This window comes from Chanos chanos, chromosome 1 (assembly GCF_902362185.1).
Source record: "Chanos chanos chromosome 1, fChaCha1.1, whole genome shotgun sequence".
NCBI classification, from domain to species: domain Eukaryota; kingdom Metazoa; phylum Chordata; class Actinopteri; order Gonorynchiformes; family Chanidae; genus Chanos; species Chanos chanos.
This window is the reverse complement of record NC_044495.1, coordinates 8455195-8597709: the sequence shown is the minus strand read 5'-3', so window position 1 is coordinate 8597709 and position 142515 is coordinate 8455195. Positions and strand designations below refer to the sequence as shown.

At 42.0% G+C, this 142515-nt stretch overlaps 9 protein-coding genes and 1 long non-coding RNA gene across 13 annotated transcripts in view; 4 read left to right on the top strand and 6 right to left on the bottom strand.

The window, feature by feature from the left end:
* The window catches only part of ppp1r13ba (protein phosphatase 1, regulatory subunit 13Ba), a 22743-nt gene extending 3491 nt beyond the window's left edge, over positions 1-19252 (bottom strand). Inside the window, exons 1-11 of the mRNA XM_030769797.1 lie at positions 19121-19252; positions 17129-17276; positions 15940-16059; positions 14142-14209; positions 7511-7612; positions 4699-4873; positions 3733-3929; positions 2889-3029; positions 2303-2495; positions 1497-1628; positions 93-211 (exon numbers count right to left, since the gene is read on the bottom strand). Of these exons, the coding sequence (XP_030625657.1) occupies positions 93-211; positions 1497-1628; positions 2303-2495; positions 2889-3029; positions 3733-3929; positions 4699-4873; positions 7511-7612; positions 14142-14209; positions 15940-16059; positions 17129-17276; positions 19121-19252 (1527 nt within the window). The remainder of the gene's footprint in view (positions 1-92; positions 212-1496; positions 1629-2302; positions 2496-2888; positions 3030-3732; positions 3930-4698; positions 4874-7510; positions 7613-14141; positions 14210-15939; positions 16060-17128; positions 17277-19120) is intronic.
* A 7733-nt stretch (positions 19253-26985) lies between these two features.
* Positions 26986-31606, bottom strand: ptp4a2a (protein tyrosine phosphatase 4A2a). 3 transcript variants are annotated; one of them, XM_030771744.1, is made up of 8 exons: positions 31531-31606; positions 30231-30307; positions 29641-29907; positions 29306-29429; positions 29098-29190; positions 28832-28962; positions 27538-27612; positions 26986-27432 (listed from the first exon to the last, which is right to left on the bottom strand). In XM_030771744.1, the coding sequence occupies exons 3-8, from the start codon at positions 29643-29645 to the stop codon at positions 27321-27323; spliced, it is 540 nt and encodes a 179-aa protein (XP_030627604.1). In that variant the 5' UTR covers positions 29646-29907; positions 30231-30307; positions 31531-31606; the 3' UTR covers positions 26986-27320. The 3 variants fall into 3 exon arrangements, with proteins under 3 accessions (XP_030627604.1, XP_030627596.1, XP_030627613.1); XM_030771736.1 differs by having other exon boundaries at positions 31450-31566; XM_030771753.1 differs by lacking the exon at positions 31531-31606 and adding an exon at positions 30410-30502.
* Positions 31607-36847: 5241 nt separating this feature from the next.
* gjb9a (gap junction protein beta 9a) lies at positions 36848-37651 on the top strand. The gene has a single exon (XM_030778850.1). It carries the CDS (start codon positions 36848-36850, stop codon positions 37649-37651), a length of 804 nt encoding a protein of 267 aa, XP_030634710.1.
* An 8743-nt stretch (positions 37652-46394) lies between these two features.
* Positions 46395-56061, bottom strand: LOC115824135 (zinc finger MYM-type protein 4; the record flags this gene model as incomplete). Its single annotated transcript, XM_030788244.1, is given in 23 exon segments — positions 46395-46637; positions 46926-47052; positions 47316-47564; positions 47891-48005; positions 48220-48368; positions 48704-48854; positions 49036-49109; positions 49996-50169; positions 50414-50540; positions 50702-50832; positions 51184-51355; positions 51654-51714; positions 51999-52086; positions 52225-52390; positions 52525-52697; positions 52924-53074; positions 53240-53617; positions 53774-53889; positions 54082-54229; positions 54398-54604; positions 55025-55193; positions 55337-55679; positions 55887-56061. Coding segments are annotated over 23 exon segments (3855 nt in total), but the record flags the coding sequence as incomplete, so codon positions are not given.
* Positions 56062-56063: 2 nt separating this feature from the next.
* LOC115813346 (uncharacterized) lies at positions 56064-58550 on the bottom strand. Its single transcript, XR_004025292.1, has 4 exons — positions 58464-58550; positions 57980-58072; positions 56452-56504; positions 56064-56094 (listed from the first exon to the last, which is right to left on the bottom strand). It is a non-coding gene; the product is annotated as an uncharacterized LOC115813346 (long non-coding RNA).
* Positions 58551-61931: 3381 nt separating this feature from the next.
* Positions 61932-66986, top strand: rtraf (RNA transcription, translation and transport factor). Its single transcript, XM_030782044.1, has 8 exons — positions 61932-62054; positions 62572-62696; positions 64355-64454; positions 64921-65001; positions 65614-65702; positions 65814-65882; positions 66106-66154; positions 66350-66986. The coding sequence occupies exons 1-8, from the start codon at positions 61994-61996 to the stop codon at positions 66502-66504; spliced, it is 729 nt and encodes a 242-aa protein (XP_030637904.1). The 5' UTR covers positions 61932-61993; the 3' UTR covers positions 66505-66986.
* A 669-nt stretch (positions 66987-67655) lies between these two features.
* Positions 67656-92244, bottom strand: nid2a (nidogen 2a (osteonidogen)). Its single transcript, XM_030788220.1, has 21 exons — positions 92053-92244; positions 90882-91184; positions 87627-87868; positions 86828-87381; positions 85650-85799; positions 84024-84269; positions 83334-83534; positions 82475-82702; positions 78699-78845; positions 77047-77175; positions 75797-75919; positions 75233-75472; positions 74032-74322; positions 72336-72560; positions 71781-71950; positions 71503-71632; positions 70922-71093; positions 69041-69198; positions 68791-68914; positions 68337-68449; positions 67656-67704 (listed from the first exon to the last, which is right to left on the bottom strand). The coding sequence occupies exons 1-20, from the start codon at positions 92242-92244 to the stop codon at positions 68338-68340; spliced, it is 4137 nt and encodes a 1378-aa protein (XP_030644080.1). The 3' UTR covers positions 67656-67704; position 68337.
* Positions 92245-96563: 4319 nt separating this feature from the next.
* On the top strand, positions 96564-100349 carry ptger2a (prostaglandin E receptor 2a (subtype EP2)). Its single transcript, XM_030788198.1, has 2 exons — positions 96564-97376; positions 100056-100349. The coding sequence occupies exons 1-2, from the start codon at positions 96567-96569 to the stop codon at positions 100347-100349; spliced, it is 1104 nt and encodes a 367-aa protein (XP_030644058.1). The 5' UTR covers positions 96564-96566.
* A 12856-nt stretch (positions 100350-113205) lies between these two features.
* Positions 113206-125272, bottom strand: txndc16 (thioredoxin domain containing 16). The gene is made up of 19 exons (XM_030780964.1): positions 125119-125272; positions 124697-124779; positions 124439-124512; positions 124265-124339; positions 123925-124046; positions 123650-123740; positions 123064-123220; positions 122771-122937; positions 122423-122487; positions 122194-122319; positions 121922-122068; positions 121273-121332; positions 120595-120763; positions 119674-119810; positions 119220-119304; positions 117537-117675; positions 116976-117145; positions 116679-116869; positions 113206-113622 (listed from the first exon to the last, which is right to left on the bottom strand). Exons 1-19 carry the CDS (start codon positions 125270-125272, stop codon positions 113390-113392), a joined length of 2445 nt encoding a protein of 814 aa, XP_030636824.1. The 3' UTR covers positions 113206-113389.
* A 798-nt stretch (positions 125273-126070) lies between these two features.
* gpr137c (G protein-coupled receptor 137c) lies at positions 126071-141570 on the top strand. 2 transcript variants are annotated; one of them, XM_030780257.1, is made up of 7 exons: positions 126071-126745; positions 136059-136108; positions 136907-137135; positions 137467-137616; positions 139291-139416; positions 139717-139841; positions 140949-141570. In XM_030780257.1, the coding sequence occupies exons 1-7, from the start codon at positions 126359-126361 to the stop codon at positions 141172-141174; spliced, it is 1293 nt and encodes a 430-aa protein (XP_030636117.1). In that variant the 5' UTR covers positions 126071-126358; the 3' UTR covers positions 141175-141570. The 2 variants fall into 2 exon arrangements, with proteins under 2 accessions (XP_030636117.1, XP_030636108.1); XM_030780248.1 differs by having other exon boundaries at positions 140946-141570.
* Positions 141571-142515: the final 945 nt, after the last annotated feature.

Below are 142515 nucleotides of genomic sequence, written 5' to 3'. Positions count from 1 at the left end.
AAGAAAAAAAAAAGAGAGAGAGAGAATTAGCCATTTTCACATGGTCTCAAACGACAGCAGAGCAATTTAGATTGATTAGCACATTATCTCACCTTGTCAGTGGGCACTCCAGGAGCTATCTTGCCTGCTGGGTCTTGGTTGGCGTCCTTCCAATCTGGAGGTTTGAGCGAGGCCATATTTTTACTGAGACAGGACCAGTTTGCATCATTGGCTGTGGGGAGGTAAGAGGAAGAGAGAAGAAGTCAGAGAGATACAAGCAAGCGCTGCTTTCTCTAAGGACTAATCATAGCACAGACTGTCCTGTGTTTCAAGTCTTCTTGGAGGAGGATAAGAGACAAACTGTACTACACACACACTCACACACACACCCACACACACACCCACACACACACACACACACACACACACACACACAGACAGACACACACAGACGCACACACACCTGTGACCTCTCTGCCATCAGGACTGTTCTAATCAGTGGTTTGTGCCGAGTGTATTTCTGTCCTGTCCTCTACGTAGATCTGGTTCACTCGGGTTAAACAGGATTACCGAGCCTCTCTCTCTCTCCCCTCTTACTGCAGCCGCACTGTGTCATCTGACAGAAGCTTCAGACGCTCGAGGAGAGACAATCTGTGCCCTGCATATCTGCCTGGCTTTCTCTCAGACCTCACTATAGCGCCTTTGTCCAATCCCACCACCCCCCGCCCCCCCCCCAACCACCACCACCACCACCTCTGTTTGCTATCCCATCATGCTCTTTGTTATCAACCCAAAGTGAGATGAGGCATGGGACCATAATAGCTGTGGATGCGTAGCATGTTATGTTGAATGGTAGGATGATTTTAAATTCTTTTGTTCTGACTTTAAGCATATTAGACTTCAAACAATGGAGTTTTATGCGTTGCCCGCGTGTAACCACCTTTCTGGTAGCACACTTTTCCACATCTGTAAACACTGTTACGCAACAAAGGAAGCTGTTTCCTTCTTTTCAGTTTGGCGGCCTTTTGAACCGCTCTGAAATGGTGCTGTTTTTGGTTTGGCACAATGACTCCTCAACCTCGGTACCATGCTAAATAATAAATGGGATTTTAAGTGCAGATTTATGCGCTATGAGGTAATCCAAACTTGGCAGGAGCTTGGGGATTGAGATAGAAGCAAGGTCCTATTGGTCGCAAATTTGTTGCAGCTTTAAGATGTTTTTAAATCTGTATTTTATGTGTGTGTGTGCATGTGTGCATGTGTGCGTGTGAGAGAGAGAGAGAGAGAGAGAGAGAGAATACTATCCTTGTTTAAAGATCGATAAAGTCCAATCTCATCTGTGTGTTTATGTGTTTAATTTATGAACATTGTGAAGTATATCAATATTGTGTATAGGAGTACACTGGCTTTTGTTTATTCGGTGCCCTTGTTTGTATGTGTGTGTGTGTGTGTGTGTGTGTATGTTTTATGCTATGTTCTCAAGGCTCCTGCTGCTTCTGCCAGCTTTGCACACTCACTGGACGGACAGTTGGAGCCTGAGGGGGACCCGGGCCCCTCTCTCAGCTCAGCAGATGGCACCATAGGGTCCACTATGATGTCTAAATCTGAGACCTTCCATGGGCCTTCAGGCTTCCTGACCCCATCCTCCTCTGCTGCCCCCCAGAGGCACCCAATGAAACAGCAACAACAAGCATGACAGACGGTAACAAGGGAAGGAAAACGGGAGTTGACAGACACGACAGAATATAAAAGAAAGCCGGTTAAAGACAAACCGAACAAGACAGGCTGAAAAAAAGGAGATGAGATAAAGCATGAAATCTGAAGAGATGTACGTGAGCTGATTGATGCCTGACATTGATGTGCCCTTTTCTGGAGAGGAAGGACCACTATGCTCTTTTCCGTTCTGTCCACAACAGCGTCATAAGTGATAGAAAGTAACCTAAGACTCATTTTAATAATACATAGAAAACAGGAAAGAGCTTAAACTGAGTGAAAAGACGTACTTTCAGAGTTAGAACAGTAAGTGTAAAAGAGGGGCATGCACTTGACGTTGAGTCAGATGGATGAGTACGTGACCTTTGATAACCTTGAGACTAAAACATATGCTAACTGAAATTCCCTTCATTACTGCCTCCCCTACAGAATCATTTCACCACTGTTTTGTGGGCTAATGTGTCCTGACAGGAGACTGCTATAGCGCAGACTGTAACTATAAGCAGGCTCTGGCGTGAACAGGTGCGGTAAGACAAAGATCTGAAATCCGTCGCCAGGGGAAGGAAAAACGGCAGCCAGGAGAGAAGAAGAGAGAAGAAGAGAGACTGACCTGATTTGGAGCGGGCATGGTTGACCGCGGCGGTGACAGACAGGGGCTGCGGTTTAAGGGGGTCTGGGGGCAAAACGTAACCCCCTTCCTGTCTCCCCGGCACCGGGACCTGGATGTAGGGGCACACCGCGGCCACTCGCCCCGAACTCCCAGGAGGGAGCTGCGGAGACGGGGGTCCGTTCATCCTGTTCAGCTGCGGAGATGGAGATGCCAGGTCAGTCAATGCCAGAGGCAGGGAGAGGGTTTAAAATTACACTGGTAGACACATGGCCAGAGTATTTCAGATCTAAGCAGGCACGAGACAAATTAGATCACCGCGGCATTCTCCTGGAGAACTGAACAAGAGCCATTAATGCAACTGTCATAACAACAACTGCATCTTGGTATTTATGACAACACCCAACAAAATTCAAGTGCGTAAAGGAGTGCAAATCCAAGAGGCGGGATGAAATGAATACGCCGGCCAATCAGAAAAGCAGAACGCGCGTTTCCACGTATAGAAGGACATGACTGTGTACATAACACGAAGTCTGCCCGAGAAGGATTACAGGCCTCGTCGGACGTAAGCCTGAGATCTTGGACGTACCTCAGCTTTTTTCTTGTAGAGGCGTTCTCGCAGGTCCCCGATACGTTTATCCATCATGGACACCTCCATGTTCCGTTTGTTCAGCATGTCCTTCTGCTGCTGCAGTTTGCTGTTCTGCTCTTGGTTCAGTTTGTTCCGGATCTGAGAGTCCACCAAAAACACGCAAATGTAAGTCATGCTCCCCAAACTACAAAAACCAGTGTCTGTCCATCCTACGAACTGATCAAAGCTTATATGTTTATGTTTTGTTTGGCATCCTGGGATTTTGCACAAAAAAAAACAAAACAAAAACCCCTAAACATGTTTATCAGTTTCAGATACAGCTAAGCGTATTCTTTCATCTGGGATGTATCTTCAGGGTACAAGCTGTAACATAAACAACTCCTCCAGCGCTCCAGCGGAGGATTAAAAGCAAAACCATAAACAAGATACAAAGCACAGAAAACTGTACGGAAATTAATGTTTAAATTTGGCTTTTTTCCCCCAGCTAGTACACGCTGGCATGTTTTGATGATAAAGCTGTTTTCAGATTTTTTTTTTTTCCTTTTTCTTTGTTTGTGTGATAACAGATGCTAAGAGCATAATTATTGGAGGAAAATACATTCTAAGAATCCCAAGGAAGTATCTGTAATCAATCAATAAGTTAAGTTCATGCTGAAAACAATAAAATGAAGCTTTTGTTTGGCTTTTACATAAAGTTCCATAGCTTTATGACATCACTGTCCGCCCCGTCCAACTGGTCCTCTTGGACTGCCTCATTCTAACAGATTTCAAGGGCTTTTTGTAGTCTCTATACTAGTGGTCACTGACTATGGGAATACCTAAGCCTTATGCAGCCAGGTACCTGTAGCTCCTGGTAGAGTTTGCGGAGCTCCAGTGCAGCGGCCCCGGTCAGTTGTCCTCCAAGCGGCTGCAGACCATTGAGTCGACCCCGGCGTAGGTCCTCCAGCTGCTGGGTGAGCTGGTCTACCCTTAGCACGGCTGACTGTAACTCTGCCTGCTTCTCCTGAAACAGGCTGCTCACATGCTCAATCTCAGCAGCTGCAAAGAAGACCCATCACGCTGATTAAACACAGTGTGAGGAACTCTGTGTGTGTGTGTGCGTGTGTGTGTGTGTGTGTGTGTGTGTGTGTGTGTGTGTGTGTGCGTGTGTGTGTGCGTGTGCGTGTGTGTCTTTGTGCATGTGGGTGTGCGTGAGTGTTTGTCTGTGTGTGTGTTTGTGTGTGTGTGTGTGTGTGTGTGTGTGTGTGTGTGTGTGTGTGTGTGTGTGACTTTGTGGGCGTGTGGGTGACTGTATGAGAGAGTGAACTGGGTGGCCTAGAACTGACGTGTATTTTCTTAGTGCAAGAGTTCAGTCTGAGGGTGTGTGTGAGAGTTCAGTCTGAGGGTGTGTGTGTGTGAGAGTTTGTGCGAGCTTCTCTGCACAGATGAAGAAGTTTAACATGCCTTTTGACAGATGTCCTCCCACTCAGCCATCATGTCATGTGACAAGAGCAACAGAACGGCAATAGATGTCAAAAAAGACAAAAATGGTATCTTTATACGTTCTCTCCCACTAAAGCCTGCGGGACTGAAAATATTTCAGAACTCCGTTCCACCCTCAGCCCAGTATCCAAACTGACTGCCTGGACGAAACGGGACGGGCTGAACCAGAGCCAGAAAAACAAAAGGAGACAACAGCGCAGACACAGCTGAGTGTGGGAGTACGATTCCAGTGTGTGCGGTTAACATAGCATCCTGTTAAGTGTACACTAGCTGGAAGTCAGATACGAGGTCAGGTAGGAGATGTGTTGTGCTGTGAGGTACGTACACAGGTTTCCATTGATGAGTTTGCTGTAGTCCACTTGGCCCCTCATGGTGCGGATCTTCTTCAGCTTAGCCTCCTGACTGTCCACCCTCTCCTTCAGCCTCTGGAGCTTCTCACTCTCAGAGACACACTGGCCCTGCCGTGGTTCCTGCTGCTTTAGGTAACGCAACCGCTGTTCCTACGTTCACACACACACACACACACACACACACACACACACACACACACACACGAAGAGAGGACAGAGGAGACAGGGGGGAAAGGAGAAAGGGGAATTACATAAAGGGGAGGTAAAACCTGATACACTCTGAACGAACTTGAGCACACATTAACATACATAATGCACACACACGCACACACACGTGCACACATACACACACACGCACGCAGCCACAAAAGCAAAAGCTCACCCATGCCAACACACAGCTATAAACACATACACTCAACACACCTCGGTACGCACAGTGGAGAGCTAAAACAAACAAACAAACCAAAAAAAAAACACAAAACGGGAGAAAAACAGAAGGAAAGGGAGGTAAAGAGATGCAAGACAGAGTCAGCCAGCAGAACGAAAGCGATAAAAGACTCCTATAGCTGAAGAGAACGAAATGACAGATAAAGCTAAGATGATGAACGATATTACCATCAAGAAAAACACATACAAAGATAAACAGCCGGAACTGCAACAGGGAAGCGCTAATGACCTTCACAAAAGTTGTGTTGTCACAGAGGAATCCAGGCCAGTACAGTAAAGTGACTGTGTAAATGAATGAGCTAAAAAGAGAGAAAGAGACAGAGAGAGAGAGAGAGAGAGATAGTGGTGGGGAGTGCAAGCGTATGTGCTGACTGGCACTTTCAAGTCTGGTCCAGTATGAGCAAACACAAAGGCAGACCTCACAGACTTGGGAGTGTTGACTCGACAGAATCCAATGTTAACTGTGAGGGCTTTACTGCAGAGCTACTCTGTCAATGCTAACACTCATGCTGACATGTTCATACATAATACACAGGCATGTAGACACACAAAGTCCCTCTCTCTCTCTGTCTCTCTCTCTCACACACACACACACATGCTATGCAACTAGCAACAACAGCATGTCCTCGCTGTTTAACATGTTTGTAAACATGTCTACATCACGTGATTGATCCTGACAAGAAGTCCTTAAACTCCTGCTGACCTCTAGGGTGATATGTAACATGACCATTAAAATAATGTAAAGCTGCAAAAACAACCTAAGAATATTAAATGCCAACCTCAGTAAACACAGCCTTGATTGGAAATTGTAACCATTAAAGGACATGCAAGCGTTTACCTTCAGATAGTTATGATTTATGGTGACTAATCCATCAGTATCCTGTGTTCTGCTGTTTCCAGAACCTTCTGAATCATATTCTGGAGAGTGACTGGTTTAGATTACAGTGATGAGGCACACACTGGCTGACATGACCTGCTCCTCCTACTGCTCTTAAGTCTTACCATCAGTGTTCTCTTTCAAACACACACACACACACACACACGGACGCACGCACGCACGCACGCACGCATCAAGTTGTACACTTGCGTCCGCTACCACCCACTTCCCGACAGCTGCGGCTACATGCTGATCTCATTTCCTGTGTCCATGCTGTCCCTTCCTGTTGTTGTTAGAGGAAAAGAGCGCTGTGTCCCTGGCAACGCAAAAAAAAAAAAAAAATCCCTCACACACGACTAAAGCCTAAACCTCACATCCGGAACAGTCAGTTATCAGACCCAAAACCACAACACAGAATCTCAGAAGGTAACATCAGATATAGCACAAAATTCAACAGCTGAATCAACAGTGAGGTAAAATAAACCCAAAACATCTGCTACTCATGCACAGGGACTTTAAAAGGTCACTGCCTAACTCCCAACATGGCTTCGGGGAATGTGTGACCAATCACTTTACACGAAATATGACAGGCATTGTGCAGTCTCACCCTCTTTTATCAAATGACTGCATGCTCCTGTTTATGTGTTTTTATTTCTGTCACGTTCTTATAGACATGCTATCACTGATTGCCTCATAAAAAAAAATTTAAGCTCCCCGAAAAACATTAACATATCAGAAACATCTGACTGTTTCTCCCTACACAACCTTGCCTCAAAACCAGCATGAAATAAACACAGGCAAGCAACAAAGAAATGGATTTCAATGAAGCAGTAAATGGGAAGTTATTCTGCAGAATTGGCTGCTTGGCTCCACTAAAACAAGTTAGTGGACCTGTTGTGAAATGTACACGTTGATATCTGTGTGATGGGCTGGCTCTGAATGTGAAAGGTGTAACAGGGGTGTGTTGTGGGGAGGTTTTGAATGTAAAGCGTTACCTTGGCTGTAACAGGGGTGTGTTGTGGGGAGGTTTTGAATGTAAAGCGTTACCTTGGCTGTAACAGGGGTGTGTTGTGGGGAGGTTTTGAATGTAAAGCGTTAAGTTAGCTGTAACAGGAGTGTGTTGTGGGGAGGTTTTGAATGTAAAGCGTTACCTTGGCTGTAACAGGGGTGTGTTGTGGGGAGGTTTTGAATGTAAAGTGTTAAGTTAGCTGTAACAGGGGTGTGTTGTGGGGAGGTTTTGAATGTAAAGTGTTAAGTTAGCTGTAACAGGGGTGTGTTGTGGGGAGGTTTTGAATGTAAAGCGTTACCTTGGCTGTAACAGGGGTGTGTTGTGGGGAGGTTTTGAATGTAAAGTGTTAAGTTAGCTGTAACAGGGGTGTGTTGTGGGGAGGTTTTGAATGTAAAGTGTTAAGTTAGCTGTAACAGGGGTGTGTTGTGGGGAGGTTTTGAATGTAAAGCGTTACCTTGGCTATGAGCATCTGCTGTTGGGCCTCAATCTGTTGCTGCTGTCTCATCGCCATCTCCTGAAGCTCCGACAAAGTCAGCTCTACACGAGGACTCCCAACCTACACACACACACACACACACAAACACGTGCAAACACACACACACACACACATACACACAGTGTCAGGTTAACACGCAAACATAGAAAATGGTCTCCATTGCAGTGCAAGCATAAATTGTATCAAGTTTACATGTAAGTCACGTTTGTCATTTTGTCCATGTATATACCAGAAGGCCATGCTTTGCAAAACCTTACACCAGCTAGTAAAGTTCATTTTTGATATGTTGTTATGTTATATCACCTCTCCATAAGACCACAACATGCTGCCAACAGCTGTGTTACCCAGAAAACACAGCAGCAACCAAAATAACTCCAGAAAAAGTTTTGTCTATAGGTAGCACTGACATGCCTCTAGTCATCACAGGATCTCTAGGAAATGCTTGGAGTCACTTAACAGGAAGCCATGCCATGTCCTGCTATTGTGTACATTCATTCACACACATTCACATTCACTCACTGGCACTAACGCACTCTGTTACTGACTCATCTAATACCTCAGTGACTACTACACCCGTTTAATCAGCATAAAGTCATCAACTGGCTCTCATTTGTCTGTCCCACTAAAACATGAGGTGTGACATACCAGACCCTAGGTCAGACTAATATTTAAGGTAACTGGATCATTGCTAACATCCTGATCAGTCCTATCAAATCGCCCTCCTTCACTTGTCTCTTGGTCAGCATGAATTTTCATGCGTCACAGATCAATACTCTACAGGGTGGCCACAAAGGCCCTATGCATGCTAATGAAACTTTATTAGGAACTGTCTGTACACTCCTCTTCATTTTCCACAAAAAAATTTGTTAATCTTTTCCCATGTTCTTCCGGACAACTTCTTCTGTGCTGAAGGTTGAAGGTCATTAATGCAGTGTCGGGCTGCTGTTTTTAGACCCTGTTAGAGTTGAGAAATTGTCTCTTACACAACACCCCAAAGTGAACTGTCACATGCTGTTAAGTCTGGTCCTTGAGGAGACCACACCATATCAGATCCATGTCGAATCCATCGTCCGTTAAATTTGCTGTTGAGAAATTCTCTAACTGGGAGAGCATTACAAAGGGCACAAACTCAGGCTGAGCGGCCGCTCTGGATGTTAAACCGCCCAGTTCAATTTACTATTCTGCTTATCTTGCTTTTAAAAAAAAAAAAGTTCATTCCCCCCCCCCCCCTTCTTCTTACATTAGAACCCTGTAAGAAACTGCCCTGCTTAGCAGTATCCTTGGATATTCGGTCTGCAAGAGAAAACAGGAAGGTTTGCCTCAAGACAATGGAACTAAACCGGGAAATGGGGTCATTCATGGGGTTTGTGTATATGGTGGACAGCACCTGGTGTCTCCACAGGGGAGGATGACCCACTCCGAGGGCAAGCTATAGTCACCACAGTCAGCCGCCCCAGACCCGCCAATCAGTCTCGGAGGCCATCCCTCGGAGACCCGAAAACAGTCTGCGTTGTTCAAGACACGTCAGACAGACGAGGGATTAAAAAATCTAGTATATCTGTTTCCCCAAAAGTGTAACTTATGTATGATGGCATGGAGATTAGATATAATCCTTCAAAGGAATGTTTTCATTTTTTAAGTGGGAAAAGGGAGGCCTGTGTGCAGTAAAAAAGGCACGAAGAATGAGTCAGTCTGTCTCTCTCTGTTCCTCTACGCTAGGCAGCGCTTCAGAACATTGGGTCAGTCAGTGCCCACGGCCAGGGCTATTTACAGGTTATCTAACACAGTGTAGTGTGATTCAGCTATCAGCTATATTTTTATACTAACTACTTCTCAGTTGCTTCAATACCAGAGGATCTGACTCAGTGTTTTTTTTTGTGCGTGTGCGCATATATATATATATATATATATCACACACACACACACACACACACACATATGAATGTATATATGCATACATGTGTGTCTGTCTGTATTGTTTTGTATATAGTTATATAATAATAACAACGCTTTTTTATTAATATAAAAAGTGAAAGATATTATCTTATACTATGCACATAGACACACATTTATCATCCTAGACAACACACACACACACACACACCCATATGAATGTATATATGTATACATGTGTGTCTGTCTGTATTGTTTTGTATATAGTAATATAATAATAATAACGCTTTTTTATTAATATAAAAAGTGAAAGATATTATCTTATACTATGCACATAGACACACATTTATCATCCTAGACAACACACACACACACACACACATAACAGATACAACAGTATGCAACAGCAGAACACCAATCCAGAGAAACAGAGGGGGTGTGGTGTGTGGGATCAAAAATTCTAATCCACCTGTTAATTGTGATATGTGGTCAGTGTATGTCATATGTCCAACGACATTCTGATAGTCTGTCATGACTGATTAATCAACTAACCTGATCTGAGTCAAAACAAGTTCAACCACAAACGACACGTTTTTATTTTAAACCCTATTTTGCATTTATTTCGATTAAGTTTGAGTGAAAAATATCCAATACACAAACTGAACACAAAGGTGTGCCGTTTCTGCCCTTAGCTAAATTAAGACCCTCTAGTCCAGCACTGCGAGAGAGAGAGAGAGAGAGAGAGAGAGAGAGAGAGAGAGGGAGAGAGAGAGAGAGAGAGAGCTCTGAACGCAACTGGATTACCTGGTGAGAGTCCCAGGTTATTCTGCATGACCGGACCTTAATTTTGCTGCATTGTCCTTCAGCTGTAAATTCCTGTACAGCCTCAACGTGATTCCACTCCATTGTTTTCACGTGCGTAAATCCCTGATCAGATAAACATCGCCTTTGTATTTATTTTTACTTGTAAAATACAACGCTGTTACGCCTGTCCCGTTACTGTAGAATTTGCGGTCCTTCCTTTTCTGCAGCTGAACGCTGCTCATTATCCGTCCCCCTTTAAAAAATCTCCAGTGTATACTACACAGCAGTCACTGACAAGAAACGGCGAGTGAAGTCATCATGCACATTAACGATGAGTCACGTCGCTCTGAACTGAGCTTGTCCCTCACATAGTAAAATTGTTGAAATCATGTCACTTCACAAAATTTGGATCTGGCGATCATCTTTAACGTCACTAAAATAAAATACGGACTGACGTTTCCCCAAATGTTGCAATGAATCTTTGATGGTAGAGTTTGATTTCTCGACTGCGTAAGTTTTTCCCCCCTGTGAGGGTTTTGTTTCAATTTTGACGTGCAAGCAGTTCTCTCCCTACTCGCTCTAACCCTCTCTCTCTGAGCTGGACTGCAGCACACACCCCCTCCCTCTCTGTCAGGGCTGCCTACGCTGCGCCACAGCTGTCCCGCAATTATTACAGGTAAGGCTTTGGCCCTTCAGATGCGTGACATCTTTTGAAATGATTTATTTGACGGGGGCTGTATAATGCACCATCGACTTTGCTCTTGGAAACTTAGAAATCCGTTTTCAGTATAATCTGGTCATTTGCTTAGTGATCAATTCAGTCAGAGATATTCTCTCTGATTTTTTGCAGCTTAGTTTTAAATGATCGTAACCTCGTCTCGTTTTATTTATGTATAATTTGGTTTCAAAGATTGACCTTAAAATATGGCCTACTGTGGGCTCTGACGTCCGTTTCTCTGTCCACAAATCTAAGAAAAATCACTTCCCTTCCCCATCTCACAGCTCATCTAACAAAACGAATGTACTAGCATAATGAAATTCAAATGTGTCATTTAAAAAAACTTTCTTCAAGCTAAAACTTCTCTTCACAATTATAGTTTTTTTTACCAGTTCAACTAATTTTACTCCCCACAGTCCAATATATACTGTCTATCTATCTATCTATCTATCTATCTATCTATCTATCTATCTATCTATCTATCTATCTATCTATCTATCTATCTATGTGTGTGCGTATATTTGTGTGTGTACCTGAACACATGCTGCGCATAGGAGTTATGTGTGTAAACACATACACACACACACACACACACACACACACACACAAACATAACTCCCACAGCGTCACACAGCATGTGGTCGAGATATGCGCTCATAGGCTTGTGGGGTTGATCTGTGCACTAATGGTGCTGTGAGGCGATGTTTTTGCCTGTATGGCCACTTATGGCACCGATTATTGCCTCATTCCCCCACCACTATCAGTCATTCTCGACCTCAGTTGTCCAATCACTCACACTAAACCAGTCTGAGCTGTTTAGAGTGACCTACAGGTTCTACAACGCTCTCTTCCACTGTCTCTCAAGTTAAAAGACTACTATACTGACTTTAAGTTAAATCTAATTTCACGAGTTGAAGTAATCTGGAATCCATTTTAAACTAAAATTGCATTCCGTTTATTAATTATCATATTCATTTAAAATGTTGATGTTTCTAAATGCGTACGAACACATAATTAAACAAAACGATGGTTATTTCAAACAAGCTGATTTCCTCTGTGCATGCGGGGGATTTCTAGCTTCATCGATTTTGACCCACTCTGAGAGTTCAGAGGTCAGAGAAAGAAGGATGTAACTGCTGGACCACTGAAAATGCCCCATCAGTCAGGGCTCTCTGTGTCCCAGAGGGGTAATGGACATTGAGAACAGACAGAGCAGGACAGTAGAGAGTTAGGATCAGTCATGTGAGGGTCAAAACACAACAGGCGCTGTGTAACAGCTGGTGACTGGAGATTGGCTGAGATCAGCCACTAATACCAGCTTTACGTGATAAATGAAGATGTGATTACTCCCTAGAAAACCAAGATTGTAATTCAAAGAGGAGCCTATGACCCCTGACTCTTTCCATCGACAGTACATTTAACCCTGGAGTCACTTGAGGACTAATATCCCATATTTAGCCACTCTTTGCAACAGTTGAGCAAACAAATATCTTATGGATATGATGGACTTAGCATGAAATGCTAGGATGAGTATAATAACACAGGCATTTACTGTCATAAGTAACTAAACATTTCAAACCCAGCAGTAGACTCATACACAGTATTCCTGTGGATGACACCATATGATCCTGCAGCAAGATGAGCTTTACCTTATGACCAAATGGACATGCCACAGGACATATAATACTGAACTGAACATAAAGGACATTCATATGGATATCCAGTCATTGGTGAAAGAATGTCATGTTATCACCACAGTCTTTGAAAACAGCTCTGTTATTTATAGTCTGCTGCAATGTACACTAATATCATCAATATGCTCTACACCAAAGTATTGCATGACTATGTCTCAGAGGCTATGTTTTGGTGGGTGGATACCAATGAAATATCTCTTCATGATGTTGGAACAAGCTTATTCCCAAAGGCCACATTAAACTATCGCTGCACCCTGAGACTAAGGGCGTGGCACATACTGGGATGCCGAAACGTCAACATCACTGATACAAAACATTGCTGGGAGTACACGGAGCTTCTCAACAAAGCACCTGTTTCTGTTTCTGTTCTAGCTTCATGAACATGGAACTCTGGAATGTTAAAGCGCCTAACCGTCGTCTGTGTTATTTTCTGATCTCAAGGGCTTCTTGGTCACCGCTTTCTGTCAGCCAAATTACAAGCGTGAGACAGGACTCTAACAGGGGAATTCGAAAGATATCCAAAGTGTCAAGGAGAGAGGCAGACAGAGAGAGAGAGACAGAGAGAGAGAGAGAGAGAGAGAGAGAGAGAGAGAGACTAAGCAAGCATGCTGAACTGATTTTCTAGGCCAACGAGGTAATAAGAGAACAGCAAGAACATGAGTTCCGTAACTGAACTGGGATGGAGAATACACAAACCAAAGCTCATGTAATGCCATGAGTCTTCACTGGTCAGAACTGATTGAAATGCTCAGTTCCAAGAAGTTACACAACATGAAAAATGATTTTTATCCAGAATAAGTGCAACATTTGGGAATTATGAGAAAATTCTTATCTCAACCGCATAAAGAACAACGAATAATGATTTTGTAAGTCAATCAAATGAAATGAAATGGAATTAACAATAGTTTGGACTAAAATAAAGCTTAGCCCCAAACTATTCACTTGTTTATTGACAGGTGTACAGAGGATAGCTTTCATAAGATGAGCTTTGTCTCTCTTTGTCAGGACACAATCTGAGTAAACTGTAATCGCTCCCAACACTAAGCCATTGTCTAATCCTCCACTGTATTTCACAAACAAACACCAACTCATAGCATTAAGGGTCCCCCTGCTTGACACACTACATACCACTACAACCACACACAGACAAACAAACACATTTACAGACAACTCAGCAATGAGGCATTTCACACAGCTCTTTGCAGAAATACGTCTGTTTGCTCAGGCTTATCCGCTCCGCGTTACTCCTAAGATAACATCACCAAGAAAGTCTTCATACCAGTTCTGATGAGATACGTGGGGATGGGGTGTGTGTGTGTGTGTGGGTGTGTGTGTGCATGTGGGCATGTGTGTGCATGCATGTGCATGTGTGTGTGTGTGTGTGTGTGTGTGTGTGTGTGTGTGTGTGTGTGTGCATGTGTGTGTGTGTGTGTGTGTGTTTGTGTGTCTGTGTGTGTGCATTCAGTGAAATTTAACTTGCCCCATTCTCAGAAGGCTTCTCAACACTCCCTCTGCTCGTTCCGTTAGCCTGGTCCTGGAAAGACTGGCCTCCTGCTGGGTGCAAAACAAGCAGATTACATAATTACTCAGTGCTCTGCAACATGAAAGGACATCAAACAATGGCCAATGCTTCATATCGGCATGCACTGCCCTGAATGTGGACCGGATAGATTAGAGCAAAGAGGCAGTGATTCCATCTACAAACTCCATAGCCAAATATCCAGATACCCGTAGCTAGATATCAGAGAGTAAGCACCAAAAATGGGAAAGGATCAAAAAAGAGATTGAGCTTTTTCACAGAATTAGAGCTGGCTTGTATTCCACCAGACAACAATCTCTACAAGCTACTGATGTTACTACAGCTTCAGATTCAGAGTCAATTTATTTTTAACCAACTCAGTTCAAAAGGTCTAAATATGCTTCGATTATTTTTGAGTGATTGACTGAAATCAGACCAAACTGACCCTAATTTCAATCAACAGTATTCTCAGTCCAGCTAAACTGACCTACAAGCTAAACAACAAAGCATCTAAACACAACAACAGCTGAATAACAGCTTTCGCGTCAAATTGAACACGTTTTGATATCTGTTCACAAAGCCTACCTTATACGGGAAAAAAAAATACGTTTTTAACCACTGCTGAGCAGCGCGGTCTCCAACAGACTGACCAGAGAAAGACCAGAGCAGTTTTCTGTCAGTGGGAGACACCTATCTTATGGGAGGTACAGACAGACTGTGTGATCCTGAGACTATGTCTGGTCACTGTGGAGCAGTGTTGACCAGCATTAGTTCTCATTACCACCGTCTCTCCACATGTGACTGCAGACACAGTGGGCCGTTTGTCAGAGAGCATGTGATCACAGGCATTTCCGGACCTCTAGCCATTTCTCTTTTGTAAAGTAGCCTCCCCATTCCTTTACTCCCCCCCCCCCCCCCCCCACACACACACACACACTCCCAACCCAACAACACCAACTGTGTCATCTATAAATAGACAAAGGTTTAATTCCCTAAATCCAAGGGCTGAATCATTATGTGTGTAATCCTGTCAGTGGTATTACAAATACCTAGAGCTCCATGAACCGGCTAACACTCTCACCGACCCTAAAGAATCAGCCCGGTCAGTCCTCCTCTCAGAGGTGCCAGATTTAGAGAGGTATTTTTAATGCAGCATGGTCAAAAAATCAGCCACCTCAGTTCACACAACTGAGCAATTATGAGTTCATTCAAATACTAGTCGAACCTTTTTACACATGCTGAATGGCTCATTGGTATCTACTTTGTATTTCTCATTTTCTCTCCCCACTATCTCTCTCTCTCTCTGTCTCTGTCTCTCTCTCTCTCTGTCTCTCTCTGTGTGTCTCTCTTTCTTTCTCTGTCTGTCTGTGAGTCTCTGTGAACAGACAGACTCCCCACCCCCGCCTCCCTTGTGGAGCTCATATCTGTCTCAGGTGCAGAGTTGAGGACAGGTCAGTGGCGAGGAGACCAATTACGCACACAAAGACGATTAGTTACATAAGAGCAGCGCCGTCATGCTGAGAACGAGAAGGCGACCACACACCATGTTCCGTGGAAAATGTCACAGATAGTATGTGCCACAGAAAATACGATTGCACCCTGACACCAAAGTCGAATCAGTGCATGAATCAGTGCTTGAGAGGACTTTAAGGCCTGTGATCCACACTTCCCGTGACGCATGCCTGCCGGCAAATCTACTTTCACGCTGCATATCTAACAGGTGTTAATAAGGCTGTAGGTGACCAGGACAGTTACTCACCCCGATGGCCGCTCTCGGTGGGAAAGTCCTCGTGTCGGAGGTAAAATTTGACCTCCTGCCTCCTCGGGCCCCATTTCTGCAGGTGCTCAAACATTAGGTGGTCGAATGGGATCGCTCTCTCTGCGAGGGATCGGACAGAACGTCAGTATCGCGCTGTTATTGTGAAACGTACAAAAATTATGACTTTAATTATTAATATGCATATGAAAATTCGCTGCATTTGTGTGGCCATCTTCTTTCAAATAAAACAGACTTTTTCTTTCTTTCTTTTTTTTTTTTTTTTTTGCATTGATTGTTGGTCTTTTTTTTTCATATTTCGCACCTCTACAAGCAAACTCATTCTCCAAATGCTCCGCATAATGTTCATTCGTTGTCTTTTTTTCACGCTGAAGATAAGGGAAATGCACTCCATTTATAGTTCAGAAACTAGGAAACTAAATGCCTGTAATGTGTGAAATCTGGGACACACAAGAACTGTGGCAGTACGCTATTAAAGGTCACGCTATCCTTGCTGAGGTCTGTCCGTGCTCGAACGTTCATGACAGGATTCACGAGGACCTCTGTGTAGGGGTTGCTGCAATAACAAAACCCACTGGGGCTGAGTAAACAAGCCTCGGGGTCTAGAGCACGGGGCTCGAGACGCCCTGACCCACTTACACCCACCCACTGTCTGGGAACACTCAGGGACAAGGGCACCATTGTTGGGTGACGGACAGCGTTGCTTTCTCCGCGGGAGCTGGTCCAGAAACATCCCTATTCAGTGGTTGTTATCAATGCAGAAACAGATCTAAGTCACGCCTGACTGTGTGCTAGCCAAACAAGTCAAAGTGCGGTCAACAACAACTACTGGCTTCACGACAAATGCCAGAGGATTTGAAAACACTCTTGTGTTTAATACTTCTGGCGGTTAGCTTGCCAAACCGCTGATTTGTCTACTAATGAAAGTCAATGACTCATTATATAGTCTGCACACAATCCATGTATGCATGTATTCTGCATAATCTGGATCAGAAGCTTATTGTACAACTTTATATAGACAATAATCTGTATATTTCATCATGTCAGCACATTTAGAAGGACAGTATAGACTATAGCCTGTATATCTGAACATGTCAATATATTCTGAAGGGCAGTTTCCACTGGTATGTCCACCCTTACTATGGTAGTTTTAGAATGTATCCTATCTTACCATTGCCTTTCCACACCTCAGCCAGATGGCATCCACTTTCCCCAGCCTCCTTACAGAACTCCACCACATCCTTACACAAAGTGTCCGGAGTAATGGGAACCTCCGTCAGGATCTGCTCGTTGTCACTCAGGAACACGGTCAGGATCATCTTCATTGGGCAAAACACAACATAAAAGAATATTAAGTCACTTGTGTTTGAAAATATAAATTCAGTGAGTCGAAAAGTTGTCTTTCCTTAACTATGTGACTTTTTTTTGTTGCCATTTCCGATTACTTCCCTATTCTATTAAAACTTCTTATTCAGCTGTTTTTTTTTTTTTATTCTAATCAAACGAGCCTGGGTTGAAAGATCAGGATGAAGGCTACATAAAAGCTGTTCAAATCAAAGCTGGCTTCAAAGCTGAGGGAAATCAGAGGAGAGAAAACAGGCTCTGTGAACTTCATGCCAAGATAAAAACAATTTTGTTTCATGTATGTTCCTTTCCTCTGCTGCCAGCATAATAAACAAAAATTCTTGTAAATAAGATAGGATGAAACATCAGTCAACAATATTAGAAACTCCAGACTTCCAGATGTCCACTACAGTGAACATCCGAGAAGTAGGACCAGCATCACACTGATAATCTGCAGTTTACTGTACAGTTACATAATCTCCACACGGAAGCTGATTTGGAAGATCTCCCCAATAGGTTTCTCAAAAAAACAGTCTTACGCATTTGGGTTATAAATTCTGTTAAGTAATGGTCTGAAATGTGTAGTGAAAATTTGGTGGATTTTTTTTTTATAGTCAGTAATGTCTCTAGCTAGATTTATCTAGATTTATCTAGCTAGATCCACTTTGGTGGAAGATAAGTCAAAATAATGACACTATGACACCGTGAGAAAACCAGGCTCCCTCAACATGCATAAACATACATCCATTTTATGATGCCTCTGCCCCTAAACAGAAGTTTGGGGAGGGGGTTCATTTCTTTAACCCCTCTTCTTCATTCAGAGGAACATTTAAACAATATTTCAACATTCCAACATAACAGTCCCATGACCGTGCCTCCATTCTGTCCACACCCAGAGCTGGAATGGATTCTCCTTTCCAAGATGTAACACAATCCCTTCCAAAAATGAGGACGGATTGAGGGGAGAAATTCTGCAAGGGTTGGATTACAGAGCAGAGCTATAATAATCTGATTAGGAGGGTGTAAACGTGTATGCAACGAGTGTCCAAGCATAGACAAGAGAAAACATCCCCTGGATGGAGCAGGAACAAATTTAGAGAGGGGAAGCGTTCTTGTCGTCTGCAGAGATGGGGGTTTATCCCCTTCTGGAGCCGTGCCTGTAATTCTACAGACACACAGAGCTTTCGAACAGCGTAAGCCTCGGTCAAAAAAAAATCACTCTAAGTAATCAAGAACAAGTAAAGTCCTGAGCCCAAATCGGTGCCATCAACATAGCAGATTTATTACTGTTGACTTTTACGAGTTTCTCTCGCGCTCAGCACAGAGTTTTTGATATGCGACCTTATCCCCATTCCACAGTCAGTAACTCGCCTGACAGTTGTAAACTTTTCAAGTAACTCCGATGAATATTCAGACCCTCCAAAAAAAAACCCCCCACATGAAATCCACCTTCAAAGTCTTCCAAAAGTGGTCTTTTTAAAGACTGGCACACATCTCCCCTACCACCATTCAAAACAACATTCTCTCTTGTGACACTTTAAGATACACCACTTCCTCTTGAGATCAATCCAAAACCGAGGCATACGCCCACGTCTCTGTAAAAAAAAAAAACAAAAAAAAAAACAAACACATACACCCTTACTCACATACGTGTGCTCTTAACAGGCGGTTCGAGCGCTTAGCTAAAGAGGGCCACCTCCCGAAATTTCTCCTAGCCAGTGTCAAACAAGTTCAGCTATTTTAGGATGCATGCAAGTGCCCCTCTTCGACTCAGTGACACCGTCCATTCTGGTCCTCTAGCCCTCCAGTAGTCCTTCACCTTAGTCGCCCTGAGCGACGCCTTCGGTTTCCTGTCCTCTTTCCTCTGCAACTGGGCTCTCCTGGGCAGCCAGGGCTGGTCCTTAGACAAGCTGACCAGGCTTCGTAGCACCATGTTCAGAAACCTCTTCATGGAGCCCGAGGTGTTGGCAGGAGGGGGTAAGGGAGAAGGGGAACAGGCGCCGGGGAGCCAACCGGTAGCCTCACTCTGCGTCTATGTGTGTGTGTGTGCCTGTGCCTGTCTGTGTGTGTGTGTGTGTGTGTGTGAGAGTTAGAGCTGAGAAGGGGGGTTCTTTGGGGGGGGAGCCGGCAGTGCATGTGTGAGAGGGAGGGTTGTGAGCGTGTGTGTGTGTCTCGGGGGGAGTTGGGGGAAAAAGGGGGGGGGGGGGGGGGGGGGGGGGGGGGTCACAAGGCACTTTTAGATTGACATTCCCCAGCGGGAACAGCAGAGGTGCTAGCGAAGATAAGAGGCGCCCGATGACAGTGAACAGGCTGCACTGTGACAACCCACTGATAGAAGGAACCAAACATGCAACGTGCGTATACACACACACACACGCACACACACACACTTACAAACATATGCTTGATATCTTGCCCACCAAAGAGGACATTAACACAATAACAAACGGCACAACATAAAGCAACACATGGTCCTCCATGGGAAGTCATAGCAGTTGTGTTATCAATTAGAGAAGTGTGTCTGAGAGGCACATGTCATAATCTAACAACGTATTTTCCAAAGCATTTAAGCCCTAATCTTCATAAAGTCCACAAAAGTTCAGGCGATTAGCGATAGAGCCAAAGCCAAAAACCTATCTCCCTTTTTCACGAGTACGCTCTCCTTCCTCTTTACCTGCACTGAAAGCTTTCCCATAGTTAGGAGGGAAATCTCAGCTTATTCCAAAGAAGGTAAGATACAAAGCATGTGCCAGTATCCATTGCTTTGTCGATAATAAATCTAGAAACACAAAACATGCCTTGCCACTTTGAGTCTACGGCAGGCTCTGACGGATGGAACTCTGCCTGGAAACAGGACAGCCTGAAGATGCCTGTGTTCTTTCCTCCAATGAGAGTAGGCTAAAATGACTGTCTCTGAGCCAAAACTTTATCTGAGAACCTTCAAATACTGGGGGGACATGGTAGAGTTTGCACAAGCTAATGTCAACATCAGCTCCCCTTACTTTAAATCCCTTTTTTTGAATACTAATGTTTTGCACACAAACCCTCTAAGGCTGTATTGGATGATACCTTGATCCTTCTCTCTTGGAGCTCTCAGAGTGGTATGTTCTTCCCATAATGCACAGCACAGCAGCTCTGAGGACATTTTAAATGGTACCCTGATTTACAGTTTGGGCTTCCAACTGTCAATAGGGTGTCCATAGCAACAACTGCATCCAAGGAAACATGTCAGTTCCCCCTCTGGTTCACTCCTACTCTGGTGCTGGCGATTGCGTAAGTTAAGTGCAGTAAATGGCTGTAAACAACCCACTCCATCTTCTAAGCAGTTAATGGCTCTGACACTTTCTCTTTCACACCGCTCACACTCTGGACCCTCTCCGGGTTCAACTATGGAGGATGAAGGACTATTTGGATTTTAAGATCATTTTAAACCGGAGTTTCCGTCGTGCACGGGGAGGATCGGAAACTGTTTGCACTCTGCACATTTAGCCCGTACTTGCCCCCCTCCTCCACCACCAGCATAGAAAAGCTGAAAACTAGAAGAGAAAAAACTCAGAAACAGACAGAGAGGGAGAGTATAAGGGGGAAAACAATGGAGAAAAAGTATACTTCTTGACTCAACGTCAAAATAGAAAAACACATAGACATTGGTATGGCTTTTTAATTCCAACAACATTTACACCAGCTACAACTCCCATCAGTGACATTTAAAAGCAAAACACAGCAGGATTAAAACCTGCACGGTCTAACCAGCTCTTTCATACTGCGGTACAACCGCTCACTTTCACTAAAGAGACTCTTGGGAGAGAGTCAAAGTGAACTGTATGAGGATTCACCCAACATCAACGGATCAATAAACGCACGCCCATAACTTTGGCTTTAATGTCCTGCCAACCATTACACTAAATCAAAGGATGAGACAAATGGCTTATTTTACATGTAAATACAGAAAACATGGTACTTGAACTATGTTACATAAACACAAATATATTTAAATGTTTCAACAATTGTTTTTAAATCAGACTAGTACATGTAGCTGTCAACTGCATTCTTATTGGTCTGTCAAGAGGTTGCAAATATTTACCAATAACTATAAAGGACATATTCAGATGTAATAAAAGCAGGCTAACAGAGAAACAGTCTGTAAGGATTTTCAGTAGAGTCACGTTCTGTTCTTGAAAAAAAATACATGCAATTAAAAAAACAAACCTGAACATTTGTGAATCAAATATTAAATGGAATCAGATATTCAGAGACAAAGGGAAGAGGGGCGTGTTAAAGCATTAGCACTTCAAAGTGAAATATTTTACCGATTCTGCCGCCCTAACAGGTAAACATGAACACATACCACAAACAGAGGAAAACAGTCTCTATCTGAACTAATTATTTATCTGTTGAAAGTCAACAGAATAGTCAGTAGGAGTTAAATGTTTCCACAACAACACAGATTTAATTTTCAAGTATAACTTCCATGGCATCACGGACAAACCAAAGTGTCTACGAAGAGTGACCACACATCTTTCCCATAGTTCAACTAAATGTGATCTCTCACCGGTTTTACGCTGCCTCATTTACTAAGATTTATACCAGGAAAGAACAAGGCCGAGAGATTGATACCAATAAAACTCTAAATGATTATAGGTCTGCTTGGGCTGAATTCCTCACTTCCCATTTTTACTCCCATGGGTGAAAGGTTACCTCCCTTCAAATGTTTACTTCCCTCACTCTCTGATGTTGGCCAGTCGTGTGAATGTAAATGCCCCCATTAAAGGAGCCTAAAAGGAAGCGATGAAAAGACAAGTCAACTTTACAGTGTAGTTGCATTACTTGTGGAGTAGAGGTTTTGCAAAAACTTGTAAGTCTTGTTCTGAAGGCATTCAGCTTCTTTCGCTATCACGCATAACGTTTTCTAACTATCGTTCATGCGAGACCAGACCCGGAGAGTGACCCCAGATAGGCATACTCGTCATTTTAAACAAAGGGAATGAGGGCTTTGGAGCTACAGGACAAAGAGGGTGGGGAGTTTAGGAGAGCTGGTTTAATGTACATATGATCCAGTATGCATAACTGCCCTGGAATTCAGCCAGCCAGCTGACCAAACCTCTATAAAGCACAGAGAGAGAGAGAGAGAGTGAGAGAGAGAGAGAGCGAGAGAGAGAGAGAGAACTCTTTTGCCACAATCCACAGGATAATCCATTCTGTCATTCAATACAGCAACGACTGCCACCCAGCTACACCCATACACTCACAACATCCTCACAACAGATTTGACTAGAGGACTAGGGAACGCATGTAAAAAGCCACATGAAGACTGGCAAACACAGATAAAAAGCAAACATATCTACAGTCATCCTAAATTAGTTATTGCAGATACCTGCATCAAAAAAAATCTGAATTAATGAGAATGTCAGTTTTGCTGAGTAACTGTGAGCAAAAACCAAAAAATTACAGCCTGAAAATTCTTTTGGCCATATAAACCTGAACCCTGTACCTGCAACCGTCTCACTAATTGCCTAAAACAGAATGAGTTGTGAAAGCTTCATGGAGGAAGTTAAGAGGCCATTACGTTCACTCTGATCTCATTGAGCCTTGTGCCTAAATATGCACAAGGCCAGGTCAGAACAGTCATGCAAGATTTCCCATAAGAAATTTAAATTAAGACAGAAGCTCAAACCCTGCTCACAGGGGTTTATCTGATCTCGTAACGTCTCACTTCCCTCTCTCTGGGATTAAACCAGTGCCTTGCATAACACTAATGATACCACAAAACATTATAAAACAACATATAAGAAATGTCATACACATGTCATTCCTTAGCAGCCGCCCCCTTTTTAATGAAGTACTTCGCATCAGTGACCAAAATTTGACCCAAAAGACACTAAGGTGAGCTGTGAGAATTGACTTGACTTGAGAACACTTGAGAATATTCATTCGCACAACGAAAATCGTTGGGCAAGTCAAAAACTGACAGCTTAGTGGAAAGACCAAAACTGAAGGATCTGGAACTGTTCCGTATTTTCGGGAAGAAAGGATGGAGGAAACGGGAGGGTACAATAGCCGCATTCCTTTAGTGTCGTGGAGCGGAAATCTATACCAAAAAGCAATCCAAAGGTAAAAACACACAGAGTAAACTCGTTATTTCTTTTTCAAATCTTAATTGACGCCAAGATCATACTTATTTTCTTGGATACAAGGTAAGCTTTCAATGCTCAGTAAGACAACCCACCGCGATTTGAAGCCGCGACGTATATCCATTCTTAGCTTACAGTATGATAGTTGAGTAGTCACACCTTAACAAACTTACCGGCATCATGATTGCGAACGGGACAGCTCGGCAACTGGCGGGTCACACTATCCCTTTTCGTCTTAAAGCCAAATGAATGGAACATAGACGTACATGTGTTTTCATGTGTCTGTTCTCCTCACTACTTCAGACTTTCAGTCGTTCGCGCGTAATCGCAGTTCAGTGCTATGGATAGAGTAAGAGGATGCTTGGGCCGAAGTGGGTCATCGACGTCAGAATTTCAGACATAGTTACTCTAGCACTTGCGCAGGTTTCTTGACTATGTGCGTGCTCAATCAACACTCGGAATAACTTCTTTCCTAACTCCAATACTGATTTGCATTCTATTCACTGGACCGTCAATTTTAATCTTTACGTTGATTTAGGCTAAAATACAGACAAAAGGACTGCTTCATCATGCTGTTGGGTGAGGAAAATCGTGCTTATTTTTAGTAACTGTGGTAAAGGTGTCTAACTTCGGTAACACATCTTTGCAAATTATTTTACCGTTGCGATCTTTGACAAATAACATTTCGTTCTCAAAATAACTCACTGTGCCAGCACAAAAACCAAAACATTTTAGTCGTAATTTTATCAAGGGCGCTTGGAATAAACCCAGTATTGGTCAGATACAGACACAGTCTAACACAAAAGTTCAAAAATCAAACGGAAATATACCTGGGAGACTATGCAAACTACTGTTGGACTAATTATATCAAGTCAATCCAGCACTTGAATTCTTGCAGCTGTCTGTTTTTGACATTTGACAGCTAACTAGAAACAGTCTCGAACTGACTATTTCTTGGTGTAGATATATCCCATAAAGTCTCTCTCTCTCTCTCTCTCTCTCTCTCTCTCTTTCTCTCTCTCTCTCTCTCTCTCTCTCTCTCTCTCCCCATGAGCACATTTATCTGTACACTTGGACAGGCACTAGAATGAGTGATAATAAACAATGACGTAGGGAACATTCTTAATATTACGTAAGCCAGAGTGAGTCTCAGGTTTGGGGTTTTTTTTTACTTGCAGGCCGAGCGTTTTCTCTACGTATAAGCCTACTTTTAGGCCGACGCAACATATTGTCAATTAATGTAAAAGCAGTCAAGGGCGTCTGGGCAGTATAACAAAGCCGAAGGAACATCAGGGCGCCTTGAAACGCGCACAGTATTATATTATGCACAAAATTTGTGACATTTTATCATTGAATGTCGTTGAATAAGTGTATCTTATTTGTAAATCATTAAAAAGAGCTTCAATCCCATGGTATACCAGTGTGTCTACTGGATCACAAACATAACCAAATCTCAGTTTTGACTTACTTTTTTTTCTTTTGTTTGTTTGTTTGCATTTTTTGTTTTTAGCTGAGCTTTCTGCTCTCTGAACAAGAGTAAGGCTGAAAATGTAAAGCCATTCAATTAGATTAAAAAAAACCTTCCCCCAAAATACTAAACAGTTTAGTGATGAGGTGTTGTGGAAACTCTCAGCCAAATCAGATGCTCTTAACACAATCACACTTATTATTTTGAAGGAAGAGTAATCCCAAAATGACTACTTGAGTTAACCAACAAATTGTGTCAGACCTTTAACTAGATTAAGATTAGCAAATGACTTCTAGCCTTAGAATTAACAAATGTCACACATAGGTTCGACAAATGTCTAATGGATTAATGGCTAAATCGAATTTGTATTTTGTCAGGGTTTGTGTTTCACAGTTTTCTCCACGAGACTTAACTACCAGTGTAAGAGCCTGTAAAGACTGTAAAAGATCCATGGTAATTTCAGCACTACATAATTTGAACTGCAGCACAACACATGTGAAGAGTGATGAGCCGTGAATGTTTTATGAAGGTGGTGGGTGTTTGGTTTGAAATTTTAATATGGCTACGGAACATAATCCTGCCCAAGACTCCTTTAACAGTCTTTTTTATCAAAGATATTGTGCTCTCAGAGTGCTTTGTACTGCAGTGAGGGTTAGTGATAATGGACGACATGACTTTTCTTGTCCGTAGCTTGTGTAAAAGCTCGTCAGACATCCACTGATTGAAGAAAAACACACACACACACACACACACACACACACACAAAAACAGAGGCTGATGAACAGTCTTAATAAGTTTATGAAATCCAGTTGCTCTGTTGTGCAGAAAAAAAAGCTGCATCTTTTCATTTGAAAGCTGTATTTTTGTCCGCTAAATTAGGACAAATATGAATTTGGGACGTCATCTTTACAGCAATATGTAATCTAAAAAAGTATGGAGGAAAATTGGTCAGCTTTGGGCGCAAGCAGTTAAGAATTAAAAGACCAAACATAGATTTATGTGGTCTTATCCTATGACAAAGATCACTTGCTACTAAAGCATTCACACAAAGTTGTACAGGATTTTAACATATTGAGGTAAAAACCCCTTACCACTAGACCTTGGATTGATTCCAGGAAAATTATACATTTTCAGTTGTTTAGCCATCATTTAGTAGGTCTCAAGTGGTGGCAAGAGTTACTAGTTCATCATCTTCAAAGAAGCTACAGCTCATCACGGTACCATGAAAGAATACACACCGATCAGCGAGTGCACCTGTACTGCCACCTAGTGGTGAACCAATCCCCCTGCAAGCAGATCACCACATCTATGAAAGCACCTGCTTTTGTTTGAGCTGAAATATTTATGCGCATCATAAATGAGGCCCCCGGCAGTAGGTACATCAGATGAGAGTTTAAATATTCTATCAACTATCAGCTGGTGGATAAACAGAACAAAGTCATAGCTAAAAATGCATTATCATAAACCCACTGGCCAAGCAGCTGCTATATAAACCACACTACACAATTGTATCATGTGCTTCCTTTGTTTACCTACCCAGAAAGCCTTGTTTTACTGGAACAGTAACACAAGAGTTACACCATAAGCATGTAGCAATGTCAATACAGGAGCAAAGTGGTGGGGGAAAGAAAAACCCAGAGACAATTTAAATCAGAGGAATTTTATGTAATTACTTCACAATCAACAGGGATTACTGTGGTTGTTTTCAATTGTTCAGCTGGAGAATCTTAATGTTAAATACATCCATCCATCTGATTGTTCAATAAGATGGAGGCCCCGTATGTGGAATGTCTTGCTCTTATTTTTAAATAAGAAAGTAAAAAAAAAAAAAGCCTATATATATACCAGAGACATCAATGTTAGTACAGATTGAGAACTGTGCTCACAGCATAAGTCAGGTGTTGAATGCATGACCTAAGACAACTATAAGCACCGACAGAGTACCATGTAAGACCATTCATCAATAAAGCTGTGTGCTACTCATTATTTTCTTGTTTTTGTTTTTTGTTTCTTTTTTAACCCATTAACGCAATTTTGAATAACACAGTTTAAACTATTTAGGGTCAATTGTTTTGGAGCAAAAAAAAAAGAAAAAATGAAATCATTAAATCACACAAATGTGTATGTTGCGTGAACTGTACATTTGCCATGTGTGACTTTTTTTTTTTTCTTTTTTTGGTTGGTTGGTTGGTTGGTTCACATGATTAAATGATGGGAATCACTTCATAGAGTATTTAATTACTTCATTAAAGATAATGCTGGTTACTGATGGACGCTGATCTCCCTGTGTGCTTGGCACTGTAATCTTGCTCAAGTCATTGTCTTACATAGTCATTAACTCTGACAATAATAAAAAGAAGAATCAGTATTCAGTATCTCCCATTTGCAGTAATACCCTGGTTTTCTCTAGAACTGCTCGTTCACTGAATGCAGCAGTTTTGACCATTGGCATCCTTGAAGCGGAGACGCATCTTGGGCTTGTACTTTTCAAGGTACAGGAGTTGTTTCGAGTTGAAGGCCCCACGTCTCTTTCTGCAATAAAAGAGAACTTTACTGAGAACTGTCTGTGTGGATGTGTGTTAAAAGGACATATACAGTGTGATTAGGAAAGCAGGGTGATAATTCATTCAGACTTACTCTCGTATAAACTGGACTGCATCCTCATACATCATCCCACACTCGATTAAGGCTATGGCCACCAGAACAGGCGCTCTGCAAGAAAACAGGACATGCTGTGCAATTTAAAAAAAAACAAACTAACAAAAAAAAAAAAGCCTAATTGCATGTCCCTCTGATGTGTTTGAAGACATGGAATGTACTGGTGATGTGAAGGGAATTATCAAAGAATTACCAGCAGTGTCTAAAACCAACCCCTCACAGTTTTTTTCAGACAGACATGACAACCTTTACCACTGAGCAGATCACCTTGTAATAGAGGTGTAATGGTTCACCTTACTCATGGTTCTGTTGGACCTCCTTTTTTGGGCTGTAGTTCAGTTCGTATTATGGTTTGACTTTAGAGAAGAACTCAGGATTGAACTTTTCTTTTTAGACAAAAATTTAAAACAAACAGTAACAAAACTCTTCAAAAAAAAAAAAAAGGAGAGAAGAACACTAATCTTAAGTACCTTTTATGATAAGGTTCTTCTATTAGAAAATGAGGAAATAGGAAAACCAATTTACCAGCACTTAGTTTTAGGCTGTTCTCAGTGACAATGAGTGGAGGAAATCTGAAGATCAGTATATTTTATGGTTCTTCATTAAAAAAAAATAGCAGCAAGATCTCCACTGTCATAGATGGCAAAAACCAACGTACTGCCACATCAGCAATCTGAATGAGGCAGCAGGATCCTCAATATCAGGAATGTCTTTATTTAGAGCCTTTATTATAAATTAAACGTCATTTGCCCTTTCAGCAGACAAAGAAGCTCATGACGACTGCAAAATGACACCTAAATGCTCTAATCCTTTTCACATCAGTGCATCTCAACTCCTCACTTTGAGAAGCCTAGAGATTAGATCTACACAACTGTGTATTCCCTGTGATTTGGCATCACATGTGGGCAAGACAAAATATCACTTACAAGAGTCTGTGGTTTACTTCACACGTACCATGAACCAAACTGAGGACTGACAAAACCACGACTACATCCCTCCCTTATACTTTTCACCACTACCACACACTTACCTACTTTTCCTCAATTTCCTTAATAAAGATATTTCCCTTAGTTTAGCGAACGTATATGAGTTTAGATTGAGAAGACTGAAGAGGAACCTCACTTCATATGTAATGTATATACAGTTCATTGTGAGGTTAAACCTGCGTTAAAAGCTTTTTTTCACAAGCGTAAAGCTGAAACATCAGAGGTTATTTACAGAGCCCGTCAGATCAGAGAATAGTTCAAAAATGCTTCATGCAGACCAAACTCACCGGCCCAGTCCAGCTACACAGTGGACTGCAATGCAACAGCCTGGTTCTTCTTTAAATTTACATTTCAGGAGGTTCAGCCAATCATCAACAATTTGGTCAGGTGGTGAGGATCCATCATCAAAAGGCCAATCCTTGAAAAGTGAGAACACGAATCAGGTTCTCAAACTCATTAAATGTCATTCAAGGATTAAAGTGTTATACATCTGCTCTCTGTTTCTAGTTTTTGTGCTGCTTTACAAGACACATAAAATAGGAGGACTTCTTACTAAAACTTCAATGCCTTCTTTTTCCACAGGGGCCTTGTCATAGGTGGCATCACAAACCCGTACCAGCGTCTGTACCCCAAATGCCTTTAATTCCTGAAAGACATGGAAACAAAATATAGACAAGACTCACTGTGTATCCCCATCATTCTCCATGAGGTGGGAAACCCATGTTCATACTGATTATGATGAGAGTAAAACCATGTCTTACCTCTGTAAATTTGGTCAGCTGTGAATTGGTGGGGTTATGGGTGATCAGGAACCTCATGCATTCATAGGTGATCTCAACAGGTGCGGGACGATTCATGTTGACACTAAGATGGTTAAAGAAGAATCTGACAAAAATTATATGATAAAAGTTTAACTAAAAAGAAACTGAAAAAATATATATATATACCTTTAAAAATTGGACTGTGGGGTCGAACTCTGGGGTGTTCAAAAACAAAATTTAAAAAAAAAAAAGAAGAAACAGCCACAATTTTTTTTTTGAATTAAAAAAAAGGAGGAAGTAAGGTTCTATCCTTCAGGTTTGTGGTTTCTAGTTACCCCATTCAGGAGAAGTGAGATGATTATTTGGCGCTCAAGAGTGGAAAAAAGGGGTGGCTCTTCACTGCCTGGAGTGGCTCAAACCAATTCATACACTTGAACTTCGGGGGGAAAAACAGCCTCTCTCCCACAGTGCGGAATATTAGAAGGGCTTGTAGGTAGTACAATCTTCATATGGCAGGCCCTCTGTTCACTTGTCCACAATGACCAGGTGCTGTGCCTGGCAAAACTCTCCACTAATGCTCACAAACGCCATAAATGTGCAGCCTATGTGAAAGAGCAGAGACGGAGAGACGGAGTGGTAGAATGAGCATCAAAAAATCCAATAAAACCACACTCTTAATCCTAGCCTACAGCTAACAAATATTGCCATGTGACTCAGACTAATATTGATTTTTTTAGGCATTCAATACTCATGAACCGGGTGCCACAACATTGCTCTATTACAGCTACAACTGACAGATTAACGTCCAACCTCAAATCAGAGCACATAAGTTAAATCAGGAAAGTAATTCTAAGTCATTTAGTACTACACACCGGCACAAATGAGCAATGTACCAAAGCACTATGCCGTCACGTCTGACGCTTACTTTCAATAGTAGTAATGAAAACAGGTCGAGAACTCCGCATTCTATCCACACCATTGGTCCCACGCTCCACTTGGCCCCTATAATGAAACGAAACAATGACATGCAATAAGAGAACCAAATCCTAAATCTGAATTTCACAATACATTAGAACTCATGTACAGAGTGAACACAAAGGTCACCTCAAATCTGACAGTTAATATCGTGACCGTCTGCCGGCACCAGTAACACTACACAGGAGGTAATACGTGTAATACATGTAATACACGTTACCGATATCAAAGAGACGCTACCCGCCGGCCTTTTATTATTGTTATTACTACTGTTTTGGTAATCATCCCAAAATGGAGAGAGCTGGCAAGCTCCGTTAGCCTCCTAGCTAGAAAACGGACCAATCACTGCTAGCCTAGCATTTCTGTCAACAGTGAATAAGCTTAGCAACAAGGACAAACAATAACTAGCGAGATTAACAGTTGGTAACCTATCAGTTCAACAGTATTTGTTCGCTCTCAAACTAACAGTTGTCTCGTATGTTTTGTTTCCACATAACGACGAAGATTCTCGAATTAGCTGGTTTATGAGTTGCTGAGAGAGAAAAGAACCATTTATTTATAGAGAGCTGTATAGCAATCAGTACCTAATCAATGAATTAACCCTTTATGGTACATAAAAGTATTTTAGCTTCGCATCCCAACCATTTTCTTGATGAATTAACTAGTTCAACAGCGTAACGTTAGTGATGAGTGACTTCTTGCTACCTGGCCAGCTAAACTGCGTGCCCGGTCTTGCTGACTGTTAGTCTGTGCCTTTATGCTAGCTGACCTAGCTATGCTGTGACGTTTACTGCTTTGTTTTGTTCCGAGTTTGATCGACTACTCTTGCTGTTCGAATAAACAAAGCAAGAAGCATTAACTAGTCCTTCAACTGACGTATAACGTGCACATAGTTAAGTAACACTGATGTACTTTTCATCTCGAAGCGAGTTGCCTTAAATCGTATTTAGACAATACAGCGGTTTGCGTTTGCTTCCATAATTTCGTTATGCTAGCATAACATAATTCGGCCACCCTGACATTAGCTGGAAGCTAACCTTCACCAGACTGATTTAAATGTCGCTCTGACATGACAAAACAAAAGCACACGCAACAAGTTTTACCATAAAATATACACCAGATTAAATAAATTACATCAAACGTTAGACTGACCCGTTCAAACTACTTACAAAGATCAATCGGTACATAGAAATACCGTCACAATCCGGCAAAGAGGGGATTAACAGGAGAGAGAGAGTAGCAAAGCTAACCTTGCTAGCAAACCTCCCTCGTTGCTACGTTATCCGTTTGTTCATCACTTTTGTATCTAACCGCACGAGACCTCGGTTGTTAGCGGTGTCTATGGCGTCACGTCACTGTCGCCGGGCTCAATCGGAGTAGCTCATCAAACCTCCGCTGGAAACGGGGTTTAGAAGGAACGCATTTTAAAAAAACACTACACATCTAAGAATTAGGACATTATCTTTTTGATTCCTAAATCTAACAGGAAAAATCTAACCATTACAGGTAGACAAATGGAGGGTAATTACGCTGATGAATATAGCTTATAAAGTTACTACATTATTTTTCGCAACGAAAAAATGACTCAGGTAATTTATGAAACTCAGATCTGCCTTCGTGTGGGCAATTAGTAGGCTAATATTGGCATCATTATTTTATACAAGCCCATTCTCAGATTTTATATGAGCAGCTTTAGAGCAATGCAGTTTTGGAGAAAGTTCATTAAGGTATTAAATGTTTTACACTCATATCAATTATTCTGTATACAATCATTTAATATATTTCCACTGGGAGAGTGTTTCATCAAGCCTGCCCTGTTTACCCTTTTCATATTTTACTTGCTGTGAAATTATGGTCTGAGAGCATCCATAACGTTACAGAGTTTTCAATATTTGGAAAAGATAGTACGGTCAAGAGGGGGATGACAATTTTTTATTAGATTAGAGGAGTACTATAATACTGTGACATCATGCATCTCCTACCATGAGGATACTTGCCTTCCAAAAAAAGACAACTAGGACAGGTTATCCCCCCTCCTTCATTCCCTCTACACAAATGACTGTACCTCTAGCACAGTTGTTCTAAAAGTGGGGTCCGCGACCAATCGCCAAGGGGTCGGCGAAATAATTTGCTATAAATTACAAAATTGTGCTGTATCATTAGAAAATGCATATCCGCAGATGGGGACCACTTGCACCGATATAACAAGCATATTCTTTCCATTACCCCCACCCATGTTCACTTTGGGCCAATAGAAACTCTGATATGACTGTGACACGTCACATCAGTCTGTTAGGAATCACTCACTTCACTCAGGGTGCAACGAACCGTTCCTGCTGCTGCTTACCTTGGCTTATTGGCTAGCTGGCGAGCATGGAGAGATATCTGATACTTGCTATTTATTACTTGAAAAGTTTAAATGCTGTTGAGTCCAAATGCAATTTGAATAAAATGACCCCCTGTTTAAAAGTATATAAGTGGTATTAACATGATTCAAACTGAAATGTGTCTCTGTTTATCACTATGAAACAGGGCTGAAGTATTTAGATTAAGAAGTTTTTAGAATACAAATGTTTGAAAAGTTTTAGAATACAAATAGTTCCACTAGCATGTAAGAGTACAAATGGTACTAAGCATATGCTTAATCTGTGTTACGATTATGGGGGGTCCTTGGAAAATTTTCTTTCTTGTAAAGGGTCCCTGGCCCCAAAAAGTTTGAGAACCCTTACTGTAGTCGATCTGTTGCCAGACTACAGAAATTCATGGTTGACATGACAATGGTGGGTCTCATCTCCAGCAGTGATGACCTCACTTCCCACAAGGAGGTTGATCATCTTGTGTCAAGGCGGTCCTGCATTAACTTAGAGATCAATCTACACAGGACAGTGGAAATGGTCATACATTTCGACAGGCAATTGTCTGCCCGTCTTCCCCTAGATTCAAAGGCACAGCTTTAAGCACAATCTGTGCTGACTCTTCTATGTGCAGGCAAACAGCTCCTCCCAATGCTGCCGTCATAGAGATCAGTGGAGCGCTTAAGTGTGTTTTGGTAGCATTTGTACTTTACTCCAGAGTAAATGCCTCTGCTAACTTTCAGTTTTACTTCACTACACTTTCAGAAGCAAATTGCTTCTTTTAAACCGATGATTCATTTCCCCAAACACCCTCGTTACTCAATGCAGTGTTAAATCAGCGGAAAACAACAAATACACACCAAGCTTCACTCAGTGAATGACTACTAAATCACGTCCTCACATAGACGAGATCAGTGTCCTCAATGTTACCACGGTTATGGCCAGCTCGTACTTATTATATCCCAGTCTCATTTCTGCCTTGCTCAGTATCAGTATGTTATTCAGATGAGCGTATAAGCTAATATATTTGGTATAGTTGCAGTTACTTCGTCCATACTTGAGTGACTGTAATAGGATTCGTAGGCGTTCCTATAAAGTCACTGAAGTAAAAGAAAAAAAAGGTGCTGGATTTTTTTTTTTTAATTTTGTAGAAAGACTCTTCTAAACCATGTATAAAGCATATAAAACATCAGTGAAGCGTCCCACTACCTTTTTGTTATTTATATCATGTCCTTGTATTAAAACTTCTACTTGAGTTTTCTCATGGGTTACTTTAACTTTTATTTCAGTCATTTTCCAGAGAGATAACTGTATTTCTACTCAAATATGGTTACTGGGTACTTTATACAACAATGCCGGTTATGTTGCAGAGTCATCATGACCTGCGCGACACAGTATCTCTGTGGTCTCTTCCTCGGGGCCACCTGCCTCCCCAACTAGTGCCCCTAAATCATGGTGAGCTGATCCTGAATCAGATGAAATGATACTTCAGAGTAAATTACGTACGATACAAGAATCGTCTCAAATATTTACGTACATACACCTGCGAATGGAATTCAGTCAGTATTTTTCTTTTGTTTGCATGTTTGTTTTTGAACAACAACCACCAGCATTTAGAGTAAGCAGTGATATAGGTGAGGTATGTTGTATTCCTTTCTTTCTTTTTTTTTTAATGTAAACAGATTTAAAATTACTTGGCTGAAAATATATTACACATAAATAGATAAAATATGGAATGCCCCTTTTCTAGCTGCTCTAGCCTACATTCGTGTTCAAATTGGATTTGTATACTTTAACCATTGTAAGCTAACCCTGTGATATTGTCCAAAATTTCCCTGTTTTGTAAATAAGGCTTCTCAGCATTAAAAAGTAGTTTTGTTGATAAAAGGACAATATGTACGCACATGAATATTTTGTACATAATTTCCCCAGTAATTATGAGAAATGTAGACTAAGATAAAGACATCGTGGAGCTGTTACTTTCAGGTTATGAAATGTCAGTCGGGATTACAGGTTCATAAAATGAATGTAAACATTTCGTCAAAGGTTTAACGTCATCCAATCCAACTGTAATAATACACTTTTGAGAAATAATTATCAACAAAAGAATAAGATTATTCAAACAGAGAGCTCCATTATACTTCACAAACTGTGAAAGAAAACCTGGTTGTTCCTGTGCAAAGAACATTCACAATGGATGTGCCTTTGATGTCTTGAGTCTTTATACCACTGTTTTAAAGAATATGACATCCTGATGTGAAATGCCTGATTTCATACACATAAATGTCAGTTTGCCTACCTGACCATAAACTTTCAGAAATTTCTCTGCATGAATTAATTAATTTATTTATTGAAAATTATATAGCCATTGAATTTTAATTTGAAAACAAAAACAATTATTTTGTATATAAATGTATTGGTTTATACACTGCAGACTCATTCTGAATTAATAGTAAGAGAATCTGTGATTTTGCGATTTGTGATTTTTAAATTGATCTACAGCAGCTGTGATAGTGTGCTGTTGTGTTTGGAAAAACATCTGCTTCAGGCCGTGAAACAATCACTTTACCTCGACCACGATGTTCAAACCACATGCTTTAAGTTGTTCTAACTCAAAAATAGAAATAATCACACTCTATATTCATTTCCCAAACTATGTCCCCATCGCAAGACAAGAACAAAATCTCTGGTACTTTTCTTGATAATGCTATATTCGTAAAAGAAAAAAAATGTGTAAAGCTGAGGTTAAATGTGTGTTATGCAGCAAAGTTTACGAATGGATCAATATTGTTATGTATGTATAACTGCACGTATGTAGCAATAATTATTGAATTATAGACGGAAAAATCCCTATTAAAATTGTTTGTTTTGCTCATTCTGTGTGTGGGAGTGGTTGTCTTTTCAAAAGCTATAAATTGGACAAGTTAGCTCTTGCAAAGTGTCTTCAGAAACTGCTTACATTCCAGCTCAAATGATGTAAGCTTACACCTCATAATACAAGCACCGCCCACACTCATCTCTCTGGATAGAGACAGGTATTCAGTTGCAGTAGTCACACCTGGGATGGCCATTTGTTGCTAAACACAGTACTTTTCCATTTGTTACGAAAAGACTTCAGAGCTGGTTGGACTGGATTTTTTTCAGAGGGACTGGTGTTTTCTGTCCATATTCCGTCGTTACCTCACCCTTAAGTTTATTTGAGATTTTCGGTACACAGCATATCTCATAAGGTAAGATTATTTTTGATAGTTATAAGTAGTAGTTGTTTTTGGCAGTGGTGTAAAGATTTTTGTGTATCTGTGGCATTCAAAAAAGTATTTGATGTGCCACAAGTCTGAAGTCACAAACCAAGTCCATGGACTTCAAGAATTACTAACTCTGTCTACACAGTTTCTGTAAAGTTAAAGCGGTTTGAGCTTTTTTTTAATGAGTACATCTCTGGTCATAGGAAAGAAAATCGAAACATAGGCTGATCCTGTTTAAAATGTTGTAAAGAATATTTTCCATCATAGTGCCTTTCCTTTGTTTCGTTTAAGCTTTTTCGTTGTCTCTCAGTCACTTTCGAAATTAGCCATTACTCTATGGCTGTAACTGAGAGGCCTGTGGCTGATAAATATATTGTGTTTCCATTGAGATGTATCTGTTTGGAGTTTTTTTACCTGTTTCCAATGTTTTACCATTATATTAGAAAAGTGATTTTACTATTACTTGCTACGTCCAGGGGATCTGCTACATTCAATTTTGGCATTAGTAAAAACTTTTTTGTTTACACAGTTTCCCCTCATAATCACCTCTGCTTTCTGGAATATTTGTGTCTGTGATGACGTTTTAGTTAAAAGCATTACCATCAAATTGTTTTAAGTCTTGAGGTGGAGTTAATGAACAATCAGGTTTCTAGTCCATGGCTTTCAGTTTCCAGGGCCAGCCACCAGTAAACCAACAAAAGTTGTTCGTCAACCTTTCTAAAATTACAAACTGGAAATTTGCTGCATTACACTCTGACAGGCCGTGTGATTGCTAACTGTAAAGCATTAATCCCTATACAATATACAAGAATGGTACAAGAATAACACATTTCTTTATGACTAACAAACGTTTCAGGGAGCATTAAATCTGTTTGGGATCATAATTAAACATTGGGTGTCATCACTTGTTTTGCTTATAATGGGACATTTTTCTGTCTTTGTTCGTAGGCTGCGTACAGGGGATCGGGATGAACTGGTCAGCGCTGCAGAGCCTCCTCAGTGGGGTGAATAGGTACTCCACCGTGTTCGGCCGCGTGTGGCTTTCCATGGTGTTTGTGTTCCGAGTGCTAGTGTTTGTGGTAGCAGCACAGCGGGTTTGGGGAGACGACAGCAAAGACTTTGTCTGCAACACCAGACAGCCAGGCTGTACCAACGTCTGCTATGACCACCTCTTCCCCATCTCTCATATCCGTCTGTGGGCCTTGCAACTCATTTTTGTCACCTGTCCATCTCTCCTGGTGGTGGCTCATGTGAAGTACCGTGAAGAAAAGGACAGGAAGTATTCCACCCTACACGAGGGCCATCACCTTTATGCAAATCCAGGGAAAAAACGTGGTGGACTGTGGTGGACTTACCTCATCAGCTTATTCTTTAAGGCGGGAATCGATGCAGCCTTTCTCTATATCCTTTACCACATTTATGAGGGCTACGATTTACCCCGCCTTTCCAAGTGCTCCCTGGAGCCGTGTCCCAACACGGTGGACTGTTTCATCTCACGCCCCACCGAAAAGAGGATATTCACCATTTTCATGGTGGTCTCCTCAGCGGTCTGTATTTTCATGTGCATCTGTGAGATGTTCTACCTGGTAGGAAAGCGTTTCCACAAGATGATCAAAATCCGCCAGGAAAACGAGAGGCTGCTCTTTGCTGAGACGCACGATATCACCAATATGGCTCTTCCCAGAACACACTACAAAAGAATAGACCCCACTCTAACCAGCAACCAAAACCTGAGTAACCTAAAAACAGAGGAGTCTGTCGCAGCCAAATGAAACAACCTTTAGTTCAAAGGTACAAGACAAAATGATCATGGACTTGATATAATAAGGGATAAATGTCTCAATGTGGGTATGGGGGGGTGGGGGCGGGGAACCCTTTTCTTGAGTTTTGTAGAATGACTTCAAATGAACTGGGACTTATGTCTTTAGCCAAGTTTGTCATTTTGTTATTTTATATTTTCAATTCTGACTCTTAGGTATTTTCTACTTTTTGGATGGTAGTCTTTTGTGTGTGTGTGTGTGTGTGTGTGTGTGTGTGTGTGTGTGTGTGTCTGTGTGTGTCTGTGTGTGTGTGTGTCTGTGTGTGTGTGTCTGTGTGTGTGTTTGTGTGTGTCCAATCACAATGGAAAATATAACATCGCTTGAGAGGGCATATGAATTCAGCAGAGGGCTCAAGCCTAGAATGTTTTGCAGCTCCAGTGGTATGAACAACCTTATCAACACATCAGACAGTGCTGTTTTTCCTCTCAAATAGCAGCCTTGTCAAATCACTGTCAGATAGATTGCATTTAGTAGACTATGTTCATTCACGTATGGAGGTCATTTTGCTCAGTCAGTTGGATGCTTTGAAATTAGTCCTACATATGCAAAGCTAGCCATAAATTTACATCAAAACCAAAGCCTTGTTTGAATAGCCGACAGGAATTTGCATCTGTGTTGTCCATCACATTGCTATTTCATCTTAAACATTTCTTTCTCCTCCTTCCCCTCCTCCTCTGCTTAGATATTGTTCAGTCCTCCATTATTCATTTTTTCGTCCAATCCGTCCTCACTGCAGCCCACACCGCTTCTCACCTAAAACACATTTATAAATAATATTTTTTCAGCACATAGAGGCTAGTACACTTCCATTTGCATGTTACATAAACCACACCTCTTGATCTTTTGCCTTCAGCAAAAAGTAGTGTTTACTTCACTCCTACCTTTTCCATCTATATCTCACACACACACACTATTGAAGCACTTCAGTTCCTGAACTCTCTGTTCACTAAAACACAGAAACATCAATTCTTCAGTCAGAGTATTTTCAATAAATTTTTGCATTGTGAATGACATCTTCTGTAAATGTAAATGTTCTGTGACATGTATATTTATTAAATGGACTTTCAAGTATTGGTGTAAGAGAAATGTTTACCACTGCAGAATCAACAAGTATAATGTTAATGTTAGATCTCAATCATACTGACCAGAGTGCTTGCAGCCAATATTCCACTGCATGATTCACCCACTCAGCTCAACTCCTCCTACACATATGCCCTGACTTCGCTAAATACACACACACGCACAGACACAGCAAAATCAACCTGCCAACGTTCCTCCTCTCTCTCTTTCTCTTGCTCTCTTGCTCTCTCTCTCTCTCTCTCTCTCTCTCTCTCTCTCTCAGAAACACACACACACACACACACAGATGAAGAATCTACCACCAGTAATCCTCCTACGACAGACCTTTTTCAGTTAAATCTTTCACCAGAACAGGAAAATCAACCTTCTTACAATGAGCTGCGCTGGAATTGTTATTATAATGAATTCCTCTGGATATTCAGGCAAAGCTGTGAAGTACAAGATGAAACTGAACACCTCTGACACACTCACCCTGCAAACACAGGGGTAACAGATGGAGGCTAAGACAACAACAGAGCATAATGTGGGTTACTGTTGAGCAGAAAAGGTGGCAGAAAAGTCACGCACCCTAATTGCATAGACACTTGAACATGGTGTCAGCCGAAATACAACCCACTTGTGTATTATGGCTGGCACACAATGCATTTAATTTTGGCCTCATTTGGACTGATCTAATTAAACTGTCCAAAAATAGCCCTTCTGGCCCTTATATCCCCACAAGCGAATCAGCTTCGTTTGCCCCTCTTAATATAACACACTTGGGATATCATATATTTCTAGGCCATTAGACAGATGGAGAGAGAAGACAACCAGGAGGGGGCCGACAAGAAGCCTGTTGTGAAAAGAAAAGCTTTATTTCACTGCTGAATGTAAAGCTAAAATAGAAAAACTCAGAGAAGAGAGACTCATCTTTGCTTTATTGTGGACCCCACAATTCCTTTATTAACAGTTCTTCTTCTTCTTCTTCTTCTTTTTTTTTTACAGTGATACGTTTCGACAAGATCCACTCATATCCATGTCTACAACATGTAGAACACAACTCATACAATCAATCTCTTTTTTTCTGTGCGTAAACCAAATATAGCAAATCAACATCAAACTATAAAGAGATCAGTGTTACTGCAAGTCAAAATAGTGTACCTTTCCTTCTCTGAGGTCACAACAGGTTTATATTGAATTGTTAACCAGTCATTCCATACTTTGTCTGTTATACTGCAGCTCAAAGATACAGAATTTACCTTAGCATGTAATATGCAATAACCACAGCAGATATTAAGCATGATTTACTGATTTACAGACAAGTTTCTCTAGTGTGCTTTAGGTGTTCATTTCATAAAATAATGCCAACATTTATCGATAGAAATCCTGATGTGAAAATCTCACAGCATCACCACATCTATTTATAGCCACAATATTTATTTAACACATCCCAAGAAACATTTAAAAATAATGAAATTAATAAAAAATAAGAGAGCATTTGTGTTCAATGACTTTAGATTCACGTTTGAAAACACAAATTCTGAGATATCAGTTGTGCTTGACTATTGATATAATTTTTGCAAGTTCTGTAGTTCTGTAATGTGAAAAATCACAAGCATTTGCAATATTAGAAAGTATTTCTAAGCACATTCTTTCTATTCAACACGCTGATCTTCACTGGCATGTGATTATGCAGGATGATAAGATGCTAAAAATTCAAGTCAAGTTGATGTGTAAGCTAATAAAATGAAGGTCAGACTGTTTTTTTTCTCTTTTTTTTTTTTGGCTAAGCTAGATGAGTTGTAAGGACAGACTTTATCTCAGTATGTGGTACCTCTCCCCCTTCTGTGAATCATGAGGGTGACGCTTCCTGCTCAGCACTTTCCACAGTAACAATGGCTTGAGCAGCTAGTTCCCCTTGCTGCCAAGAAACCTGTTCTGGCTGAACATCACGGAGAAGACTTGTTCCCGGCTGGTTATCACAAAACAGCTCCTGTAGTACTCCATGCTCCAGCTCTTCCCAGTGGTCCCAAACAGGCTGTGATGACTTTGGCTGAGATTCAGCATCAGACAGGTCTGAGTCCCAGTCACTGTCCCCAATTGTGGAGGCAAGCACAAATTCTGCCTCAGACTCACTGTCGGAGTCTGAATCCTTTGAACCACCGTACACAGAATGACCCTCTGTGACAAGCATGTTGCAGTCAGGAGCCGCAAGGTAGACAAAGCTGTCAGTAGAGAGGAAATCACATTCATCTGGGTAAGTGGAGGATTTGGAGAAAGAATTGGGGTGTGACAGGTCTCTGTTTACGGTGGTGGACACTCCTACCTGTGTAACAGGGGGTAAAACTGATACTGCCAGGTACACAAAACTGTCTGTTGCAACAAATGAATCCGTGTCACCACTGTCCAAAACAGTCCCACGTACTTCATGTTTAGAAGGGGAGAGTGGCAAAGGTAAATCTGTTTTGGGCATGTTTACAGTGTGACAAAGGTCCTGCTTTACAGGACCACCGTCCTCAAGTTTAGAACACTTTTGTGAGTCTGAGATTTTTACATTAACATTTTCATTGTCTGATTGCTTGTGCGACTTTTTATTGAGTGAACCAGTCTGTGGTGATTGCTTATCATCTTTTAGGCCAGAGGAGAATATTTTCTCTGTGTCTTCCTTTCCGAGCTCAAAGGATGTTGTGCCTCCTATGTCAAAGTCTGACATGGGCTTATCACTGTCAGAGGCGATGTCCTCATGGCTGGTGTGGCTTGGATTTGACATGTAGATTCCACTGGAATCTGAGTCCAAAGTCAAATTTGAGTCAGGTGATCCACTGTGTCCATGTTTATTGCCCATTTGAGTCTCAAGCGTGGTAAGATCCAAACTGGTTGGAATCTTGGTTTGGGAAAGGTCTTGCCTCTTTGGCTGTAATACAATAACATTTTGTTCCTCCTCCCCTGCTTGTAAACTGGATTTGATCTGGTTCTGGTCCTGGTCAGGACTTTCTGCCCCCTGAGTATCTTCTATCTCTTCCTTGTTCATTCTTTCAAGTTCTAATAGGTCTTCAGCTCCAAGTTCTGAACTTGTTCCAGAAGGGGCCTGTGAACCACCAAATCCTGTTGGTGGTTGCAAAAGGGGCCAGCGCCTCAAGGAATCTGTATGCTGAGAATCTGACTCCAACCATCCATCATCCCAGAGAGAATTCACCATCTCAAGCACTGCATCCCAGTTTTCCACTTCTGTATCAGGACCAGTGAACTCATTCGTGTTTTGCTCATCTTCTTCCTTCACAGGTTCTATTTTGTCCTCCATCTTGGCTTCTAAGACTTGTTCTTTTTCACCATCATTCCCGACAGGTTTAGCTTTGCGCTCTTCCCGTTCCTGCAAGATCCTCCACTCCTGCATCAAACAATCCTTGAGTTCTCCAACCAAGGGAGACTTTCCTAGCTTTCCTTCCAAAGTCCCCTGGTGCTCAGGGAAAGGTGAAAGGTGAGGTTTCTTTTCTGTGACACTCCGCATTAGCAGAGATGGTAGTGGGGGAAGAATTGGAAGGTTGTGGGTGGCTCCATCTTGTCTAACCGTTCTCCTTCTTCCAATCAACCGGCGCGGCCAGGTAGATTCCATGACAACAGGGGACGCCACAGCTACTTGGGATATTTTGGAATGAAGGAGCGGAGTAGTGTCACTGTCTGGCTCTGGAGTAGGATCATGGCCATTTCCTAGGCCCACAGTCTTAGTTTTAACACTACTAAATGGTTTTTCCTTAATCCACTCTATATCCGTCCTCTTGATTTGCCTTTTTTCTTCCACTCCTGGCATATCATTGCTGGACATAAGGGCAGTGACTGATAGCTCTGACAGAGGGGGTCTTGGTGAAGTGATCTGAGTAGGCAAGGACTGTCTATGAAACTGCTGATGGTAAGGTAAGGGTGAGAAGAACACAGGAGGGGTGTGTGGACCAGAGGAGAGGGGGGATCCAGAGAAGGGTGAGATCTGAGGGGAGGTGAAACTACTCGGAAAGAAGGCAGTCCCTGGATTTAGAAGGTGCTTTTCCCCTGGGGAGAGTTCCAAGGGTTCAGGGAGCTTTGGGGGTGTCAGAACTTTCCAGGAGTGTCGGCAAAAGTTGTCTTTCTTGCCGCTGTCCTGGTGGTGGTGATGCCTTTTGGTCATGGATCCACTCGGAGCAGAGCTGCAGGAGACGCTCGGTGAAGCCGACTTCACGAATGCTCCTGGTGACCTGCTCAGTTCATCATGTGCCAGCTTCAGAGAGTCAAATATAAATCTCTCATCCAGTTTTCTCCCACTGCCTAGCAGAATGGAGGATCTTGTTTCAAACATATCCCCCACCCCTGTACCAAGTGAACCATTGCGGGAGATGCTGGAGTCCCGACCTCCCTTTGACCCCAGTGTACTTTGTGCGGAACCTTGGTCAATGTGCTCGTTGATGCACATTGTGTCATAGATTGAACGCTGAGGAATGTAGCCGTCCTCATTGTAGCCCTCCCCTTCTTCTTTCCTGGAGCAACAGGGGCTGCGCTGAAGACACCCAGGTCGGCTGAGTGGTTTTCCCATGCTTTTCGAATAGTGCCAAATACGCCCCAAACACAGTGTTCGAAATGTTTCAGAATGGGGTCAATGTGTTGCAATTTGATCTTATTGCTCTTAGAAGAGTTGTAATTTTATAGTTGAAATGAATCAGCTGGTAGCATTTTCAAAGACATTCCACGTAGTTTGTATGCAAAGTTAGTTCTTTCAAGATAGCAAAGTGCCCCACTGGAAAAATCCATCAAGTGGTTCTTTAAAGGAATGAAGTGATGCTCTCTATCAATATCTTCCCCAGCATGATCAGTAGCAAGAGCATCATTAATCAGTCTGGGTCATCGTAATTAAATGCAGAAGCACACCTTGCCCAAGTGTTTTGCTCAAAATGAGTTAAGAGGACAGAGATGCATATCCATCCACTTGAGGACATTATAACCTTTACATCCGCTAAATACAAGCAGAGCTAATGCTCTTGGAGCACACAGTACACTTTTATTTGAGAACTTCGTAAATCTGACATTCAAAAAAATATATGTATATATAAATCATTACAAAAACAACTCACTGCTCTTTGTAATCCTTGATGCATTTATAAGCTTTTCCATGGTCTCTGTTTGCAGTGCCTCTTCAGAAAAAATATCATTTTGTTCATTGTAATATAATCAGATGAAGTCCCTCTCCCCAGAAATCACAACATCACTGCCATAACAGATGGACTGTCCGTTGTTCTCTGGCAGTCCAAATATGGAAAATGTCCACAAAATCCAGGCATAGCCAGTATTTCAGCGCTATCTCGCAGTCTATCGAATCTTGTCTCCTCTTGTACAGAAACACTGCTTGTTTGACAAATGGCCTCTTATTTTAACACCACCGCCAGCTCTCTCTCTCTCTCTCTCTCCCCTCTCTCTCTCTCTCCTCTCTTTCACTCTCTCTCTCTCTCTCCTTTTCTGTCTCCCTCTCAATCGCTGATTCCCCTCCCCCGTGTTCTGAGGCTGCTTCAGGGCTTTAGCAGTTATCAAGAGCTTAATACTTTTTTCTCACCTCTCATTTGTTCATTTACTTTCACTCACTTTCCTCTAAATTTGGGTTTGACCTCTAATGGGATGGCTTAGATTTTTACTCTAGACAACTAACACAAGGGAAATCAGGCTCAATTTATCTATGCTCTCATATCCTCTGGACTGTGAGAGACCTCGTTTGAATTTAACACATAGACCATACTGTCATTGCTTAAGATGGGAAAACATCTTTTTTTTCTGCTTGTTGACATTAATTTATAAACTGTACAATGTGAGTAACTCTTATGCATTGTTTGACTGACATCATCACACCCCTCATCCCCCACACACTCTCCTCTCACATCACACCCTTCATGTCCTAGGTACACCCACACACTCTTTAACACAGGCAGCACAAACACAAAGCAAATCCTTGACAGACTAAAAATCTATGGAGGCAAAATGGATAAAATGACACACATAGTCACATAAACGAATGTGAATTATGCATACAGAGATGTGCCTAGTTTTTCTGTACCCAGCAGAGAAATATTTCTACCTACTGAGAGGCCACAGTAAGGGCTTTGGCTTTGGACATCAATAGACTGTTACTTAATGTCCTGATGGCGTCTACATGAAATATTTTCAATTCGGTTTTGAAATGTACATCGTTCTAGGAGGAAAAGCATTCACAATCCAGGATAGCGCACAAGCAACAGACCTCATCTCTGTTACCATGGCAGCAAATGACAATTGGCTGTACATCGCAGGTCGGCACTGGAACTATTTGTGCAAATATCTGCATAATCATGTCTGTTTTCTTCTTTTTCTTTGTTTTTCTACATGTTTTGGTTTGATTGCCGTCAAGGCCATAACATCTGATCCAGCTTTTCAGTCAGGACCAGCTTTATGTCCTCACTAAAAATTCTGGAGAGCAACTTAAGGGTAAAAAAAAAAAGGGGGGGGGGGTATTAAGATTGAAAAATTCCTTAATGAAAACGAGCTTTTTATTTTCGGACTTTTCTGTTGGCAAGCTAATATTCATATCCGTTAACAGAGTGCTTTTTTTTGGGGTGAAAATGATTTTCATGATGTTTAATTCCAAAGAGTAGGGATTACAACAATAGATGCTTATAGCTCTTTAAATGTGATTATTTCTTTCTTGCAAGTGACACTTTCCTCTACTCAGGGTCGTTTCAAATGTAGTTTTCTGCAAATGTCAAAGTCGAAAAAAGCTGAAAAGCCATATGCAGAGAACAGATTACCAGTGCTTTGTGAGCAACAGACGAATCGTACTCAAAAAAATTTAAATTCTCGAGAAATAGGACGACACACGATGAAATTCAGCTGGTACATAATAAATGTAATTAAACAGTGCATTGCACAACCAAACCATGGTAAAAATGTGTAACAGTAAGGTTCAAACATTATCATTCACAACAAAACTTAGCCATCACATGTTTTTCTCCATTGATTGAAAAGTAGGCAACTTCAGAGCTTGCTTAAATTCTCCTCTTGCTTTAATTCTCTCTGTTAAAACTGCCATTAGCAGCATAATACCACACAAATAACATAATTCTTACACATTCTTAAAATTCTCAGGCCTGACAACCAAGTCATACCTAGTCTGTAATACCAATACCGCTGAGCATCTACTCATAGTGTTTTTCAGTTCTCTAAAACCAGTGAAATATGCTACATCAAAATAACCTTTCTAATGAACTGAATGGCATGCAAGAATTGCAGAATAAGGTATTTTGGTTAAAAAAACAAAACAAAAAAAAAACAAAAACAAAAAGAAGACATGAAACTGAATAAACTTGAGGTAATTTGAAAACGAATTCTGTGTCAACTGGGTCATCAAGAGCCAGGTCTTCAAGTCATCAACAGTGTCAGCACTGCGCCTCTAAGCATCATATTCTCAGCTGGTTTGCTGTCTAGCATTTTAATGGCATTGTAACGATACTTCAGCGTATTAATCAGTCTGTCCCGTGAGTCCGAGGAGTGTGTGGGAGTTCGGTGTTGTTCTTCCATTAGCTGACGTCTCTCTCTCATTGGCGATACGGAGTTCTTGCTTTGCGAGGAAGATGTGGGTGAGAAAAGATGGCTCTCTGTCGTTTCGCCTCTCTTTATGAGTGCTTACTGAGAGCTCTCGTCGTCCGTGGAGACCGGTTGGTGCGGCCGCTCTGAGTCCGAATGGAGCTCTCGCACTGCGAGGAGGCGCGTGAGCATGCTGTCCAGCATGTCGCTCTCTAGTGGCTGGCTAGAGAACCACACAGGGCTGTTGACAGAACACGACGGCTCTGGCTGTAGGTAGAACAGGTGCGGGGTCTGCTTCATAGGATCTGAGCTGTAAAGAGGAGGCAATCAGATCAACACAAATCAAATAAGTCTAAACCTATCTAGCACGGTGTGAGAATTCAGCACAGCAATGTGATTTGAGGCAGAGAAAAGGAATGCGGGGTATTGAATTCACATTAGCCCTCATATGCTGCAGATGGTACCCTCATAATGGTACCCTTGAGCATTTTCGCACGCCCTTCTGTACTCATATTTCACAGTACAGCTACACAACAGATAGCTTTTGCTTGTTTATTTATCTTTTAAGTACGGTTATTTGTAGTTTCAGGATCCTCACCATTTTGAGAGGTAGAATTCGTAGAGTCTGACAGGACAGCGTAAAGGATTCTCAGTGTTCTCCTGCATCTCCATATCCTCTTCCTCATCTTCTTCCATCTTTCTTTTAGCAGGTAATGCTAGCCTCTCTAAGGACAAAAACAGCCAAAAAAACAAAACAAAACAACAGACCAACTTATAACTGTACTCAGTAAACAACAGGTAAATGGTGCAGAGTATGGCCACTACATTCTATGTTCCCCAAAATATTTTTACTCAGTTCACTTATACCTTCTTAATTCAGCAACAGGCACATTAGACCCCACTACACAGGTAGCCATCAAAGCAATAGAGGTCTTGACAAGGGGCAAGTATCTTTGATAGCTTAGGTATCTCTCAGCTGGGCACTCACCGCTCACAGGCTTGGTTTCTGATTGGCCCGCTGCCCTGATCCGGAGGTAAGAGATCTTCCCATTCTTGGTGACCCTGCAGCAGCGGGTGATTCTGGAGAAGGCTAGGCGCTGGTGCTGACTCACGGTTCTTAGTTTGAGCAGCTTAGCATAGAAGAAAAGCAGCGTGTTTAGCAGCACCATGGGCGAATAGGCACCTAACTGTTTACACTGCCACAAATGCTCCTCCAGAATTTGCGACTGTGAGAGCCCTGAGGACACACACCAGAGACGGTCAAAAAGGTCACACAAGATTTATCAATAAGAAATCAGTATCATGTCTCAATTCTTTTTCTTTTCCATGAGTAAACTAAAATCCACAGTCCACAATTAGAAAAAAAAAAGGATTGTACATCACAAAGCTCAAACATGTACATCGCAAAGCTCAAACATGAAATAACACACGCGACAACTTTTGTTTTAAGTCTAATAAACATCGCTTTGACCTTCGGATTACTAGTGCCGTAAAAGTTACAACTCTTAAGAGGGGCACGTAAAGAAAACATGCTGAGAAAGAAAAGCATGTCAGCTGTGGTACCGCTCGGGGGTAAGGACTGTCCCCAATCTTTAAGCATTTGGGTGATCTCCGTAATGAACGGCCTGTAGAACGAGTCTGTGAAGATATTTTCAATCCTCCCACAATCAAAAAGATGCTACAGAGAGAGAGAGAGACAGAGAGAGAGAGAGAGAGAGAGAGAGAGAGAGAGAGAGAGAGAGAAAGAGAGAGAGAGAAAACAGGAGCAAACATTTCCAAAAGTTCAGGAACTAAAACTATCATATGGACAGTGGGAATTAGGCATAAAGGGAAGTAGCACATAACTTAAACATTTCTAAGTAAAAAGTAATCGTTTTCTGTGGGGTTCGTACCTGTTGAATGCCAAGGCAGAGACAGAAGACGCTGTCGGGGGTGTAAGACTGTCCGTTTGGCCGGCGTACCTCCTTGACAAAGCGGCAGAGACCATAACGGAGTTCTTCTGAGCTGCACTCCAACACGTCTTCTTTCACATCCACAGAACCTACAAAAACACAGAGAGAGAGACGTGAAACAACCTGTAAAAGAGACGTAAAGCAACCAGACGGAATAAATACAAAATTACACCTGGGTCATCACTACTGAAATCATACCACCGCATAAATCAATCACTGCTTTTATGTCGAAAGCGTTTTTGTCCACTTCCCGAATAAATCAACATTGCTTTAACAATGCAGTCTGTGAAGTCGTATGCAAAGTTATTCAACGCCGCATAGTTTGGGTGAAAAGGAAATCCAATCTGAGTGTGTTGGCAACAGTTGGTTCATTTGAGCCTGAGTGTCTGGAAAGACTGGAAGAAGATTCATGTGAATCACTCACAGTCGCGTTGGGTCAGCTGACTGGCAGTGTTCTGTTTACTGCTCCGCACCCAGCTAACCCAGGCATTCAGTCCGTACGTGTGGCTTAGCTTGGAGCGAGCAGAGGGGGGCTTCGCGCTGCGTGACGCATCTTTTGCTGAACGCCTTCGAATCTGCCGAACAAACACACCAACACACACACACACACACACACACACCCGCCCACGCTTTAGCCTATTCAAAATCGTGTGACGACAACTGTGGGTGTAGTTGAGTCATTCTTCCTCACAACAGGGAAGGGAGCTGCATGTCACTGTGTAGTGCTGTGAAAGCCAGGAAAAAAAAAATGAATACCTTTTTCCTGGGAGGGATGCTGTCTTCGCCTCTCCTGCATTCTTGAAGTCTGATTGTCATCATGTGCTCCTTATCTGCAGAGGGATCATTTAAAGCATTAAAGCATTAAAAAAACAGAGTTACACAATGATGAAAAAGTGTATACGCACAGGTAACTGACAAAATACATCAACCACGAATACAATATGTCTTAACATAGCACTGGGTGACCCCGAGCTGACAGTGCAGTTTGGGTGCATCCTAACTAGTGTCTGGAACGCTCCTGGACAGATGTGATAGCCATTTTTCCACAGGAAATTCCATTATTCGATGTTTCATTGTTGGTGAAAAGTGCTGCCTCATTTGACACTCTGGAATCTCCCTTAAAAGTTTCATTTGGCTGTTGAGCGGTAAATGAGTCAGCAGTGGTTTACAGTTTGGCACCGGTGAGTGACTACTCGTCTCCTGTCATCCTTTAAGACAACACTCCAATCACATCATACACACTTCACCATTTAATACAGATAATCCTCAAAATGGCTTCTTTTCACTTCTATACCCCCCGAAACAAAGCACTTTAGGTGGATGAAGGCCTGGCAGAAGAACCCTCCTCTGTGAAGTTTTTCGTAGATTGTTTTGGATTAAACTGCTCGCTCACGCCCTACACTGATATTCAGTCAGCTGATTCAGGCTTGCTAATCTGTTTTCCATCGCAGCTCTAAATTATACACACACATCCGAGTCAGGAATTATGCCCATCTTAAACAGGTGTGCCAACACCACCTTAGTCTCATGAAATATCTCTAAGTTCTATAGTCTTAATCACTTAAGCTCCTACAATATGCCTCCGCATTAGTTTTATGATCCAATCAGACGGCATCTCACCCATCAACAACGCATATTATGTAATAAGAATGAACAGCTAGTTACTGCCCATTGCTATGGTTTGTGTGCTGTTTTTCCAGCTTGGGTACTACTCACCACGAGGAAAGTCAGCCTCCAGGTGGAGCTGACTGGAATGTGCTGAAGCACTGGAGGCGTCAGGTTCAGACTGGGCTCCGAGTGACTGCTGGACAGTGACCGTGTCCTCCATCCAGCTCTGAGGAGTTGACCTGGCCTCAGACTCCACATCACCACTGTATGTACTCCCCTGGTCTGGATAATATTTATAAAAGCCAAAAAAAAAAGGTTTGGCTCTATTAAAAACATTTTACGGAAAGGTAGGGCTCTGAGGTGAAACATCGTGCTGCGAAATCATGTCTGAACGCAATAGGTTTCAACACAACAAACAGCTCCAAGCAAGATGAGGAAAGCCAAAAAAAAAAAAAAAAAAAACTTGACAAGAGCCACTTTTAAAAATGGCTCAAAGGCAGCGTGAAACAGGTTCATGATCCACTACCTCCGTGGGACACAGACTTGTCTTTGTCTTTCTCCGTCTCCTCAGCATCCACAGAGGCCTGAGAGGCAACCCTGGGCTGGGACTCTGAGGGGCCTGGTGAGGCAGACATCATCAAAGGTACAGGCACCTGGACCAACACAAGAGAAAGTAGATCACTCCAAACTTCTAATGAATAACCGGCACACGCCCTATAACGTATGTCACAAAGCCAACGTTTAATCTCCGACCAAGTATCAAAACATCAAAGAGCTGCCTAATATTAAAGAAAAATGAGAGAGAGGGCCATACGGGCAGTGGGAGTCCAACGGGCACTGGAGTATACTGGGTATACAGATGCATGGGCAATGGAATGTAGACTGGCATAGGAATTGGCACTGGTACAGGTACGTATTTCACCTTCTCTCCGTTTTCATCCACTACTGCAGGGAAAAAAAAAACACTCACAGAACCATAAAATCTCACTTTCTCTCTCTGTTTTCATCTACCATTGTGACAAAAAAAAACAAAACTCCACCATTACAACAGTTTACTACCTCTCCGTTTTCATACACCACTCTGAGCAAAAAAAAAGAAAGAAAGAAAAGGAAAAAAAAGTATCATAAAATCTCACTTTCTCTCTGTTTTGATCTCCCACTGTGATGGAAAAAAAAAAAAACGCACTTCAAAATTCTTACTTTCTGTCACTTGTCTTTCACCACTGTTAGGAACAAAGGCAGAATTACCAAACCTGAGCAAAGCAACAAAAGGCGTCTTCAGTTTACGTGAGAGACGTCATTCCGTATTTGAAGGATGTGGCTCACCCGTGTGGAAGTCTATTCTAGATGTCTCAGAGTCACACTGGACAGACTGTTCTTGAATGATGGGTTTGCACATCAGAGCCTTGTTCTTCAGCATTCTCCTCTGGGGAGCAGGAGGAACCATGGCATCTGTCTGTGTGCTTGCCTATACACGCACACACACACACACAGGAGAGAAAGAATTTTTTTAGAAACACATTACTTAAACGAAGGTGTGATTCATAACAGAATTAGCAAAGAGAATCTTAAGCCAGGGGTCCGGGACAAGACTTCTTTCGGCTTTATCATTGAGAGCGTCACAAATTAATAAGCGCACACGGAAGTAAAAACATTTTCAAAAATATATCACAGATCAATCCTGATTGAGAGACATTCCAAAAGATCTTTTTTTTTTTGACTGCCGTTCCACAAGTGAAATATCTGAGGAAAATCAGTGTACTTACATCTCCAATAATTTTTGAATGGCTATTTGAGGTAGGAAGAGTTCCTGCAAAAGAAACATTGCTGTTCAAAATTCTTTCTGTGTTTGATTGCATAAATTCTTTGATGAAAAGCTTAAGGTCAAACATTTGTCTGTCTGAGAGAAAAAAACCAAAAAAACACTAATGACGCTAATGAAGCTAACTCGCGGCTGAAATTCCAGAAATTCACAAGTCATTTCTTTCATTCCTACACTGACACAAACGCCGCTGCGCTAACTGAGATACGGTGCGGTGCCGTCTGGGTAAAGGCATTTGTTTGAAGGTTGATTACCTGTGACGGCACTGTTGCCTGGGTCCTGAGGCTGCCCTGGAAGGGTGGAGGCGAGAGAGACTACTCCACCAATACTGGGCATGTCCTTAGAGATGGATAGTGGAGCCTGAGGATTGCCACCTGCTGTGGGCACAAGCCCTGTGGTGGAAGAGACAAAACATAACTGTATCATTCTGACCCATAGAGGTCATAGTTCACAGTCTGACTGATGGTTTGGTTTAAAAAGCCCCATGCCATTTGCACACATAATTCTGCGGTTACCTGAGAAGGGAGGGGCCGGGCCGGAGCTCATTGGCTGAACGGGTGGAGCGCTCAGCACGCAGAACTGAAGCATGCAATGCAGGTTACAGAAGTGTTTCACTGTTCCTCCCCACCTCAGGGCCTCAGACAGCGCCCCCTGTCGTTTACAGCCATCGCATTTCGCCATCTGATGCAAACGAAGACAAAGAAGAACCTTTTAATTCACACAAGAGAGAGGGGGGGGGACCTTTTAAAAAGAAAAAAAAAATAGTCACTTTTGTGAAAAGGTTATGGATATTGCTGTTTTTGTACTCCTCTGACCTCGTAATAAAGCACCGTATACAGGGACATGCACTCCTCTGTGCAGAACTCCTCCAGTTTGCCTCCGAAGTGGTTCTGAATAGTTTTGACGGTCATGTTGGTGCAGTAGGCACATATCCGACAATGACTCCCGTCACGTTTTGTGAGGTCGTGCTTGAAAAGTAACTTGCAGCCTGTTACAGGGGAATAGAGGCGTTGGTGAGAAGGACACAGTGACAGAAACCGCTGAGAAACTGGCATGAGAGACAGTACGGAGTAGGTGATAATGAGATCCCGTTTAGGAGAGAGATACAGGGCCGACATTCATTGACTCCTCGGTGCCCGTTATGTGCGACACAGCAGCAATGTGAGGGGGGGAAAAAAAACCCCAAAAAAACAGAGAGCAGAAATAACACTCACCCTCACAGCAGAAGGGTCGTAGCTGATGTTCAAATTTGATGATATCTTTGATCACCTTTTCATGTCTGCAGTACTCGCAAACTGCCGTGATGTTGTTGCTCTTCTTAAATATTTCACAGCATGTTCGTGAACAGAACAGTCCCAGCAGATTCTGAATCACACACACACACAGACACACACAGACACAGACACACACACACACACACACACACACACACACATACACACACACACACACAGTGTGAGACACATTGCATCTAACACAAGCACAGATTAAAAAAAAAAAGAAAAAAAAAAGTGATAAACAGTGATATACCTTATAGTGGAAGACCTCTGGCTTGGAGCTGAACTGTTGCTGACACTGTTTACAGGTGAGTCTGACGGTGCTTTGGGCCAAAGGGGGACAGTTTGTTTGTTGCTGGGGTTGCTCGTGCATGTTTGCCAGCCCTGGGACACCAGGAGCGGACATGTGGGTTAAAGCAGCATTATGGTTTGAGGTGGTCACATATGGAGTTATAAGAGCATGGTTCTGAGCTGGTGTGTAGGGCGAAGTGAGGTTATATGGAAGATGCGGTGGTGTCCGGTGTGGGTGTGGCGCTCCACGGGAGCCAGGGATATCGTTCAGTGGAGGAGCCCCTGGGGCGGTATGGCCACCATTCATCTGGGCACAGGATCCAACCCTGCTTAGCGCCTCCTTAAAAAGTAACAAATTTAAGTGAGAAAAAAACCCCTGAAAACTTCATATGGATAACACATCATAAAAAAGTGTAGAAAGCAATAACACAGCACAAACTGACAAAGGCTAAGCGATAATGCAATCTTTTTTTAGGTGGGAGTTAGAATAGAACACCTGGAATTTCACCGCACAGTCATAGGAGCAAAAGTTCCGGATGGATCCGTCAGCCATAGCCAAATGGTACTGAGGAACAGCCTTAATGTGACAGTTTGTGCAGGGGAATGAGGCACCTGGCAGCAAAATGCAAGATTTTACCACAGCTACAAACAATGTACACCTTTTCTTTTCTTCATCTCCACATAGCTTTATAACTGAAACGTGATACATCAAAATCACACCCTGCTAATCGCGCACCATGGGGCACGCCCTGCTTGGTCCCCGCAACTATAATTATACACGCCAAACGCTGATGCAAAGCTTACCTGTCAGGGAGTGTGATGCTTGGCTGTTGGTCACACATTGGGAGGAGCAGAAGAACTCAGTCACGCCCTGTGAGTTTGTGCCCTCCACCATCTGCTCCACTGGTTTGAAAGAAGTACAGTAGGGGCAGGGAGCCTTCTTCCCGCTTTTCTGGAGTCAGGGTCACAGCCAGGGTCAGAGAGGGATTGGGACGGCAAAGCGATATCCATTTGACATTGAAAGATTAAAGAGACTCGTGCGGTGGAAAAAACACCATTTAAACAGCCCGAAGAGACAAAAGGTCGAGGGAGCGGAGACGCGCGGATGAGTGAGAATTACCTGTTTGAAGGTGGTGATGCATGCGGGGCTGCAGAACTTTCGGACAGAATCCTCGATCTTGAGTAAGTGGTAGTTTCCGGAGGCACTGCAGCTGCTGCACACCTCACAGCAGCTCATGCTAAGCCTTTTGGAGAGGCGGAAGTGAGAGAAACAGTCATCGCTGCACAGCCTGTGAATGATGCCTTGATGATTCACCTCGTGCTGAATCTGATAGGGGGAGAGATAAGTTGCAGGTGCTGAACAACCACTGAATACTACTGATAAACCACCTCCCATCTCATCACTTCGTACTCCACGTATATTAATATAATAAGGTTACTGAGATTTCATCTTGTGTATTTCTAGTTTTATGGTAAAAGAACTTTAAGCCATACTTTTAGTTAACAGCAAATCAAGACATTTTGTTCTTTTAATTTGAGTTGGACTGAGAGCTTTTTTTGCAAGACGTGAACAATTAATACAAAAAAAAAACCCCAAAAAAACCTAGATGATGTTGCATTTTTTCTGAGAAGAGTTACGTCATCATTATCTTCATACAGACGTGTAAGACTGTCATTGGCATGTGACTGTATGTCACTGCCACATGACTGTACCTTGGCATGTGGCAAATAAAACGTGAAACTTTACCTCGCCGACCTTCTTGCACACACTGCATTTAGGTGTGAGATCTTTGGACGGAGGGTCTGACAGAGACTTGGATCTGAAGATGCTTAGACAAGCCTGGCTGCAGAACTCTTTCAGAGTGTAATCAAAATCCACTGGCACTTTGATCAAGTCCTTCGGATTTGAAATCACCCTGCGGTGGATAAGACGTATGTGGAATGATACATCGGTAAAAGCAATTCAGATCAGATGTGAAAACAATATTTTAACTGAACAAATTGTCACAGATATATTTCTGACATGAGTTTGATTTGGAAAGGGGGAGGGGAAACTCACTTGAGACAGAGGTGACAGGTTTTTTTGGGGGCAATGGCAACAGGTGGGGGGAGGCTGAACCCCGTCAGACACACGGTGGAACAGAAGAGCTGGTTGGAGCCTTTTCGCTGGAAAGCAGTCTGACCCTTCTGCAGGACCTTGGAGCAGCCTGAGCAGGACACACGAACAGTCAAAGCAGGAGGAGGGGGAGGAGCAGGAGGAAGTGGTGGAGGAAGGTTCTGGATTGGAGGCTGAGACTGGGCTTGTGGTAGAGATTGAGACTGATGCTGTGATTGGACTGAATGAGTTACAATAGCGGACTGAGCGGACTGGCCCTCGTCGGAGAAAGAGGAGGCTTGGGACGCTGTGTGAGAGAAGGAAAAGAAGAACGATTACCCGAACAGAAAAGCCGTCTGTGCTCCGCATACAACAATGAGTGGACAGATTTATTATGTGAAATTTAGAAACAGAACTAGAACTATTAGTGCTATTAGTACTTGCAACGTGAGGCACAGAGACCATGCAAAGTGGTAGCAAAACGTGTACGAATGTAAATTGAGGGTTCCCTTACCAGGATGGGATTCACTATGATTTCCTCTCACAGAGAAGACAGAGCTGATTTTCAGTTCATTCTCTAATTCCTCTTTAACACGACCAATACCAGATTGAGGAATTAGGGCACTGTCATAGCCTTCATCTATTGGCTCATCCTTAATTTTCAGCAAAGGGGAGTGTGGCACCTCCCCCCTATAAGCCTCCTCCACCATACACTCAGAGCCCTTAGAATGACAAAAGAAACAACAATTAGATCCTGTCACCCATTCACAAATAAAGCATTTCAAGAAAAACACTGCAGTGATCCAATGAGAGCTTTATATTCATCTGGAATTCTGCAAACAATGCTAGATGTAACAGGTCATCTGTGTGACAACTGACTGCTAAGCAAAATTCCTTTTTTGCCTTAAATATTGTTCTTTAATATCTATGCTGCATTTATTCATTGTTACATCTGGTGCACAGCAGATATCAAATACACTGTTCGAGTTTTCATAAAATCTCCACTTCTGCTCTCAGACCCCCGTAACTTTTTTTTTTTTTGACTTTCCAAGTAAAATCGATCATAGCTGAACACCTACCAAAACATTTTGACAACTGCTCTCTCCCGTCTGAGCCTGCTGGACCCCTCCATCTGAAAAAATGATAAATTAGTTGTGTATTACCTCTAGGGATGCCCCCCTGATAGTCAACCAAACCGTTCTTCGACAAGAAGAGTTTTAGTCAACAGAGTTTTCACTGGTCGGTTAGTCACAGGAGACATAAAAAACCCCTCAAACTCCATTTGGTAGCTGCGCCTCATTGTTAAAAAGTTATTAGACTGTCAGGCAGGAAATCATCCAAGGTGTGGGATCATTTCGAGCGTGGGGGGGACGACCCCAAGAAGGTGACATGCAAACTCTGCAATGCAAAGATTTACCTATCATTCATCAACTTCAAACATGTCTTGTCATCTGGAACATGTAAATAGCCTAAGATTATTAATTCCATTATGCTAAATAATTAATGGCCTAATGGTATGGCAGCCTGGGAGAACAGATGTTGCTGCCACTCAGATACTTCAATCCCAATACTTTACCATGGTGTATACAGTTGTAACAAATAAACGGGATATTGTCCGTTTTTAAGCGTTTGTATACATATGTAGTTACGAAAGTGAGCTGGCCAGGCGCTCTTTAACAGAATTTAACGTTCTAGCATCCAGCCAGCGAGGCCGGGAGCTGGCTAGCTAGAACTGCGATGGCTAGCAACACTGATGGAAAAGAAAGAAAGAAAGAAAGAAAGAAAGAAAGACAAAATTATATTTATTTACATTTTAAAAAGAAATGAAAATGTTTGTTCAATTTAGATTTTAACAAAAGGCTGTTTTTATCATTTGTTTCATAAGTTATTGTGTTGGTGTTGCAAGTTCATAAACTGTGTGATGTTATACTGTGTTGAAATAAACTATCAAAATGTTAAGCCTCCCTGCTGGCTGTTACGACGCATTCAGAGTCATTACCGCTTTTGCCGTTAGCATTGTCGTTAACAGGCTGCTCGCTTCGTTCATGTGCTTGTAAAGTCTGTATTTTAAAGGCTCATTATTATTGTTTTGTATCACTCTGTGATGTATCACAATGCTGACAATATTACTTATAACATTCTTTCTCAGCCCTAAAACACAAACCATTTTCTGATGCCCCAAAAACATGTAAGGTGTAATGTACAGCGAGTATAAAATGGTTTTACTGCTTTAAAAATGATTTTATTGCTTCCGCTAAAAAAAAATAGTTCCATAGCAACGGTCTGTTATTCATAGCAGCGGTCTGCTATTCAGAAATAACAGACCATAGAATGCCGTAATTGACCAATCAGAATCGAGTATTCAACAAAGCCGTGTAATAAATATGTTTTAATAATTAATTTAATATCATAAACGTGCAACGACTAGTCGACTAATGGCTTGAACTAACTCCTAGTCAACTACGAAAATCTTTGGTCGGGGGCAGCCCTTATTATTTCATAAAATAATAGCCCCGAAATAACTCATGTAATACGCAGAAAGCACGTTTGGTATTTTTATGGATTGCCTGTACACTGATAGTGACATCTTAAAGATGGCATTCTTACTTCCGTTGCTGTGAGGTGATGAGGAGTGAGAAGAAGCAGTATCTTGTGTTTCCTCAGGCATTTTCTCTCTTCTCTCAGCTGTCTCAGAACTTACTGTTGAGGACAGGTAAGCAGAGTACAAGGACATCATCCATAAAGCAAGCGAAAAGTGTCAAAAAACATTGTTCAGGTTGTTGCACGCAAACGTCTTCTCATGAATTCTACTCACAGAATCATTTGAAGTGATTCAAACAAGGAAATTGTACAAGCTGTACTGTGCATTGAAATCTCAATGGCATCTACTGGCTGATCTGCAGTGTTTGTTGGTTATGTAGAAGACTATCAAGGGGACGTTTGTAGGTGTAGGAAGCTCTATCGAAGTTGTTCCACCATCCAAATGTACCATGTCTATCAGCTGTATGAAAAAAGGCCTGAATCTCATGCAAGCCAATTGTCTGTACTTCAGATGACACACATGAGCATATAAATAAAGATACAGACTCACCTTTATCTGAATGAGTGGGCAAAGTTCCACGACTTTGACTGTCATTAGTGTCTAATGAGTCAGGCTGTTCATCAATCTGTGTGTCCAGCTCACTCTTGATGTCGTGTGCATTCAGTTCTGTTTTGGTCATGACATCTATATCCCAGTCCTCTTCGTCAGCTCCGTATACCGGAAACCCATCTAGCTCTTCCTCCTCTCCTTTAGGGCCTATGTCTGGCACTACATGTCGAGAATGACCACTGGTCAGTGTGGAATCATCTGTTTGTCCCCGTGATGCCTCATCCTCACTACCTGGGAGGGAAATCAAGGATAAAAAAAGTAAACACAAGCTTAACTTATGCATAAAGTTAGATGCATTTGACTGTTTGGAAGTTACTAAACGGAGATTTGCTGCACCTGGTAAGCCACGTAAACCATTGTCATCCGTCTCTCTGCCAAGTTCCTCCGTTACGCTGTCCCCAAGCTGGATTTTGACAGATGTTTAAAGAAATTTGGAGTTACTTTTGAGAACATGAGAAATTGATTAAACAGAATCATATACATATACAAAAACAGATCATTTAATTAAGCGAGATCACACGAGAGAGTGCCATTATACAAGATACCAGCAAGGCTGTCATCAGGTCATTGGTAGGAGGCCAGAGGCCAAACGCTGCAGAAAATCATAGCCATGCAGATATACAGCATCAGGACAGTCTGGAGTGTGATACTGCTTTTACACAACAGTTCTACAAACAAAGCTATTCATCAAGAAATGGTATCAAGAAAGTTGAGACAACAGATTTTGATTTTTGTCGTTTATTCGACTCCACCAACAAAAGTAGTTCCGTTACGACTCCGTGAGCTAACAAAATGTTGCCAAGCAACACGTAAACCGTTTCCAGACCGCAGGCTATCTTGCTACTTTTATCATATACTGTACATGTATCCGCCGGTTTCCATTGCGTGTGCAGCCAGTGAGCAGCCATGAGTCTCTTGATTGTTGCTTTGTTGGCATATCGGATTCTGAGTTTTGATATGACAGTATGTTGCTCCATCGTTTCCTGGTCTCCAGGGATGGTTTCCAATAATTGCTTAGGGAGCTTTCAGACCTGCAAGACAAACAGTTGTTTTTTTTGTAGGTGTGACACAAATCATCATAAATCACATCATTGTTATTACTCATATTTATGTTAACATTTTACCTGCGCCCACTCACTGCCATGATCTTCCTCGCATCAAGTCCTGCATCAGACAGTTTTTGTATCACAGTTGCTCTCAGGCTGTGGTTAGTGTAAGAAGACCGTGTCCCTGCCTCTTTGCACATCCTGGGCAACATTTGTGACAGCTGATTCACTCCTAGTGGAACAGCAGTATACCAGATGCTATCTGTCACCACAGCCGTCTTCCTGGGCTGCAGATATAGGGCTTTTGCAGTGGGTGGGATTTTGCTAAGGTATTTTTCAAGAGATGCAACTGGACAGAGGGGGTTTCCTGGCTCCTCAAACATAGCTCCTATCAGATTTTCTTGGTTTCTCTTCGACAGGTCTTTGTCATTTTTTGATTCTTCACTGGTTGTCATTGTGAAAAACTTGGCTCCATTTTTGTCGCGTTTTAAGATGAATGAGTCAGGTCTAAGATGCCGATTCCCCTCCTTACCTCTGCGTCCAAAATGCAACTGAATATCATACCAGATCTTGTTCAGTAAACTTTTTGGATTGTCTGGACGTAGTGCTGCAGAATATTTTAAGATGCGCTGATCTTCCTCTGAAATCGGGGGATGATGTGCTGTCCTATCTTTTCCAGACCTTCTAATCTGCTGCACGATGCCTTTGAAAACATTATTAGCTGATGTGAATTCAGGATCCTGTATTAAGTTCCATGAACGGCTAAGAGGGGGCTCATTGATATGGCGGTTTAAACCAGCACGAAGCCCAATATAACTACTGATTCCATAAAGCTCCCCTTTGGTCGTCCGGATGGATCCATAAAACTGTGTCAAGGCCGCATTTAGTTCGGTCTTCTCAATGGACTGAAAGTCAATGCTGATACTTTTCAAGCGTAGCCAAGTCTGAAAGCAGTTCACAGCCCATATCGTTTGTCTTACAGTGTTTTCTTCATTGTTGCTTTTCTCTAATTCGTCAAGGTCTACTGATGTAATATCAGCACACCTGGAGATTTGTGCAGAAGAATGTGACCTCCTTTCCTCCCCCTCGTCCTCATTTGACGACAATTCACAATTTACGTCAAATGTTATTTTCACAGACGTATCCATATCTGCGCTGTCGCTAGGTGCGAATGAAGTTAGAATGAATGAAGTTTGCGTAATCAACTGTTAGATCGGCACACCTGTAAAGCGGAGTAATACATATAGTAAAACGTCCAAGTGCTGTTATACTTACTTCCAGCACTAATGGAATATCTCTTGTCCAATCAAATTAATCGACCGGAACTAACTGTTAGGTAAAACAAATAATCGGAAAAGATCATCAGAGAGACGCACTGAAATGTAAACACTGAACTCGAAAACCACACTGAAATGTGCGCTGTCATACGCACGCGAATTAATTAGCTACAAGTCTGCGAATGGGACACTTTTAAAAAGGCGGACAACAATGTTTACACGACATTATCGATGGTCCGAAAATCCTAATCGCACTGAAAATCTGATGCTCGCAATATCGAAATGCTTGAGTGGAGACAGCTAAACACCATCAGAAGTTAACCTAAGGTAGACTTTCTACATTCTTACCTCTATTTTGCCTGATTCCGCCATGCTTGTGACTAATAGCAAATCCGATGATTATTCGGTCATATTTAAACAGTCTCCAGTCCAGATCATGCACACAGGCAGTGTAAATATCAGTATAATAAACTCCCCCAGTGCGTTCTTTCCAACACACAATGCAACGATGAGAGAGATTAGGCTACAGTGTCACAAAAGTCTAACAGTTCGAGTTGAAAATGTCAGAAAAATCTAATACTGCAGATATAGTGAGAGCATGCCTCTGTTTAAACAACCCTTCAACATGCATATTTGTAACAGCCTACAATTATTTGGCCTGCAAAGCAATAATACAATCGGCGCGCGCCATGTACGCATGCACCTTCTTTTTCTTCGGTGGATTTAATAGGGCTTGGACAATGGTACTTACAGTGCCACGTAATGTGCTGGAGTATGAAGAGAGTACAGTCTAAGGTGGGCATGGACTAAAATTACACTACATTCTGAGTCTGCTCGTAGATAAGAATTCGAGCATTGCTTGTTAAAAACAAACCTGCCCCACATGCTATAGGTCCTGCTGGAGGTCCTATACCATAATATATGGCCTGAGATTTTGAGCGCTGGCACTTCGGGTGTAGCTGGGGTAGCTCTGTTTGAGCGCGAGGACAAAATGCTCAGTACTGCCCCTAGAGGCTAGGGGGCTAAAACAATGTGCTATGTTCTCCCATAAAGGTACTAGAGGCTAACCTAGTTAGCGGTGTGACAATTCGACCTATGTGGTAAGCATTCTCGCACAGCAACCCGGTGACTATCTTTATCCAAAAAAATGTTCAAAAGAAAGCTTATGGCCTTGGACTACCACAATCCTACTGGATTTGACTGTAAAGGTAAGAATGGCGCGAGTACAAACAGTGAAGCAGCAAAATAAATTTTGGATGTTGACGTGGTGCTATGGATCCTGGCTCATGCCTTGTGTCAGTGCAGTTGTAACGTCTCAACTTGCTATAAATTTAATTTTAAATCCGAAAGTCAAAATACGGTCATAGTGAATCTTATGCTTTTGCAACGTTAAAGTTTAAGAATGTAATCACACTTATTTTGCTCTGGCTTGCTGTCAGTCGCCTAACTCCTTAGCTAACGTTAGCTTACCATCTCTGTTGCTAGCTAACAGCTCATTATCATTATTTTACTTAAGATTATGCATTGTTCAGATTTTCGTCTGATATCTGATGCAGATTTTGCTTTCTAGCTACTACTGTCATTCCAACTAGTTAATTGTGTGGTTTATCAGAGTTAAAATATAGATACGCAAGAAGCTTGCCATCGAAGCTATAACTTTTGCTTGCGTGAATGATTGTTAATATTATTATTATTAATAATAATAATACTCGCTTTTCTACACAGACGAGACAGAATTTAGGAATTTTGTGGTTTGGCTGGAAGATCAAAAAATCAGACACTATAAAATCGAGGATCGAGGTAACCTAAGGAACATTCCCAGCTCTGAATGGCCTAATTATTTTCAGAAGGTAAGACGTACTGCCAGTGTAACTAGACACTGGGGGTTTTTTGTTTGTTTTTTGTTTAATCAGAATAAATCTCTGTGCTGTCTTATCGTTTCTTTCTGATGTAGACAAAATATTGTTTATTTATATTATACTATGTGATGTACAGGCCACAGAGCATTAAAGAGGACATGGTGGCCAACAATTTTTAAAATGTGATATTATGTAGGGGAGAGTGGGGTAAGATGAGCCTTTTTTTTTTTTTTTTACTTTTTCTGCCACTACCTGGTTTGGTGTCTGCACTGTTGTTACACCTGTTTTGTACAACTCATTTTTGAAGTGAATTTATGCCTGTAAAACAAAGAAAAGAGCAATTACAAGAATCAGAATAGTCAAACCTTACAAGCAAAGCAAGAAGTATTTGCAAGTAAACAGTTCTTAATAGATACCCTGGTAATTAGGCCTATGGCTGTTAGGTAAACACATATGCCAGTTTGTTGTAAATGTACTTACCTGTTGTATGTCCTCGTCATAAACTTTTACTGATGTAGTCAAATACATGAATTCTGTCACCTGTCCTTCACTTTAGTTGGATTCACAAAGTATTCCCCGAATGTAGTTTTACTGAAGGCTGTAGCCCTTCCCAAAGATGTCACTTCAGGCGTATGGCAGGAGGGATGGTGGCGTGCTGTGAAAATTCTTGAATCTCGACCTAAAAAAGTGGGCTATTATTCATTCTATCATGGTACTGTATTAAACTATAGCCCACAAGATAAGTTAGTCTATGCTCACCTACTGAGTCATGTCATTTCCTGCACATCATACCTGCTAAACCCTTCCGGTTTTGGGGAACAGGAATGTTTTTTCTTTCTGCCAATTCCATGTACCTCTGCAGCGTTGACCTGTCAGTATTTCTGTCTCTTGCCACTGATCTGATGCATTTTCCACCCTTGACATCAATGGCTGCTCTCTCCATCTCTTCAAGGGGTGTTGAGCCCCAGTTGGTTCTCCTCTTGTAGGTTCTTGGCATGATACCTTTTCTACAATGGCCAACATATGACAAACCAAACCAGTTGTGTAAAACCCAACTGAAATACCATTATATACCTCAGAGACTTAACTGAACTTCAATGCCTTATGGTGGGGTAAGTTGAACCACTGGCTCAATTTACCCCATAACCACCATTTTGGGGGAAAAAAAACGGCCTAGCGTGGCAGTTCAGCGAAGTGATTGACATGGTTTTATACATTAGCAAATCACCAACATGTATAATACATTTTTTTAGACCTGGATAAATTTGCTTTGACATAAGTCATTATACCTGACATGCAGAAAATTTACTTTGACAAGCAAAAAACTGTTTTTTGTTTAAAAAAAAAAAAAATCCCACTTCTCCCATGCGCTTCTCTCCATCACAACAAGATAGAAATGATGGGTGCGTCCTGAATTTTTGGTCACATGACAATACATGTGCACCGTTGCCTAGATACAGGGGGTGGGTCAACTTGCCCACTGGCTTATCTTACCCCACACTACCTTATTGTGACATCTGGAATTCATAATCACTTGTTTAAATATGCATCCATATGTGTGCATCCAATATTGACATAATTAAGAAATCAAACTTGCCGTTTCGCAGCGTTTATATCTTGTAATTGACAACCTTTTGGTTTTCTCATAGTACCTTCAAGATGTCAACTGCCCATTTAGTACTCAAGACAGACAGGAAACTGTGGACTGGTTGCTGGGCCTTGCGGTTCGTTTAGAGTATGGGGATAATGGTATAGTACCCACATCATGTTCAACAGCTGAATTTTCACTGTATTTCTTTAAGTATGTTTAAGCATGACTGTGATGTTGAATTATTTTAATATTTGCAGTAAATGTATGTAGAATGAGGTACCTAGTGATTCACTCATGAACCACTAGGTGGCAGCTGTGTCACATGTTTTTTTGTACAAGTGTAAGTGCTTTGCGCTGTGTAATACTAGAGGATTAGATCGTTACTCTGCTGCCTCTTCAGCATAAGGACTAAGGCTAAATTTGAATAGTATGTGTTGTCTTATCATCCAGGTTTATTCCCCATAAATATGAGATGCCTTGCGTTCTTCTCAGCATATGGCTTTGATTCGGAAAGGAAATTCTTTCTTCATAACTCTGTAGCAATAAACCTGGTCACTCTGCTGCGGTGCAGTTTTCATTTTTGCTTGGCCACTATTTAATTTTTTAAAACATTTTTGTGTGCAGTGGAGAAATACAGGAACTGCCCGCCAGCGACGGAAGCCAACAACGCTCAGAAGGCCGCGGATCCGCTTATTAATCTGGACAGTGAGTGTCATTCTTCTGTCCCCGCGTCTCATAACTGGACCCCCCACCCTGCCCCCTGTACTGTCCCCTCTTGCTTTTACATGGCCTTCCAGCCTGTTTGCTTTCTCTCTCTCTCTCTCTCTCTCTCTTCAGTGTTGACATTGTGTAGTTTAGGTAGTTTATTGAACAGATCAGCTGTTTCACTGAAGCGGTTCACCAAGCAGGTCTGCCTGAACCAGCAGTCTGATTATATTCTGTCAGCTCACAATCAGCAGTGAGAAGCAAAGCAGTGATACGCAGCTGCAGCTCCGGATCTTTCTGTCGATGATGTCACAAAGGGACACTGTGGTTCATTAAGGGGACACTGGGAGGGGTAGCCTGCGTTATCCCCGCAATGCGTCAATAAATTTACACGGTTCACACAACATTTGTGAAACGCGTGTTTACGATGTTTCACAACACTTATGCATCGTGTGTGGCGCGAGCGTTTTGTCATAAAACTGTGGAAAGCCGGAAAATAAAAATTCAGAACTGAAATAAATCACTAACTAAGCTTGAATGGACATTTGGTTTTCCTCTTTTAAATGACTTACATGTTTGATATAATTTTGTGTTTTGTTCTTTTGTCTTCAGCTGATAATCCAGATTTCAAGGCTGGAGTCACAGCTCTGGCCAATCTGCTTAAAATTCAGCGTCATGACAACTACCTAGTGATGCTTAAGGTAAGCGATGGAATCCCATGTTTACTCCACCAATCGTGGCTTACTGTAGTCCGGTTCTGTTAAAATAGTTTTCTATAGCTCTTTTTTTATTTTTAACCTCTTTTCCTAAAGGCAATTAGAATCCTCATTCAAGAGCGCCTGACTCCTGATGCCATAGCGAAAGCCAATCAGTCGAAGGAGGTAAGTGCTAATTGGGGATATGTCTAAAGTTACACTGACTAAACCCTGAGAAATAAACTATAAGCAGCACTATAAGCCTTTGAGTGTGAGTATGCGTGTGTGTGTATGTGTATATATATATATATATATATATATATATATATATATATATAGTTTGATCTGCCTCCTTTCGCACAATGTTTTGTTTAATAATCAAATTTGGTCTCTTCCCGTACTGTCACAGGGTTTACCCGTCTCTTTGGATAAGCATATTTTGGGCTTTGATACTGGCGGTAAGTGTCCGGAGTCAGTCTGCATTGATTGAACTTTGAGAACTGCTCCATTTATATCTGTATAAAACGCATTATTACAGACCAAGTGCACTCAGATTCCCTCTAATGGCAGTCGTTTAAGTGTGGAACCCGCTTGCGATCACGTGACCCACGTATATACTCATCTTTTTTTTTTTTGGGCACTGCATTCCGTAGATGCCACTTTGAACGAAGCCGCTCGGATCCTGCGGCTGCTGCACATCGAAGAACTGCGTGACCTGCAGACCAGGATCAACGAGGCTATCGTAGCCGTGCAGGCCATCATCGCCGACCCAAAGACAGATCACCGTCTGGGGAAAGTGGGCAGATGACAACTTGGCCCAACCCACCCCCCACCCCCCTCTGGCTAGCCCTGGCTACTGCTGTGAATGAACGGTCTGCGGAATCAGCCCTCAAACATGAATACAACATGCGTTATGAACATTTCCTTATTTAACCGACACCAGAACTGTTCCCTTTTTTGAACTGGTTATATTTGTGATTTTTTTTTTTTGTTTTTTTTGTTTTTCCTTTGCGGACATCAAAAGTTTGGAAGCAATTCTTCTGATTTGATTTGAGTTTTGATTTGGCCTTGCACTCTTGTGAAAAAAAAAAGAAAAAAAAAAGGTGAAATGGTGTGACAAAGCCAAGATTTCTGAAATACATCAGGAAGGTATTTATTGTTTGAATTCTTTTTTTTTTTTTTAAATAGAGAATGAAACGATGAGATTCTAATATGGGCCTGAATTCAAACACGCTGACTGCTGCTGTCAAATCACAGCACAGGATTGTATTTGTATTCTGTTAGTGGCATGACACTCCAGTTTATGACGTTATGTTAACATCAGAGGAAAAAACAAGTTTTACTGTTTAACGTACCTCTTAACAGCTGTGCCTAACAAAAACAGAGATAGAAAAAAAAAAAATAAACACTCCACAAATTTGGCCAAATAAAGGAAACCAACTTGGACAGACTCTATAAAAAAAAAGGGTTATAACATGTGATTCACACTTTATTGTTATAAATATCACATCTTACAAAAGATAAAAAAAAAAAAGGATTAAAAAAGAACTGTGGTAAAAGACGATTTGGGCTAAAATTCAATGTAAATTTCATGTGAAATTCATATTAGTGCACAGAATACTCAAATTACTGCATTTCTGAGTATTGTATTTATACACACAAACAACATTACAGGACTTTGGGTGCCACAAGTGAGCTTTTGAATTCTTTGGCTTCCTAGAGGAAAAAAAAAAAAAACATATCAAAATACAGTAGAAAAATGAGGTATAAAACAAATTTACAAAACTAGGTTTTTTGGTGGAAGGGGGGGCAGGTAGTCAAAGGGTGTTTTTCAGGGTTTGTAAATTTGTTCTTTGGTGGTGACATCTGTTGAGACTTCCTCGTCATCTGAGTGGCTCTGCTGTGTGTATCCACACTGGAAAGTCTCCGATTGATTCCCACAAAGCGAGTTCTTCAAAACTCCTCCAAAATAGCACCATGTATGTATACCTCTGTCATTACTGCGTCCCTGAAACAGATAATAGCCGCGTTAGCCTGAGACGCCGTATCGGATATCCTTTACAGAACGTTGTGTCGCGTTCGACACCCAAAACGTTTGACTTTTCAAACGGGATAAACGGCTTCCTTTCAAATGAGAGCGTTTCGTACACGCAAGCCGAGGCTTCTGATCTGTCTGGATGTGGCTGTTGTGTGCAGAAGCTTTGAAATGCTTTGAAGTGTTAGAGAAGGGGCCAGTGGGATTTCGTCACCTCGTTTTGAAGTACAGTGATTTGGCAGTCGGTACCTTCTACTTTTCCCTGCAGTGTTTGTGGTTGACAGCCTGTGTGTGTGATGTGTTTCAGTCCCTGTCATTTACGTTATAGGCCCTTTGTACAGGTGTGAGCACTCATGCTGTCACAAACACACGCACACACACACACACACACACACACTTGCATCAGCAGTCTTTCCCTTGTCGCTCTTATACAGGGACTTAAGACATTTTTAAATACACAACAACAGCAGATGCGTTTAGTCAAAGGTCTGTGGCATGAGAACTCAAAGAAGTTCACACGCATGTCAGGGTGTTAGGGTGAGAAACAGGGACACGAAGGAAGCGGGCGTCTCATTAGTGCTGAGTTTAGGAAAAGTGAACTCTACCTTATAGGCACTGGGGGGATGCCACAGTAATGCCATACAAATGCGACCTCTGATCAGGTAAGTACTCATCCGTAAGCTCACTGGCATCTCGACTGATGGCGATGACCCCGTCTCTGTGAGAGGTCACAAACGCATTAAAATCATAAATCATAAATCAACATTCATGAAGCTCAAGTCAACAAATGCCAGTCACTGCACATGCAGTATTCTTAATGTAAAAGGATAAATATCTCAGCAAATGTGGCCTCACCAGGAGTGACTTGACTAGCTGTTGACTACTTTACATACCAGAGTTCCTTTCAGCTACAGGTACACTAGTTTACAAATTCTTACACACATGTACACTCCTCCCAATAGATCTCTCCAAAATCAAATGTTAGGTATTCATTTGATAGAAATGTTTCTAATTATGATGTCTTAACTCATGGGATCTGAGAGAGAAGTGTGTACGTACCTCCTCCAGTCTGTGTAGTAGTAATGATTGGCATAGAAGACCATACTGAAGGGGTAGTTTAAGTTACTGCGGATCACGCGTCTCCCAGTGCCGTCCGGTGCAATACATTCCAGATGTTTGGTTCCTGGTTACGAAAAAAGAAAAATCAGTTCATCAAGACGAATGGCATCTTCTTCAGTTGACTGCAGACTTCTCTCTTTTGCGCAGTTTAAGATGTCTGATTTAAAATTGTTTTGATTTGAGAACGTACCTGCATCAGCCCAGCAGACCTTACGAGCGGTGGAGTCATAGGTCAAAGCGTTGGGAAGTCCGATGCCGTCACGGACCAGCACTCTCCTGTTGAGGCCATCCACAGTGGAACTCTCTATTTTTGGGGCATCCCTGTTCCAGTCAGTCCAGAAAAGGGTTCTGTAGAGATGGCACGTCGGCATAATTAAAGACTGTAGACGCTGAAATCATTCTTCAAACACAATGTTCTAATGGGAAACCGCTGTATCCAAAAAAAATATGCTTGACTCATGTTTACGCTGAACAATGGGCCCAGTCCTGTCTGTCACCAGTTTGGCACTGATGAAAGTCAAACAAAATCGTCTGTTTTTATGTTAGGAATTTTCTCCCTTTTAGGTAGAAACGAGACCGCGAGGATGAAGTACACATAAACGTATCTCTGTTCTGCCTACACACAAAGTTTTAAGTCTGGACCAGAAAAATAAATTCCCCAACATGTTTTGAGAAAGTTTTGGCGTACCGCACTTGATCAATTACAATATGCGGCTTGGATTCAGTATTTTAGATGAGTTATTGTACACTTTAAAATTCGCTGACAATGGGTAAGAGAAACAAAAAAATGACAAATTGCTTAACACTTGTTCAGATAATGAGGAAGTCTGCCTGTGAGAGAGAGCAGAACACAGTGTGACGTTAGTACTAATTGCAGTTTCGTATGAACGTATGTAAGCATTAGTCTGACAAATCCACAAACTGAATTATACACAATCCATACATACGAGCAGACTCAAACCCAGGTGGGAAAGTGAATGTGACCCACACACACACACACATACACACACAGACGAACTCACAAACATAGAGGGTTATGATTAGCCATGAGGATTGAATTAGATGTGCTGCCCTCCTCCCTCCCTGACCCTCCAGATGTGCAGATGGTTGTGTGTGTGCGTGTGTGTGTGTGTGTGTGTGTGTGTGTGTGTGTGGCTCCTGGCCCACATGTTGCCTGCAGATCAGGCCTTTTCCCCCTGAGAACAGGCCTGGGCCAGCCTGTCGCATAACACCAACATCTGTGCCAATTTACAGACTCCTCTCTCTCTCTCTCGTCTACCTCCTCCTATTCTCTCCCCTCCCTCCCTCCCTCCCTCTCTTTTTTCTCATTCTTCCTATCTATCCATCTCTCTCTATCAATCAAGCGGAACCTCCGTAATACTGTATCTACGAAACGCATCCTTCGAGAGCAGGAAGTTGGCAAAGGGAGGGGAAATGAAGGCTAATTAACACGGTTAATTAGAGGGTTCATTAAGTGGAGATGTTGCCTTTACGTCATATCCACCTCCTATTCCTTCTACTTCTGAGTAAACAAGACGTCCCTGCCGTTGCACTCCACAGTCCGCTCAACATTCAAGCGTTGTTGTAATCAGACCAAAGCTTAGGCATACTGTCCAGGAAGAGATATGTCCTTTTCCCCATTAAGAGTGTCTAAACTGACCTCTCTCTCTCTCTCTCTCTCTCTCTCTCTCTCTCTTACGTCAATTCTTATTTGAAGACTAATGCACATCTGCGAAACATAGAAGTGTACTTCCGTTTATGACTGTTCGTTACTGTGTTCTTCACAATAATTTAATTTTGTTTAATGTGAACACAAGATAGCTAATCATTCACAATCATTTTAAAGATGTATCAAGTGCTGTGTTAATGCATCCAAAAAGAGAAAGACCAGTGTCCATGCAACATACGTATCGAGCGTCTCAGAGTGCTGATCTAGGGTCAGCTTCTCCTGTGTATATAAGTAGGTTTATTAGGATTATGCAAGGCTAAACTGCACTAAATACCAATAAGCACTTTTACACTGAGAATTTTGTTAAATCCGAGCCCTGGTCTCCCGTTGATGAAGTCATACCCTGAGGGAGAGTCCACGATGATGGCTCGCGGGTTCACCAGATCCGTGTCAAACAGGACTCGTCTGTTGCTGCCATCCAGGTTGGCTGTTTCGATCTTATCTGGAGTGCTGTCCACCCAGAACAGTCTCCTGCGTGCCACATCCACGGCAAGGCCCTCTGGACTGGTCAGTCCTGACACACATCCAACAGAGGTTATTCACATGCATACATGCAGTCGTAGATGGTGGTTTTATATTTCAAAATGTCAAAAGTACTGTTAATATTAGTCACATATTGTTAATAGAAGTTATCTAAGCTGCCTCAGGTTTCTATTTGGGTTTTATTTTAGGTTCCTGTGTTGATGACGATTTATCAGAGCTTTGTGTTACTTGTTTGAATACCTGTGTGGTTCCATTTGAATAACTGTATGGTTAAACTGTATGGTTGCTATTGTTCGCTGGGGTGCTGCGTTCACTGCACTGACTGTTCATGACAACATGTTAATTCTATTTTCTTTGGGCTCTGTTTACTGTGGGTTCTTCGTTACCTGTCCAGACTGTGTGTTAATGCTTCTCTGATGAGAGTTAGAACTGTGTCTCACCTGTGTTTATGAGAATCTCAGGCTCCGATCCTGCCTCCATGCTGGCTCTGTTAATGGTCCTTCCAGCAAGATCGGTCCAATATACTTTCCTTTCCCTGCAGTCATAGTCAATGCCAACCACTATGGAGCCCTGCAACAGTATATACAAACTGACATTATCCTGCAGCCAGAAAACCATTAAACAAGCTAAATAAGGGTCTAAATAAGAGTAAATAACAGGATCAGATTAATACATATTTATGTATCAGTTAATGGGAGGAATGAAGGGTGTCTCTCACATGCAGGGCTAAAAGAACAGAGGACTCTTCTTTATCCATTCGTGTCCCTTTAAGAGGCAACGCCCCAATCTGCTGGCCTTGAGCATAGAGCAGTGAGGTATCAAAAGGAGGCGGGGTTACATCTGGGCGGGGTATTGGGCGTATGGTGGGAGGAGCTACTGTCGGTGTACCTACGACATCATAAAATGATTCCGCATTAGTATTTAGAATATGATATTTTTACAGCATTTATATTATAACAGACCATTTCTACTTGGCCCAACTACATCTGTTGCTCGCTGGAAATTCCATTGCTGGTTGTCATGGTAATGCCTTGTTGCAGCTTTTGTATCTAAATAGCTTTGATAAAACAATTTCCGTTGTACTTTGAGTGATTTTAAAGACAAACCCTGGAGATGTAAAACTGTAGGATTTCTTTCCATCAACAATTGCCTAAATAATACTTAATACACATTATTTATATTGTACGGAGTTTGATGTGTGTAAATATTTATATTTAAAGTTATATGTAAGTCGTATGACATATTATTGATTTACAGAGAGTGTGGAACTCACAGGCGGGCTTGACAACATCATGAGATCTAGTTCCTGGCACTTCCCGTCCATCTTTGTCCACACACCAGCAGTAACTGCTGTCTCCATAGCACTGCAGCGGGTTAAACTCTCCCGACGAATCACACTGAGGCAGGTAGTTCTGGGGGCCCGGCTCTCCTCCGTAGTGCTCTATCAGACTGGCTCTCCAGCGCTCACACACCGTGTCTGGTCGCTGTGGCGGGGGAACTACAGATAGAACGAGAGCACACGAGAGACATAAATGTAATTTAAACCGCCATCTGTTTACAGCGGACAGGAGACGCGATATTAAATTAGCCGTAACGTAAACTGATTCATAAACAGAAAAGCATTAATAGATGATTCTGTTTAGCAAGAGACAACCAGGGGTAAGGATAATAAAACACGGTCAGTTTTTTTTTCTCTAAGAGACTGTTGGAAAAGAGAAAAAAAAAAAAACGCGCTGTATTTACAGAGGAAAAGTTTTATTCCCCGCGTGTGTGAGGGGGTCAGCGTCGTGTGTGGGAGGCCTGCGTGGGGACTTCTGTAAGTCCGGCGCTAAGAGCTGACGTACATCAGACACGTTAAAAGCCAGAGACGTCTGAGAACGAACTGTCTTAGTGTAGACATTAATGGATCCACGCTCTAATGGTCCCTGTAAGATCTCAGCAAAAAAAAAAAAAGGAAAAAAAAATCCTCCAATGAGCTCGCGCATCACTTTTAAAGAGAGACGGTGGGTAGATAAAAGAACCAGCTGCCAACGCAGAGGGGGTCAACGTGACCCTCGCGTGAGTTTACAAAGCAGTGTCATGTCAGGTAAAATGTGGACTGTGGAAGTCTGAGCAGAGACACACACCAGCTTAAACACACTAATCCTCCGTTTCTGCGCGGTCTCTCGTTTTTTCTTTCTTTCTTTTATATACAAACCCAGCGTGAGAACCTTACCAACATATCCCTTTCTATTCCTTTCAAATGAGAAACATTTGTTCTCTCCATTCCCATCCTATCTTACTCATTCAGCTCTCAGGGAACTGGGAATGCAGAAGGGGAACTGGAGACGTGTTTATGTGGTCTGTTCATAAAATCTTTATGCAGTCTTTTAATAAGCTGCTATAATGCATCCCTTGCAGTTGAAAGTTTATATTTAAGATTTTAAATACTTTATTTGCTCAGACTCTGAAAGTTCAAGTTCATGTCCCCCCCCCCCTTCTCTCTCTCTCTCTCTCTCTCTCTCTGTCTCTTCTAAACTTGGGAGTTCCGGGCAAATGAAGAGCAGAAGGCATTTCTTACACTGGTGAGAAGAACACACAATCACTGGTAGACAGAGTGAGGTTCACTAGATTACTGCAACTCTCTCTCTGTCTCCTACTGTGTAATCTTCTAAAAAGACTGGGTTTGGCTTTGATCATTTGGTACAAATTTAAGTGATTATTCAAACAACAGAAGAAACTAATTAGCAAATTAAAGCAGTGCTTATTTACTGGCCTTTACCGCACGTATCAGTGTATACCAAGAACATCTGGTTAAAGATCTAAATGAAAAAAAAAGACATTATAAAGACAGCAAGCTGTGCCGAGTAGTCCTCAACTGACCCTCTGATTCTGATTCACACTTTTAAAACCTTGTCTGACTTCCTGAGAATGCCTACAGATCTCTGACATGAGATAAGACGAATCTGATTGGACGAGCTTGTGTGTACCTGGTTCGTCACAGTTCGTAGGAGGTGTGCCAGGTGGTGTTCTGGTACCCTCTCTTTCCTGCCCCCTACTGTCCACACACCAACAATGTCCTGTGGAACCATGACACTGCAGAGGTCTGTATTGACCCTCCTCATCACACTGAGGGATGAAAGCCCCGATGAGAGGTTGCCCTCCCGATCCACCCTGTAGACTGTCTCTGTGTTGTTCGCACTGGGTCTTCGGGCGAGGAGGCACCACTGTGAAGAGAGAGATCACAGCATCAGTCATAGCTATGGTATGAACCAGGTAATCTGGTTTTCTAAAAAAACAAACACATAAATAAACACATAAACACAATAAAACGGTCATTTTTGCAAACTTAAAAAAAATGAAACAAAGTTTATATTGTTATATTTCTTGAAAATGTGTAAGATTTGTTAGCACAACTTCAGCTTAATCTGTGCCTCATTTGACTCCAAATTTGAAGTTCAAAAAAACAAAAAACAAAAAAAAGGCAGACAAGAGGAACAAGAGAAACAAAGTAAATCAAAATAAATTTATACATGTCCGCTCATTTATTTGTTTATGCTACCACATGTTCAGAATATGGGCAAAAAAAAAAAAAATTCTCCAAATTCACTGGGCCTTTCCAGTTACCCTGTGTTTTTTTCTTCAGGAGAAAGGTGCCACAATGTTTCTCCTTGACTTTGGGTTGAATGTAACCTGACAGTGCCGTAAGAGTTATGTAACCTAAACCAAGTTACCACTCACATTCCCCTTGCATGATCAAAGCCTGTCTTTTTGTGTTCTTGCTTTTTGCTTTAGAAATCCTAACAGGTGGTTCTGGATCTACAGTGCACTTGCATCTGGAAGTTGTACAAATGCTATTCTCTCCTAAATTGGGCAATTAGCCCTCTCCCAAAACAGATAAGCACTTCCAGACAATAGAGATACATCAGCTGGGATTTTCAAAGGATTTTCAATTATCTTGGGACAGAGTCAAATGAAATTAGCAAAATAAAGCAACATTTTATATCAAGATATATCTCACTGATAAAAACTAAACAGATTCTCTGATATAGCAATTTCATTATTTAGGACATGTACTTACATTGACTGGCGCCCAATCAGAGAATATGCTTGGATGGAAAATAGTTTGTTCAAGAGATCAAAACAAAAACCAGATGAGAAACGAATGAGTTTACAGCCTGGATCTCGTACCTGGTTCATCACAGTTCGTAGGAGGTGTGCCGGGTGGTGTTCTGGTGCCCACTCTTTCCTGCCCCCTACTGTCCACACACCAGCAATGTCCTGTGGAACCATGACACTGCAGAGGTCTGTACTGACCCTCCTCATCACACTGAGGGATGAAGGCCCCGATGAGAGGTCGCACTCCCGATCCACCCTGTAGACTGTCTCTGTGTTGTTCGCACGGGGTCTTTGGACGCTCTGGTTGCATTGAAACAGAAAAACAGGGACGTATCTAAGATTGGGTCTACACTAAGACAAACAAGAGAAGCAAAATGCACAAATAACTGCTGTAAAATAGCAGATTAAAAAAAAAAAGATTTAAATAGCTTCTCAAGTGAACAAAACCCCCAGCATCAATAATGACACGTTAGATGTAGACGTCGGAGTGAAAAACTCCGGTTTAGCTACAGTAAATACATATGCAAACATAAAAACAATTTCATGGTAACGCAAGCTAAACTAGGGGTTTCTGAGACAGTAGAGCTGGCTACAGCTCTTGGTAAGACTTCCTTTTGAAGTGGTGTCTCCTACCATTTTGAGGTTCACATTGGAAACCATCTCCTTGGAAACCTGCCTGACACTGGCACTGGAAAGAGCCAAGTGTGTTAGAGCAGGAGGCTTGGGTGTGGCAGGGTTGACGTCGACACTCATCGATATCTGTAGCAACAACATACGCAATACGACATTAATAGCTCTAAAAACATGGTACAGTGCAGAACCTTTCAATCAAATGGTAGAAACCTCACGGCCCATTGGTTCTTTCTTAGAGTGACAGCAGTAACAACCACTGGGAGCTGAGAGTGGAAAAAAAAAAGACAGAACTGGTCTGAGGGAGGGTTAGGCCACAGAACATTCTGGGAGCCTGCAGGAGATTTGGGGGAATTTTAGCAGGACATTGGAAGAGTTAACTATCCCCTGACCTCTTCTTGGTCTTCAGTTGGGAGGCTCCTACGCACATTCCCTCACTGAGGACATTGGACCATTGTTTCTGAAGAACCTCCCCCCACCACCGTCCCCTACTGCTCTAGCTTAACTGCAGACCCCTAACCTACAAATCTCTACTCACTGCAGCTCAGCACCAGGCTTGGGGTGAGAGAATGAGCCTGTGTTTAAGCCAACATTGAGCCTCTGTAACGCAACATATGCCATTAACAAATGGCTTTCACAACACACACCCCTCACATTAGCAAAGCTGGTAGCTCCTGATGGAGATCTGAGAAAATGTGTGTATTTTCAGTAACACGATAGTGTGACTCAATTGCTGGTTCATTCATGTTCCTCACCAGGCCATGCTTAAAGAAACAGGAACTGATTTTTGGAAGGAAATATCCTTGACCTGTGGTCTCTTTAAAAAGAACGAATAGATGAGGAAAAAAGCAAGGGTAAAAAGTTTAACATTCGAGCTATTTTCTTCCTGACATCTGTCAATGTGATTAATTCTGTGACTGCTTTAACCACCTCAATAGGGTCTCTATTATAGCAAACTGCAAAACTGAAATTAGTCAGAAAAAAAAACGTCCAGACTGATATCCTTGGTGTTTTGCATTAAATTTACATTTAGCATCAAATTTCAAACTTAGGATTAAAACTTAAACAGGCATTACATGAACATGAATGACGAAACAAACAAATGAATGCACAGTTGGACAAATGAACAAACATGACAATCAATAAAACATCATTTACTTTAGAACTGAACCTTCCCTTTAGCCGTTTCCGTCCTGAAGGACAGTTGAGCCAAAGCACGTGAAACGGAGAGAGCGTAAAACCGGGACGGCTCTTACCTACGCAGGTACGCCCATCAAATCCAAACTCATATCCACTCTGGCACTGGCAGCGGTGGTTGCCTGGCAGGTTCACACACTCAGAGTGAGCTCCGCACAAACTGAGGCCCTCTGCACATTCGTCCACATCTGAGAGAGAAACAAAGGCAAAGACCATTAAATCAGTCAAAGCGTGATTTCTGGTGAGAAAAATAACTCAACCAGGAGTTAGAACTCCAAGACTTATACCATTATTCATTCATCTGGACGTCGGGTATGTAAAGCGCTGTTAAAGAGTGCCCTGGTGTACGTTAAGTTTGGCATCTGGCACTGGAGAAATAAACCATGCTTTGCAATCAGCTACGTTTGTGATGACAGAGAGGGGCCAGGAGGGATCCCATCCCTATCCCAGCGCGTGGGAACAGGCCTGGAGGTTAGGGTGGGCCTGGCCACGGGGAGTCAGGTTTTGATCACTGCTGTTAATGATGGGGTGGAGAGGAGTTTGGAGGGGGAGGGGGAGGGGGTTTGGGGAGGGGGAGGAGGGGGGTTCCCTTCACTTCTAAGGACCCTATTACCTGCCCTGGACGAGGGAATGTGTGTGTGATTGTGTGTGTGTGTTTGTGTGTGTGTGTATGTATGTGTGTGCATGCGTACTTGTGTGTGTGTGTGTGTGCATGTCCTCTGGCAGGTGATGAAATTACACACTTGCAAGCGACCCTCTACACACTCCCCCAACAAATTATAACACACACACACACACAAACACAAACACACACACACACACACACACACACAATATACAAAGTGCCCTTCAGCAAGGGCCGGATATCAGCTCCAGATTCCCCCCCAACCCCTCACAGGAGGACTGATTTGAGGGGTGAAGGTGAGAGCTAAAGAGAGGAGGGGAGGGGAAGTAGGGCAGACAGCTGTGAGGGACATGGGGACAGTTTAGAAGGGAAGTGTGAAGCCTAAGCTCTCACCCTTCTTCAAACGAGATGCACCCAGGTGGGCTTCCCTCCTGCAGGATTAACAGCTGCAGATATGTGTGAATGGTTCAGGCTTTAATACCAGAGAACCACGGCTTTGCTTATAAATCCCCTAAATACACAATCTATTGAGTGTCCCCTGTACCCCTTCCCAGCCCCCCCCCCTCCTTTTCCCATATGGTACATGTAATAGAACATCTCCTCTGACCTCTAGAATGACACACAGACAAACCAGCATGAGATCCTGGGAAACCCCCCCCCTCCCTCCTGCCCACTGTCTGTCTTTTCCCTTCATGAGTCATGTGCATGTTATGGTTTAGTCAGCACTGGATAGACTTAAGTCTCGTTCCAGTGATGAGGCGGCGGTGGAGCAGGGCAACTTTCCTTTTGAAAGTGCTGCAGGGCTGATGGAACGCAGATGCGGCCTTGCTCCGGTGAACCGCGACAAAGCCAGACGCGCGGAGCGCATCCGAAAGCACTCCAGACACTCGAGAGATTAAACACAGTGTCAAGGACCTGGCCTGATCTCAAGGGAACTATATTTACAATTCAGGGAGGCATCATAGACCGTGTGTGTGGGGGTGAGACAGAGAATGAAGGAGAAGAGGGAGGGGGGGGGGGTGAGGAAGAAAGAAAGAATGAGAGAGAGAGAAGTGAGAAGCGTTCTCACCCTTGCCAACATCTTACCATAGCAGTTGTGGCCATCTCCCCTGTATCCTGTGGCACACTGGCACTGGAACTGCAGCCCCTCTCCGGGCAGGCACTGGGCAGTAGTGTCACAGTCATGGGTTCCAGAATAACAGGGGTTCATACGCTCTGGATCTGGGTTCTCAGCTAGAGAAGACAACAGGAAGCAATAAATTAATGAGCCAAACTTCGCAAGTAACAAACACTCTCCAAATGTGACCCGTTTACAAAACAGATTCCAGTGCCATGGTAAACAGGAAATAAAAAAATGATGCGTGTTACAATGGAAAAAGAGCAAAAACCAACTCAACTCTTTTTTTTCCCCAGTTATTCTCCCACATTTTATATAAATATATCAGCAATCTCCTTAGAGACCATAAACACAGAAACACACAGACACACAGACACACACACAGACACACACACACTTACACACACACAATGTATTCTGGACCAAAACACTCACAAATCTCCCATAACCAAAACTAATTCACTGCAATGTTTTACACGGCCTTGCTCTGGCCTGGCATGTGAATAGCATGGAAAGGGTTTAGGGAACTTCTGAGAAACAATTACGAACACAGGAAAAAATGCAAATGTCAAATTCAGACAGGACATTACGGTTACCAGGCAGCTCTGTGTGACCTCTGTAGACCGTCATTGAGTAATGGAGGTCCTGTGTTATGGTGGTGTTAACATATGGAGGGGTGTGAAAACCTCTACAGAGTCTCACAGTCAGACTTAAGTGGTCCATCACTGCATGACCTTGAGGGTTAAAACACTTGACCTGGACGGCACAACACCTTTAAAACAGCTATAAAACATCAGGCCACAACACAACAAGGAGAATCCAGTCATTTAAGTCTACTGACAGGGTAGAACTAGGACTAAAGTTACTCCTACAAAGCCTCTTGTCTGAGGAAAGTGGGATCTCCTTGTGTCCCAGAAGAAATGTTCTCCCGTGGATGCTCCAAGGACTCCAACACTCAAGGCCTGTCTCTGTAAGGGGACCATTCTTACTCCCCTCTGCCTAACGCAACGCCTCCCTGCCAAACATTAAAACCAGCTTGATTTCCTCACCCCAGGCCAGAGACCAATTTGGCCAATTATCAAAGCAGACAGGAAGACTTTTGTCTGAAGTGAGTGAGAGTGAGAGAGAGCGAGAGAGAGAGAGAGACAGAGGGACACAGAGACAGAAAAAAAGAGAGAAAGAGAGAGAGGGAGAGAGAGAGAGAGAGAGAGAGAGAGAGAGAGAGAGAAAAAGAGAGAGAGAGATAGAGAGAGAGAGAGACTCCACAGGGAAGAGGGAGAAGTGGAAAGAGAGAAAAAGAAGAAAACAAGAGGACGAGTATTGCCATGTGGGGAGGGGGGTGGTCCTGGTTCTTTTTAACTCTGCTCTAATTAAAGGGACAGAGCGACAGATCAGCAGGGAGGAGTGCTGGTTAAGACTGGGCTTAGAGAGGGAGGAGGGGGGGGGTGTCAGTGTACCAGGTGGGAAACTGTTGTCGTGCCTCAAAGGCGAAGCCTCCTCACTCACATAGCACATAACAAACATGTGTGCTTAACGTGTGTGTTCCTTGCATGACTACGGCTCCAAGTGTTTGCGCCCATTAAGCTTGTGAAAAGACTGCAGTCATCAAAGGCGAGCAGACGAGGAGGGAGATAATGGTTGTCACTACCTTCGCAATCTGGATACAAAAGAGAATTCTCTAGAACTACTTCATGTCAACATTCACTAAGGGCAGCAAAAACACTGCAGGTTCTCTCAGTCTGGTTTATTCTGGTTTATTCTCATCTCAAGAACTGACCTGAGGTGCTCTGCGTAGCAGATAAGACGCTACAATTTCGAGTCGAAGACTTCGAGCGGTTTCCTCTTAGGTTTCTCCTCAACAGCTGCATTTTTACCACTACTTTCAACCACTCTGAGACCGCAAGTCACTCAAAAGCACAGGCTCCACACTAACAGCTGTTGGAGGCCAACTGATACATGTGAACCAAGACATATTGTTACATAGGAGTGGATTCACTGGAAGGTGGATATTAAAACATCACTGTAGCATTGAGAGCCAAGGTCAAACATGATAGGCCTGACTACAGAAAAGTAACTTCATTATCAGACGATACAATGGTTCAACTAATGCTGAAAAGCAACTCATCACTGTTCAAAGTCTCACGAGCAGTTCGAAATACCCATCTGTCAGTCTTGCTAAATCATGGACAGAAATGGCCAGCTGTGTTCTTCACCCTCAGCTGGGAGAACAGAGGCGTCTCCAGGGCATCAGGAACTGGGGGGGGGGGGACAACTTTCGGGTTACCCTCCGTTCCCATGATATCACCCTACAACTATTTGTCCACCCACACGATTCCGTAAATCTGTCATGGGGGGATATTGTTTCAGGACATCCAACGTAACAGCGTTCTGACAGCTCTCACACTCCTTACAACTGTCTCTCAACAGCTGGATGAAGTCTTCCTCTTCCACACAAAACCCCGGTGGGCTGGCTCACAGCGCCCTCCCCGTCACCCCCACCCCCAGCCTGCCTCCAAAACCACAGAGAGACAGATAGTGAGAGAGATAGGAAGGGAGGGAGGAGAACAGACTGAATGTGTCCCAGATGAAGTCCAACTCATTACCGTAATTACATGAAGCATGCGAAAGGATGGCGGATTTTGGAGCTCTTTTGTTATAGAATTTAGCTGGTGACACTTCAGATCATCAACTTTTTTTCCTGTTCCTCTTTGTGCGTCCACTTCACCTTGAATGGACGGCTTCAGATTTACAAGAACGAGGGATGGGGGGCAGGGGAGGTGGGGTGAATGGGCGGAGAGGTCACGTCAGGTTTGGATGATTCTCATCAAGGGTGGTGATGTCCGTTCACACTTAACGGTGATTAGATCTGCTCTGATGTCTCACAATCGCTCACGGGTCAACAGGAGACATACGCAAGCCGACGAGCTTCGGGCCCAATCTGAATCTCTGCTTTATTTCAGAGTACAGCAAAGCATCTTCTGGTTGCACTTACGACAGTTATATACGCTTCTGACAACACGAATCCACTGTGACTTGTGAAACTGTTCTGATTTCTCACATGAGGGAACAAATTCAGTTAAAAGGTCAGTTTATAACCAACACAAGCCATAAGCTGGAAGACAAAGACCCATGTAATGCTGTTGGCTTGATGCTGCTGAGGTTCACTCATAGGAAGCTTGTACTGGCTCTTGTACCTGCAGTGTCTGTTGAATTAGAGCAACAAGCATCTAACAGGTGGTTCCTTACGATTACGGGGCAGAGATTATGAGAGACTGTGGACCTAGCTAGCACCATGTTGGAGAGACGGATTCCTCAGTCTTCCATCTGTCAGCGCGCTAATAAAGCAACCATCCCAAAAATGAGGGCAGGTCAGGGGGAACGGAAGGAGAGGGAGAGGGGGTTCGGCCTAATGTAAAGGGATATGCACTGAGGATATACATTTTACGCTAAGGTCCCTCCCCTGTTTCTGGATGAGGTTAGAGTTTATGATCAGTTGAACGGCAAAAAAAAAAAAAAGTGTTCATGCATCATAAATAAGCTTGGGGAAAAAATAAAACATTTTATATGACACAGTTGACTAGCAGAACAGTGTTTACTTCTCATAAACACTTGTGCGCAGTTGTCTTTCAGGCCAAGTGATTTAAAGAGCCCAAAATCCCATAACAGCTGCAAAAAAGACATTTTCGCGTTAATCCCATCACCCACAGGACCACACTCCGATCCACAACTTTCGGTGCTGGCCTACCTCCGACTGGGCTGATTTTGTTCGTGATGGCGTATCTAAGGAGGCTCTCCTCCTTGATGTACATGACGAAAACACGCTCTACAGAAAGCTGCTGGGTCTCCAGTCCAGTGCGAGGCCCGTGTCTGCAGTCTCTGTAAGTGATGTTCTGTCTGAGCTGGAAAGTGAAGGTCTCGGCTCCGCTCTCTGCAGACACGACCGTGAATTCACGTACCGACGTGGAGGTGATGACTGTGGACAAAGCGGGAAAACTACGTTACCCATAATGCATGCAAATCTCTAAAAAAAGCTCCCCAGCTGCTTTTACACAACCTCACTGACCCTCTTCGTCATTCGGCCATAACCACAGCATTTGGTAATTAAGTACGCTTTTGAGCTGTACACATCTGCATGAAAAACTGTTTACGTTTGTAGTTCATCAGAGACAGACACAACTTCCTTTTAAAGGAAGTGGGAAACTGCTGTTCTTTTTATAGCTTGAGCCCCATCAACCCCTGATCTCTATCTATAAGCAATGAAAGAATGGATACCAGAGAAAAAAGACAGTAGCGCCACCATTACATCATGCAATTAGACACTGAGTGGTAGAGATGCAGAGCTGGCTCTCTATCAGGCTGGATGAAACATTTGCATGTGGCTGCCTATGTAAAACCAAAAAGTTCTTGAAGAGCAAGTCATTATGTAACGTGTTGAGAAACCGTGCGAAACTTCATGAAACGTAAGAGCCATGAAACACAAATAAAATGTTAAAACAGTTGTATTTGATATTACTATCGTGCTCTGAGACACTAAAACACCACTTGGTATGTTCTGCTATTTTTGAGTATAACAGTAAAACAGAAGGCGTGGATGGCGGAGGTACCTGTGGGGTAGTATTGGTAGGTCTCCTTAAATGGCTCCAGCTGTACCGTGGCACCAGGAGGCATGAAGGGCACACTGCCGTGAATATGAGTGTCCACACTGAGGTAGTTTTCAGAGTCTAAACCCTTGGCTGTTTGGACGATGCTGAGGCGTTGGTTGCCAGGGTAAAATGTCACATCAGCATAGCGAGTAAACTCCGCACCTTTGAGAGAGAGAGAGACAGACAGAGAGAAACAGTGAGAGAAAGAGAAATACACAATGTTCATTTCACCTTTATCCTCTCACAGATGCTTTGTTCACCTAACAGTCATAAAATACGGTGCTGACATGTTCTCATTTTACTACAAACAAATTTTAACGCTGTCTAATCAAACACAGATGAAGGTTATGGCCCCTGTAATGGGGCTTGATGAAAACATGGGTGTTTCACAAAAATAAAGGTTTTTTTTTTTCACGCAAAGTAAAAACACACAGCACTAGAACACCTGATTTAAATTAGTCAGAGGGGTGGAGGCCCTGATGTTTACCCCTCGAATATCAATCCTGGGGGACCCTGGAGACAACCCAGCTGTGAGCCCCTGAACCTGAACTGCTGTACCTTGAGCATCTTAGCAAGAGGGCATATGTTAACCAAACATACAGTACCAAAAAGAGAAAAAAAACACAGCGAATGACATCATAGAGGCCTCACCTGCAATGCGGAAGCCATTTTGGCTGTTTGGCAGTTCCAGAGCAAAGAGCCAGCCAAATAATCCACCAATGGGAGCAACAGGCATAAGTGCCCAGCCTACAGGCTCTGGGACCTGACTCATAGCGGTGTATGCCCGTCCGTCACCAACCACGATGTAGGCATGCAGGTCAATGTTGTTCAGCTCCACGGGAGTGGACCCCACAGATACCACTCCACTCACCTTCCCATTCACACGATGTGGGACACCTGACAAGGTAAGAGAGAGAAACAATATCCACAACATGATGGTCAAGAACAATTCTTATTCATCTATAAAAATAATTCATTTTTCATGCTTATGGATGACTTGGCCGTAAGGAAAAAAAAGAAACCCAGACTCAAATTTATTTTTCAGGCAATAGTTAAAATGTCCCAAAATCTTAATAAATGTGCCTAGTCCCCATCAAATCAATGAAATAAATCTACAACTTGAAAGGAAAAAAAAAATTTAAAAAACCAAGTTAACACTTGGTTTCAATATTAGGAAGTTACAAGTTATATTCGCTGAGAGACTCGTTTCCACAGAGAAGGACTGGTGTTGTTGTAAATAGTGTCGGAATTGTGCATTGGTAATTTTTTCTCCTCACATCTCCTCCTCATTCCGACTTTGAGCACACAAAGCCTCCACTGTACGCACATCCAACACAACCTCCTCTTCAGCACAAGTGTCTGTCATCCAGTACAAACCATCAAAAGGGAAGTGGCGCTTCGGATTGCAGCTCAAGTTTGCTTTCACACTTTTCAAACGGGCTTTGTGTTTGGGGTTTTTTTTTTTTTTTTTTCCTTTTCCTTTTCGGGTAGACATTATGACATCACCGTGTCCGAGAGAAGAGTTAGTCTAGACTCTTCTGAGAGTTGTTGAATGATTTTCATTCTGGAGTCAAGCTTTTCAGACAGATCGAGTTCCTTTGGTAAAAAAAAAAACAAAACTTTTCTGCCTTCTGTGCACTAGTCATGACTATTAAAAAGACTCTCTCAGCCGTGGGTTTTGCCTCTGCTGGTAAACGCGAATGCTTGTTGCCACTTACGGACAATTAAGAGGACTCTCTGTACACAAATGCACTAGTTAATGTAATGAGAGGTGTATTTGAGGAGTTGTAGCCAGGTCAGAGACATTGATCTAACAGGAAATAACTACACTGCTGGAAACATGGTGATGTTGTGCTGTGACAACCGAGGCTTCATGAAGTTCTGACCGAGTGTGTCTGTGAGCATGTGTGTGTCTGTGAGCAGGTGTGTGTGTGTGTGTGTGTGTCTGCGTGTGCATATGTTTGTCTATGTGTATTTGACCACTGCAGAGTACGCGCTGCACGAAGCCCCTCAACAAATATTCACACAGCAAAAATGAAAATGTAGCAATACGTTGCTAAAACATACAGTAATGTCGTCAGTATTCCTAGACAGATTTCAAAAATGTTTCATGACATCCACAGTGAAACAGAACTCGACACTATATCAGGTTTTATAAAATCTTACAGTAGCCTGAATGTCCTCCAGGAATAAAGTGACCATATTTAAACATTGCACTGGAATGGAATGCAGAACTAATATAGTGGACCTTTCACGGCCTCACCTTCCCAGACTCACCGTTTGGCAGGCAGTGGCGTCCATTGCCATAGAAACCGGAGCGACAGTGGCAGCAGAAGCCTGTGGTGTAGTCGGTGCAGTATCCATTCTGAGAACACTGCTGTTGAAAACGTGCGCATGTCTCTTTGTTATCAGTGGAATACTGGATCACTGCAGGATAGAGAGATAGATTAAGAGAGAGAAAAAGAGAGAGAGAGAGAGAGAGAGAGAGAGAAAGAGAGAGAGAGAGAGAGAGAGAGGCCAATGAGTTCAGAGGCAACATCAGAACTTCTTCTAAGTTTTAGCTTTTTCTGCCAACATTCAAAGGGAAACAGAGGGTCCACAGAGATTTTAGTTGATATCTGAGCCAAAGCAAAAACAAAGTTTGAGGCTGAGAGTGAAAGCAAATAGCCAAGTTGGTCTAATCTAATCCATAAGTCTTTAATGATCGTACAAATTTACAACTATTGAAACTCCATAATCAGCAAGGAGGATGGTATCTAAATCTATCTGGATAGGTTAAGACAGATCACCACATATAAAGTGTCAGACAAGAAATCTGTCCTCAAGTAAGAAAAAAAAAAAAAGCCAAGAATTTGCCCTGCGCTGCCTCTAAAACCTAAAATCCATGATTTTAACAGAGCAGCCCGATCCACTCCCTCTGTCAAATATGAACCCCGTGTCATCCATCTGCGGTCCTGGCAGGGGCCCAGTAATAGGCCCAGAATATTTGTTTGTGCATCTGCGCGTGAAGACATTTGCTAGCTCTGGATCTCTGGACGCTGACAAACACGCTGTCTGTGCTGTCCGACAATCTCATTCCTGGTTTGACTCAGTTTAGACACTCCTCTGTTTTGCGCGGAGGGAGTAAAGCTTGTTCCAATTACATGGCGGTGACCCATGAGACAAACAACCGAAGGCTACGTTATTCACATACGAGTGCAGGTTATGCTGGCCTTGAGTCAGAAGTAGTTCATCTTTTTTTTCCCCCTCTAGTACTTTGAAGATTATTTAAGTGGAGCATGGTTGAGGGGAAGAGGGTAGTGAATGGTGGAAGCGAACAGATGTTATGGTGAGATGAGTCAGGGATTCGAGAGTGAAATTAGATAAAAAGATAAGGGGGAAAAAAAAACAAAAGTCAAAGCGAAAGAGCATGCGGTACACATATATGAGCAAAAGAATACATGTATTGGAGTCACCTCCTGAGTCAAAGTCTGTTTCCTCGTCTATGCTAACCACCTCGCCATCTGGTGCGTGAGGAGGGCTACCCTCCTCCCTGTTAGGGTATACCTCCAGCACAGCCTGTTCGGGCAATGGACGCTGTGGATGGCCCACGTCTTCTGGAGGGAAATTGTGGTTCTCTTGCAAGGGATACTCTCTGGGACCAGACCGGCCAAGAGCTGTGTCTTGAGGGTTTGGATTTGAGGCGAGAGGTTGGTCCCCATCATATGGCTGAGGCTGAGATTGCCCGGGCTGGACTTTGTGACCCGAGTCACGCTCAGGCACTAGGAACTTTGGGATGGTTTGTGTCTGGAAATCCGGATCGCCTGTTAGAAATTCATCTTCATTGAAGACTTCGTCTCCCTCGGGGTACAGCTCAGGGTACTCGGGCGTGGTGCTGAAATCACCCACCAGACCTCTAGGTGCCACAGTGGCCAACAAACCTCCCACTGCTGCAGGGATGACATTATCGAAAGAGTATCTGTTTCCAATATGAAACAGCCAAACCCCAGGTATTCCTGTGTTCCCCATCCTGAGGAGGGATAAAATGAAGATGAATTAGAGATGCTCAGGACATTCTAAAGTGGTTGCTTCACAATACTCTTCTATCTTACCGTTTAGCTTTTCAATCCAAATTTGCTACACATTCACAGTCTCAACCATCATTTCAAAATAGCCCACAACTCCATCTTAATGTTCGCATTTTTTTTTTTGATTTCTGTGTCTAAGAGACAAGTCTAATTGCCCAGTTTTGGTTTAAACAATTCCCAGACTTACTGATAGAGGTTCTTCACCGACTGCTCAGTCCTTGTGATACTGTAGTATGGTCCCTCAGTGCGTGAGAAGATTAAGAATGGCACCTCTCCTCGGCTAAAACCCACTCGAGCAGGAAGCTCAATCTCAACGTTGTAAGATTCTTTAGGGCGTGTCCCAAAAAACTGCAGCCCATCCTCAGGATACAGGAACAGAGCATAGGTATCCGTCTCATCATAGGCCACAACCGCTTGGAATGTGTTCACCTATGAGGGAGTGACAAAGAATTAATCAACGCATTTGACTAATTTTTTAATATACTTTTACTTTTTACAAACTCTACATACAATGCACAGTATAACCACTTGCTGACACAACAACTGTGTCTTATTTTTATAAGTTCCAAACTTACCCATGAATTTAACAAATAATACCATCTAGGCTATTTGGTCTCTTGAACCCAATTTCAGTAATTCTCACAACTTCCTACAAGTCGTATCATTCTTTTCTATAAGCTCTGGTAACCTACCAGACATACTCACTCTAAACTATCAGAATTTCCCACTTTAAATCTTGTCCTTTGCCTTCTCCTCTGCTGTTTCTGATGACCAGTTAAAGGAGACTCAAAAGGCCAATAAAGCAAAGATTTAAGGAGTTGTAAATGTTGGTGTCCTGCCCTATGCAGTTTCTTAGACTGCCGTCTGTGACACTTAAGTGTCTTGTTCAAGCACTGGGACACTGGGCTACTTGTCCGTATCTGATGCAGGAGACAGTCATTCATAGGCACTTACATCTTCCAGGATTGGAGCTAAGACATTAAGTGAACAGTTTTGAAAGAGAAGCATCTCTGGGGTATTTTAAAATGGATATTAAATGGTGACCCAACCCCCAACTGTATGTGAGTCTTTCGCATACAGGATCTGCGTGAAATTCCTCTCCTCTTTCTTTGGTAATCCTGGCTGTCCCGAGTGGTGCTATCACCTCCATCACCACTGTCACAAACAACCCCCCAACCCTAGAGACACAATGCTGCATCTGGCTTTCAGAAACCCCTAGGCAGCCTAATTCCACAACACATATCCCCCCTTCCAAGCCACCCACCCACCCACCCACCACCACCACCACCACCACCACCACCACCACCCCTCAGCCTTATTACTCCTACTCCTAATTACAAGACCACACTGCCTTCAAGCAGCGCAGAAACACACCCATAAACAAGATTGTTTAAAGATGTTATTGTAAATAATTAGACTCCCATTTGTAGCGAGGCTTAGATGGGGGCCGAGCTGGATTTCAGGCTTGGGATGGTACCACTGGGCACAGAGCCATTGCAGGCTGATGGAACACAGACCATGCTTGATTTGGACTTGGACAGCTTATTTGTTCAAGAAGTAACACCTCCATAACCCACCCCCACCCCCACCCCCCCCCCCACCCCCCCCCCCCATCCCTTCTAAGTCTACACAACCAAGGTAAAAAAAAAAAAAAAAATTAAATCCCAAAGGAAAACACAGGGATCATCCAGAGTTTCCCCCATTAAGTCCCTCCGAACTTAAGCAAACTCTCGTCAGATCGGCAAGGCGGAAAGATAGTAAATCGATTTGAGGATGTGCCTTTCTCAAAGCCCAAACATTCCCTGTGGTTTAAAACTCTACCTACCACTGTAATCAATTAAATTTAAGTCAGCAAATGCAATGAATGACAGAAAAACAGTGGGGAGTTTGGCTCAGAACAGCAGGACTTCGCAAGTAAGTAATGATGAACATTCTCAGCCACAAGCAGAGTTGATAATCTGGGACAGGAATGCCTTCGCCTGATTTAATTAGGTGCTTGGTGGTATGGACTATCAATTCTATACATGCAGTGGATCCACGACGACCTTTTTAGAATAAGATAAGTGACATTGTGTTGCTATCACCAGTGTAAACACATTGTATAGTTGGGACTGAGTCTGGTACTTGGGGGAGGTTGTGTTTATGTGCAGTCTGGAAGGCAGTGGAGATTTTGTTGATTGCTTGCGCAATGGGGATTGCATTTCTGAGGACATTGGGACATTTTTGTGGAACTCTGCAAGCAGAAAAAAAAAACCTTATCCCCTGAACTAATAAATAACTAGAGATAATACTTTATGCATAGCACAGCTGTCTCTCCTCTTGGTTTGCAGGAACAAGTCAAATATGTACCACAACTATGAGGAGCAGAATAGCCCATTCATTCGAGTGCGTTAAAATAAACTGGCAAGACACAGTATTCTCTTCTGTATGCCTTCTTCTCAATCAGTGGTGAAATCAGTCCATTTAAACATAGGGCCTCACCCTGGCAAACAACCAGTATACTTGAGAGCACACATCCAAAGCTCCAAAAACACTCAACATTTTATAGCACTAAAATGGTGGGTATCACTGACCTCTGCAATAAAACCCATTATCTGAACCAGGCACAGTGATCTGGCACTTGCAAAGTTTACTAATAGTAAAGGACTCATAAAAGGCCCTGTATTAATAATAACTCATTTAAGTTTAAGTTTGGTGAATAACAAATCGTGAACACAGCTGTACCTTCAAAATGCACCTTATTGCTAAAATGCCTCCAGGAGACTACTTGTGTAGTATTAACATGTGATGAATTAGTTTGAACAATCACAAAAAGTAGTTCATTAAAAGGTTGGTGGAAAAACTCATGTGCTTAAGTGTTAAGCATCAATTCTCTGTAATAGATGAACGAGCCAATACTGTGATAACAACAACTGGCCATGGACCCATTCTGGTTTCTATTAAAAAGCACAAAGCTTCCCCTTCAAAACGTCAATTCTAGACCCAAGCCCCTCCCAAAATAATGCAGACCAACTAGTTAGCCCATGCCCAAGGATCTTAACGCGACCACTGGGAAAGCAATCGAAAGTTCTCATTATTAGACCAATTCTTATCAAAAATTTGTAATCAGAGATAATGATAGGCCTTTACATCACCAATTATAAGAGACACATGATTTGAATTAATAATAAGGGTGGATATACTATCTCACCACTGTTTTGTAAGCTGTGCTGGTTAATTAGATGCTTGAGCACATTTGAGACTGATTAGTGGTTGCTGAGCACTGGCATTGTATGCACAGATGACCTCTGGGGATGAGATTAGGCTAGAAGAGGGGGGAATAGGTTGGGACAGACGACTGATGACCGACCCTGATAACCCTAAGGGAGGGGGTCAAGATGCGTCAGGGTAAGCCCATTGCACTAAGGTCACACGGCGTAACCCTTAAAAAAAATGCTCTTACCCTGTTGGATAGCCCTGAGCTGCGGGAAGTCTCCTCGTAGGCGGCCACGTTCTCCCAGGTGGCAATGACAGCATGGGTTGGGGTAAAACGGGCATCAGGGAAGCCCCTCTGTACTTCCGATGCCACTCGATTCAGCACGTTGGGCGACTCGGTCAGCCGATAGTAGATGGCTCCTCTTCCGTTACTGGTGTCGATGTCGGCAAGGAAAGGAGCAATGACAGGGAAATCAGTGGGGAAGCCATCGTCAACATATTGCTTCTCCATAGGTAAATCCTGAGTCGAGATGATTCCATTGGTGGCCACCTGTACACGTCGGAGACAGAATATGTTTTTCAAAGTGGTTCCGTTCTAAAACTATTATGCAGCTTCCTCTTGTTTTCTCCTCTTCCTCAAAGGTGCTCATCTGATATTTTTTTAAAAAAAGCTATGACCCTGGTATGGTGATTAAAAAATGCACAAGAAATTGTGATTCTCTGCACATCGGTTCCCCCAAAGGGAGACAGGCTGGCAGAGGAGAAGACATGTTCAGAGTTTTGAAACTGGGCCTGCCTGTGGTAGCTGGGGTAAAGTCATTCAGACATCTCTTACTATATGAAAGGGTTATGCAAGGACAGACTTCAAACCTTGTATGTAGTATCTGCTGAAGTATTAAATCACTCATGGTGATTCTTTACCACAATTTGATAAGCACTTATGGAGATTACTCATTACGTAAAAGAAAAAGTTATGTATCTTATCACGGAGGATTCTCAGGCATTCAATAAAACTACATTGTGATAAAAAAAAAAAAAAAGTACACCACAAGACCTCCTTGGTTAGCTCTGACAAAGTGGGAAAATCTGATTTGCTATTATAACTTCGCTAAGTGAATTTCAGCAGTAAATACAGACACAGAACAACTGCCCAAAGGAATGGTTGACTTCAAACCGCAAAATAATTTTGAGGAATTTCAAAACCGTTGTGCACAGCAACAATGACACCATGTAAGACCTGAGTTCACATCACATTCCATCAGACTTTTCCTAAATTGAAAGCATTTCGCAGGATATTAGCCTAAACATTTATGAATAATCGCCCAGATCATTTTCAGGATTATTTTCAAAGTTTCGTTGTCTGAATCAAATATTTATCAGTGACGTGTATAAGACATTAAACTTAAGCGAGGACTTACGTATAATTTCCTGAATAACGCCTCATAGAAATACATAGGTTTCGTCAAAGTTATCACTTGAGAAGTTTCATCGTCTCCCTCTTGCAAAATCAGATCGCCGCTAAGAGCACCATATGGAAAAATGTCGCTCCTTTGAATGGCTGTGACAAACCAGACTGCCCATGAGAGGTTTAAAAAGAGAATCGTCAACATGTTTCTTGACAGCATCATTCTGTCAATAGCAAACATACATTGAACTACCTAACTCGGAGGGGATTCACCCGGCAAGCGACAGCGCTCTGTAATGATGGTAATATCTATAGGAATTTCAACCCATATCAACCCCTACCCCTGACCGAAGTGCTCTGGAAGTTAACGGGAGGGCTTTAGAAAGACAAGGAGACGTGATTGGCTGCGATCCTTTGACGGAGAATATACTGGACGCACCATCTGGTTTCGATTAGACTGAAGAAAAATACAATTTTTAAAGTAAATGCCTCATCTCGCGATGAAAATGTTTATCCATGTTCTTTTCAGCAATCTTTTTTGTGCTTACAAGTTATTTTAAACTGAGGGAAGAATATACTTCTGTCATAGATTATATGTGAGTCATAACTTTTTACTCACTTCATGAGTGATTTCAGTGAAGTGATTCATGTTTGAAGTGAATTTCCACTGTGCGTGTGTTAATTAAATATGCATGGTATTTATTTAATCAAATGTTCATTTAACTGTTAAAAAAAGGGGCAGTAGTCACCTGATCAATGTGAATTGAAATGGGCCTGCGTGGACTGAGCCTATTAATTTTTATACAGACTGAATGACATCATCCCAATTATGCGATATTATCTGCTGGATAATGATCTGTTGGTGTAGTGCATTACATTCTGGGGGAAAAACTCAAAACGCTTCTGTGAATTACATATTTCAGTTGCATGAACTCAGTGCTTGGACACTCATTTGACTATGAATCAGTGATAAAGGCGACTTCTCCTTTGTCGGACATTTATGAAATACATTAACGTTCTTTAAGTCCTGTTTAAATGATAGCAGCAGGTGGGACCTTTATTTAAGTAATCAAGCCAGTTTTCTCTGTAATTCTGTACTGTTCAAAGATGAATTTTAGAGTAATTTTGGCAACATTGTGGTCCTCTGCAGAGCTTGTACTGCCACCTAGCGGTGATTATGATATGCCTCACCATAACCAGCACTGCTGTTTATATTCCTTCTATTATATCGTACATCATGAATGTCACACGTGTGTTTTTGATACCATGACAGAAGTTAAGGAGTAGCGTTCATCAAATGAAGAAGCTTCAAAGTTGCTTTAGGGTTAGTTAGGAGAATAAGGAAAGAAATGCTTTCCTCTGCAGTGAGAGACAGATGTCATTCAGTTAGATTTTTGACGTATCAGTGAATATGTGAAGTTGTTGTTTAACAGTGTTGGGATTATTTTGATCTGTGCTCCTCTGACTGTTTGAACTTTAGAAACAAAGAAAGAGCTGATATCTAATGAATTTTATAAAGGCTGTTTATCGTTTGGCATTATGACCTCAGAGCCGTTCACAGGGGTATAAACGTAAATGTCCGTGATTGCACACACACACTGTGAACAGTGAGCAGTGAATTTGTCCTCTGCATTTAACCCATCCAACACACCAGTAGTGAACACACACACCAGACGCAGGAGCAGTGGGAAGCATTCCTTGCACACGGGGAGTATTGGTTAAGTGCCTTGCTCAAGGGCACACAGCCATGGATGTTGGGTTGCTGGGAATCGACCCGGCAACCCTCTGGTCACGAGCCAGGTTCTCTAACCTTTAGACCACGGCTGCCCAAACGTACTGTAAGGCCCAAACGTATTCCGTGCTGTGGTAGTGTGTAAGCGGACGGCAAGAGCATATACAGCTTTGAAGCTTAATATGCGTGATGAAAGGACTGAGTAAAGCCGGCTTCCGTTGTTTAAAATCGTGCACATATGCTCAAGATATGAATATATGTGAATAATGAATATAGTGAGTAATCCTGTCGATATGAAATTGAACCCAAGAGTAACTAAAGCATCCATCTACAGTATACTCCCGAATTAATGAAGTTAGAGGTAATCTATGGGCTGCGTCAAGGGACATCATTCGTCAACAGGAGGCGCAAGATGACAGGGCAGCATGACATCTCTACATTAGACGGTAATAATGTGTGATTAACGTCTTGTCACTCTACGTGCCTGTTGGCTTTACATTATGCTAAACTTCTGCGGTTGCATATTTTAAATTAAAAACCTTTCTGTTGTATCGGAGTTGCAGATGCCATTGCTTCTTTTCATTTGAAAACTTTTCATTTATCTGACATATATAAATGTATGCTATTCAAAAACTCTTATGTAAAGTAAGAGTTGGAAATGGCACTAAAAGCTGAGTAGGGAACCAAGGTTTTTCTGTAATATAATCGTTTTACAATATGAAATGAAAAGTGGTCAATCTATCTCGCCCCAACTCCAAACTACATCTGAGAGAGATCATATTTCAAATCACAGACGTGGTTTCGAATAGTGCGTACATGTTGTGCTGTTTTAAAAAGAAAGCAAAACTATAGAGGGATAGCGACGACAAACCATGTTTTGTCCCCTACTTCAGGTTAATCTTTAAAAGGTTAGCAGGAAAAAAAAACTAATAGCTGTAGGTGGTCTACTTGTGTCAAATATCCTCCACAATGCGTTATATATCTCGTAATGGGGGAACGGTATATTGCTTTTGCAGTCAGCTTGCAAAGCCTTATCAGTTTAACAAGATATGAAGTATTATCCAACCTCTCCATATTTTTCTCTTCAGGGACATGAGAGATGAAAGAAATACTTAGGATGCTGCCTATACATTACACGCAGTAAGCCCTGCGGTATTCTCAGCCCGATATTTATTAGGGTCTTAGGAGGTGTGGGTCTCTTTTACTGGTTATGACAAAACATCTTAAGTCTTTCTGTGAAAAGCTATAAAAATATGCTGGGTTATGTGATTTTTGAACGGAACAAAATGCATGTCATCATGGTTGGTTGGGAAAACAGGTTATTACAATGAGTCATTACGTATTTCTTTGAGTCCTCTGTCTGACACTGTAGTCGAGCGGTAACTTGTCTTTTTGTCAGCGTTCAGATCAACAGCACATTCTCAATAGTCAGGACAGCTATGTTAGAGTGTTTCTTGATAAGAGCTGGGCAGTGCGTGTTTCAGAGGAGTTAATCCACCACACTAGAGGGGAAAATGTGTGTATCTGTAGAGAGGAAATATCAGTAGAACCAGGACGGAGAGTCTGAGAAGAACTGAGAACGAAAAATATAGCCACGGTTAAAACTGTACAGTTAAACGTCCTGTAAAACTGGACTCCATTAAAGTAAGACTCGTTGTAGCCTACATGAACTCTACTTTTACTTTGAATCAACAGTAAAATTATCTGAGAATAGTTGATCTCAAAAAGACCGCACACCTTTACAATCACAGCACTTTTAAGTGAACTTAGTGTGCAAGGGCATTACTCTGTTTCTAATAATACGCTACATTGGTAAGGACATATTTCCTTCCAAGGAAAGATGTAAAAGTTGCGATGTGAAAGAGGGTGTCACGCTGAAATCACATGGAAGAAAAATGCTATTTAACATGCGGTGGATTTCAAAATTACAGATGCTCTGCGCCTCGTTTAATGTTCATTTGTGGATTATCTGATGTGTTTTTTCTTTGTATATGCTGCTTCTTCAAGTTTATTACTTTACGTTAACACATAAACAGATCTGCTAATTTAAAAATCCGAACTACTTTTTCCGTAAAACTTACATAAGGTTGTGACAATTAGCTTGCCTTCGATTACAAAACTACTCACATATGGTTTAACGTGGTCAAAGGAAATAGCATTTAAAATGTATGTAAATTGGAACGTAACATCGCAGGTATAGCCAGCAGCCTAGTCTTTTATCAATTTACAGAGACCGAGGAAGATTTTTCCGCACTGGGGTGACTCGAGTGCGGTTTGAGGGTGTGTCTCTAGAGCGATGACGTATTTTAATCGTAGTGATGGAACCATTCGTTTAACCGAGGAGCGCATAACTCTTCTCACCTCCTTACTGTCTGTATGTCTGTCTGAAAGAGAAGTGAGACTGGGGGGAAAATCATGGATACGAGATTAACAAATGGAGTCCTCCTCCGGGCAGACACTGCTGAGCGCTTTAGGAATACCACGATAATCATTTATCCTGTGAAGTTACTCGGCCTGAAATAAGACGCGGGTGAGTTTTCCAACCTGACCGCTCATTGTTTTATGTGCCTCAAGCGAAGCAAAAAGAAACCCTGTTACATACCTGACACTGATTCTTCAACTTCATATATTTTCTCCTCCTTGCTCATCATAGACCGGCGGTATTAATTTCAGACGATAGCAACTCTTCGAACTTTTTACATGGACAGCCTTTTGAGGAAAATCTTCAGTTTTTCCTGATCTGACTCCTGAAACTGTGTGTGCCTTGCATCGGGGTGCGCTGTGCAATTTTTCTTATGGCGTCGGATACCGAGAATGACACCTGCCACTACAGAGTAACCGTGGAGTCCGGGAGTCCGGTCAACAGCGCGCTTATGTTCGCTGCTGGAGTGGTTGGGAACGTAGTGGCGCTGATTCTGTTGGAGATCCGTCGCCGAAAGGAGCGCAGTCGACAACGCCTGTCGCTGTTTCATGTCATGGTAACTGCCTTGGTCGTCACGGACCTCATGGGCACATGTCTTATAAGCCCCCTTGTCCAGGCTTCTTACTATTTCAACACCACTATTATTGGGATGAGTGAGAGTAAAGCCTTGTGTCCGTACTTTGGGTTTTGCATGGCATTCTTTGGTCTGGCCACATTGTTTTTCCTACTTGCCATGGCCCTGGAGCGTTGCCTAGCCATTGGCTACCCTTACCTGTACGGCAGATTCATTAGCAAGCGCTGCGGATACGTTACCATCTTTTTCATCTATATATTTTGCACTGTCTTCTGTCTAATGCCTTTTTTAGGATTCGGGGTTTACGTTCAGTACTGCCCCGGCACTTGGTGCTTCATAGACATGAATCCTCACAGCCTCGAGGACAAAGTGTACGCCAACGTGTATGCCACTTTCATGCTTTTAATAGTTATCACGGTCGTAGCGTGCAACTTGTTTGTGGTATATCACCTGGTTCTCATGTACAAAAGGCGCAAAGTAAACCGAGGATCAGTGACTACTCGAAGCAAAAAAGATCGGAGGTCATTTTCCCTGACCGAAGAAGTGGAGCATCTTATCCTCCTTATAGTCATGACGGTGATATTCGTCATTTGCTCTCTTCCACTGATGGTAAGATTTGACATTTCAAAACTTCTCCATATTCTCTCTCTGTTTCGAGATTAGTCTGCATGTCAGTTGAAAAACAAAAGATTGGTAACCTAGTGAAACATAATGTTTAAGTTTACTTGTGGGATTATGAGCCAAATTTCTGAAAGAAAAAAAAAGACGCACAAAAATCACACAGAGTACTTTTAGTGTAAAGTTCAATTCACGGTCAGTAAAATGTATTTTTAAACTACGGACCAAAACTAATTTCTTAAACACTACATACAAAGGAAAGAAATTAAAATAATCTTGCTGTTGGGACCCTGTATGAAGAGTTCTCCTGAAAAAAGGATGTGTATTAATTGCATGTAAAGAAGCTCGGCCATTTAAATACACCATAGAAACAAAGCGGAAGGAAGAGTAACCGCAGTGTAACATAATCGCTTTTTTTTCTTGTTTTTTTGTTTGTTTGTCTGTTTGTTTCCTTTTTTTTTTGGTGACGTGAGCTGCTGTGTATTCTGAAGGTCTTGCTGTGCTCATGTGATGATCGTGTGACAGAGGAGAGATTTGTCAGCCAGTAATGATGAGGAGAGGAACAAGGTCAAACTGAACCGTTTATTGAGAAATGTGATAGGAGACATATATAAGCAGATTGAAGGTCAAAAGTTTTGGGCAGCATATATGATCAGCTTACTGTCTGAGCCTACCCAACAGTAGCACTGTAATACAAACTCCTTGTTATGCATCAGAAGGAGAACTCTCTGGCACAGATACAGAAACCGCTAAACACCCCCCCCCCCCCCACACACACACACACACACCACACACAGTGCTACATCTCATGAACGTTTACATTAGTCTTTCAAGCAGAGCATTAGAGCCGCTCCTCAGATAGAGTGTAGATAGCGTGTAACCATGCAGCATCTGTGTAATTATGAAAAAGAAATAAGACTTCATTATTATTTCCCAGTGTGCACTACAGGACCCTCTCTGATAAAACGCAGTAAGTAAGCGTCCTGAAACCCTGCCACTCCTGCCTCAGCTTTCACTTTCAGTGATCAATAGCAAAGCCATGAATAATGAAATAGTTTTGCCACACGAATCGGTTATCGCACAGAGAATATGAGAATGGTCGTGCGCACAATTTGCATGCGCATAGAATCCGGGACATGGTAATCCCACACTTGCCTACTCTGATCCATAATTATATGTCCTTGAGGACAAGTAAAGTTCAACACATAATTATACAATGGTCGTCATAGGAATAATGGACTCACAGCACAATTAAATAAATGAAATTAAAGTGTTGTAACAGTAGCGGGGGGAAAAATCATTTCAAAAACGTCTCCTCAAACAATTCAGTCTTTGCACAGAAACATTCTTTTCAATATAACATTTTAGCAACTCAGAAACCTGTTTGACAATGATTAGTGAGTGCCCGGACACTTGTTTATTTTCACATGGTGTCAGTGTTTAGTCTTTGGGGAGGGATTAAGAGCAGAAAAGAAGAATTGCATGTATGACTGCTCATGATTCAAGAAAGGGAGATTCCTCTCAGAGTTTTAGGGTTCAGAGCGGAGCTCATAGAGATGATTAGAGTACAGGTTTAATTGACACAGTTTAGAGTCAGTGCTGGGAAATCTAAAAATCAACTTGGAAGAAACTGTGGACTATAGAGGGGAGTACGCTTGCCCTCTAATGGAATGTGTGTATCACATTTGCCAAGTTATAAAATCTTTGACAGAGAACGACATTTTCCACTTCATCTTGGAAAATTTGAGAGGGGAAAATCATAAAGAGAGATATCTTTGTGACTAAGATGTTAAGTGAAACTCGTTATGCAGAATATTTTCCGGAAATTTCTACCTCTTAAATGCCAAACCCGTCCCTGAGTATCAGGAAAAGCTATTAGTCTTTTTTTGAATGGAGATCTTTTGTGTTCTTTCACAAGAAACATCAGAAAGAGTAGAAGAAACATCGGCAGATGACGCTTGAGTCGTCAATATTACACGCTGCTGATGTTTTAACACTTCACAAGGTCATTAGACATGCAAAATTGTGAGTTCTCAAGCAATTACTGCATTTTGCTGTGTCAACTGCTGCAGTAATCCTCACTCTACAGATTTACTGCATCTCCCTGAACGAGAAGGCCTCGTGTATTTTCAGAATGTTATAATTCAGATTTAACATGTCTTATTCACATCTGGGTCCGGGATAGCAACAACTCAGCCATATATTCTATTATATTCAGATGTTCAGGGCTCCTCTGAGCCAGTTCTCATAAGGACTTGTCTGAGGTTTTTTTTTTTGTTTTTTTTTTAACTGAGTGTCAAATAGAGTGAATTATTTAGATGGTCGTAAATGCACTTCCCTAACTAATAATGGGTCTTTTAAAAGTGCATTAGTTTTGCTGTGAAATCTGGAATGTTTATCTTTTTGTGAGGAGGAAATTTCAGATTTTATTGCTTCACTCTAATATTTTCTTGAGCCCACAGAATATTATTTTGAGCTATGCCTATTCTGTCAACAAACGCTAATTTCGCTTTAACTTGAGTTCCTGGTTCCTCAGTGGTAACTCTCTCTCTCCATTGAACTTCACAAGTAATGCTCCAGGATGTTTACCTGAATGTATCCTTGTATGTGTGATATTAGCTAAGGTGCCAGGTGCTTTTCTAATCCATTGTCTTCAAACGCTCCTCTCAGGTCCGCGTCTACATCAACTCCACTGGCCAACGCAAGGAAAGCCATAAGACCGACCTCATCGCCCTCCGTTTCCAATCCGTCAACTCCATCATTGACCCCTGGGTCTTCATCATCCTGAGTCCGTCCGTGCTCCGTTTCATGTGGGGAGCGCTTTGCAAGACCCCGGTTCTGCGTTCTAGATCCTCGATGTTCAAGTCTTCGCTGGGCGTGAGCCATCATGCCCAGCTGGAACTTTGCCCTCACAGCAGCTTCACAGACATCACTCACGTGCCGGCGGACAGAGGGACGGTGTGACCGAGTTGGCTTGGAGGACGGGAGACGTTAGGACATGGACAAGAACAAACTCCACGCTCTTTTTTTTGTTAAAAGATTCATGAAACAGTTTTTTGGTTTTTTTTACCCTGACAAACAAACTTGTTCCCTTGTGTTGCACTGATTTAAGATTACAACCACCATTAAAAAGAGATCAGGATTTGTTTGTTGTTGAAAAGGCTAATTTAGAACACCCCTTGAGAGAGAGAGAGCTGCGTTTCAATGACAGAATGATTTGAAGAACAGATTTGAACTGCAGGCCATATGAGGGTAAGGGTTGATGTCATGTTCTTTAAACCACTACAGTGATTGTTTGGCAAAGAGGAGAACATTATCCATGATCAGAAGAATTCATAGCGCTGAGGGAATTCTTATATCTGTTTATTTTACATAACTTATATAAATCTTCCAGGGGCAAGTTTTGATACAAGCTGCTTGTCTTTGGCACGCTTTGGGACCATTTAGGAAATTTCCATGCAGATTTTTGTTTTGAGAGAAGCTCATATGGTCATCAAATGTCCACTTGACATGAAACTGAACGTTCGATCACACACAATTCCAAAACAACCACTAGTGCTCTTTTCACTTATGCTACCGTGTCTGAGGCAGCTGTATTGAATCTAATTCCCATTTTCTCCTTCTGTTACCAATTACTTGAGTATCACTTCCAAGGTCAAAGGTTAGAGGGCACATTCTCGCATTCACTCTCACTTCTGTCTCATCTGGATGAAACATCCCGCTCCTAAGGATCAAGATGCCTTGCAAGCTAAGCAGTGAGAAATGACTATAATATGGATTGGACACTGCAGTGGAACAGTGCACAGACCATTCAGTGTTGACTATGTATCTTAAGTGTTCATTCTATTATGCTGTTTATGAGGTAAAACAAATTATAAAAACATGTGTTTATGTTCATGTTGATGTGCTCAAATGTGTCAGCATGGGTGATTCAGGTTGGATAGATCTTACGGTTAGTATGATTGTTTTTGTGTGTGTGTGTGTGTGTGTGTGTGTGTGTGTGTGTACTCATGTTAGAATGCATGTGTTCTTGTTATACAAACTGAAATTTATGTGATGTCAAGAAAAGAGTCATATATGTAATTATGTGTCAATAAATGTACTGGTTGTACTGTCAAAGTACTGTTGAAGATTACAATTGCACTGAACTGTAAAAATAACATATCTTTAGTTTCTATGTAAGTGAATGTCATGTTAAAAGTTCTTGGGATGTTTCTCAACACCTCACGCTGTCAAACTCGTTCCTCAGTGTCCTCCTCCTGTCACAATTGACTCAGCCGCCAGAAAGAAAGATTTGAACGAATCTCCCCCATAATTAAAAAACAACATGCTCCAGTTCCCAGACTCCCCAGCAGTAACCTGCATTTCCGTGAGTCCTATGCGACTCTTGGGAAAACAGAATGAATTTAGACTCTAATTCCATCGTTGCTCAGCGGAACAGGCCTCCTCCATATGAGTATTAATCATATTGGAACTGTCCTCAAAGCGGAACGTCATATATCAAACAAAATTGGATTACTGTGTTTATTTTTCAAAAAGATGGATAAACGTCATTAAGTAAAGTCAAAACCGGGGAGGGTGGATGTGGAAAAATCATGCAGGGGAGTGAGACACATATAGTAATTGAAGCCCCAGCTCTGTGGGGGTGGAGAGTCAGTTACACATAGCTACACTCTTGAGGGAGTGAGGAGATGGAATGCTTTGTCCTAACCGCCCATCAGCTCCCATTAGTCCAAGAGAACTCAAACAAGCACTCACACCATAGCAACAGAGTGGTCACTGATTCAGTCCAAAGATTTCTGAAAAAAAACAATCTGTTTGTAAACAGACATTTCTTCCGAATTTCTTCAGAGACGTGGAAAATAAAATAAAAAAAAGAACTAAAGTAAACAAAACCCTTTCCAACGTTTCTGGAGGTAAAAGAAAGGGAGCTGAGGTTTTTGCAAAGATGCCGTTAGCTCCTCTTGGCGTTTCCTCCAGGTATCCCTGTATCTATATCTCTCTTCCACTTGTGTATTGACTAGGCTAAGTCAGTCTTACTTGATGTCAAAACCACACCTCTGAAATGTCAGCGTATTCTGATGACATAGGTTCCTGGTAACTTGCTGTTGGTTTTGACTAATAATTTAATGGCCTTATATTGGTTTTGGTCTGCGTTTTATAACAGAGATAAAAATTGTTCTGTGGCTTCGAGAAAAAGGGAAACCGTATGTGCGATGCAGTCTCTTGTGTCTCCTCTCCCCAACTGTTCATTGTACAGATACCAAACTCATCCTCCATTTCCATCATCTCTCTTCGCTCCTCTTTTCTCATTCTCACCCACTCACTTTCATTCTCGCTCACTCTCTCTCTCTCTCACACACACACATACACCCACACACACACTTTCACACTCACATTTGTCTCATCTTCGGCATCATCTGAAAGCTTCGCCTAACCACACCTGGGACAGTGGGTGTTAATGTTGTGGGAAATCTGATTTCATGTGACTTACTGGCACTGATATTAGGTTTAAATGCCACTTGCAGTTTAAAGCATCTCTCTCTGAGTCCAGTCAATGGTGTCAATTTTGATGTTCTGCTAAGTGCCTTTAAGAGTTTTACAAGATTCCCCTTTCTCTCAATTTCACCCTTTTGTCTTTTTGAGACAATTGTCAGTCTGTGGTGTTTGGATCTGACTACTTATCATAAGAATCAGTCATGTCCATGTATGCAGGAAGGTTGAACAAACATAAATACATTTGTCCTCTGTTTGTAATGGCCAGGCTAAGTGTTCACAGCATGGTTACACTCTACAGGTAATGTCTGTCATCTAGTATATGTGACTATGCATGTTAGATGTTTGTCTATACTCTTTAAATAAAGGGGTCCAGTGGAAAAAGATGTTTTAAATCCTGTTTTTGTTTGTCTTTTTTTGTTTGTTTCATTTGCTATCAAAGAGTCACAGTGATATCTATGTATTTCCTTCTTTATCCTTTTCATTTGGTAACATAATTTTCATCAGAGCTGTTAATCAAATGACTGCACATTAGAGAAAATGCATTTCATATTGAAGGAGGAAGCGTTTGTTACTTTGGATTAATTGTTTTGACCTTAAAGCTCTCTGTGTGTCCAGACCAGATAAAGGCAACAGAACAGGAAACCCCACTTCATCTGAAGCTTAATACAGTGACAAAGGCCATATGGGCGGCAGGGAAGCTAAGGAAGGGGGTCATACTAAAAGTGAACGTAAATCAGCCAGCATCAGTATAAATCAACCAAAGTGAACATGAAATCAGCGCGGAAAAATTCCTGTGCCAACACTCACACACACACACACGCACACACACACACACACACACACACACACATAAACATCCACATCCACATTCACACACACACACACACACACACACATCCACACACACACACACACGCACGCACACACACACACACAGAGGCACTCAGGACAGCCGAATTAGTTGCTCATCTGTTCTGTCTTTATCACTTCTCTCCCACGTCTTGGCTAGTTTATGCTAAGCCAGCTGCTGAACACGTGACCGGAGCTTTGAGCGGTTTGGCAGTTGGCCAACAAAATAGCACAAAATGTGAGTTAAGCTACCCTGCCACCGGCCATAGATATCGGGCAACCTATCCAAACACATCAGAACATTACACAACGTCAAGTATGCAATAGACTCTTAGCAGCGTGCAGTAACTTGTCTAAACCATACACTAGACCTTCAATATCTTGCTTGGTCTAAGAATCTAAAGGTGCATTCTGGTCATAATTTAAATTCCATGCATTTGTACAGTAATTATTATAATTTACCCATTTAACAGTTTCATATTTCTGTTGTGTGGTGTAGGATGAAGAAGAGCTGAATGAGAAAATTGTATTCTAAGGATATTATATCAAAATATTCTATTCTTGATTCACACGACCTCAGAGTCCATTATTGCTCGACGGTTTGGGATATCTATGTTTTCCTTCCCTCTCTTGAGGGGGAGAATGACCATGAAATTTAAATTCTTTGGAAGCAGGAAGTGACCACAGCGGTGGAGCGGTTCTTCACTTTTCCAATCTTGTCTAGTGTTCAGTCTAATCTCCCTTAGATTCCCTCTGGGTTTTGTTTTTATTTCTTGCCTTCATCCAAATATTTTAATACGACAAAGACGAGATATAAATACATGTTCTGACTTGGTAATATTTAGGCAGTGCCAGACTTTTGTGAGGACATGCGAGTACCTCTGCCAACAATTAAGAGCAAAATTTTTCACCGACTTGGCTTGGATACTAACCTGTCCTTCTGTTTTCAATGGGAGGGTGCTATGACCAATCAAAACAAAAACATGAATGCTTTATCGTAAGACATTCACCACGCATTTTGCTCACAAATTAAACAATAAACTTTGGCACGAGCGCGCCATGACGCTGTCAAACCTATTCTGGTTCATCTCTCCTCTCTTACACAGGAAGGGAGTTCCCCAACCTCAGAACAGAGTTCATAGTTGCCCAATACAGGAATGTCTAATATTACAATGCTGACCTCTAAAGAGGACATTTCAGTCCCCATGTCCGTGAGAATTTGTGGTGAGCAAAGACTGTGACAGTGAAATGAAAGAGTTGTTCAGAGCTGAGATGCAAAATGGAGTCTGTGGCACCAGCCCCCTTTTTTTCTCCCTCTTGCCACATCCAGCCATGACTTCACTCTGAGTCAGACAAGATTCTCTGCATTCTGCTGTAATGCATTTCTAATGGCATTAGCGCTGATGCGTATTACTGACAATGGATGTTACCAACAGTGCTTAAGCGATTAGAAATTACGGAAATATTTTTATAATAAGGTCTATCGCTAGATCGATATTGAGTCATTAGTTAATGAATTGATAACAATAAATGATATTGCTAATAGCTTATTAATTCTTCTTTATAATGCTGTTGCTAGTACCCTGATTAGACTGATTCAGTGTTTCCGAAATGACTTTCGATGAGGCCATATTTTTGGCTCACAAGCTTTATGAGTATTGCTGTACTCATTATTGTCATAGGTTTTTCTAGAGTGTACAAGGCGTGCAAAAATATTATCGTTACTCTCAGTGGTCTATATATCTTATGAATGATAAAATAGCTACAATGAGTTACTGTGGGAATTAGTCAAAACACAATGTTAGCTGGTCCAAGTCACTTCAATCACTCTGTCCATTTTCATGTTTTTTTTTTTTTTTGTATTAATTAACTGTGACTATTTTGTGAGACATTTGACAGACGAATGAAGTGAAACTTCAGTGGGGAGAATTTGTAACAGGAAGTGTGTGTGACTGGAGAGTACAGCACATTTACAAGCCATAAAACACACACGCACACACAAAGAGAAAGAGAGAGAGAGAGAGAGAGAATGAAGAAAGGAGAAAGCTGTTCTCATAGGCTCCCATGACTCAGCACATGAATTTCCAAACTTGAGGTTGACTGAATCCACTGGTGATATGATTCATAACTACTGCAAGTGAATATTTACAAAAAAAAAATTCCACACCATATTAAAACAATGTAACAAAATTTCATGTTAATCTAAAAAAAACGTCTTATTCGATCAACAGTGCTCTGTCTGCATACTTTGAGCCAGACTAAGGTCATATTCTTGGTGTGTATTTCCTCCCAAGACGATTACATGACTCCTTTTAATTGTAATCTGATTCTGGGTATTTTTCATAGAAGTGCTGGCAAATTTGTATTGGTCAAATGGGAATTGTCTTTCGTCTCTCTTTCAGACAAGATTTTCCACAGGTTTTAATAACGGGCCTTATTGCTATATTTAACTTCATCTGACTTCTATCCACACCAGACCAAAAACTGGACCATGGGTCAGGAAGTAGTCTCGAAAGACCTAGAAACAGGTTGGCCTCTGCACATGTTGGCCTGAATGCCCGAGGAATGATGGCATCCAACAGCCTTTCAATGAGACTGGTCCTTTGGGTCAACAGAACATTCTGATTCACAAGTCCAAACAGGAAACAGTCTAGGAGGACGTATTACAGCCAGTGGGCAGCCTGCTGAGGAGCTCAATTGAAATGGATATTTTGAATGGACTGGGTTTTTTTGTTGTTGTTTTTTTTTTTGGTTTATTAGCCAAGGTCAATAAACTGAAGTCCAGTTTGCTTCCATTGAATCCTTATCTAGATTCATTAGTTGTTTTGTTTTGGTTTGGTTTGTGTGTTTGTTTTCACATGTCATAATAATTTCATGTTTGGCCTCACATGTCGCCTCTTTGACCCAGAGCTCAGGGACAAGCATTAAAATTTTCATCTTTGTAAACAGGTCCATCGCGAGCCAACTAGAACCCAAGCAACATGGTGTAACACTTACGAGCAGGTAGGCAACATTTCTTATAAATGAGGAAATGGCAAGCAGGGCATGTTTTGACCGAGTTTGGGAGTTTGTGTTCAGGATGTAAAAACAACCCCTCTTACATCTTGTCTTCCCATGGGGCCTTTTTGCAGGATGCCACTTTTTACCCAGTGCTCCAGCTGTGTTCCTCAGCACTGTAGACAGTCTTTGTCTGAGGAAAGAGACCAAGACCTTTCCCCTATTGCTAGTAGGACAACATTTTGGCAAACACTTCTTGTACAATTTTACTCCCTGTGTGGATAAGTTTCTAAAGTTAGTATGGGGTCTGATTTATAGTCAGAGTAAAAGAAAATCACACAAAATTTATGTACCAGATATATTTTTTTGCTTGCAGCCAGATAATTGAGCCCATATGTGGACAGTTCTACAGTCGTTGCGATGATGTAATGTGATGTACACTGATTTGTTTACTGTGAGATCCTGGATCCTACAAGTCAGAAACTATCACACTGAGTGCTATGCAAAAGGGGACACATGTTTATTCAGTCTAAACGGGCCTGTCCAGATAATACTGTCTTCACTTTGACATATTGTTCGAGTATGTCTCATTGTTGGCCTGAGAAACAGATTTAGTCAGAACGAATGACTCTTAGACATATGATGATTACACAGGGAGTACAAACGCTACATAGTTGGTCCAAAGATGAATTACTACCATGTGAAAGTTGCTGTGATGGATGGAGAAATCAAGGCAAATATGCAGTGCAAAACCTAAGGGGAACGGTGCCAAGGATCATATTAATCTAAAAGGTGAGAGGGTGAGTTAATTTTTCTGTTTGCTGATGAACAGGATTTCATTGGCAACAGAATGACCTTTGTTCAAAGGCATGACACCAGCAGATCAGCTGGAAATTGATGATGCGCATTCTAAGAAGAGGAGCCCAGCTGCCAAATCAATAATTCTGATAATCCCAGTCCATGGTTCTACTAAATCATGCAAAGATCTTAGGATTTAAAACCTAACAATGAAGAGGATATGGTTTATAAAAAGCGCGGAGCAAATCAGTATGATGGAGAAATAGCATTTAATATGAGCAATCCTTCTCAAAATGTATTGTTTGTACAGTATTTTTTCCCCCGTTCCTATTTATATCATCGACTGCAAAGATGTGAATCATGTTACCAAACTGCTGCTCTGAGTTAGGTTTCAGTGGCCATTACCATCTCAGATAAGACCCTAATTTATTGTCATTAGTGTTGCTTAAACAACACATTAATTCCAAACTAAACTATGATATACTGGTAAACGGATATTGAATTCTCTGGATTGTCATTTAATAATTTGTCCTTTTGCTTCTGCACGACTCTGCTGCAACACCAACCAACCGAGATCCTACGCCGTTAGTAATATTGTCATAGTTCATGACTGCTGTTGGATTGTTTTTGGGGTTTTTTTTCAGTTTTAAGTTGTCCTGTTCCATGTCAGAGGTCACTCACACACACACACCACTTTAGCTTTCATGCACTCAAGGCATTTTTGCAGTGAACTGTCATGCATGTGGTTGAAACCAACAACCATCTGGTTACTACTCGTACTTCCTCACCACAATGTTATCACCATGCCTTAAGCAACCCATTTATTTTAGAATCTTGGCATTCCAGATAATTTCCCCTAAATTTCTCCCAATTACATAATCTTGTGAGCCATACATACGGAAAGTTTTCAATCAAAGCAGAATTTCTTCTCGTGGTAATGGATAAAGACTGTTGTTGTTGTTTGGTTTTATACCACTTAAAAATACACAAAAGAAAAAAGGCTTTCTTTTTGAAGTTCAAAAATGTATTGAAGAGACTGTCTGAAATTTGGGTGGCAGGAAGGGAAATAATTGCAAATATGTTGCAATGTTGTCAGCACACAAAGCCACATTGTTGTGTCATTAAAAGGAGATTTAAAATAATGAGGATGCAATAGGGGGAGGGAGATTGCAGCATAATCTACAGGATGTAATAATATTTAGGATTAACAGAAAATTGTGACTGAACCATTCAAGATGACCGAGATTATACTACTTTCATTACAATCCATGGTGGATTTAAATTTTCCATTGCAAAATATATTCTTTTTTTAATATCTCAAGATATTTATTATCATTAGATCTTCGCATTATCTTGCCAGCGATCTGCCATGCGGGAAAGCTAAGACGTTATGACGTCTGTTGAGAAACAAATAAACGATCTTAATACTAGACTTTCACCATTCAATCTTACCTCTAAGTACACTATGAAACTCATTTCCCCTTTGTGGGAAAACATGTGAAGACACTTTTCGGCACAGCATAGACACTGCACGACTTATCGGTGTCCCTTGTTCAGTAGCATAAAAACGAAGCTGATCTCAGAAATTAAGCTCCTTTCCCAAAAACACAGTTACGAAGTTACATTTCTGACAACCCAATTGTGAGTTACTTAGAACAATAGCCTGAACAGAGGAGTGTCAATAATTAACTGCATTGATGACATCCGTTGGTAAATGCAGGGACGTCATTTGTGACTAGGAGTGCAGCTGAGTATTTTTCTGAAGAATTATTTCACACCTGAGGCTATTTTACAGGTGGAGATGTTAGTGCGAACAAACAATCATTGCAACGTCTTTCGTGAGACTCTGGCGTCTGGGTTACCAATACTAGTAATAGGGTTGGGTAATTACGAATTGTCGCTTTCTAGAGAAAAAGAATAAGTCATTAGTTATGTGCTCATTAGTCATGCTGGTCTTCAGAGGAATTTTGTGAGCTTGGCAGGACACCGCAATGATGCCAATGATCGCCATTTCTGTTGAATGGCTTGGTCCTCACTTGGAACAAAATTTGTTTCTGCTTGTTTCTCTATCACACTCATCATCTTCCACCCATAATCTTGTTAAAATCCCAACAGGATACATGGACATTTTGGACATACTGCCCTTGAAGCGAGAACAGCGTACTTTACAGTGTGAAGTAACGGCCAAAGTCCTATGCCTTATCCCAAAGCAGAAGATACGGAGAAATGAGCGCTCTGCCTCTGTTTTCCCGCTGGACTGCGCACTTAAAGCAGATGGTTCCTCTCTGTCATACATCATATTTCTTTATATGACTAATTACTTGGAAAACAACACTTCAAAAGGCTCATCACAAAGATCCTTGTAAATAAAAACAGCTGATTTATTTGGAGGCGTCAGATCCAAGGCGGACAACATTTTACGTGACTGGATTCAATATGGCACAAAAACCTCAGTGGGATCCTTAAATCCATACTTTCCCATCCCCAAATGATAGATTTCACCTCCCAGGAAGTGTTTGTTTTTCATGCCATGTTGCAAACAGACACAAAACTGCTAAAGAAAACTGCTAAAGATCTACTTACCCTAATCAATAGAAAGACGATGAATAGCCCTACTCCAGTTTATCACATCTACTGAAATGCACTGATCTCAGATTACCAACACAACATAGTTTTACCAAAATAATTTCTTTTTAGAAATAAAAAAAAAAAAAGTCTGTTAAAAAAAAGGTTGGCCTACTGTTAGTCTCAAAAAATTAGTGGAGGAAAAAATGCTAGTGCTAAACATTTACGTGAGGGCTATTGTTGGATTTTAAATAAACTACACTGGGGTTTTTTTTTCTGAATCCCAGAACATCACAAGAGTTATCTTTGATATTGCTACCATTGCAATACACACATCACTGGAAGAGCCACATACAGAGCAGTGCAGCTTCCAAGAAGCTGTGTTCTTCCTTTGCATGGTATTATGGAAATCACACTCATTAGGAAGGAATACATGGAGAATGTGACCCTTAACGCATTGATGAATAAAATATGTTTTCTTGTGTACATCTTTAATTCACAATTGATTCACAACTGAGCCCCAGTGTTTGTCATCAGTATATGTGGTCTTCCTCGGAACACATTTTGGGCGTTATTCATAGGCCTCCTGTGAAACCAAAAAATGTTATCAGACCACTTGTGCACTATGAAACTTGTGCTTTTAATCACGAGTGACAATTACCGTCAGCAGAACCCCCTTTCACACTAAAAATGTTTCTAAAATGTTTTGAGTAAACATCTATTAAATCTCCAGGGGGTTGTTATGTTTCCATAGGAGAAAATTCTCACAAATTTCCAGTCATTGCTTATCAATGTGCAGGAATGACCTATGAAAACAATAGGTTTAAGTGTCATGATGTCATGGCATTCGGTCTTTTGGATTTCAAGGTTACACCACAGATGGACTGATTTCCTCAGGACATCAAGCAGCTGACTCCATCCTACTCCAGTGAAGAGCTGGTTTCTGAAATTCTGTTCCAGTCATTTCCCAATAATGCGATCTCTTTAGCTTTGGTTCTGCTGAGAGAATCAATTCAGTGAGGGAACACTGTATTCTGAAGAGATTAGGAAGGAAATGGGAATTAAATACTGGCAAAATGGGAATTAACCACATGATAAAAAGTTAGAGGAAGATTACCTTAAATTTACTGGGTATTTTTTTTATTGGGCGCAATGACCTTCATTTATCAATCCAATGTAGAAACCAGCGCAGAGCCGAGCACAAACTCATCTTACAAGAGGATTCATGTGCAATTCATGAAACGTCTGTATCTCCCCAGTCTCAGTGTAAGGACGATTGGGTGTTGATAAATGTGTTGGCTAAAATCAATCGTCATTTAAATATCATGCCTCTAAAATTTCTCAGTTCAGAGGCCTTGCTCCTAGAGTTTACGGCATGGAGATGCGTAATACGTCCGAGAAGAGAAACTTCTCCGACCTCGAAGCTCTACGTAGCAAGTCCGGTTGAACCAATCATATTGCAAATCAGTTAGCCTACCTATGGACGCCCTAGTATGCCATTTAATTTAGATTCCTTTTCTCGAGATAACGTGTTGTGTCTTTGTCATCTATCTCAAAATAAAGGACCAATTAATCTTACACCAAAGAACTGTTACCCCCGTTAATTGCAAACTTGAAAATATCTATTTATGTTGGGGATATATTACACATACTAGTCGATGTAGGCCTATACAAAATAAAATATTTTGCCATTGGTGATGAATATTTTGCCATAAGAGATGAATATGTGTCTGCATATGTTTAGTTGCCAGTCAGAATACACGGTGTAATTTACTATATTTACTATACGGCACCGCAAATCCACGAGTCGAAAACTTGCGTACACAAGTTGAAACTTGACGTGAGATTTGATCATAACCTCCGCACGCCCAGTTTTCTTTCGTAGGTTCGCTTGGTAAATGAGGGCCAATGTGACAAAAAAAAAAAAATCATTTTAAACAACATTACACTTCAATGAAGATGCATTTCAAAGCTAATTCAAGCCACAATGCAAGAGAAGGGGCTGTGCCAAAGTCTATCATTCAAAACATGAATCTCACATTTTCCTTTCATGCCCCTTTAAGCTGTAACCAAAAACCCACCCAATTAAGAGATGAGAGAGCCAGGCTACATGTTAGTCAAATCACCAGGGCACAAAGCTAGAACCAGATGCTGAGAGCAAGAGAGAGAGAGCGAGAGCGAGAGCAAGAGTTGTAAAAGTGGAGAAACAGGAAATGGCCAATCAATTCAGCATTTCTTCTGGCTCTGTTTGAACACCTTGATGTGATCAAGTTTGTCTCTGAACCCTAAAAGCAAACTCTCATTCGTCAAACACACACCCCAGCAACAACAACAGTGAGCAAACTACTAAGAGTGAAGAATAACAACTTTTCCTTCTTGTTACGCATTTGCGTGAGACCGAGCTAGTAGCAGAAGAACAGAAGAATTGTGTTCTGCATTAACACTGCAGCCTGTTAAAATTCCCCAGCTAAGTTTCAACCAGCGATCTGCCTCTTTGATTCAGGCCCAAGTGCATCCCATAACAGATGACAGCTGATATGTTTGAGTACAACCTCTTTTTAAAATGAGTTGTGCTGTCTCTTCTCCCTTGATTGAATGAAATGGCGACTAGTTAAGTTTTAGAACAAAACAGAGACCATGGAGGCTAGGTCTTTTTCATTTGTACTCTTGTGAATACAAAAAACAACAACAACAACAACAACAACGACAATGACGGGGAAAAAAAACACGTTAACCTTTCCATCACACAACTGGTATGCAATGGAAAAGAATGGTGGGAAAGAAGAGGGAGTTAATCAGGGAAACCACAATATTCCACCTCATTCTGCCCCTGACAAATACCATCCATATGTGGAATTTATTTGGGGGGGGGGAGGATACAAAGTAAAGTATAACAATTTTCTTTTAAAAAAAAAAAAGGAAAAAGTGTATAAAAAATACCTGACAAGAGCTAAAAATTCCAATGCATTTCTCAACACTGTTTTGTAGTGTTCAACCATAACAAATAAATAAATAAACAAAATGATAATAAAAACAAATAACAGCATTTCAAAATTCATAAAAACTCTCTACTTGGTTTGAGTAATACATGTAGCATAAATATTTTGGTCTGTGGGTTATGAAATCAAATCAGAATAAAATCAGAAGAAATGTAAACAGGAACACAACAAAAGCACGACACATTTATCTCAGGTTAGCCATATAGGATGAGAAGGCTTATGTGCCTTCACTCAGAGTCCAAGTGTGGGCTGAAGCCGCTTTCTCTCTTTTCTGGAATGTTGGTTTAATTTAAGCGCTCAGAGTTCAGAATGCTGATGAGGTGTTCCAGGGCTCAGTGAGGCACCTGGAGCTTGTCCTTCATGAGCGCCCCTTTGCTCTTCCTGCTGCGGCTGAAGCTTTCGCCCTTCCCTGGCCCCCGACTTCCCTCTGGGGATCCTCTGAGCCGCGTACCCTGGTACTTCCCGATCCATTATGGCCAAGAAGTCATAGAAGCCCACAGAGGGCCTCAATTCCTCATTTGGAATCATACCTGAAAAAGAAAAGAAAAGAAAAGAAAAGAAAACAACAACAAAAAAAACAAACCCCAGACAGAAATAGTGAAACTTGATGCTGATCCATTCAGATGCAGTCCTATCCACATTAGGTAAACATTACAAAATACTGTAGCTCTAGAGCCCTGAACCCAAACTATGACCAAAATAGTGTTACAATCATCACAATGACTGAATAGAGCTGATAAATATTTATCGATCTTAGAGAGTTCCAAGGGTTTATTTATAAAGGGATAGATTGGTGGAACCCCTAAAAAAGTAAGTGAAAACCAATCTGCTGTAAAAATCTCAGTGGAACGTTATGTGTATCATATGACACGTCCCTAAAAAGACAAACAGCTGCGTGTTGAGAACATTAAAAAAAAAAGCCATGGGATTGAACTAAATATTTTGGCAAAATAAGTAAACACATTCCCTGGTGGACAGTGAAGAATGCTGCCCGTTTCAAAGAAAATTGGAGAACCAGAACCAAAGCCCTCTCACCTGATTATATCACGGGAACTGAGCATTAAAATAAATCGATCAGACGAGGTAATGGTCTGATTTTGCATTTTACGTTTTCAAACAACGAAAGACTAAAGCAGAGCTCTTGGATTTTTAACCTCAGATTTTGCAACTGATGAGGAGATATGGTAGATCCACACAATCCTCATATTCTAGACACTGTCTAGATCACAAGCCAAGCGAAGGAAACTTCCTGTGGTTTATATGAGAGGAAAACATGAACTTGAAATCTGCATTCTTCCATTGGCAAATATAGGAGGAAAGGTCATAGCCAGAAATAAACAGAGTAAAGGTTGGACTGGAGACACGAGATGGATCCAGGACCCTTCCGGTTCCCAAAAACAGCCCCGACCATCTGGGTGAAAAATAAACCCAAACAGCACACACACTACGTCCTACTACACAGGTAGCCAAGTAGCATCGAGGTGACAACGCAGGAAAAACACCATGGCAGCCACCCCCAGTGTGTGGAGGGTGAGGTATCTTCACTAAAACAATAGAAACATGAGCCTGTGCCCCATTCAGCAGACAACCAAAGAATGGGCTACAGGTGGTTGCCAAAGGAAAGGAGACACCAACATAAAATATCTCAACAGGGAACTGGGCCACCACAAATCAACAGATCAGTTTCAGTGGCCTTAGCATAAGTCCTACGAGTGCTTGGAACGCTATTGGATGGACAGCATTCTTCTACCGTCCTTGGTGTTCTGCTGATGATTGTAGAAAACGCCATCTAAGGTGCCACTCCTGAATCTTCTATTAGTGTTTGAATGGGCAAACATCTTGAGACTGACAGGTTCATGCCGTATGGTTTTACATTGTTGCTAGGCACAAGGGACCACTCGGGCCAGCACTCATGTCCAGTGAATGGGAGTGCCGTCATCCTGAACAAGATCATTTCCATCGATACAGAAATGCTTCAACATGGGACGAAAGTCATCACGCAGAACGGACTGGCATTCACTCTGGACGTGGTGCACCACACACACACACACACACACACACACACACACACTTCTGCTCCCTTCAAGATGCGATGAAAAAATAACTCATTTGACCATACAACTTCTTGTTTGTTCTGGAAACTTCTCCCCGTCACTTTTCTCACAAACGTCCTTTAGTGCAAGTGTACTCAAGCACGCATGCACTGCAAAGCCAACTGCAGTACCTCTCTTTCTGATGACTGTTCCTGAGACGCCTGCCCACTCATTCCATAGACTGATGATGGCTTTCTCTCAGCCTTACGTGCCAATAGTACCTCAGCCACTCTTCCTCAGGTAACATCAGCCAGCTGAGAATATTTTGTCCCGTAGTTTTCCCTGAATGCGTCCGAACAAAAAGTTCCCTTTGAAAGTCTAAATTTTGTTCCTCTAGAAAAGACAGCCTAAAATAAAGGGCACCTGGCACGAATCAGTATTTTTATATATGCCCCCGAGCACGCTGGTTTGTTGTTTGCTTAATTTACTCTGGAACTCTACACCTATGTGGAAATATCTGGTTTCAATATACTCTCCTCTGTATCCCTCAATTAACTGACATGTTTCCTTTATTTTGGCAGTTACATGTACATCCGAGCATTTCACGAATGCGCCTTTCGTGCGGCCTGGAAATGCAGTTTTCTCTACATTTCATTGTCATATAAAATGCAATAAAGAAAATGATGGATGCTTCGCTGATGGACAAAAGTGCATCATTCCCGCTAAAATACGTTTTTAAAGAGGCAGATGGATGAAGTCATTCTCCTCAATTGCACGGAGCCGGCGCAAAAAGCCAAGAACTATACAACCCATGGGGGTATATAAGGAGGAATCAGGGAACTAACTGGAAACATTTAGACACAATTAGGAGATACAGTTACCCACCCAAACCTCAAAGGAAGCAGACGGGGACGGGGGGGGAGGGGGGGGGGGGGGTGTCACTAGACAGAGGACATGAAATCAACGCAGGTTTTTAATGCTGAGAAAAACGAAGCCTTCACCATTCACAGCAGTAGAATAGAGCCGGTGGTCTTCGGGGAGAAAGTCAATATGGGAAACATTTGGAGTCTGACCAGCAACACATCAAGCTCTGGCAGCGATGATTTCATAGGTCCACTGACCGTGCGTCCCGCCAACAATGGCAATTGTATTAAGCAGAAAGCACTTGGGTGTATTGAATGTGAACAGTATGATCTCATGCCCGTTTGTGTGAAGGTCTAAATACTTTTCAGAGGCTAATGCGGAAGCACGAGATGACAGAGCTTTGGCACGACGAGAGACGCAGGGATATTTCCCTGAGAACAAACGGATGAGTTCACGCAGCGTAATAAAGCACAGCTGAGTGCAGAAGCACTGGCTTCCCACATTCTGCTTTCACTCTGCCAGCGTGATCCTTCTTCACATATGTGGTGCTCTGTGGGTAGTGTGAAATGCAGAGTCTCCCCTACAGGAGGGGGCAGAGGGGCAACCGTGCGGCTTTTCACTTCCAATCAAAGCACTGATTACTCTCACTGACTGTCATGAGAGGAGAATGAATGGAAACACCATCTCACCTGCAGGCTGCTCCCTGCCATTCTCCACTTCGCGCAGCCACTGCAGGATGGTGTCGGCCAGCAGGGGGCGCTCCGGAGGAAAATGAAACACCTCTCCGTCAGCGCCCAGCCGAGACAGAACCAGAGCAGGTAGAGGGGGAACCACTCCGAGGTAGGTCTCTAAAACAGAGCTCCCTGCAGGCGTTCTACCCCTGGAACAGAAACAACAAAGAGAGAGGGCAGTTCAAATCAGTTGTAGAGCTTGTACAGAAGCTCTAAACTAGAAAGAAAATGCGTGTGGTCAGTTGCAGCACCCACAGATGTATCCAGCATGGCACGTAGGACTCCAACTGGCCCGTTTTTAACAAATTTCCGATCTCTCTCAGACAGCCAGCGTTCCCTGAGTTCTCATCTCCCCCAACAAACAGTAGCAACAAGGGCTTCCCACGCTCCAAATACCAGGGCAGATTCTCTATTGTTAGCTCAGGCTGAAGGCAAAGAGAGATAGTAGGAGAAAGAGAAAAAGAAACGGAGAAAGAAAGAGACATAGAGGAGAGGAAGGCATGACACGTTGGATGACTGCCTGTGTAAAGTCAAACAAAGAGACAAGTGGCTATCTAAATATTGACTTAAGAAGCTGATTTTAGACTTGCTTCTTCAGTATGATGGACATGCATTCAGAGTATATGGGGAAGGTCACAATGAGCCTCTTTCTTCTGTTGCATAAGCAAGACAACATGTCGTTATTTGCCTGCAGTAACCAGACGGCTAATGGGAAAGTTGAAGATATCCAGTTTCACAACGGCGTCCGCTTAAATCATCTGCCAAAAAGCTGGGACGGTTCTTGTTTTTTATGTGTCCGTTAGGACGCTGACTTACAAACGGATCCGAGAGGACATGCTGAATGTGTGTGACCAGTCTCTCAGGGGAGGGGAAGTTCAGAGAATAGGCTTCACGTTGAATCCCCGGACCTCTAGACACCAACATAGCAGGCAGCTTTACAGAGTGCTCCACAACCCTGATCGCAAACAGATACACACCACCAAAAAAAAAAAAAAAAAAGAAAAAGAAAAAGAAAGAAATAAATACACACAAGGTCCAATAAAAAAAATCAAGAGTCCATTAGTGCACAAAAAAGCCCTTACAATTCAGCATTACTCAGTTTTAACAACGTATATCCCACCAATAGCTAAAGCTATGTCCTTGCGGTGTGGTTTGCATCAGAAATTAGCCTGGGGCTTTTATAATCTTAAATCTATTAAGATGTAATCAGTCGTTATGTGGAATTGATGTAAATATGTGTTTTGTACACATCTGTATACAAAAGTCTGGGCTTCCTGGTCGAAGATTACATAACAATGAATTTGGAAGTGAACCCTGGACTACTTAACCTACGCACAGTGCAAAAACAAACATGATCTCTTCCTCCATCTCACAACGCATAATTACTATTCATTTGTATTTTTTCATATTTGAAGTTTAAAAAAATATCTGTGAACCGTTAGACATGCGTATAGATGACTCTTTATTATTTTGAGAAAATTTCAGGCGTGGAGAAGGGAATTTACTCGAAATGGCTTCAACTGGGCGGAAATAATTCCAGCGTTAAACCACTACTTTGAACTGAATTTGTTTCTTTTAGCCTGTAAAATTAGGACCGTTGTTTTCCGGTCTCAAACATGGTGAAGTTTTCCACGGACTTGAAAATAAACATTAAGTGACTTTCACTAAAAAGCAGAGCGCCATAAACGGTTCTTCTCCGCGCAATTTTCGGCCGCCAAAAAAACGCAGCCGTCAAAGACGGGGAAACAGATCGAGTGACGTCGAGACAAAGTCTGGAACAATCTTTGACACACTTAAAAACAGGTCAGATCTGCAAAAAGCGAATCGACGGCTAAAAGCAAAGCAGTGGCAGAAGAGTTCAGTTGACAGACACTGGAGTGCTTCTTCACAACTTCGTTATGTGGTATTCCTTACATAACAGTAAACTGCACCGTAGAGCTGTGAGAAGGAAACTGTTTGCGTTGCCTGAAATAACACACAGAAAACCCCAAACCACACATCAAAAAACATCCGTTAAGTAAGACTAGAAGCGAGAGATTAATGGCTGTTGCAGCAGCCGCACTCAGAAACAAATGCGAAACTCTGCAGGGAGGTTTAAAACGTGCAGAAGGAACAAGAAGTCCCTCTGGGCGCTTTACTGATTAGTTTGAAGGGTTCAAAAAAAAAAAAAGAAAAGAAAAAGAAAAGAATAAAAGCCAATGAAAGAGGGGAAAAATTCCAAAAGCAAGACTTGAAAGACTAAGAGGGGTACAGGAAACTGTGTTGTTTCTCCCCATGACGGTGTTGCTAAAGGTTTTTTTTTTGTTTTTTTTTGGTCACATATTCAGAACTTCAAATAAATTCCAAATAAATATGCGTGAGGTTATTATGCATTACATTTTGCGTAAATTTATCATCTTTAACTGTTGAGAGCCTCTGTCAACTTGGGTTCACTTATATATTCTTTGAAACATACACTTTGTGTTTGTTTTAGTTCAGTATTTAACAAAGGATTCCTACCATTTCTCTGCTTCTTCATTTGTAAAAATCCCCATAAGTACCTCTCCTCTGAGGATTCTAGAAGCTTCCACAAACACAGTTATACCTGTGTGAGTGAGTGTGTTGGAGAGAAAGAGAATTACATCAGAGTGACAGTGTGACTGTGGGCATGAGAGAGAGAGAGAGAGAGAGAGAGAGAGAGAGGAAAGAGAAGGACAAACAGGCAAAAGAGCGCAGTTCCTTTACATCTTTACTGTGTAATCTTGAGCAGGACACAGGATAATGTAGTCTTGAATGCATTTAGTATGTAATTCCTACACAAACATTTCATAACATCATTGTAATCCTACTTGGATGAGTATGTTTGTATTCTTTATATATGTGTCTATATTTATAACATACACATATATGAATGGATTTTCTGCTACCACAGGATCAACATGTAAAAAAAAAAAAAGACTTCACAGGCGCGTACCTGGGTCCTGTGCAGAGCGGAAAAGACCCAGCACCCTGACAGGGGAGAGTGATGAGTGCTTGTCGTAAATCTCCCCCTCCATAAATGACAGGAGGTCTGAATGGGAGGACAGAGAGAGAGGGCTGGAGACCTGGCTCCTGTAAACACAGGAAATAAGGTCAGCACTGTAACCCCCGCCCAGAGAAACAGACGCCTAAACAAACACATCAGCAGACAACCACAGGGCCGGCTAATAGGGCTCTGCACTGACTCAGTATGTGATTAAACATTTATGAAATGTATCAGGAAATCAAATTGAAAGCCTTTTTTTCTTGTTTTACTACATAATTTCTTCTCATTTACATTCGTATATCTTTTTTCACAATAGTGATAAAAGCCCCTTTCCTATTTGTTTACTTTCCGTAAATGCTGATAACAGGATATTGGCTTTGAGTGGAAAGAGCGAGAGAGAGAGAGCGAGAGAGAGAGAGGATGTCTGGATGTCAAATTTACCATCATTGAGTTGATGTCTTTGAAACAATTATTTAAAAGGCTCATTATTTGAGCACTTGAGGTAATCACTACAACCATTCAAATAATGTAATATTCCCTGGCAAAAAAAAAAAAACAAAAGAAAAAAAAACCCATGACTCAATATCGCAAGGACCAAACACTCTTTTTCTCTTCAAAATAAAAAATAAAACATATATATACATATATGAATAAATGGCAAAAATGTGAATGCGAAACAGAACTGGAATTCCATCAAGCATTTTACACTTCCATCGGGGGGCTTCTCTCAAACAGCCATCTCACAAAAGCAATATGATTTCTGTCGGGCTGCGGCGGCCAGTGAAATGATGTCTCATGGAGGCAGCAGATTAACGTGTGTCTAAAAGGTAAGACCCTGTAAGAGAGGAGAGCGAAAGCAGCAGTACTCACAACAGCAGGAAGCGGTGCAGGCTCTCGGCCCCCAGCATGCCCCTGTACGTTACGGCGGGGTCCCCGGGCCTGTAGATCACAACGGCGGGAAAAGAGGTGATCTTCTGATCGCCGCAGAGATCCGTCCACTCACCGCAATCTACTGAGGCCAGCTCAATATCACTTACATCTACCAGGCAAACAACACAGACACACGGAGAGGCGCTCACAGGTTTAGGCAGCACACGTGGGAAACAATAACTGTACTATAATAACGGTTGCTACGGTGACTCAGGAATAGAGTGTGGCAGAGGAGGATCATTGCGGATTGAAGAAGTTTACTAATTTCCACCTCTACTGTCAGGCGCTGTTTTGAGAATGACAGAACACAGGGGTTGTACTTAACTCTGAACCAAGTAGACACGATGACGACAAGACATTAATTGTGAACTTAATCCACGTTCAAGGAACTACGCGGTTTACATATTATCGTGGTGCACGCGTCTTACACCCCTATAATTTCTCCTTCTCCCCCCAAAACCCCTGCAGTATCATCAAAACTGGGGCACTGTCGCCATGCCAAGCAACTGTGCTTTGTGGTTTAGATTCTAATTTTCAAAGGCACGAAATTCAATACACTTTGTGTATTTTGCCATAGGCAGAAAAAAAAAGGCAAATTAGATGAGAAATTTATTTTACCCTCAAGCGCATCAGAGACCTCCGCACATGACTGGATAAAGGCCATGGACACTGCATCCCCTAGTGGAGAGAAAAAGAATCACATCACCTAACCGAGCTGGTCCTTGCTGTGCAACTCCCTTCAGAGTAGTTTTCATGTTAAACTGCGTCAGTTTTGCCTTTGTTTACAACTGCCTTTATATTCTTATTTACACAATTACATTTACATTAGAAACGTTTACTGTTAGTCAAAGTTTAACTGTGACAAAATAATCTGGATGTTTTTACACGTCTTTTTTTTTTCCATTTTTAAAATATTTAAGAGACATTTAAAGTTTTTCATTTTTTAAATCTGAAAACTAGAATTTAGGGGCGGGGGTGATTAGTTAAAACGGATGTTAGTTTGCCTTTCCTGTAATAACCAAAGCACTATCTAGACAGTGTTTAGTTAAAGGCATTCATTATAGGGGGTTGTAAGGTAATGAGGTAAACGTTCAAACTCATAATTTTTCACTACACATCACCAGTATACTGCATTAAAAATATTAAATATGAGGGTGCAGAGGTCCAGCCCATGAGGGCTGAGGTTCTGCTAGTTTAGAAAAGCAGGGAGACCTCATTTTTCTCAGGACTGAATTTGGACAACAAAGCAAAGTCTGACAGTGCCTACATTTCAAGTAGAACAGCACCACCGTTAGGCCGTTTTGCGTCACTGCACTGTTGAAGGTGTCAGAGGTGAGCTCTCTGATTGGCTCCAGGTCGAGCATTAGATCTCTGTCCCTGTACACAGACTCCGCTACTTCATCATCCAGTGCGTCTGTAGACAGAGAAGAGGGTACTCCATTCCACAGAACGACAACCTTGAGATTTCGGTCACACCGCACATCAGTGAAGGCCTTCGAAACAGAAAAACTCAGCAGCTTTGCCTTTTAAGTGTCTCACCTAAGGCTACGGACTGTTCCTCAGCATCCTCCTCCTCTTCCTCCTCAATCTCTTCTTCTTCTTGTAATATTTTCTCTCTGAAAAGCTTGACAGCCTCATCTATGCTCTTTAGAGTGAAATATTTCACTGGTGAATCCTGAGAAAAAAAAAAACACAGGGGAGAAATATTTCACACGAGCACTAGGTTCAGAGAAAAAAAATACCGCGGTAAACGTTGTAGTCAGGTGACAAACCTCTTCCGCGAGCTGGTAAGCAGCATTATACTGCAAAGAAGTCTTCACATCAGGGCTTTCCCTATTACACAGCACAGAGAGAGCGGATCATTACAGAAACAGTCCATGAGAAAGGAGATGAAAATAAAAACAGGAAAGGCGGTATTTGGTCACCATTAAGAGAACACGAAAAAAAAAAATTTGAGGTTCCATCAATTTCAATTTATACGTCCAGCAAATACGTCTTTCACGTGTGCATGTTTTTTCAACCACTCATTTCCTTTACAGAGACTGTCTAATCTCCATTTAAAAGAACACATGTGGCGACCCCCAGTGTCTTCAGGCTGACACCAGAAAGCACAAACCTGTGGATAAGTACTACTCCTGCTTCTCCACGAAGCCTCCAGGCTAGAGACTCAGCCGTAGCCCTGTCCAAGTCCTGAGTGAGGGTTTGAGAAAACAGGAAGAGCACTGGTATGTTCAGGTGCCTGTGGATCACATCAACGTCAGGGGGGTCCTGCCTCGTTTCCGTCTATGAGGGTGAAAGGAAACACAATTCAGACATGAATGCCACTGAGCCCACAGACGAACGTTGTCTGGGGGAGTAACGATGCTTGATTGATTTCGTTATTTAGTAAAAATTTATGCAGTGTCTCACCACCAAAGGTGCTTCCATCAGCTGGAGGAAGGTGTGTATGTTAACGATGGTGAGGGGTTTTCTGAGGGCCGTGTATGGACAGGGTTCAGATCTGCTGGATATATCTTTGCAGTGCAAGAACCAAAGTCCTGTCTGCAACGAAGAGGGTTCCTCAACTCTGTATGGAGCACAGTCCTCAATTAAACTCATCAAAAAGACATCACAAATGTTTGGTTTTTTAAGAGACACAGAATAAGCCCAGCCACGGGCTAAATCTGAGTGTTAGCGGGTATTCTCAGTTGAAAAGCCTTTTTAGCCCTCAACCGCACTTAATCTGTCCAGGACTGAAAAATATTTCCAGTGGAGAATATCCATTAACAATGAAATTTAGTTTGTCACCAGGCTTAATGTCTGAAAAACCAATCTCTCAAACTGACAGTTAAAACATTATGAAAGCACAATTATCACAACTATAACCTGCTGAGCACACCAAATGGTGTTTTCATGTACGAAACACAAGCTATGTACTGGTTGTTTCTATGACATGGATGATGTGGGAAACATAACATTTCAAGGCTTAAAGAATCAATAGAAGAGAAAGTCTCACCCCACATGTTTGAGAACAGGCCCCCCTGTTGTCAGAACAAATTGATACTTGGTTCCGTACACAAATGCAGCTTCCATCAAAGCCCTGTGCTCTAAAAACAACAGGGCAGTGAGATCAAAGGTCAACAAGTTACAGTTAACAGGCAAATCAAAAAGATATGTCTTCCTATGCATGATATGACAGAAGTGATATCTAATTATATAGCTGTAAAATGTGAATTTAGCTCTAGCACGTTCGTGAAATTTCTGAGAAAAATTCACTGAAAAGAAGCATACCTGGAAGACCAAGCACCTGAATGTGTCCAAACACAATGTCTATCTTTCCCTTTGCTGCTCTCTCCACATTGAGCAGATCAGTCACCGTGTGCACATAACGTACTTCATTGAAGAGCACAGTGCTACACAGAGGACACGGAGTTACATCAGATGTCAAGAATCATGTGCTCACTTCAACTGATCACAAATTCAATATTTGGAGTCTTTAGCCCAAATTTTACCCTCAGAAAAACACAAATTCAACAGTGACTGGGTCATCTGTCAATATTTCTGTCGACTAAGAGAGGATCCATTTAATACACACAGATTAATAAGTAGCTGCTGAAAATTGTCAACTTACAAGAGTACATGAGAAACAATGGCGTTGACATCAAATACAGTGTCAATGTCAAAACTCCTCAGGACCTCAGAGCCTCTAGAGAGGAGAACACACAGAATTAATTTGGTAAAGCAGGAGAACAATCCCACTTAAGCAAAACAAAACAAGGAAAGCAAGAGAAAAGCATATATACACCTGAACAAATATGCCTTTTTCATGACTTTTCCACCTGTACAGAACTTCTCAACATTCTCCCTTGAGCAATTCACCTACAAACAGAAAAACAATGCATTTAATAATAACGGCTGCCAAATTGTTATTGTCAAATTGCTGGGGGGGGGTTTTCGGGGGGGTGGGCAACATACCTATAGTCGTACTAAAATCTCTTATGCACTAGCCACAAAAAAATTGACTCTCATTCATGCAGAAAAAGGAGTGACATTTTTGGTTTACCTTAGCAACTGAGATACCATAATCTTCCAAGGCATCCGCGGATAATTCCAGCTGCTCCAAGAAGAGTTCAATCGCTTGATTAACTGTAACGCATCAAATTATTTTTTTGTTTCAGGTACGCAGCACATGTACAAATACATGAAATACATTTCTTAACTTCATGATAGCTAACACGTGTGAAACATTATTAATCAGTTTCATAATACTATAGATTAATCATAAACACACAAAAACAAAATCTCTGAAACATCACAAACAGACTGTTTTTGAATTTATGAATAAACCATCTACATGCGTCTGGTGTCAGAACATGAAACACAGTGTACAATTTTACTGAGAGCTCGTGGTTGAAACAATGCTTATATAAAAACAGCAAAAACAAACAGACAAACAGACAGACTAACAAACAAACAAAAACTTACCGTGACTTCCAAAGTAAATGAAAGACACTTTCCCAGAGGGCATCTTTTCCGTTAAACTGTCATATGTATGCTCTATCAGTTTAGATGTGTTTGCACTCATGCACGGGTCTGATTTTACACACAACAAAAGTGCTAAAGCACAAATTATACTCATGGTCGCATTAATCTGGTGTTGGCCTAAGTAATGTCACTTTTTATCCTCCAGCATTTGGATGCAATTGGTCACATTTAATCTTTTTTACTTAATGGCTCTGGTGACTATTTCGGTAACAATTCCATGTCTGAAAGTTTCAAGTATTGATTTGACTGCTGTGTATGGTTAGCAGGATCAACCTACAAAGCAATTTTCATTAAGCACAGCACCAAACAGCATTGCTCCGACTTTTTGACCTTTGTTGTCGATACAGCACAAACTGCTGAGTTCACCGTAAACTGAGCTAATCAGCAATAAGACAAACTCTTGTTAAACGACTCACTCACTAGCCTTCGACTTTTAGCAATTCCATTAGTTTAACCGTCTCTTCCGGTTAGCATAAGTCGCATGCGTAAAAATGATCCAATCGAATGGATGGATTTTTCAAAGAGATTTTTTTCACCAATGGTGCACAACCAAAAGCTGCGGTGCTTAGAAAAGCCAGCATTGCTAGCCAATTAAAAAAGGAGGTAAGACCCATGTCTGACCAATGATAAAGGAAATGGGTGGAGCGAAGGTTTCTCCATAGTTTGACAAGTGAAATGCTACTCCATCTTGGCTCTAACTAGTGCGTTTTCCTATGCGCCTCTGTCAGTACTTTGAACCAAAATGGCGCCATAAGAGGATCACTTTGCAATCAGTTTCTATTGGTTAGAGGGCGGGATCTTAGACGCAGCCTCACTCAGCTGATCGCTCCCTACATATCATCGCTTTTTTCTAGAGTTGTTTTTTTGCTCAGAAGGAGCTGCTTTGCAGAGATTGGGGGATCCTCTGGAGGGCTTTTTTGTTCGTCTCTTTTTTTATTGGTACCCTATTTGTGATCATCCCCGATTTTCCTCACACACTTACAATGCAGATAGCTAGTTTGAAGGGATAGCTGGTTGTTTTTTAAATCTAGACAAGTTAGCTATGTGCTACATCAAGTTTGACGTTTATCTCAAGCCAATTCGTAGACAAATATATCAAAAGTTTGGGCCTGTAATCATTGGACAATAAAGCGTTAGAACTGATAGTTTTGCTCAAAATTATTTCTAGCACCTTTTCGCTATGTTGTTAGAAGGAAAACAAGCCAGCCCTAGTGTTTTCACGTCTCTAACGGACTCATCTGACGAACCGATCCGAGCTGCTGTTCCCCCCTCTGTGGAGCTCGGACTTACCGTTGTGTACACTGTTCTTTATTCGCTCCTGTTTCTTTTTGTTTATTTACAACTTTGGTTAATTTTGCACTACGGACATAAACGCTTCAGCTATCAAAGTGTGTTCCTTTTTCTGTGTTTGCTGTGGTCAGCGCTGAGAACAACGTTATTTTCTTTTTACTTCAAGAACGTTGTCCAAGCCAACCAACTGCAGCCTTTGCCTTTCTGGCTTTTATACTGTTTTCCAGTATGCCTGCAATTCTTCACATTATGTCTGCTGAATCTTTATTTTGCACAGGTACGTACAAATCTCCGTTATTTCAACTGCCTTGTGACCAGTTTATTTGCAAGTGCTGCACAATGATAAGTTCGTATGGTTATACTCTTAGCTTCAAATTCGCTTATAATCACACATAACCGTCTTAATTAATCAAACTACTACGCATCAGCATAATTTAATTTCTATTTTCAAGGCAACGACACTTGCATATGCATATGAATAATTAAAGTCATTACCTATTTATGTGGGAACGCGCTTCAGTGGTTGGCTGTATGGCAAGCGAGCAAGCTTTAAACCGTTTGTTTTCTATTGGTTATTTTCTCCTGTTTTTCGAAGATGTCAAGTGATAGACCGCTTAAAATGTATTGTGTTCAGTTGCATGCGCTGACTTCAAAAACAAATCGCTAAACCTTGATTGTTTTATTTTTTTTCTCCTTGCGCCCCCTAATCTGATTCACTGTTATGCCTCTCTCCGTTCCCGCATTTGAATTACCAGGAAATTTGGAATACGGTTCGTTTTGGACTTATTTTGTTTACAACATCAAATATCCCGACATCTCATAACGTCCCATGTTTCTGGAACAGGCTTGCAGCTGGAGGTCATCAGTTTGTGTTATGTTTCAGAGCTACTCCGTTGCTAAAGGCAGAACAGTTATCAGAAGAGGGCTACTATAGCCCCTGTCCCCTAGACCCTTAGCAGGACAGTTAAAAAGGCTATGTTTACGTGCACACATAACATATTCCACAGGGAAAAAGAGAAGGCATGCAGAAATACGTCTGGGGTTTCACTGCAAGAATCTAGCCCAGGATTTTTTTAAAAATCATTTAAGGGACAAAGGAGTTTATAAGGCAGTATTGAAATGTAAAAACTTTACATTGTTGATGTTGGACTGACATAGGATGAAGAAGATTAATTTATTAAATGTTGTGTTTTTAGATGGTGTAACTTGTTTTCACAAGACAATTTTTTGGCATCAAACACTTTCCTGCCCGTTAAAAACTGAGGAAATTTCAGCATAGCCGTCAGTGAATGGCACATTCCATTTTACTCTGCACCACAGAATTTTAAACAGGTATTCAAGAATTTTCACAGTCACTGGTAGAAATGTGAAGAAGCTTCGAGTAGCTTGTCTCTATTCAGTGGGGACGGTTCACTAACACAAGATGATATCGTCTACTGTACGCAGTCCAAATGATTCCTTTGTCATCTCTCCTCTTTTTCTATGACCCTTCCTCATGTGCAGGAGTCATCTGAACCTTACTCATAATGCATTTTTACTTTCCACACACTCAGCACAGAGTGGCAGCCTCAAACCTGTAAAACGGGAACTGTGGTGGAATTATTGACAGCCCTGTTGTTCAGTATTTTACAGTCATTCAGTTTACAGGATCTCCTTCGTTCGGTCTGCGTTTGATTGAAAAATGGGCTTTTAGACCAGAACGGAGTCGATACATATATTTAATAATTAAAAAAAAAACATTCTTCAGTAGCTATCTCCGCGCAGAGCTCTGACACCGCTCGGGCTGCTGGAGTTGGGATTTGAAGGCACAGGCCAATCAGAGACACCTGCAGGAGCATTACATCATCATGTTCGGTCCTGTACTATTCCAGGCACAACAAAGAGGAGGGGGTGTGTGTATGTGTGCAGCATTCTGCTCCCAAGCTCACTCACCACTCATACAAAGGCGTGATTCACTGTAACCATAATCTGTTGGGGAGTTTTTTGGGGCTGGGGGGGGTAGGGGGTGTGCAGCGAAACACATCAGCACGATTCTAAGGTTTATGCTGTATGGGTTCGGAGCAGTAAGGGATTATGGTATCAGAGTAGTAGGTCAATGCTGTAGTCCTGCATTAGAGAGTCAGCCTGTTGACAATGACCTCTGTGGATGCTCTCTGCTATTGCATTGCGCTTACAGTGTGTTGTTTATTGCTCGATGTTCTGCATGTGTGTGTGGGGTTTTTTTTGTTGTTGTTGTCATTGGTGCCGCTGCTATTGCTGCTAAGGTAATCTCAAAGTACGTATTTAAAACGGTGTGGCCGCACGCTATATGCTCCAGTTAGTCTGTTATGCATATGAGTGGAATACATGTTTGTTTTCACAGAAGTAGGTCAACTGTACATACCTGTACAAAGAACACTGAACAACCTAGGACCTCTTTTTTTTTTTTTAAGTCCTGTATCAGCAAGTTTGTGTGTGCAGTATTCAGTCTGAACGCTTATGATGGTAAATATGGATTACCTGTCAGCCTGTTTTCTTTTAAACGTTTGGAATGAGCACAAAGGTGAAGGCCTTTGTTGCTTTATGTTAATGGAATATCCATCGTGAATGTGGCATGTTCTCTTTGCCTCTTGTGTTTTGTCCATCTTATTCATTTTCTCGTTGTTTTTTTGTTTGTTTATTTGTTTGTTTGTTTATATCCCAGTCTACATCTTCTCCCCGGAGCAACATGATGACTAATTAATTCTTTTTAGATTCGCATCGGCAAAGCTTGTTCGTGGCCAAAACACATTAAGACGCACATTTGTTTGCTACGTTTGCTGTGAACAGCAACCGTTTGCATGTTATTCAGTCCTCTAATGTATTATGTGTTATTTACACACACACACACACACACACACACACACACACACACACACACAAAAAAAACAAAAAAACAGCAAAGCTGATGTGTGGAGAACCACCTCAGCTGCAGCTGTTGTGCTAACATACTGTGTACTGTACAATGTGCAAAGCTCAGCACTAGGTGAAACTAATCATAGTTTTTTGCCCATCCGAGGGTTTCAGCTTTGCTTTAGAAGCAAGATATGATTTTAGAAATTTTAGTTTTACCCGGAAAATTCTGTCCTGAGTGTTGGATTTTAAATTTATTGATCTATGTACTGGGTATGAAATCAAACTGTAAATTAGCACTTTTTCCTCATGCAGTAAATATAAATGTATCAGCACAGCTAGTGACTGATCTTAACTAACTAAAAGCATTTACAAACAAAAGGTGTTACAAACACTTTTAATTTGACATCCTTTATGCAGAAGAGTCTGATTTAAAAATATATGCTCAAATGAAATCAGTTAGTAGGCTATAATCGACCAATTAAAAGTGTGACGCCGAAACTGCAGAGTTTGAAAAAGTTTTTCTGAGCAGTGTGGAGTGACAGCTAGTAAGCCACCCTTCAGTCATTCCAGTTTTACCGACCCCCAATATACGGTCTGTTTTCACACAAGCTGACAGTGCACTGTCGGGAAGGCCTATTAATTCAACTTCCAGAGGAATCCTTCTAAACCCAGCCAGTGGCATCGCCCCCACACAATTGTAAATCAGAGCCATGAGAACAGGCTGGATTAGTTTGGGTTTTTCCCTTTCTCACAGTAACTCTTAGGTTGCAATCTAGCTTTTGCTGTCCTATGTCCTTTGCTGAGCAGCTCTGGAATCGGGACTCAGAGTGAAAGATCATTTGAGATGTTGGGAGGACAGTGTGTAAGAGTGGGTGGGTGGGGGGGGGGGGGGGGGGTGGCTTGTTGTTAAAAGGACATCTGCTCCTCGTTGCAATTTGCATTTTTACAAAGTAGGTTTGGGCCTGCCTTATGGACAATAATGGGATGTCCACATCTGTGTCCAAGGTCATGTGATCACAGGCAGCAGGATATCAATGAAAGAGAAAAAAAAAAACGATCCCTATTATCATTATCTCTGGAACTTTCTAGAGTTTGTTATCATTGTGAACCAACAGTGATGAGACAGCTTTTGTCTGGCGTAGGGTTTTAGATCCAGTTTTGATGTGAGAGGTAGTTAAGTTCTGTTGCTGTTAATGTGTAACTAGGCCACATTTTCTTTGGCAGAGCTCTCTAGGTACTGCAGATCAGCTTGTGTTAAAGAGAGAAGAAGTGGGGAATAAGGCCAGTCAGTATTAGCATAGCAGGAAGAGAGCCTTTTGATCGGTTTCTGTATTTAACTTGCTTGTTTGCACAGTGCGTGTATTTTTATTCTAGTTCAACAGGCTACAGATGGTTAAGGTGTTTGTGAGAATATTGGTCTATAACTGAACAAGTAGGCAAAGAAAGGAGAGGCTAATGGGGTTTTTTTTTAGGGGGACGGGGAGGGGGGGCACTTTTTAAGCAGTTAATTTATGTACAGGTAGAGAACAAGATCATGGAAACACAATATGAATAATACCTTTGCATTGACTAAATCACAACCACTAAGGCATACACAGTTCAGTCATATTATAAGGAATACTAATTACTAACTTCTATTAGCTGTTGAGTAGTCCTGGCAATTTACACTTTAATCTATAAGTTTCAAAAGCAACAAAGTAGATCTAACAGAGTTTGGAAGCCAAGTTGTGCCTGTAATGCCAGTGCATGGGTCACAACAACAACAAAAAAACCTGCAAAATGAACAATACCAAAATCATGGTAGACTATGCTAAACAAGGGGGGGGGGGGGGGACCTGTAAAAACTTGCATTTGGAAAGAAAAAAATGGTCACAAGGCTAATTTCACTGACATGGATAAATAGACTGTTAACAGGATAGTTTCCACAAAACATTAGCCTCAGAAATTCCTGTGCAGCTGAATGGACACCACTGTGATCCAGCCACAACAAAAAGTGCATCCCGTGAAATTCACAAAGTTGTTAAGGACTCGTATGCAGAAACTCCTTATAATCATAACCATCATGCAAAAAACCAGAACAAAAAAAACCCCCCAAAAAATGATGCAAAACCTATTTCCTTAAGGTGTTTCCATATTCTAAAATATTAACTCCTCCATACACTGAACCATTAGGGAAAATTCTGGAACATGCACAGGAGCGTGGAATACATTTCCACTTCCTTTATCCCTCAAAAACTGGAGACATTCCTCTTTCGAGAACAATCCCGTGTCCGTTTAGATACAGTTCAGAACTTGTATAACAGCATTCCGTGAAGGATTGAAGAGATTCAGAAAGGAACCATGTGGCCTAACCTGTCTTAATTTCCACATATTCATGCAATATGATATTTACTTAATCCATTCTTTTGACCATTTCCTGGTTGTGACGATGGTGGGAGACATGTCAGCGTATTATTGATTGATTACTGAAACAGTTTGCCTTTTCTTTCAGGCAAACCCCCTGTATCTTTGCGTGTTAACGGCCACAGTAACGAGACAGTGTCACCTCTGGCCTACTCTGCGAAAACTCTCCTCGGTTACTAATGATGTTCCCTTTCAGAATAGGGTTTGTTTGCTATCCGCAGATGTTACACAAGAGTTTGTGTAATGTCTGCGACTATCAGGGGGCATGTGATGAGTGACTCAGACAGTATAGGCCCTGTTAGGGGGAACAAAAAACCCGTCAGAACCTTGACGAGACGGGAGACGGGACCGCGCATATGTCGCCCCTGCTTCGGAGCGAGACAAACAACTTCCTGTAATTACCTTTGATCTGGATTGTTCAGAGGATCAAGTGTTCTGTGAAAAATGGATTCTCTTAAAAACATATTGTGGAACATTGTTGTTGTCCCAGAGCTCTGTGTTGAGTCGTTGTTTTAGGTGGTGGAGAATGGAGAGTCAAGTACAATTGGGTTTGTTTGTTTGTTTGTTTGTTTGTTTGTTTGTTTCCTTTTTTCCCCTCCTTTTACCCAACCCTCAGTTCTGCGCACCTTTCTGCTCAACTCCGAAATGACCTAGTTCCCCCTCAATCAGGAAACTTTCTGAAAATACACCAGTAACTCTCTGTGTCCTTATCATAATTGGCCTTTATTCCTGTTCACTGGTTCTATCTCAGGCAAGATTGCAACAGTTGAGACAGATATGTGGCTTTGATTCTTCTTCTTCTTCTTTTTTTTTTTTTTTTTTGAGTGCATAGATCTGATATTGTGTGTTTCTGCTGTAAGACCTCTTTTCTTTCTCTCTCTCTCTCTCTCTCTCTCTCTCTCTCTCTCTCTCTCTCAGCTGTCTTTCTTAAAGCTTTTCTCTCAGACTCATTTAAGTTGTAATCTCTTTTCTTCTGACTAAGCACTAGAATTGAATAAAAGATCAAAAAACATCATGACACGTCATGAACAAAGAGCTATTTTACACCTGTTTAATGAGGCCATTGAAGTACAGTGCCGCTCATGCAATGCAAAACAAATAAAAACAAAGCATTTCCCATTAGAAGTGCGCCGAATTCTACCTCTCGCTCCTTCAGGCCCTCATGACACTACACGTGTTCATAGACATTTTGAGGTGACAGGCTTGTTTTTCTGAGAACAGAGGCGAAACAGGAAATAATGAGTTTTGGCCCCTTAAACATGTCAGGGAGAGTCAGTGTTTCTTTGGATAAAAGGTTTCCTTCTGCAAACCAATGACTCAGTTCTGCTCAGTAAGAGCTAAAGCATGTGATCTGGCGCATAGGGACTAGTTCACCTTCAGGGTTAAAGGCACGTTTGCAGTCATTTCCAACATGTAACCTCTTTGTTATTTGCTTGTCCTGTCTCATTTGCATAGCTAAAGAAACCGTTTGGAAATGAGACAGTTTCAAGCAAGTTTAAAGTTCCTTTTACAGTTGTTTGCGGTTATGAGGTTTGGCCTTAGAGGTATCACAGTAAAAACGATGAGATATGACATGAGAAAGAAAAAGATGTTCGGTCCAACGATAAAACGTCAGCACAGGATTGTGGCGTGATAAAAATGTATTGTTAACTCTGACTCAAACTGATAATGTGGTTTTTCTCACTCTAAAAATATGTTTTGAGGAAGAGAGAAAAAAAAATAGTTTCTAACTGTAAGGGTCATGTGTGTGATCAGCCCACATATCACATCGTTGTGAAATTCTGCCTGCCTCGGCTACCTCACTGTCAGACCGCATGCTATAGACCTTCTTCTTCTTCTTCTTCTTCTTCTTCTTCTTCTTCTTCTTCTGTTGTTAGTGCCCTTTTTGTTGAAATATGTAAACAGCGCGCGGTCTGGGCATTCAGGAAAGGGAAAGTGTGTTACTGACACTCTCTAACCTACACACAGTCATGTCTCTGAGTTTTGAGTCTGTGCTCAGCTGAAGCTCAGGATGAACTTGACAACAGTATATTGTATGAGTGAGTGACCTGCATATGGGAGTCACGAGTTAACATTTTACTGCAACCCAAACAAGCCTGTCATATGTCAGAATCCAGGCCTCTGCTCTTTGGTTTTCAGTCTACTGGGGTTTTTTTGGTGGTGGTGGTGTTTTTTTTTTTTTGTTTTGTTTTGCTTTTTCTTAAAAGGGATCCATCGAGATTATTTGCAGGATCAAAAGTCTGTTTGAGTTTTCATGAGAGAGTGAGGTTCATTTTTAGTGCGTGTTGTTGTTGTTGTTGTTGTTTGCATGCAGGACTGGATATGACGGGGGGTGGAGGGGAGGAGGCCTGAGGAGCTCCAGCTCAGTGAAAACAAAGTGCTGGGAGCATTGTGGTTCCTTTGAGTCTTTCTCTCTCTCTCTCTCTCTCTCTCTCTCTCTCTCTCTCTCTCTCTCTCTCTCTCTCTCTCTCTGCCGCCTCCTCCCTTTCTCCTCTCCAACCCTCTGGCCAGATGACAGACACCTATGTTTGGTTTCACTGTTTATTTTGGGTGGCTTTCTTCTCTTCTATTGGGCATTAATACCTCAGGTCCCAACAGAGCATGCCTGACTCCCTCTGTCCGAGGCAACGTGGGCCGCCGATAGAGGCACACCGGACGGCTCAGGCTTTTTTCCCCATTTATCTTGCTCACAACGCTGCTTAAGACGCTTGCTTGGCAGTTCACACCAAAAACAGATCAAAAATAGGTGACGTTTTTCATTATTTATCAGGAAAAATCACACCTACTAACACCATCACAGTTACTTCTACCGCTGGTCTGTCCTGTACCGCCGTGTAGCAGCTACAGTTACACTGACGCAAAAAGCATCGGTTCAGATTCATGTAAATAATAATTTCATTATTATTTTTGTGACTGTATGATCATTTGAAAAAGAAATCTCATTAGCTTCAAACAATTTTCCCCCTTGCAAAGAAACAAGTCATTAGGTACCAAGCAGACACTCCACACACGTTACATGCATGTTGACCAGCGTGGCATCTGTTTTGGGTTTTGCTCGTGTGCCAGCGATTATAGCTGTCATGGCCAGGCTCTGCGGGTTGGGTCAGGGTTCAGTGAAGCGAGGAGTTTGTGCTCATGGCGTGGGCAGTCCTGTCAGCCCTGCTCTCTGCTCCGCCACCTGGGGCTTCCACCACCATCTGAAGCCAATGCATCCCAGTCTCAATGATGGGATGGTGACGTTACTTATGATTTTTCATCTCCTCTGTCGTATCGTTTCTCTCTCTCTCTCTCTCTCTCTCTCTCTCTCTCTCTCTCTCTGCGTTGGTGCGGAGTAAAGTTTCACAGTGAGAACACTCGAAAATTTGAAGAACATATCCAATGTGCAAAACTAATGACGTTGAACGATATGTTTTGTAAACAGAGACGGTACACAGAACATTGTGTGTCATACTTTACATTCATGAGGTGCGAAATGCACACATGCGTGTTCGGGCCTCTTTACAAGTCCCGTGTGCATAAAGGAAAAGCTCAGCGAGTGATTGCCTTGGCCCTTGGATATTATCACCAGAACGTTTGGCTATGGGCCTAGAAAGACGGTCGAGCGGGGAAGTGAACAATTAGTGTTCAGAATTAGCAATCAGGATATCAGACTTTATATCCTACTGAACCCGCCAGAAGAACTCTGACACGTGATGCGTGTACAGTCACTTTGGAATTCTATAGCACGCCACATGTATACCACCTAGATGGAAAAAGCCTTGAAGTCTTGATGCACATGTTTAACTGATTAATTTTTGTTCTTCCGGTGGTTTGGTTCAAAATAATCACTTGTGTCACAGCGGAGCAAGCTTAATGCTGTCTTTGATATATGTTGGTGTGAATTCCTGTGTGAGAAAAATGGGGCATAGTTCCGTCTCTAAACTTTATCTGCTTTTTATTGCCGTGATGGAGTCAGAGGTGCAATTATTCCCTCAATAGAAAAATGGAGTTCTGTCTTTGGTGTGTTGCCATTGAAACCAGGGCAGTACTAAATGCTGATTACTGGTAGTTAATGTCTTGGCGAGTCTTTGAGGTCAGATTACGGGTCCTGGAGGAGCGCAGGTTTCTGAACTTAGGCTATTTGATAAACAAGTCCCGAAACCTGCCTGAAAGCAAACTGTGTTTCATGGGAATGTTGGCAGTTAGGAGACATTGTTTGTTTGTTGTCTTCTGTCAAATTCTTGAGTAATAATGCAGTCTCTCTCCCTCTCTCTCTCTCTCTCTCTCTCTCTCTCTCTCTCTCTCTCTTTCTCTTTCTCTTTCTCTCTCTCCAGGTAATGTTTAAAGCCAAAGCTAAATACTCCCCAGAGCTCAACAAATACAAGTAAGTGAATTTTTTCCAGCTTAACTGTTGTCTGACGCCTTGGAAAAGATCTGAGTTAAGGGAAGGAGAGGGAGGGGTAGAGTTGACATGAGCTATAGAGAAGGTTAGGGAATGTTGACAGTCGCAGAGGAAAAATTGAATCTGGATACTCCCTGCCTTTGAGGGTGTTTTTTTCTTTCTTTCTTTTTTAACCATTACTCCTAAAAATGTTGGTTTAATATTATTATTATTTTTTTTTTTTTTAGCAATTATTCACATTAGCATTTATTCAATGTTTTTTTTTTTTTGTTGTTGTTGTTGGACTGTCAGGGCCTCGGTGGTACATGAGCCAACTTAATTGAGCCGCCCACCTGGTTCTGATCCGCCACAACAATCTGTACAAATAACGGCTTTGATCAAATAATTATTGTCTGATGCAAAGCGAAAAGCTTAGAGATCAAGACCCCAACCCCCACCTCCCCACACATCCCACCCCCCACCTCCCCCCCTGAAATCCCTCTCCTGCTGGAGAGGTGGATGAGAACCAACAAAGTGACTGTGGAGGAGGGGAGAGGAAAGGGGGGGGGGGGAGTTGGGGGCAGAAGGGATTGGACCGGCTTGGACACAGACCAGACGGGCAGGCAGAGTTCAGCGAAACCAGGATTGCTCGTCAGCAAATGCGCCTCAAAGCCCGTCAGCGAGGTTTTATCCCGAATTTTGTCTGTCTCCGTGCTCCGTCCGGCCCCCCCCCCCACCCCCCCATTTTAAATACGCAGAGCCCTCTCACAGACCGGCTTTGTCGTCTCCGTCTCTCCGCAGGGTGCCAATGCGACTGGCCTTCCTCTTCGCCAGCCTGTTCTTCTTGGTGGTGAATGTGACCTGCGCCATGCTGATACAGAGGGGCACGGACGAGGCCCTGAGCAAACACGTGGTGCTGGTTCGAGTCCTCATCAACGACAGCCTCTTCGTGCTCTGCGCCGTCTCTCTCGCCGTCTGTATCTTCAAGATAGCCAAGATGTCTTCTGCTAACGTCTACCTGGAGTCAAAAGTAAGGAGAAGAAGTGAAAAGGTTTCTGGAGCAAATGGACAGTTACCGAATATCTGATAAGACATATGAAGGCTGAGATCAAGAGCCTATTTTCATTCATGTCGTTCACTTTGAATCACCCAGAAATGAAATCATTCATACCTGGCCCATGTCATCCTCACTTGTCAGGTCACAATTCCTCTCTCACTCTTGTGAAATCTGGATTAATGACATCACTAATATGTCACTTGCACTATATCTACCCTAAACCCTACAGCCCCATTCTCACTTTCACGATGTATAGTTTGTAACAGGCCTCTGATGGTGTGTTTGCTTTTTCCCACCCCGACAGGGGACTTCTGTGTGTCAGGCCACAGCCATCGGTGCTGCTGTCATTCTGCTTTACACGTCCAGAGCCTGCTATAACCTAGTGGTCGTGTCCCTCTCCCCCGAAGACAGGCCCAGTCCGTTCAACTACGGCTGGTACAACGTCTCAGACCAGGTAGGATTTTAACAAGGCTAATGAAAAGGTTTTCTTTTCTTTTCTTTTTTTTTTTTTTTTTTTTTTTTTTTTATGAAAAGGTGATGTCTCTGTATGATTATCCTGTCTGAATGGCTAACGAGATGTTACATTAAAATTAGGGATAGAGAGAAAGACGGTTATGATTATGATGATTATTATGGTAGACACTGGAGGATTCTGGAGTTAGAATTACTCCTGCAAAAAGGAGTAGAATTACTCCTGCAAAAACTAAGGAGAGAAGGAGGAGGAGGAGTTTGTGGCATGTCTCTCTCTCTCTCTTTTCTCTCTCTCTTTCCCTCTCTCTCTCTGTATGTCTGTGTGAGTGTGAGAAAGAGCTGTTAAACCCTCAGTAAAACTTCTTTGCCCTAGATAACCAGGATCAGGGTTATACCTGTCGTAAAGACAGCGAGAGCGAGAGAGCAGGGAGATGCAGTCAATAGTAAATTACCACACTGATTAGTTAATAAACAGCTGTTTGTCAATAAACCTCTGTGTGTGTTCCTATTGTGTCTGTCTGTCTTTGTGCAGTGCATATCCGGATTATCTGCATTCTGTCTTTGATTGTCTGAAGTGTTTGTGTGGTTGAAGTGGGCCCTATTTCTTTTACTGTGCACACTCATGGCTGTTTAATGTGTTTATTAGGCGGCTCACGCAATCAAAATCACATTGTGCATGGGACAATTATGAGCTTATTAAAGCATGTTTGATTAGGGAATTCACACAGTCTTTTACAATCATACACAAATGAATGATCTTTTTTTTTGTATTTAAATGTTGCTCAGTTCAGTTCCACTGAAATTTTGAGACACATATGAAGGGATTCTAAACAGAATTGTTTTCAGGGTTCAAGGTCTGTCCTGCAGAAACAATCCATTTCAAGGGATTTAAAGAGAGATGATGTCTGTAGGGGAAAGGTCTTTTGTTTGGCTAAAAATAACCAGGGCTGCAGAGCGGAGCCAAAGCCTAGTTGGTGGTGACCTAGTTTGGGTTCACCCCTGAGACAAGCTGCCTTACAGAGGAGGTTTCCCTGACCAGTCTGCCTTGGTCTGAGTCATCCTTGCCTTTCTTTCTGTTTGGGTGCCTGTCAGGGAGCGTTTGTTTTTTGTTTTTTGTTTTTTTTGGGGGGGGGGGGGGTGTCTTTGTGTCTTTCTGTTTGTCCGTTTGAATGGTTGCTCGTTGCTTGCTGATGTCGTACCCTTTAAATCTAGCAGCATTTTATTTTAGCTATTTGTTGTTGTTGTTTGCCTCTGCTCATATGTTTTTTTTCTTTGTCTGCCCTTTCACTCTGTTTTTGTTTGTCAGTGGTTGTCCTTCCAATTCCCATAGTTCATTGTGTCCGTTGCTTTGGCTGTCTCTCTATTTGCTGCTGTTGTTGGCTCTGTGCGTGAGTGCCTGTGTGCATGCGTGCGTGCGTGTGTGTGTGTGTGTGTATGAGAAAGTTTAAGCATACGTGACATTTCAACAGTCCGTGTTTTGAATACTTCCATCTCAGTTGTCAGAATGTGTTGTCCTGTTGTATGTAACCTCATATGTACCTTTATTTAAAGTTCATGTTTTTACTGAACAGGTTTACAGCAGGTATGATACGAAGTGTGTGTGGACATATCATGCAGCTGTGTGTGTGTGTGTGTGTGTGTGTGTGTGTGTGTGCAGGCCGATGTGGAGAAGATCTGCGGGGAGGCGTATATTGTTTTCGGGATCATCCTGTTTTTCTGGGAGCTGTTACCCACCAGTCTGGTCGTGGTTTTCTTCAGGGTGCAACGGCCCAATCAGAACCTGGTGAGAGTCTAATCCTGTCTGTCTTTTCGATTTCCGTTCATCAATAGCCCTGTCAGTCACTTCCTTACCTATCAGAGGAGCAGGCAGATCCTGCTCCCCTGGTCCCCACAGGAAGCTCTTGGGCCTGTCAGATAGAATTCATTAGTCAAGCGTTAGTCTGCCTCTCAGTCTCTGCCAGTGAGCCGGAAAACTACAGAAATGGACCACAGGGAAATGTACGTTGTCAATCATTATGGTGTGTGTGTGTGTTTGTGTGTGTGTGTGTGTGTGTGTTTGCCCTCTACACACATTCCTTCCCAGGCACCAGGGGGCATGATCAACAGCCATAGCTTCAGTTCCAGGGCATATTTCTTTGACAACCCTCGACGCTATGACAGCGACGATGACCTGTCCAGGAGCATCAGCTCCAGAGGAGAGAGGGGCAGGTAAACACAGAGCCTTTACAGGGCACATGTATCACATCAGCTTGATTCAGACTGCATGCGTTATCTCAGAGTTACAGAATCTGATTTTATGCTTGTTTCGAATGCTCATTAAAAGCATCTTTTTCAAACAGACTGACAAATAGAAGTCAAATTTTGCATACAGCTACGTGAGAGCAAAAGTGCACTGTCGCTTGAAATTGTTGTTGTTGTTGTTGTTGTTGTTGTTGTTGAATTGCTGAAATTTTATCTGTTGTTTTATACAGGTGTTTAATTTATTACTATGTATTAATAGGGAGCAACACAAGGATTTGAAAATTATGTTACAGTTGCAAAGTTGATTATGAGTATAAACCTCTTATCAAATAATCATCTCAATGGAAGGAATTTATCTGGGCTTTAATAGTATGTTGTGGTAAATGTTAATGTACAAAAGAAAGGAGATCACACTGAGAGAAATATAGCCAAAAAGAATCGCAGAAATAAGTGCAAATTTCCAGCCTTGAATCTATATCTGTTAGGCACCATTTGCAATGCAAATGTTCAGTTTTCTCATCCCATCCCTGTTTTTTTTTTTTTTTTATTACTTACAGGGAACTTGGCCCATCATCTGTTGCATTATCATTTTCAAACTTTTGTTTTCAGGCATACCTCTGTCAGCTCACTCCCTCTCCCAATAAGCTGATTTTGCCATGAGAAAGAGCACTGTTTGCAGAAACATAACGTTAATCTCATATAAACTGTACGGGTTTTGAATAGATGAAACACAGAAAATCTACATAAACTGAATTGCCCTTTTGGGAAGACGGTCTGGGAATTTTTCTGAGAAATCTGTCAAAATTGACAACAATGAGTTTTATAGATCTTTTATAATGACGCCCATCAGTATAACCTCCCACAAGATTGCACTCCAAACATAACTGAATGCATCCAGTTTAAATAATCAAGGCTTTTAGCTGCCAAACAAGGCCATGTTACGATGTTACAAACTCTTACTAGAGATTAAATCGGTTTGACCCTATGTAGCACGTTAAGCATTGGTACTACCAGTGAGTTCAGTCTTAATTCACAAATATGCCATTTTTTATTTATTTTTTTTTTTTACAGCAGTATCCTGTCCACTACACCTCAGCCTGGCCCCAGCTGGTACGGCTCCATCCAAAGGAACGGGAGCCTGACTGGAGTTCCTCACCTGCTCAACGGCCCACCTGTGTCGACCGCCCCCCTGATCCTCGCCTACGGCAACATTCAGACCAACCAGCATCACAACTACTACTCCACGCCCCAGAATTACTACTCCACCTCCCAGACACACTACTCCACGCCCCAGAACTGAGCTGTCTCTCTCTCTCGGCTTCCCGCGTAGATTATTCCCTGAGCTTTTTCCGCTCGGGGCAAGGCCGGGTCGGGCTTTTCCGAGGGATCTTTCAGGACTCTGCGAGCGATACCGCGTGGTCGCGCTCCCTTCATTCCGAGTAGTCGCCCACCTTCAGAGCTAGCCGTAGCCATGGCGATTTCTGTGGGTGGCTGGAATTCAAAAGGGACTGTAACAGGGGCTGATCAGAGGTCAAGTGGTGGTTTGCTAAATGATATTCTTTACTTCAGTGTTGTTGCTTTCGCCTATATATCTATATGTTCCTGGATAGACACTCTACCCTGCTGGAAGAAAGTAGTTTTTTGTTTTTTTGTGTTTTTTTTTTATATTTTTGCCTGTACTGAAACAATGCTTATTTTCCCAGTGTTGGGGATCAGACTGACTCATGGACCAACACCATTCCCCCTCCCAAAGGGCCACCTGTTTAACCCCCCCCCCCCCTTCCTTACTCCCATGTTTCCAAGGGTGGCCCGCGATCCCTTGACTTCCTTGGTTCCCGTACAGTGGGGCAGTCTTGTCCCGGGAATCCTCTGCACACTGACTCCCCACCATGAGATGGGATGCATTATTTGCACTTAAAAAAAAAAAAAAAAGACAACAGTCCAAGTCTCACATTCTGATGAATTTGAATTGGCTGAGACCTGAATGTAGTGTTTAATCACAGGTTTTAGGTTGGTACAGTTCCTGCTCCCTCTTAAGTCGTAATGGGACATCAAAAAAAAAAAATGCCCCCAAAAAAGGAGACGTGATCCTCCTGAAGATTCAGTAGTCATAACGCTCTGGAATTTCTCTGGACGGACAGAGGTGCTAACGGTACTAAGATCCAATCTGCACTAAGACACAGGAAAATTTGAACACGTGTCTGTTGTGACTGTTTTGTTTTTTTTGTTTTTTTGTTTGTTTTAAATTCAAAACAATTCCAAAACCTTGATCTGTGTGAAACGAGAATGCTACTTTTTTGCCAAAGAGCACAGACTGATATTGGGTCTAAACCCCTGGGCCTCTGCCCAGTCTGGTGTACACGCTCCGTTGTTTAAAACGAAACTGCTTTCTGGCCTAAAACGAACAAACACAAAGGGCCCCTCCGGGAGTGGAGAATCAGTCCAGAAGAATGAAGATCTATCTGTGATGAATGTTCTGGACCCAGCAATGTGAATGTACGAGGACTTAATCAGAGGGGTTATGGCTATAAGACGTAACTGCGGTCCGGTATTTAGGTACTCCATCTTCTCGTCCATCCCTTTTGGGTGAGATTCAGACTGGAGGGTGTCCTCACCCGACACGTATTCAGTATAAATATGT

What these genes read in the sequence shown, in the direction of transcription:
- ptp4a2a (XM_030771744.1), bottom strand. An exon ending in AGCTGACCAAATTTACAGAG is followed by an intron (nt 29,191 to 29,305) that starts GTAAGACATGGT and finishes CATGTCTTTCAG; the next exon opens with GAATTAAAGGCATTTGGGGT. An exon ending in GCAGTCCAGTTTATACGAGA is followed by an intron (nt 27,433 to 27,537) that starts GTAAGTCTGAAT and finishes CTTTTATTGCAG; the next exon opens with AAAGAGACGTGGGGCCTTCA.
- gjb9a (XM_030778850.1), top strand. Translation starts at nt 36,848, where the DNA reads ATGAACTGGTCAGCGCTGCAGAGCCTCCTCAGTGGGGTGAATAGGTAC.
- rtraf (XM_030782044.1), top strand. Translation starts at nt 61,994, where the DNA reads ATGTTCAAAAGAAAGCTTATGGCCTTGGACTACCACAATCCTACTGGA. An exon ending in GGCCTAATTATTTTCAGAAG is followed by an intron (nt 62,697 to 64,354) that starts GTAAGACGTACT and finishes GTTTTCTCATAG; the next exon opens with TACCTTCAAGATGTCAACTG. An exon ending in AAGCCAATCAGTCGAAGGAG is followed by an intron (nt 65,883 to 66,105) that starts GTAAGTGCTAAT and finishes GTACTGTCACAG; the next exon opens with GGTTTACCCGTCTCTTTGGA.
- nid2a (XM_030788220.1), bottom strand. Translation starts at nt 92,244, where the DNA reads ATGTTGACGATTCTCTTTTTAAACCTCTCATGGGCAGTCTGGTTTGTC. An exon ending in CGTTATTCAGGAAATTATAC is followed by an intron (nt 91,185 to 92,052) that starts GTAAGTCCTCGC and finishes CGACGTGTACAG; the next exon opens with GTGGCCACCAATGGAATCAT. An exon ending in CAAAATCAGCCCAGTCGGAG is followed by an intron (nt 78,846 to 82,474) that starts GTAGGCCAGCAC and finishes TGTCTTCTCTAG; the next exon opens with CTGAGAACCCAGATCCAGAG.
- ptger2a (XM_030788198.1), top strand. Translation starts at nt 96,567, where the DNA reads ATGGCGTCGGATACCGAGAATGACACCTGCCACTACAGAGTAACCGTG. An exon ending in TTTGCTCTCTTCCACTGATG is followed by an intron (nt 97,377 to 100,055) that starts GTAAGATTTGAC and finishes CGCTCCTCTCAG; the next exon opens with GTCCGCGTCTACATCAACTC.
- txndc16 (XM_030780964.1), bottom strand. Translation starts at nt 125,272, where the DNA reads ATGAGTATAATTTGTGCTTTAGCACTTTTGTTGTGTGTAAAATCAGAC. An exon ending in CCAGCTCGCGGAAGAGGTTT is followed by an intron (nt 122,320 to 122,422) that starts GTCACCTGACTA and finishes AGGATTCACCAG; the next exon opens with TGAAATATTTCACTCTAAAG. An exon ending in GGTGCTGTTCTACTTGAAAT is followed by an intron (nt 121,333 to 121,921) that starts GTAGGCACTGTC and finishes TCTCTCCACTAG; the next exon opens with GGGATGCAGTGTCCATGGCC.
- gpr137c (XM_030780248.1), top strand. Translation starts at nt 126,359, where the DNA reads ATGTTGTTAGAAGGAAAACAAGCCAGCCCTAGTGTTTTCACGTCTCTA. An exon ending in TGAATCTTTATTTTGCACAG is followed by an intron (nt 126,746 to 136,058) that starts GTACGTACAAAT and finishes CTCTCTCTCCAG; the next exon opens with GTAATGTTTAAAGCCAAAGC. An exon ending in GGTACAACGTCTCAGACCAG is followed by an intron (nt 137,617 to 139,290) that starts GTAGGATTTTAA and finishes GTGTGTGTGCAG; the next exon opens with GCCGATGTGGAGAAGATCTG.